Genomic DNA, 142,239 nt, shown 5'->3' with positions numbered 1-142,239 from the left:
TAGCCTACGGCTCACGCCCACTCTGGTCCGCTAATCAGCACATTGGGACGTTTGGTTCGACCGCTTTGTCTTGGCCTTGTCGTACTGGTTTCCTCCTCGGGCACGCCTGGTTCCCCATCGTTGCTAACACTCTCCCCCCGAAGAGATGATGCTTGTCCCCAAGCAGGAGCCCGTGGAAAGCGCTGCTTCAGTGCGTCCAAGTCTTCCCACAACGCCAGTGAACGTGGAAGATTTGACCACTGAATGAGGACTTGAGGTACAACGGTGTTGTCAGACGTGCGGATGCGACGTTGGAGTACCTTCTCTGGAATCTGAAGGCCTTCCAGATCCGGAGGAAGTGGCGACACCGTGTAATCAGCAGGGAGGGCCGTCTTGAGTTGAGATACATGGAAGACGGGATGAATGGAGGACGACGCTGGAAGCAACAGCTTGTATGCCACAGAACCCACCCGAGACACCACCTGAAATGGACCAAAGAATTTAAATGCTAGTTTCTGGTTAGCACGTGGGGCCAAGGAAGATTGCACATAAGGTTGTAACTTCAAGTAGACCCAGTCCCCAACTGCAAACTGTCTTTCGGAGCGGAACTTGTCAGCTTGTGATTTCATCCGTTTCTGGGCTCTAGTTAGATGCTGCTGCACAAGTGTATTCATCAAAGATTTCTCCTTGAGCCACTCATCAAGTGACAGAGAATGGACAGCTTCTTTTTCAGAAATGCCAAAGTGTCGTGGGTTGTGACCATATAACACGAAGAACGGAGAATAACCCAAAGAAGAATGCCAGGAGGTGTTGTACCAGTACTCTGCTAAGTATATCCAGTCAGTCCATTTGGTGGGGATAGAACTGACAAAGCATCGAAGGAAAGTTTCCAGACACTGATTTACTCGCTCCGTCTGACCATCTGTTTGTGGATGGTAGGCCGAGGACATCTTCAGGGAGACACCAGCTAGACGAAAGAGCTCTTGCCAAAACTGACTAGTGAATACCCGATCACGATCAGAGACGATGGAAGACGGCAGCCCATGCAGGCGGTACACATTGTTGATGAACAACTTGGCAACTTGAAACGTAGTAAATGGATGGGCTAAAGCAATGAAGTGACTATATTTGGAGAACCGGTCTACCACCACCAGAATGCAATTCTTACCGCCAGATGAGGGTAAGCCTTCCACAAAGTCCATGGATATGCTTTGCCAAGCCATGGATGGCACTGGTAAGGGCTGGAGCAGGCCTGGGTATTTTGCTCTGTCTGGCTTAGCCTGTTGGCAAGTGGGACAGGATTGAACAAAACGTTGCACAGCATGTTTGAGCCCGGGCCAGGCAAACAGTCCCTTGATGCGGTGGTAAGAAGCAGGAATGCCAGAATGCCCTCCAACAGGTGAATCATGCAAAGCCTCAATGATTTTGTGCTGCAGAACTGCATTGGGACCAACCCAAATTCGTCCTTTGTAACGTAACAGCCCCTGTTGCAACTTAAAATGTGGGTCAGCATCAGGAGAAACAGTCAACTTGGATAGTAAGGACTGACACTTGCTGTCCGTTGCATAGCTATCCTTGATCTCCTCGAGCCACAAGGGCACTGCTGCAGATATTGCATGCAGTTCAGACTCGTGACCCCGGCGCGAGAGAGCATCCGCCACCCGATTTTCATTTCCTGGCTTGTAGACTATTCGGTATTGAAGGCCCAATAACTTAGTGAAAACTTTCTGCTGCCAAGTCGTATGCAACCTCTGGTCAGATAAATGTACCAAGCTGCGTTGGTCAGTGAAAATAAGGAATTCACCCAACTGCAAGTAGGAACGCCACTGCTCTATGGCGATGAGAATGGCCATGTATTCCTTCTCGTAAGCGGAGAGACCTTGGTTTTTGGGACCGAGAGCACGACTGAGGAAGGCTAAGGGATGTCCATCTTGCAGGAGTACAGCACCGACCCCATTGTTAGAAGCATCGGTCTCAATGCAGAACTGACGAGTAAAATCTGGCAGTTTCAGGATAGGAGCCGCACATAAGGCATTCTTTAGAGTCATGAATGCAGTATCATGGATAGAAGTCCACTGAAACAGAGAGTGCTTCTTCAGAAGAGCAGTTAAGGGCTTTGCTATGATGGCAAAATGCTGTACGAAACGTCGGTAGAAACCAGCAAACCCAAGGAAACTTCTCAACTCTTTGATGTTAGAGGGAGTTGGCCAAGAAACGACTGCAGCAATTTTTGCTGGATCTGTGGCAACCCCATTTTCACTGATGACGTGCCCCAGATATGCTATGCTGGTTTGTCCAAACTTGCATTTGGAAAGCTTGATGTGCCACTGATCCCGAGCCAAGAGTTGGAACACCTGCCGAAGATGCTGGAGGTGCTCTTCCCATGTCTTGCTGTAAACGAGTATGTCATCAAAAAAGACAATGACACACCGTCTTAGGAGGGGGTGGAGTGTCATATTCATGGCGCCCTGAAAGGTGCCTGGTGCGCCTGTGAGTCCAAAAGCAACCACACGGAACTCATAGTGACCCACATGTGTTGAGAAAGCTGTTTTATACTCTTCACCTTCTCGGAGCCTGATCTGGTGGTAACCTGACAGAAGGTCCAATGTAGAGAAATAACGGGCACCTGCCAACTCATCCATCAACTGTTCGAACACTGGAATTGGGAAGGCAGTCTTGACAGTGAGATTATTCAGGTATCTATAGTCCACACAAAAACGCCAAGTGCCATCTTTCTTACTGAAAGGATCAAGATGCCCAAGAGGGGGGGTGAATTGGGCTTCTCTAAAAATTTAAGCAACCTATAAGCTCCAATTCAACCCCTTGTGCCTAGTGAGACTTAGAGAGCTACCGAATAAAAGTTTTGCAACCTAGTTCCAATCCTATTCTAGCATGGCAGTTCTAAGAATGTAACAACACAAAGTAAATGCTAGAAAGTAAAGGAGTAGTGGAAGAAAATGCTCGGCGATGTTTTGCCGAGGTATCGGAGAGTCGCCACTCTCCACTAGTCCTCGTTGGAGCACCCGCGCAAGGGTCTTGCTCCCCCTTGATCCGCGCAAGGACCAAGTGCTCTCTACGGGCTGATTCTTCGACACTCCGTCGCGGTGAATCGCCCAAAACCGCTCACAAGCTTGACACGAGCCACCCACACGAACTTCGGGTGATCTTCGTGTCTCCAATCACCACCGAACCGTCTAGGTGATGGCGATCACCAAGAGTAACAAGCAAAGAACTCTCACTTGACCCAAACAAGGCACTAGAGAGTGGTGGATGCACACTTGACTCTTGGAACTCACTAGAGAAGGATTCTCACAAGAAATCACTCCAATCTCAATCCTCTCTAGGCTCTTGCAACTCTCTTGCTCCACAACAAGTTTCTCTGATTGTTCAAATGGGCAAGAGAGCTCTCATGGACGAGGTGGAGAAGTATAAATACTATCCACGAAGTCCAAAGGTCGGCCAACCGTTTTCCACTGAAAACGGGGTCACCGGACGCACATTATGTTGCACCGGACGCACTGCACCGAGCGTCCGGTGCTGCATAACGGCTAACTGTACTACGCTCTGACAGGTCACCGGACGCTAACTCTCAGCGTCCGGTGCAGCGTCCGGTGCAGCGTCCGGTGCAAAGGGAAAACTTACATGCTCCCTGCGCATGGGACCGGACGCTACCCTGTGCGTCCGGTGCTAGCGTCCGGTGCTCTGGGGAACTTTGCAAGCTCCCTGGGTAAGGGACCGGACGCTGCCCGGTGCGTCCGGTGCCAGCGTCCGGTGCCTAACCCTAAGCACCAACCTGTTCCAACTACTAAGGACCTCACCGGACGCACTCACAGAGCGTCCGGTGCAGCGTCCGGTGCCCCTTTGGGCACCCAAACTTCGTCGAAACGTGAACGCTCCAACACGAAGTTTGTTCCTCTCGATCTAAGGACTATCTCTGAGCTGCCTAGTGCTAGGTTTACCAAGTGTGCACCACACCTAAACCTAAAGCCTTGCCTAAGTCAAGCTACTAGATCAAAGCCCCTCTTAATAGTACGGTCAAAAGAGAACAAAGTCCTAAACTACTCTAAGTGCCCTTCTTCACCATATGGCACTTAGACCTAGTCTAGTCTCGACGATGTCCATCCATCCTTTGAAAACCGAAACGATTTCCACTATTAAGTTGGCATGTACGTCCCTGTCCATCGAGTACTTATTTACCATGACCTTACCTATGACTTTGCCTCTGCAAAACACACGTTAGTCATAGTAACCAACAATGTCATTAATCACCGAAATCTCTTAAGGGCCTAGATGCTCTTTCAATCTCCCTCTTTTTGGTGATTGATGACAACCTCGAGTATGAAAAGAGTTGAGGTTTTCAAAGTGACTTGGTTTTAATAAGCATGATACAATAAGAACAAAGAAATAAGTCATGCTTATATCAACCAAATCAAATACCCTGCATCCAAATATGTGAGTGATATACAACAGGATAAAAACATAAGGCTCATAGATACATCGGAGTAGAAACGCGGAAGCAAAGATAATATGAGCCAAAACACATGACAATAGAATATCACATTAAGCGCAAATCATGTCGCATAAGCCATAGTATCTCACACAAGTGCAATGCATAAAGGTAAACATGATGCATGATGAAGTAGCACACATAGAAAGTATCTCAAAATAATAAACTCCTCCCTCTCTAGCTAGCTCCCCCTAACTCCCTAACTCTCTCATACACGCACTCTCTCCCCCTTTGGCATCAAGCGCCAAAAGCCTAAGAAGACGGTGGAGGAGGCGGAGCTGTAGAGTCCCTCGGCGCGGCCACGAAACGAGCTGCATCATCTGAACTGTCGGCCGTCGAGGCGGAAGAGGTGGAGTGACCCTCTGAAACTGCAGGTGCTGGAGAAGCGGTCCGGGTCTGCTCTGGCGCTGTCACAGGCTGTGCTGGCTGCTCGAGTCCGGCTGACGAAGCTGGCACGGACTCGGTCGCTGTAGCTGTCATAGCTGGTACGGTAGAAGATGGTGCAAGCTGCTCGGACGACGCTACGGACGACGACAGAAGCTCTGTAGTGGTGACTGGCGCCGTAAAGACTGCAGGGGCCTGCAGAGGAGGAGGCGTAGGGTCACCAGTCAGAGCACTGTAGGTGAAGCTGAGGTGCGGATCTGTCTGTGAGTCCCACACAAGCTGTGACGCTGAAGCTGACTGAGGGGTGAAGCCTGAGCGGAGAGGGGTAAACTGCGGTACCTGCTCAAAGCCTGAAGAGATAGCACCCTGAGAGACCTGGTGCTGTGGCGTCGTGAACGGCTGACTCTGAGCGGGTAGCTGGAGCGGCTGCTGAGACGGGCTCTGAGTCTGAGGCACAGGAGTAGGGGGTCTGACTGACGACGTGCCGGGAAGCTGTATCTGCGGTAGCTGAATCCCGGAGGCGGCCATGAGAGCGGCCATCATCGCTGTCTGCTGGGCCTGGAAAGCAAGCTGCTGCTCCTGAAAGGTGAGAAGCTGACGCTGGAGCTCATCCTGTCTGGCCTGCATGGCTGCATTAATGGCAGCCTGATCCCTGTCGTGCCTCGCCTGCTCCTCAGCTGCACGGCGCTGATCTGCCCTCATACCCTCCAAGATAGCAAGCAGGGCAGGGTCTGAAGCACTCGAAGAACCACCTGCCTCGTGATCATGAGCTCTGGGAGGAAGGTCAGGTACTGGCGTCTGATAGTCATCATCGGAACTGTCTGAGGCGAAGTCAAACTCGCCCTCTGCCTCTGCATCTGCAAACGCGCCAATAGCTGTATCCTGCTGCTCCTCTGTCTCCGCAACTGTCGCTGTACTGCGGGTGCCCCTAGGAGAAGGTGGGGGCACCGGTCTACGTGGAGCACGAGGAGGAGGAGCACCTCTGAGGTCGTGGTGCGCTCTCAGCATCTGTCGGGGGTCGTAGTGGGGGAAGACGGTGTCGGACTCTGTCAACTCCCTCTGCAAGTGAGCTGGCAGGGGCAGTGGCCTACCACGGAGTATAAGTAGGGTGATCCAATGTGCGTAGGGCAACTGACGCCGGCCCCTGAAGCTCTCTGAAATGGTGTCCTCTATCTCTGAGACAATGAGATCCCACAAGTCAAACTCTGTCTGCGAGATCAGATGAGCGACAAGCCACTGCTGCATACGAGTGAAACCGTCTCTGTAGCCTGTCCTGGGAAGAAGAGTCTTCCTCAACACAAAGTCGAGGATCCTGGCTGGGCGTGTCAAATCTGCCACTGTCCTGCTGGAGCCCTCCCCAAAGGGTGCACGGAAGCATGGAGCCACGAAGTCAACTGGTGGTATCTCACCACCGTGAGGACGACGAGGAGGATCCACGTTCCCGTAGCACAGCTGGTGAATCCTGGTGGGAGAGGCTTGCAGTCCAAGCACCTCTCTAGCCCTCTGAGCTGTCACTCTGTAGTCTGTCCCGGCCAGTGCGTAGTGGATATAGGTGTGATCTGGAGAAATCCACACTGACGCATAGAACTCTCTGACCCACTGCTCGCAATAAGTACCTGGAAGCGCTAGCAGCTCTGGGAGGCCATGGAGGTAAGTAAAATACTGACGGATATCTGCCCCGACCACGTTCCCGAGAATCTCCAGGTCAATCACCCTGTGCTCTCTAAACTGTGACTGAGAGCGAACCAATGCCTCGTGAATGTCCTCCTGGACTATGGTGTAGAAGCGGGCACCGGCTCTGGGATCCCTGGCAGCTGGAAACCAAGTCGGAAAGGGAACGAACCGCAGCTGCTGGATCTCTCTGGCTGACACAAGGGTGAGATCCCTGTGAACCCTGACTGGCCTCTGGCGGGAAGCTGGAGTGCCTCTAGCCGGAGTGGCTCGAGCTGTGGGGGCGGACTGTCCCTGCGTACCAGTCCGGGAAGTGGCCTGAGTACGAGCACGCGTCGACCTCCTCAGTGGCAGCTCCTGCTCCTGTCCCTCTGCTGGACCCTCTGCCTGGGTCTCCGTCTCTGTGTCCGTACCCTCCTGAGCCGGATCCCTAACCACAAGTCTAACCCTCTGTCCTCCAATCGTCACGGTCCCTGGAGGGGATCCATGGAAAGCCTCTGCCTCAAGCACTGCACGCCTCTGACGTGGCGTGAGATCATCCCCGATTCTCAGAGAACCAGAACGACCACCCCTCTCGGCTGCCTCGGCTGCTGCTGCAACTGCCTCTGCGACCTCTGCATCTCTATCACTGGCCTTCCGCTTCTTGGTGGCTAGCTTCTTTCCTTTGCCTTTCTCTGCCGCTGAGAAGCGACGGGGAGGATCACCTCCACCATCACCTCCTGGGGAACCTCCTGAGCTAGCTGTCGGTCCACTGACGTTCTTGGTGCGAGCCATAGCAACTCAAGTGTCCGACAAGCAACTGACCGGCAATGGAGAACAATGTACTGCAGAGAATTGACAAGAAAAGGTCTATATAAGTAAATATACCGACTAGAGATGAGATAAACCTATGGATCCCAAGAAAAAATAAGATTAGGGCTCGAAGGCTTACGATCCGAAGACTGGACGCGTTCCGAAGGAGATGACACGATCGGAAACTTCCGGAGACCTCCAAGCCACTCCTCAAGGTGCTATAGAGATAGAACAAATCAAATCGCTGTTGAAAACAACAATCTAATCTATTCATACGATAAAACAAACACTTTGAGGGCGAGGTCCAAGAATCTTACCCCAAACCCTAACTCTTCGAGGAGAGAAGAGCACTGGCGAGGAGAGGGAAAGGGGGGATTCCCTTAGCGGATCTGGCGCGAGGGAAGATTCCAAGGGCGCCGCGGAGGGCCGGGAATCGACGGCAGCGGCGGCGCTAGGGCAGGGCGAGGACGCGGGCGCGGCCAGAGAACGGAGAGGAAAAGAACCGGCCGCGAGAAACCCCTGGGCGCGGGTTATATCCGCCCGCCGCGGGGTCACCGGACGCTCTTTATGTTGCACCGGACGCGTCCGGTGACCACCGGACACATGCGCAGAGAGGTTTGCATTTTGGCATCGCACCGGACGATGGGCACCGGACGCTGGCTTTAGCGTCCGGTGCTTCAGGTGACGCCTGGTGAGCACCGGACGCACTTCACCGGACGCAACAGGGATATTGTTCCTGCGTCCGGTGAGTGCAGTCTGGCGCACTGCACCGCACCGGACGCTCAGAGGCAGCGTCCGGTGCATCGTCCGGTGCTCCTCTGAGCACTTTTTCAACTAAGCTCCACGCCCGACTTTGACCCAACCAAGTTCCATCTTCAAAAGCACACAACTAAACACCAAATGGAACTGGTATGAGTGACATCTCTCAAACCCTCAAGTTTTCACAAATAATTAGCCATAGGCTTAGTAGATTTTTTTTAAGAAAATAGTTCGAGAAAATCACCAAGGAGCATCGTATGGACATAAAGCTAGGGGCTTAAATCATAATGAGCTTGGAATGCTCCCCCTATCTATGGACGAAACACAGCGGATGCTCAATAAATAACCGAAAAGAAAAGATCAACTAACAAGAATGCATATGAAATGAGTTGTAGTGCAATTCTTGAAAATAAACTAATGCTTGTCAAGTTTGATCCAAGGTTAAGCTTTTTCACACACTCAAGGGGGTTATCTTAACCATGTTAGACAAGCCCTACATGCAAGTTGAATTTTTAGTTTTAGCATGCATGATATGCAAAGCAAAAATTATTTACAAGATTCAACACACAACTTTTTATCTTTTAGTGAAGTTAGACATGTCAAGCACATTAAGTTCATTTCTCAACATACAAAACCTAGCTTCATCTAGGGGTTTTGTGAAGATATCCGCTAATTGATTTTCCGTTCCCACATTCTCTAGGGTTATGTCACCTTTAGCAACGTGATCCCTAAGAAAGTGGTGGCGGATGTCAATATGTTTTGTGCGGGTGTGTTGAACCGGGTTGTTTGCAAGTTTTACGGCACTTTCGTTGTCACACAACAAGGGTACTTTGTCTAGCACTACTCCATAGTCTAGCAAAGTTTGTTTCATATAGAGTATTTGTGCACAACAAGCACCGGCGGCTATGTATTCCGCCTCGGCCGTTGACAAGGCAACACTATTTTGTTTCTTTGACATCCAAGAGACAAGTGATCTACCTAGGAAATGGCACCCTCCGGATGTGCTTTTTCTATCAATCCGGCACCCGGCATAATCCGAATCGGAATAGCCTACAAGTTGGAATCTTGCACCTTTGGGATACCACAAGCCTAGGCAAGGTGTGTATTTTAGATACCTAAGAATTCTCTTGACCGCAATCAAGTGAGATTCCATAGGCATTGCTTGATACCTAGCACACATACACACACTAAACATTATATCGGGCCTAGATGCGGTGAGGTAGAGTAGACTTCCTATCATGGAACGATAGAGAGTCTTGTCAATAGGGTTACCTCCCTCATCCAAGTCGAGATGCCCATTTGATGCCATGGGAGTCTTGATTGGCTTGCAATCCATCATCTTGAATCTCTTGAGAAGATCTTGAGTATACTTCTCTTGAGAGATAAAGACCCCTTCCTTCATTTGCTTAACTTGAAATCCTAGGAAGAAGGATAGCTCGCCAATCATGGACATCTCAAACTCCTTGGACATCAAATCACCAAATTCCTTGCAAAAATCTTCATTAGTAGATCCAAAAATAATATCATCAACATAAACTTGGCAAATGAAGATTTCCCCATTCATTTTCTTGGTGAAGAGTGTTGTGTCAACTTTCCCAATCTTGAAGCCCTTCTCAATGAGGAAGTCCCTAAGTCTCTCATACCACGCTCTAGGAGCTTGCTTGAGACCATAGAGAGCCTTGGACAACCGGTAGACATGCTTGGGATACCTAGGGTCTTCAAAACCGGGGGGTTGCTCAACATAGACAAGCTCATTAATATAACCATTTAAAAAAGCACTTTTCACATCCATTTGAAATAACTTGATATCATGACTAGATGCATATGCAAGTAGGATACGGATTGCTTCAAGTCTTGCCACCGGTGCAAAGGTTTCACCGAAGTCAAGACCTTCCACTTGTGAAAAGCCTTTTGCTACAAGTCTTGCCTTGTTGCGCACCACTTTGCCTTGATCATCCTTCTTGTTGCGGAAGACCCACTTTGTTCCAATCACTCTTGCATCTTTGGGTCGCTCTTCAAGTGTCCATACTTGGTTGCGAGTGAAGTTATTCAACTCCTCTTGCATGGCCATGATCCAATCCGCATCACGAAGAGCTTCCTCTATAGTCTTTGGTTCATCTTCAAGAGACACAAAGGCGTGATGTTCAATAAATAAAGCATGTCTAGAACGAGTAGTTACACCACGTGATGGACTCCCGATGATGAGATCTTGAGAGTGATCTTGGAGGAGATGTGATGTTCTTCTTGGTGCCACTTGAGGAGTTGGTTGGGGAGCATCAACATCTTGTGCTTGTGCCACCGATTGCTCATGAGTGACTTGGGTGTCTTCATGAGCATCTCTCACATCCTTGTCTTCATCTTGTGGACCTTGTGAGGTGGATGGTCGCTCAATGATTTGTACATCATCATCATCTTCTTTTGGCTTGATGTCTCCCACCGGCATGTTCTTCATGGCATCCCTCAATGGTTCACCACCTACATCATCAAGATTATCACTTGCTCCTTGGGAGCCATTAGTTTCATCAAATTCAACATCAAATGTTTCTTCAACCATCTTTGTGGCATGGTTGAAAACTCTATATGCTTTGGACTTAGATGAATAGCCAACCAAGTAGCCAATGTCACATCTTCTTTGGAATTTTCCCAAGTGTTGGCGCTTCTTGTATATGTAGCACTTGCACCCAAACACTCTAAAGAATGAGACATCGGGCTTCTTCCCATTGAGCAACTCATATGGTGTCTTCTCTAGGAACTTGTGAGGAAAGAGCCGGTTTGATGCATAGCATGCGGTGTTGATTGCCTCGGCCCACATCTTCTCCGAAGTGTTGTACTCATCTAACATTGTTCTTGCCAAGGTGATCAATGTCCGGTTCTTTCTTTCTACAACCCCATTTTGTTGTGGTGTGTAAGTTGAGGAGAACTCATGCTTGATTCCCACTTCATCACAATACTCTTCAATGTTGGTGTTGTCAAACTCTTTGCCATTGTCACTTCTAATTTTCTTGATCTTCACATCAAATTGATTTTGGGCATTCTTTGCAAATTTCTTGAATATTGATGCAACTTCGGCCTTGTCTTGCAAGAAGAATGTCCAAGTGTACCGTGAGTAATCATCAACTATGACCAAACAATATTTGTTGCCTCCAAGACTAGCATATGTGGTTGGTCCGAACAAATCCATGTGAAGTAGCTCAAGCACTCTTGAAGTAGAGAGATAGGCTTTGGTTGGATGAGTATTTGCAACTTGTTTGCCCGCTTGACATGCACTACAAAGCTTGTCCTTTTCAAATGTCACATCCTTCAAGCCTCTAATCAATTCTTTCTTCATCAACTTCTTGAGTGTGCCCATTCCAACATGTGCTAACCTTCTATGCCACAACCACCCAAGCGAAGTTTTGGTGAACAAGCAAGTTTTGACATCAACTTCATTTGATGAGAAATCAACTACATATAAGTTGTTGTGTCGGAAGCCTTTGAATATCACTTCATTGTCATCTTCCTTGGTCACAATTACTTCCTTCTTCTTGAATAGGCATTCAAATCCAAGATCACAAAGTTGTCCAACCGAGAGCAAGTTGAAACTCAAAGATTGCACATAGAGCACATTGGTGATGGAGTTGTCATTTGATATAGCAACTTTTCCTAGACCCTTGACTTTCCCTTTTGAATTGTCACCAAATGTGATCTTCTCTTGGTTGTCAACATCTTCATCAAGAGAGGTGAACATCCGGGGATCTCCGGTCATATGTTGAGTGCAACCACTATCAATTACCCAATGTGATCCACCGGTCTTGTAGTTCACCTACACACAAGAGATCAAGCTTGAGATTTAGGGACCCACATTTGCTTAGGGCCCTTGACCTTCTCAACTAGTTGCTTTGGCACCCAAATCTTCTTTGGCCTTTGCTTGTTTGGTGGCCCCATGAAGCTAACCTTGACCTTGCCACTCTTGTCTTTCCTTACAATGTAGTGAGCATTGAAGGCAAATGGTCTTGCATGCTTGGGCAAGGGTGGTGGTAGTGGTGCCTTGCACACATGAGCAAAATGTCCTTCTTGACCACACTCAAAACATCTCTTTGGCTTTGGCTTGCTTGCTTGATCATGAGTGGCTAGAGATTTGATAAGCTTTGTTTGATGAGCCTTATATCCAATCCCACTTTTGTCCATCTTCATGACGGTGTTCATGAAAAGCTCACTTTGAAGATCCTTCCCTTTAGTGAACTTTGCTAACCCCATGGTTAGGTGTTCCTTCTCTTTCTTGAGCTTGTTGTTCTCTTGAGTTAGCTTCTTGATGATTGGGTCATTGTTGCTAGCTAACTCATCCAAGATGAATGTCTCATCTTCTTCTTGCTTGTCATACATCAAACCAAGCTTAAGATATTGATTTTCTTCCTTAAGCAACTTGTTCTCATATGCAAGCTTCTTGTCTTGATCAAGTGACTCAATCACAAATGTCTTATGCTTGGCTTGATCTTGCAACTCTTTCTTGAGCATGACAATTTCATCCTTGAGCTTGATAGTGTCCTCAGAGTTCTCGGCCACTACCACTTTCTTGCCCTTGCAATCAACACATTTGCTTGTGCTCTCCACAAGTAAGTCATCACAAGATGTGGCTACATCAAGCTTAGCAACATTGTTAGTAGCAACATGTGTTTCATCAATTGCAAGTTCATAGGCAATCTCTAGGTTGTCATAGTTTGCTTTTAGAGTTGTTAGTTCTTCTTTCATTGCTCTATATCTAGTGATAAGCTCATCATGAACACTTTCAAGTTTATCATGTTTTTCTTTGAGCTCTTTTAGAGAGAGTTTGAGCTCCTTGAGCTTAGTGGTCATGATCTCATTTTGTTCTCTAAGCTCATCACTAGGGTTAAGCTTTGCTAGAAGTGTCTCATTTTCAAGTTCAAGCTTTTCATTTTCACATCTAGTCTTTCTTATGACTTTTGTGTATTTGTTAAGCAATTTTACAAGTTCATCATAAGAAGGTGATTCATATTCACTATCACTCTCACTACTCTCATCCTCACTTTGTACCTTCCGGTCACCCTTAGCCATAAGGCATAGATGTGTAGAGGATGTAGATGGTGGTGAAGATGATGGTGATGGAGCATCAATGGCAATGGCGGCAACCTTCTCATCATCACTTTCATTGCCGGATGAATCACCACTTGAGCTTTCAATGTCGGTGAGCCAATCACCAACAATATAAGCCTTGCCATTCTTTTTCTTGTAGTGCTCCTTCTTCTTGCCACCTTTCTTCTTGTATTGCTTCTTGTCATTTTTCTCGTCATCACTTGAGTCATCTTGCTCTTTGTTCTTCTTCTTGTACTTGTCCTTCTTGGGCTTTGGACATTGATGAGCAAGATGACCAAGCTCACCACAGTTGTAGCAATCCATCTCGGAGATGGGCTTCCTCTTGCTACTTGTGAAGAACTTCTTCTTCTTGGAGTCAAAGTTGACTCCATTCTTGTTGAGCTTCTTCAACATTTTTGTGGTCCTTCTCACCATGAGGGCAATAGATGCATCATCATCACTTGAAGTTGATGACTCAACTTCAATCTTCTTGGCTTTGCTCTTGTGAGAAGCTTTGAGAGCCAAGTCCTTCTTTTCTTTCTTGGCCGATGAGGAGCCATCTTGAGGATTCATGTGCATGTACATCTCATGAGCATTGATCTTTCCCAATATGGTGGTTGGTGTAGCGGTGGAAAGATCGCCTTGATGAAGCACGGTTACTATGTGCCCATATTTCTCAATGGGAAGCACACATAGTATCTTCCTTGCTACATCCGCCGTACTCATTTGTGTAAGCCCGAGTCCATTTAGCTCCTCTACAATGACATTCAAGCGAGAATACATTTCATTAGCATTTTCTTTAGGAAACATTTCAAAAGTATTAAGCTTGTTCATCACTAGGTGATACCGTTCCTCGCGTTCACTCTTAGTTCCCTCATGGAGCGCACAAAGTTCCTTCCAAAGTTCATTGGCGGTTTTGTGACTCCGAACACGGTTGAACACCTCTTTGCAAAGACCTCTAAAGATGTGGTTTTTGGCCTTTGCATTCCACTTCTCGTTTTCTTGCTCTTGTGGAGTAAGAGCGGTGCCTCTTTCCGGAGGGGCAAACCCTTCGGTCACGGCTTTTAGGCACTTTGTATCGCATGCCTCTAGGTATGACTCCATCCGTATTTTCCAATACGGGAAGTCATCCCCATCGAACATGGGTGGCGGTCCATCCCCGTTAGACATCTTTCTCTAGGCGGTGAAGCCTAAATAATGAGCACTAGGCTCTGATACCAATTGAAAGGATCAAGATGCCCAAGAGGGGGGGTGAATTGGGCTTCTCTAAAAATTTAAGCAACCTATAAGCTCCAATTCAACCCCTTGTGCCTAGTGAGACTTAGAGAGCTACCGAATAAAAGTTTTGCAACCTAGTTCCAATCCTATTCTAGCATGGCAGTTCTAAGAATGTAACAACACAAAGTAAATGCTAGAAAGTAAAGGAGTAGTGGAAGAAAATGCTCGGCGATGTTTTGCCGAGGTATCGGAGAGTCGCCACTCTCCACTAGTCCTCGTTGGAGCACCCGCGCAAGGGTCTTGCTCCCCCTTGATCCGCGCAAGGACCAAGTGCTCTCTACGGGCTGATTCTTCGACACTCCGTCACGGTGAATCGCCCAAAACCGCTCACAAGCTTGACACGAGCCACCCACACGAACTTCGGGTGATCTTCATGTCTCCAATCACCACCGAACCGTCTAGGTGATGGCGATCACCAAGAGTAACAAGCAAAGAACTCTCACTTGACCCAAACAAGGCACTAGAGAGTGGTGGATGCACACTTGACTCTTGGAACTCACTAGAGAAGGATTCTCACAAGAAATCACTCCAATCTCAATCCTCTCTAGGCTCTTGCAACTCTCTTGCTCCACAACAAGTTTCTCTGATTGTTCAAATGGGCAAGAGAGCTCTCATGGACGAGGTGGAGAAGTATAAATACTATCCACGAAGTCCAAAGGTCGGCCAACCGTTTTCCACTGAAAACGGGGTCACCGGACGCACATTATGTTGCACCGGACGCACTGCACCGAGCGTCCGGTGCTGCATAACGGCTAACTGTACTACGCTCTGACAGGTCACCGGACGCTAACTCTCAGCGTCCGGTGCAGCGTCCGGTGCAGCGTCCGGTGCAAAGGGAAAACTTACATGCTCCCTGCGCATGGGACCGGACGCTACCCTGTGCGTCCGGTGCTAGCGTCCGGTGCTCTGGGGAACTTTGCAAGCTCCCTGGGTAAGGGACCGGACGCTGCCCGGTGCGTCCGGTGCCAGCGTCCGGTGCCTAACCCTAAGCACCAACCTGTTCCAACTACTAAGGACCTCACCGGACGCACTCACAGAGCGTCCGGTGCAGCGTCCGGTGCCCCTTTGGGCACCCAAACTTCGTCGAAACGTGAACGCTCCAACACGAAGTTTGTTCCTCTTGATCTAAGGACTATCTCTGAGCTGCCTAGTGCTAGGTTTACCAAGTGTGCACCACACCTAAACCTAAAGCCTTGCCTAAGTCAAGCTACTAGATCAAAGCCCCTCTTAATAGTACGGTCAAAAGAGAACAAAGTCCTAAACTACTCTAAGTGCCCTTCTTCACCATATGGCACTTAGACCTAGTCTAGTCTCGACGATGTCCATCCATCCTTTGAAAACCGAAACGATTTCCACTATTAAGTTGGCATGTACGTCCCTGTCCATCGAGTACTTATTTACCATGACCTTACCTATGACTTTGCCTCTGCAAAACACACGTTAGTCATAGTAACCAACAATGTCATTAATCACCGAAATCTCTTAAGGGCCTAGATGCTCTTTCACTTACGAACAAGGAGGACTGGCGAGTTAAAAGGCAAAGTACTGTGCTGAATAATGCCCTGCTGTAACATAGCGCCAACCTGAGCCTCAATCTCATCCTTAAGTGCAGGGGGGTAGCGATAGGGCCGCACACTCACCGGCCGGGCACCTTCCACCAGAGGAATCTCATGATCACAGTAGCGCTTGGGGGGCAACGACACAGGTGGTTTGGTAATATCAGGAAATTCCTCCAGAAGTTGACTGATTTGCGGAGAGATATCAGCAAAATGCTCAGTGTCCGAGGAAGTCATACTAAAGACTTGGAGCACATATTGGGAAGGACCTTCTTCAGATGAAGCAGACACTCCATGGAGCCGAACATTCTTGCCTCTATATGGAATTGAGAGCCACTGATTCTTCCAGTCAACCTTCATAGGACTGAATAACTGCAGCCAATCCATGCCCAGAATGATGTCATACTGAGGAAGTGGAAGGACCTTGAGATCATGTACAAACTGATACTGATGGATGCTCCAGACTGCACCAGACACCACTGTAGAGCATTGCATGACTGCTCCATTGGCTACTCTGACCGAAAAGGGGGCACACTGAGAAGGGGCAATAGACAACTGTGAGACCAACTGTGAACTAATAAAGGAGGATGAACTGCCTGAATCCAACATAATCAACACCGGGCGTTGCTGCAGAATGCCCCGGAATTGCAGAGTTTGGCCAGGCGAGCCAGCTGAAGATAGCCCGGCCAAACAGCAGCACTGTGCGTCAGTCCCAGCCTCTTCGTCCTCCGGTGTGGATCGCTCTTCAGTAGCGTCATCAGAAAACAAAGCATACAATTCATCGAGAACATTGAGACCAACCTTGGCTGCACATTTGTGATCACGGCTCCACTTTTCTCCACAATGATCACAGAGTCCTCGAGCACGATGGTAAGCCTTGAGATCAGCCAACTTCTTGTCTAGGGGCTTCATGGCAGAAGCATGCTTGTCAGGTTCCACCACGCCTGAACGATCCCCACGCGAATAGCCTCCCTTTGGATTCCAAGGCCTGGAATCGCGACGTCTTGAAGACTCCATTGCCTCTTCCTGCAACAAAGCCAACGTATACGCAGTATCCAGCGAAGAAGGACGTTGAACAAGAAGTACAACACGAATTTCAGAATGCAAGCCATCAATGAAGCGAGTGATGTGGGGTAAGGATTTGGCTGTGGAGTCATAGGCTTTAAGCTGATCTACAAGCTCAGCGAAACGATCTACATAGTCTTGAACTGAGGATATTTGGTGGATGCGGTTCATTTTGCGAAGAAGAATTTCATGCTGATCTCGATCAAAACGAACGTGCAAAGCCTGGCAAAACTCGGACCACTGCATGTTCTTAAGCTCATCAGTCACAGACTGGATCCACCGTTTGGCCGGGCCAACGAATTGCATGCGAGAGCATTGGATCCACACAGAGGGGTGAACAGAGTACATAGTGAAATAATCCTCAGCACAAGTAATCCAGAGTTTGAGATCAGTGCCATCAAAAGTGGAGAAGGACAATTTAGGGAGTTTGCCAGTGGCATGGTATTGGTGTTCAGGAGGGCGATTGCGAGAATGGACCAAATCTCGTGCTGTACCATGAAATTTAGAGGAATTATCAGGGGGATCATCCATACCCGTGACCGGGGAATGAGCATAGGTGGAAACCCCCCCAAACTCATTCTCCCGGTAGTGTGTTTCGTCGCCGTGCCCGATTGGCCGAGCAGCCGTATAGCCAGCAGAGCTTGGTGCGGCGTACTGCTCCATCTTGAGGGTTGGGTCGGGGAAGGGGATCGGCCTGAACGTTGGATCGGGGAAGACGGCCGGCTCGAACTGGGTCGTTGCAGCCTCCTTCATCGACCGATCCCAATACTTGTCGAGCTTGCCCACCCGAAGGCGGAGGTCGTCGACGACGCCTTCGTGCTCCCGGCGCCAAGTTTGAAGGTCCTCCGCGGTCTTCTCGATGGCGACGAGGCGGACATCCTGGCGGAGCTCGGAATCGATAATCCGCTGCTCCACCGAGGATTCGGCTTCCTGAAAGCGCTTGTCCAGCGCTTCCTCGGCGACGGTGAGGCGGCGCTCCAGAAGGGCAGTCTGCTCGTCGAGTTTCTCTTGGGTGGCCGTTTGGGCGGCGGCGAGTTTGCGGAACTCGGAGAGCAGCAGTTGCGTATCTGGACTCATTGGGGTGGAAGATCTAGCGCGGCGAGTGTAGGTAAGATGAACAGGTGGCTTGGGCGGAAGGGGAGGCGGCGGCGGCGGTGTGGAATCCAGATCGGCGAACGCGTGAACGCTCACGGCACCAGGGAATTACGGGATCGCAACAACGCTCAGCAGGGCTGTTCGTCGATGAAATCAAACCGACCGAGGCAGTTTGTGAATCGCTCAGCAAAAAAATTTTGCACCGATCTGGGGAAATTGGCTCTGAGTACCAATTGTTAGCATCAGAGTTGCAGCATAGAATCGAGTAGGGATAATTGGGAAGAAAGGGAGTTTAGGAAGAACAGCAGTAGAGGGAAAACCAGATACGCAAGTAGCAATAGGGATATTACAAGTATTCGGTTCTGTGTTTGATTGATCTCCCTCCCTCGAGAGAGTCTCAGGTCTTATACAGGCGTTGCGCCTGGCGTGAGCCCGCAGACGCAGCTGCGCTAGCCTACGGCTCACGCCCACTCTGGTCCGCTAATCAGCACATTGGGACGTTTGGTTCGACCGCTTTGTCTTGGCCTTGTCGTACTGGTTTCCTCCTCGGGCACGCCTGGTTCCCCATCGTTGCTAACACTCCGTGTGCGTGCAGTAGGAAGATGATTTTCCGATGGGGCAGGGCAGGTGTTGAATCGATTGAGTGCATGGCAACGTGAAGGCTAAATCTGAGTGGGGCTGATATCGATTTGGAGTTGAATCTTGCGGAAGGTTCATGGATGATTGGTGGATTGCTGAAGGATTTACGAAAGGGGAAAGGAAGAGAGAGAAACCAGCATTCCGTCTACTCCTCATCGTGAGTCTTCTCCATAGCTGCCTAGATTTTTGTTTTGAGACAACTGCCTATACGGATATTACATTTGATTTATGAGATACTTGTATTGTATTATATATATAATATATGATGTGTTTTGGAGGATTTGTTTTGCATCAATTAGCAACACAACAGTATATAGAAATGATATTCACAGTTAATCATAGTTACATGTAAGCATTAAACGATTTGTAGACAGCCAAATAGACAGCAACTATATGTGGGTCGTATGAACTGTCTATTTAGCCGTCTATGTTGTGAATTCCAAGAATTTTACAGACAGCAGCTGTCTCTCCGTTGTACATGCCCTTATCCACCAACAAAATCATAACTTTAGCATTCCAGGCTTTCGGTTTATATAATCTTATGCACAAAATCAGTACATCTAGAAAATTATATATGCTATATAGGTAAAACTGACAGAAACCTGAAACAATTTTGATATGCGGTATAGCCGAACACACCAAAATAGGAAACATTCTTATTTCTTTCCCTGTTGATACAGTATCAGCATATATACTGAAGTAGTACTGGTGACCGACTGCCACAAATCATAGAGGCAAACTGGACTTGGACCATAAAGGTCAACATGGAAAATTTAGATTGAAAGACTTGGCGTGATTGAGATTAAGCAATGGCACATAGTACATCCAGCAGGAAACTGCACTGGCCCGGCACTTTCTGGCAGCTGTCCCTTATAACCTGTGGACATGACCAAACATCCAGGTACTCAAGAGTCTTGAAGGATTCAATCACTCTGCTCAGCTCTGCAACTATGAAAATACATCTGACTCAATGGAAAGAAAATTCATTAGTATGCTTGGGGTATAAAAAAATGGTTACCTTTGCACTTCCCAGCAATCTAATGATTTATAGTGGCTTTATATAACTTGAAAATATTTTTTAATGATGTATATTCCTTAATTTTCTCATTATACTATTTTAGTATGATAGCTACTACATGTGGAATCCGACAGAAGTGAAGTGAAAATACATTTGACTGAATCGAAAGAAAATTCATTAGTAAAAAGGCATCGCAAATACACAAGAACTAATGGCATGTATACCTTGTCAGCAAGCTCAAGTTGTTAGAACTGTAGGATCGTTCTAGGAGTAAACCAGTGGGGTAACCATTCTCTATTCGGTATAAAAGAGTGCACTTATAAGAGATCTAAGGGAAAAAGGGGAAGTAGTGGGCTTCATACCATCGGAGGAAGTAGGAGCAGGCGCGGTGGAAGATCCGGATCCGGAGGCTGCCATTTCTGGTTCGCGATGCAGATCTGCGCACGGGCAGCGACGGGTGGGGAAGACTCGGCGGTGCAGTGCAGTGGCGGCACGGAGGGCTTCCCGTCACTGGCTGCGCCCTTCTCTAGATCGGGTTAGGGTTTCGGTGGGGAGTGCGGCTCACAGTGAACCTCGTACTGAGAGCCGGCGGCCCCCACCTGTATTTATAGCGCAGTGTGACAGGGGCCCTCCAGCCATAGATGGGCTGGGCGCCCCCGATCAGGGCGCAGGTCAAGGCTGGGAGATCATTCTAAAATTCTCCCCCTTGATCTCAACTTTTCTTTAACCTTTAAACTTTGACTTTAAACACTTTACTTTTTACTCATTCCATCACAGATGAGTGCATAGAGCATGCTTCATCGTCACGGTCTATCGCCGATAGATTTGGCAACTACAATGCAGGTCTCTGATCTGAAACAGTAACTTTAACTTTGGGCCATTTATAGTTCAGGAATCATAGGCTTTCCCTTAAACCCATGCCGGCTACGTGTTCTCTAAACATATTGGGTGGTAAGCCTTTTGTAAGCGGATCCGCGAGCATCTTTTCAGTCCTTATGTGCTCAAGACTTATGATTTGATCCCGAACTTTATCCTTCACAACATAATACTTTATGTCAATATGTTTGGCAGCACCACTTTAGTGGTTTATCTATGCTGTCGACCACCTTTAAACCGGGTAGGAACTTCTTTAACCAGTTCACCTGCCCCGTTGCCTCATAACATGCTACAAACTCGGCATACATTGTGGACGATGTAGTGACGGTTTGTTTTGAGCTTTTCCATGAAATAGCTCCCCCTGCGAGAGTGAAGACATATCCAGACGTGGATTTTCTATCATCTCCCGCATAATCAGAATCCGAGTACCCTTCTATGTGCAAGGATTCTGATCTTCTATACGTCAGCATGAGGCCTTTTGTCCCTTGCAAATAACGCAAGACTTTCTTTACCAATTTCCAGTGTTCCTGTCCTGGATTGCTTTGAAATCTGCCAAGTAACCCGGTAACGAATGCTAAGTCAGGGCGCGTACAGACTTGAGCATACTGTAAGCTTCCGACAGCAGAAGCATATGGAACCACTTTCATTTGATCGAGCTCGTATTGGTTCCTCGGGCACTGAAAATCCCCATATCTGTCGCCCTTGACAATGGGTGCAGGTGATGCACTACATTTGTGCATATTATACTTCTTTAGAATCTTTTCTATATATGTCTTTCGGGACAGTCCTAATACCCCCTTTTCTCTATCTCGGTGAATTTCTATGCCCAGAACAAAAGAAGCTTCACCAAGATCTTTCATGTCAAACTTTGAGGACAAAAACTTCTTTGTCTCGAGTAGTATACTGATATCACTACTAGCAAGTAAGATATCATCCACATACAAGATTAGGAAGATAAACTTTCCATTCTTAAACTTTGAATATACACAATTGTCCTCAATGTTTTCTTTAAACCCAAAATACTTTATGGTTTTGTCAAACTTCAAGTACCACTGTCTTGAAGCTTGCTTCAACCCATAGATCGATTTCTTTAAGCGGCATCCCATCTGTTCTTTGCCTTCCATGACAAAATCTTTCGGTTGTGCCATGTAAACATTTTCCTCCAAATCCCCATTTAGGAACGCCGTCTTTACATCCATCTGATGCAACTCTAAATCATAATGTGCTACTAAAGCCATTATGATTCTGAAGGAATCTTTACATGAGACTGGAGAAAATGTCTCATTGTAATCAATTCCCTCCCTTTGTGTGAAACCTTTTGCCACAAGTCGCGCTTTATACCTTTCAATATTCTCTTGGGAGTCACATTTAGTCTTGTAGACCCATTTACAGCCTACTGTTTTGGCTCCTTTAGGAATAGGTTCTAAGTCTCAAACTTCGTTGGTCCTCATTGATACCATTTCATCTTCCATGGCTTTAAGCCACTTCGATGAATGATCGCTTCTCATGGCTTCTTCAAATGAGGTGGGATCACCCTCCATTTGAGCTTCTTCTATGTCATACACCTCATAATCATCCGAATGGCTGATCTTCTAACTCTTTGAGATCTCCTAAGAGTCTCATTTGTGGGTGCCTGTTGGGGCTGTTGTTCTTCCTCCTGGGCAACAGGTGGTGGTTGCACGGGATCCTGAAGGACAGGTTCCACATGTTCATCCATTGTTGCCACAGGGGAACTAACAACAGGTGTTGGCACTACAGTGGCAGGCACTGTTGGTGCAACAAGAACAGGTAGCTCAAAAAATGGATCCTGAATCATCGGAGTGGGTACACATACCCGCTTCTCTTCAAGATCAATTTGTCGAGCTACCATGCTCCCCCTGATCATTTCATTCTCTAAGAAAATTGCATGCCTCATTTCTACAAACTTTGTGTATCTATCTAGGCAGTAGAAACGATAGCCTTTTGACCTTTCAATATAGCCAATAAAATGGCAACTCACTGTTTTGGGATCTAGTTTCCCAATATTTGGGTTAAATACTTTAGCCTCAGCAGGACTCCCCCAGACACGCAAGTGATTTAGTGAGGGCACTCTTCCTGTCCACATCTCATATGGTGTTTTAGGCACCGACTTACTTGGTACTCTATTGAGAATATAAATGGCGGTTTTTAAAGCCTCCATCCATAAACTCAATGGTAGTATGGAATAACTCATCATGCTACGCACCATATCCATTAGGGTACGGTTGCGTCTTTCAGCTACTCCATTCTGCTGAGGTTTGCCCGGTGTGGAGTACTGGGCTACTATACCATTTTCCTGTAAAAACCTTGCAAAAGGTCCAGGAATTTGGCCATATGGGGTGTGCCGACCGTAGTACTCCCCCCGCGGTCAGATCGGACTATCTTTATCTTTAAATTATGCTTATTTTCAACTTCAGCCTTAAATATTTTAAATTTATCCAATGCTTCTGTTCTTTCTTTAATTGGATAAATATAGCCATAACGGGAGTAATCATCTGTGAATGTTATAAATGAATCATAGCCATCCACGCTTTTCACAGGAAAGGGACCACAAATGTCTGTATGAATTATTTGTAGTATTCATGTGCTTCTTTTAGCATCCTTTTTAATTTTCTTTATATACTTTCCTTTAATGCATTCTCTACATTGGTCTAAATCTGAGAACTCTAATGGAGGAAGAATGTCATTCTTCACTAGTCTTTCTATTCTCCCCCTCGAAATATGGCCTAAACGACAGTGCCATAATTTCGATGAGGCATCTTGAGTTCTCTTCCTTTTTCTATTGGAAACCGCAGACGAGGATACGTTATCAATCACATCACATACGGAATTAACACATTCACGAAGTGATAACAAATAAAGATCTTGCTTTAAAAAAGCAATACCAACACTGTCATTATTACAGAAAATCTCACACTTGCCATTACCAAAATGGCAGCCATAACCATCATTGTCTAAACAAGACACACTTATTAAGTTTCTCTGTAAAGACGGAACATAAAGAACATCTCTAAGCAAAAGAATAAAACTATTAGCAAGTTCTAAAGAAACATCGCCAACAGCTTCCATGTCCACCTGGACTCCATTTGCCACTTTAATTTGTCTTTCTTTTCTTTGCGTAGTCCGCGTCGAACGGAATCCCTGTAAAGAATTTGCAACATGAACAGTTGCCCCTGAGTCAATCCACCAAGTAGATTTTGCATATTGTACATAAAGAGATTCATTTACAAAAGTAATAATGTTCTCACCATTCTTTTCCATTATCATCTTTAAAAATTTAGGGCAATCTTGCTTGAAATGCCCCTCTTTGTGGCAGTAGTGACACACATCTTTGTTCCCTGGAGGAGGTTGGGCCTTTTTCTGCTGGGGCTACTGATGCATGGGTGCTTTGCCCTTTGCCTTTGAAGGAGATCTGGCATTGGCATTGACATTCTTTCTTTTGTTATCTCTAACAAAGTTGAGGGTGCCACCATTGGCGGCCTTGATCCTCTCTTCCTCTTGAACACACATCGCTATACAACGCTCCAGGTTCCATTTCTCGGGCTGGATGTTGTAGTTGACAACAAAGGTGTCAAACTCCTTTGGCAACGAAGCAAAAATCACATGAACAAGGAACTCTTCCTTGAGCTCTAAGTCCATTGGTTTAAGCTTGTTGTTTAGATGGTTCATCTTTGATATGTGTTCTCTAATGCCATTGCCATTGCCAGGCCCAAAGTACCTTTCTATCATCAGCTGCTTAATCAGCTGAGTAGCATATGTCTTTGAAGAGCCATGGAACTGACTCTTTACTTTCTCAAGGTACTCTGCAATAGTGTCACACTCTCCAATTGACCCCACTATAGTAGGGTCAATTGTGTTCTTTACAACTACCAGACATTTCTTGTTGGCAGTGGCCCACTGTCTCTTTTGAAGATCAAAAATCATTCCTTCACTTGCATACTTTCCTTCTCTTGTTGCCCATGCAGCATCAGTCTCTTCAGCTCCCCTCACGGCTCCACTGGCTCAGTGGGAAACGGTGTGGAGATGACCCAGTCGACCTCAGCCAAGATGAAGGCTAGGTCAATCTTTTTCTTCCATTCAGTGTAGTTGTCTCCTTTGAGGGCTGGAATATCTTTGATATATGCCATCAAGGAGACACCTGAAACACATTCAAATTAAGTGAGAACATATTACAATAATTGCATGATTTAATTCCAACTATGGTCAAAAGTAAAACATACAATTAGTCCTTTTACATTAATTCTACAACACCTTTGGGCAGAAATAGAATTAATATATATCAAAAAACCATAATAACATTATAATATTGCTATTAATCAACTTTGGTCAGAATAATAACAATATTATAATAATCTATAAAATTATCCAATTTTAACCTTTGTACACTAATTCTACATCACCTTTGGGCAGAAATAGAATTAATGCATGACAACAAACCATAATAATAATATCATAATATTGTTATAAATCAACTTTGGTCAGAATGAAAACAATATTATAATAATTTGTAATTTTATCCATTTTTCAAAATTAAAATCGCCCATCGGTTTGAATTTAATAATGACAAATGAATAAATAACTTTAAGTACGCAGCGGAAACTTTAATAAACTTTTAATTCTATTTTCCAGAAACTATACAAAAACTTTACTGTTCTCTGAATATAATTATCTTTGGACAAAAAATATACAGAGAAAAGTATTAAAAACTTTGTAAAATCATTCAAAATGCATCAATAATAGCTTCTGGAAAAAAGAAAAACGAAAAACTGTGCAGTCGGCCAATTCGGCCCATGCCCACGCGCGGCCTGCGCGGCCAGCTCGCGCGCAGCGGCCTAGAAGTGTGGCCCAACAGCGTGCGCGCGGTGGCCTTTTTTTCAGCTTTCGCTTTCGGCCCAGAGTAAAGAAAACGCGGCCCAAAAACCGCGCGCACGCGCACCCCCGCGTCCCAGGCCGCAACCTGGGCCTGGGCCGGGATTTGGCCATCCCGCCTAGGCCGAAAGAAGCCCGATGCGGTGGTGGCCGATCTGAGCCGTCCATTCAGATCCGACAGTCGAGAGTGATTTTTGCTGGAATAAAACCCTAACTTCATTCTCTTCTAACCCTTCTCTGTGCACGGCGCCGCCCAGGAGCAGCAGCCGGCGCGGCGGCGGCTATGGAGGCCACCGGTGAGAGGGCCGCCGCCGGACGGACCCGGCCACTCCCCTGCCTTCCTTTCTATTTCTTTCTCTCTTTTCCAATCTACTGGCCGCACCCAGCAACCAGAGAGCAAGGTGATGGCGCTGCCTCGGCTCCCCTCGCCGGCGCACGCGTGCGGTTTCAGTCGCACGCGGCACCATCGAGGAGCGCCGCGGTGGTGCCCTGTCCGCGCGCCGCAGCAGAGAAAGAAAAAAAACGGTAGGTTCTACCATGCCTACCTTCTGTTAGGGTTAGGGTTTCGGAATGTAAAACTTTTTTCGGTTTGGAATGTTCTTTCTTTTCCCTATTGGGTTTGATAGATCCGCACCGGATCGATCCTTTTCTTTTCCCCAAACTCTAGATCTACTCGCTAGAGTAGGCGTCTGATACCATTGTTAGAACTGTAGGATCGTTCTAGGAGTAAACCAGTGGGGTAACCATTCTCTATTCGGTATAAAAGAGTGCACTTATAAGAGATCTAAGGGAAAAAGGGGAAGTAGTGGGGTTCATACCATCGGTGGAAGTAGGAGCAGGCGTGGTGGAAGATCCGGATCCGGAGGCCGCCATTTCTGGTTCGCTGATGCAGATCTGCACACGGGCAGCGACGGGTGGGGAAGACTCGGCGGTGCAGTGCAGTGGCGGCGCGGAGGGCTTCCCGTCACTGGCTGCGCCCTTCTCTAGATCGGGTTAGGGTTTCGGCGGGGAGTGCGGCTCACGGTGAACCTCGTACTGAGAGCCGGCGGCCCGCACCTGTATTTATAGCGCAGTGTGACAGGGGCCCTCCAGCCATAGATGGGCTGGGCGCCCCCGATCAGGGCACAGGTCAAGGCCCGATTAGGCCTTTGGGCCTAATCGGTGGGAGATCATTCTAACGCAAGTAGCTCCTTGGCTGCCCCAACACCCGCTGCAACACACAAGTTACTCTGATTCATCTCCCTCACCTCGAACAGCTTCCTCCCCATGAGGTTCATGGACAACCTCACCCTCTCCGCAAAGGACTCCCTTTGATGGCTTGGGTGGTCCAGCAGTCGCGCCGGGCACCGTATCGGTGTCGAGGAACCACTTGACCTCAGCGACCTTCTCATCACCCACCTTCCTGTTGCCTCACCAACACAACAAAATGTAGCCAGTGCATCCTCATGTTGAAGGACTCCATTAGCAACCTGGTAGAGACGATAAACTTCCCCACCCGACCACCCTGATCACACGCCTTGGAGATATAGTAGCCCACGATCTTGAAGTGGTGGGAGCCGTTCACCGTCTTGGTGATTGACCTAGATGTTGTCTTGGAGGGGGTGAGGAAGAGGAGGCAGAGGAGGACATGGCAAGCCTTGGGAATGGCTGCCCCGCGGCGCCGCCGATAGCGGGGGGTGAAGGAGGGGCTGTCGTGGCAGACATGGCTGAAAGCCTCAGTTTAGTTTTGGATATATAATTGATGAAATCCAAAGTACTAACCTCTATACTAAGTGTGTGTAGATTAGATGAGGTGGGTACATGCCAAGTGATGGAGTAAGAGATGATTATGGTGATAATGGTGATGACCATAAGATGATAAAAGTGCTTAACTTGAAAAGAAGAAAGAGAAAAACAAAAATCCTATGGAGATCAAGGCAAAGGTATAAATAGGACTTTGGTTTTGGTGATCAAGACACTATAGAGAGTGTAATCACGTTTAGGATAGTATAAAGAGGAGAATTCTTTGGCTAAGCGGTATATCGAGTGGCACTACGTGTCATTAATCATGTGCATGCATAAAACCTAGTGTATTAACTTAATCCTTGAAAGTATTTATGAAAATATGCTAACGCACGTGCACGAGGTGATACACTTGGTGGTTAACACTTTTGAGCAAGGGTTGAAGAGGTGGAGAGGGGTTTGGGTTCCTCTCTCCCTCCCGTTGAGCTTGCGAGGTGGGATTTTGGCGCTTTTGAGAAAGTTTCGAAGAAGTTTCTATTGCACTGGAGGAAAGTTTCAAAGAAGTCACGGGAGTGAACGCTAGTCGAAGAGGCGTTGGACGTTGGCCCAGCGTTCGGTGCGTTGTGGCCGTGTGTTGTGCTTTTGAACAAAGCATCGGCACGTCCGACGCTCAGTCACCAGACGTGGCCAGGACACTGTTCTAGCGTCCGGTGTAGCATGACGTCAACTTCAGTCACGAGCAAGGTTTCGGTAGTGCGCGTAGGACGCTGAGAAGCGTCTGATGGGGTACCATCGATCACGCTCGATGCACCCCCGAGTGTTTTTAGACCTCTCTGAGTAGCGTCCAGTGTTTGGGTGTTGCGTCTGGTGTATAGCACCTGATGTGTTCGACACTTGTTAAGTCAGCGCTTCAACATTTTACTGACCATTGTGAATCAACGGGTCACATCTAACCGAGGACACACCAGCAGTAATCCAGCAGGCTTGTCAAGGGACCATTGAATGTTGAGGCCATGTCGGACGCTCTGCGTTGGAGCGTCTGATGCCCCCGACAGAGGCAGCCTCCAGAGCCTAATGGCTCTATTTGTTGAGGGGGCTTATAAATAGTTGTTGGCCAGCTCTTGGGTGTCTCTCTTGGCACTTTGACATACTTGACATCCTTGTAAGACTAAGCAAACACCTCCCATTCACCTCCTTCATAGATTCTTCGTTATAGTAAGATTAGGAGTAATTACAAATGCATTTGCATGAGTGATGCATCTAGTGGCACTTGGGGATTATTTGAGATGCGGTTTTCTTGTTACTCTTGGTGGTTGCTGCCACCTAGATTGCTTGGAGCAGCGGAGGAGTATTGACACGAGTTGGTGATTGTTCGTGGCCATCTCCTAGTGATTGTGAGGGGTCTTGTACCTTCCTCAGTGGAGAGTCGAAAGGTAACTCTAGTGGATTGCGTGTGTCATTGAGCTATCTTATTTATGGGTAGGTTCTTGTGGTATCCTAGTAAGGACGAGGTTCGTGCTACACATCTTATCCGCCGACCCACCAAGTGTCGGTCGACACAACAGGGACTAGCATGCCGGCAAGCACGTAAACCTCAGGAGAAAAATTGGTGTCTTAATTGTGATTGATTGGTATTTTCCCGGTGATTTTTTGTTCATATATCAGTGATTGGTTCATCTCCTACACGACGGTATAAAGGTCACATCCTCTGCTCTTACATTTTCGCAAAGTAGTGTAATTAGTTTAGTTGCTTACTTTGCCTTGTGTAGCTTAGTTCACTAGTTTAGCTTGTAGTGACCTAGCTCTTGTATGCTTAGTGATCTTAGAAACTAGAATTATTGGATAGGTGGCTTGCAACCTGTCATACCCTGGTTTTCAAAAGAAAACCAGAGTCATCATATGTGTGCTCAGGAAGTCCACACATATAACAAAAGAATAGAAATATTAGAAACAATGTTATATATAGTGGAAAATATATTTATAATAACACTTACAACTATCAGAGTACGCGGAAACAATAGCTAAACTTCTTAGGCTCCATTCTTCTCAGGGACGGTTGACTGGGGGCTCCGTACGCCAAGCACTTCTGATATACTTCTAGAAAACTTCATGACATCTTTATCCTTCTTCTGAGCAGCACTTTACTACACACTGGGGGTGTGGAGAAAATAGCAAGGGTGAGTTCATGTCGAACTCAGCAAGTACAGGCGGAAAATATATGACATGCAAGGCTTAATCAAAGGATAAGCTGACACTGTTTAACTGCAGGTGAGCTTTTTAAGTTGATAAACTTTTATTATAACTCTTTTATTTAAACAACCTATTACTAAATATGAGTAAAGCATCCCAACCCTTAATTAGATGAAAGTAGATTACAATATTATTAATCATCATTATTATAAGAATTATTATTAAGATTACCGAGGTACCTCAGATAGTAACTCGGGCTAGCAACCCCGTCTTCGGTGTTTATAACCTCAGTGGGGACGGAGCCGGTGCTTGAGTTGGTGCTGGAAGCCTGGCCGTCCCGTAGTTCTCGGATTGTCACCATGTTGACGTGGTGACGATTGTTCGTTGTCGGCGACCAACCCGCCTTGCTGAAAACGGATTGGGTGTGCCGTGAGTAAACAGAGGTCGAGTTGTTCCGGCCGCAAGGATAGTCTTCCTTCTTGAGCTGGACGGATCGTCCTGAGGGGGTTGAGGTTATCGTCAGAGACGTTCCCAGTCGTTCGTGTGTGGCGACACGAGTTGGCCGGCGGGATTTGAAAAAATCCGCTGGAGCAGCTTGGTCGGGCCGACGCAGAACTCCATCTATTAGTTGGGAAACTTCGAGTAGCTTGGAGTCAGCGCGATCAAGCGCTTGGAGAAGGTCCGAGCAGTCGATCTCCTTTCCCTTGTAGAGTGGGAACGGTGGTCGGGCGCTTGGTGCCGTCATGCGTGTGGTCGGAGACGGCGTGAACTCAGATTGGATCTGGATCTCTTCCGAAACCGTGGTCGTGAAGCCGCCGTTGCACGCCGTCCACGTGATCTGGCCGACGGTGAACGTGAGGCCTTCGGGCACGGTCGCGGAAGCTGGGATCGTGACCATCTTGTTCGCCGGAAAAGTTGCACGCACACCCCCTACCTGGCGCGCCACTGTCGACGAAAGCTAGTCGGCAGTCTACCTTGGGGTATACCCACGGTAGTAGTTTATCGGTAGACGGTGCGCAAACTATGAACTCGATGGTGACGCAAGACACGTACAAGCTTTTTATCCAGGTTCGGCCGCCGAGTTGGCGTAATACCTACGTCCTGCGTCTGGTTGTATTGATTTGTGTTGAGAGAATATGATATCCTAGGGGGGTCCCTTGCCTCTCCTTATATAGTCTGGAGGGCAGGGTTACAGATCCGGAAACTAATCCTAGTCGGTTACAATTGTCATGGATAATTCGATATCAATTTCTATTCTAACCGACTAGAATCCTGCTTGATCTCCACATCTTGTTTCCTTGCGCGAAACTCCAGGTTGTCGGATCAAGCCTTGGACTCGTCTCGTAATGGGCCAAGCCTCCTGGCCGAAGTCTAGCCGTAAGGGTATAGGGGTTTATACCCCCACAAGGTACCTCAGATAGTAACTCGGGCTAGCAACCCCATTAAGGTTAATCCCAATTAAGAACACAGGATAGCAATTCTGCCAACATGGAATAGCCATTCCGCCAAAGCACGAGGTATCAACCACAACCAAGTTCCGCCTCCAAGTTCCATGTGATTCCAATTTGCTCATCATGTGAGAGTCTGGGCCGCTCGTGACCGTGAGCACGGCTGATATATCAGTTTTACACTCTGCAAAGGTGTGCACGTTCACTCCAAGTCGTGATTCCCATTCGCCCGGGGTCGCGACTCCCCAAAACACTACCAAGGTGAGCAGGCAGGGTTTCACTGCGAGACCTTTCACAGGGTCCAACTAATAGGATGCCACTCATAAGTTTTTGTCAGGACGCACGGCAGCCGTGCTCATAGCAATGGGACCCCGAACTGACCGACCTCTTAATATAAATACCCAAGCTACTTCCTTACGCCTACCCGGAAAGTAACATCCTACCAGTGGAGGTCCTAATAATTAGTCAAGCCAAAGCCATATGGCTTGGAGCTGCACTGTATGTCCTAGGGGCCGCTCCATGACTAAGTCTTTACGGAGAGCAGAGACGGGTACGCCCGGCAACCAAGCCAACCAACAGTACCCGCTCCCCCTTTCCTCAATATACCACGATGCTCACAAGCACCGCAACATCTCCGTCAACCGAAGTGACCATTGTTCATCATTTAAACGTTAATCATCATTGAAGAATTTATTAAAGAATATTATTTACTTTCATTTATTATATGGAATAGATGAGCAAAGCAGCTAAGCATATCTACTGTTCACTATACTACCCATGTATAAACCTAGGAGTACAAGGAATATAGTAGAGGGCTAGTCATGTCCTTAGGGTTTGTAGTATTAAAACACATGCAATGGAAAGTAAATGCATTTAAAGTTCATAGGTACAATATGATCAAATGGTGCCTGCACTTGCCTTTATTCCTAGTGTATAACTGCTCAGAAATCTTTGGCTTCTTTCTCCTGATCTCCAACTTCTGCTTCGACTGTCAGTCCTTAGCTCCTGATCTTCACTTTGACGAATCACGCTTCTTCTACTCATAGCAACCAAGCAACACAAACAGACAAACAAACAATCACGACTAAGAACAAGCATCAAACAAAAGAAAAGCTTTGAAAGAGACGTACTAAACGACACGGCTTGTTGCTACGATCGAGACAACGCAAGAATGATTGAGAACAGAGCTATAGATAATCGGACACGACTTTTGAGGTTTGCATCATAACGGAGAACACAGACTATATGCTTGGATTATTTTAGTAGATGAATTATGGTGACAGATACTCAAGAGAAATGTCATAAAATGGAGTTAAACAAATTATATTAATCAAAGACCAAGTATAGTTATAGTCATATTCTATTTATGAATATTAATAAATTATTTGAGACACTTTATTATTTATAGATTAGAAAAGCGTAGAATTCGTGACATAAGTTAAACAAGGCATTTATGAACTGAGATTGGATTAAGTAGATCACAATTAAAAAGGTATTTATGTTGGTATTAATAACATTACTATTTGTTTATGAAAAACCAAACTTATAAGCATAAATTGTTTTTATAGATTAAAAGAGCATTTCGTTAGATATTAATCATTTTATATTTATGGTGAAAACATAAAGTGTCAAACACCGCAGATGTCCTGACTAACGCGTAGTTTACATTGATACGAACCTAACGCGACAAGAACGGGCTCAAACAGAGTTAAAACGCGGATTCTATAGCCAAACTATGTGAGTGGCAAAACTGTGAATAAATAGAACTACTTTTTGTATTTTAAATAATCAAAACTGAATTTTAAATGCATTTTAGACTGCGGGCACCATTTCCCTAAAGCGAGGGGTTAAAACAGAAAAGGCAAGGACATAAATCTAATTACTTTTGAACTGGCCGGAGTGCGGTTTGATTTCTAAAAAACGCCAAGGCGACGCGGGTGTGGCCGATCTGGCCGGCCACGTGGCGCGCTGGGGCTGGCCGGTTCACGGCCCGCGCCCGTGGACCGGGGCGGTGGCGGTTGGTCCACCGGTCCACCGTGGACCGGGGAGCCGGGCGGGGCTTGCGCGCGGCGGCGGCATGGTCCGCGGCGGCGGCGCCATGGCCGCGGCGCTGCAGCTCGCCGTGGGGGCGCTGCGGTGCAAGGGAGGCCATGGCAAGGGCACCTTCGTGCTCGTTTCGGCAAGGCGAGCGCGATGCGCGCGTCTACGAGGACAGGAAGGAGCCGGGAAGGCGGGTGCGCGTGGCGGGGCGGCTCGACGGCAGCAACGCAACTTCGGCGAGGTCGTTTGCGCGAAAGAAAGGGAGAGAGAGGGCGGGAGAAGGTTCGGTGGGTTTCTCACCTCGACGCGAAGGCCGTGGAGGGGTCCTTGTCGCCGCGGACTCTCCGACACGGGAGATTGATGGCGGCGGCTTGGAGCTCGAGTCAGCGGTGGCCACGGTGGCGGTGCAGCTAGGGCAGGGGCACCGCTAGGGTTAGGGTTCCAGGAAGGGGCGTGCGGACGGCGGCGGCGGCACTTGTTTTATAGGCTAGGGCGGTCCGGGGATCTTCGATCCACGCGCGGCGTGGACGTCGAGGCTGGTGGTTGCGTCCGGCTCCGATCCGGCTGGAGGTAGGGGATGACCGGTGGGTCCCACTTGCGGGGCCCACCCGTCAGCGGCAGCAGGTGGGAGAGGGCAGCGCGCGGGGAAGAAGGCCGCTGCGGCTGACACGCGGGCCCGGTCGGCTCAGGCGGCAGGGGTCCGGGCCGCGCTGCTAGGCCAAGGCCCAAGAGCGGTCACAGGCAGGGCGGGGTGGTGGCGGCCCACGCGGGCAATGCAGAGGGGGAGAAAGGGTTGGCTGGGCTGGGTTGCGAGCAGGAGTGGGCTGAAAGCGAGAAAGGGGAAAAGAAAAAAAAGACTTTTCTTTTTATTTAAAAGGGTTTGAAACCATTCTATTTAGCACAAGCATAAACCAAAACTTGATTTAGTAATTTGAGATTATTTTAGAATTGTTTTCTTTTAACTCAGATATAAATTAGTTTTTTTTTAAAAAAATGACTTGGAGTTTTATTTTTTCAAAAACCGAAAAGGACCTAAATGTGGCTCGCTAGAAATTTCCAAAATTCATCTTTCTCACACAAGCCAAACAAAGCTAGGGCACAAAGCACACAACAAATAAAACACTCATCACTTATCTTTATAAAAGTTTTAAAATTCTATATTTTTCTCATTTCATAATAACAATAATTAATAAAAATCTCGTAATATTTTAGAAAAATTTTAAATCCTTCATTTAATTTAGTATTTTCTAATAACAATCCAAAATTAAAAATTTTGGAGTGTTATACAACCCTTGTAGAGCTAGAGCAAAATTGCTTACGCTATTTGTTATACTAATCTTTGCTTTAGTGCTTTGTAGATTTTTAGATAAACTATTCACCTTCTTCTAGCCATATGCCCATATTAGGACCTTTCAATGGCCTGCACTAATCATGGGAATCGAGTCAAGATCGGATTAGGGTTCTGCCCCGAGCGGCGACGATTCAGCGTGGATCAAGCGGATTCAGGCGCAGGGGCACGGGGATTTGGGTGAATGGAGGGAGGAGGAGCACGCGCGAGCGAGCAGCTCGGTCAGAGGGAGGAGCTTGACCTCCGCTCGGTGCCTTGTAGACAGTGCCCTGCGCGGTTGCACCCTTGCCCATCTGTCGCCCGGAGCGGGCACGCGCCTGCGGAGCAGTGGAGCCACAGAGACCTCAAGCGCCGACACTTCCTACTCTTGCGCCCCTTCGCCCACCTCATCGCTCGGTTTTTCTTTTTCATTTTTGATTTTTTCCGTTGCTAGCAGGGTTTGAACCTAGACTGTCGAGGGTAGACGAAGCCGAGTGTTGAAGCCTCAAAGCGATCCTAGATGCATGATTGTGTTTGAAGCCTGTGAGGGTATTTTTCAGGCTTTGATTTTAATAAATAAAGATGATTTGCTAGGTGCATTTTTCTGGATGCATTATGATTAGAAGAATCTCTCAGCGGGTGACGCAATTTTAGTTGGACCTAGTATAGTTTTAATTAATCCACTGTAGTAGAGACTTTCAAGCTGTTGTCTCATTGTCTGACTTGTCCACGGCATATGTGGAACTAGGCCCAGCAAGCGAAATATTTAGAGGGCCAGGAACCCAACAAATGAAATGACTTGGTCCGGCCCATCCAGTACAAGAGGACGTTTCCTTGTCAAAAGAGGAGCCGGTCCAAGAAGCCGGGCACGCCACCAGACGCGGAGCCCATGGACCCCACCGGCGGCGACGTCGTCGTCGACTCCGCGGCGGCGAGAGGGAGCGGAGGCGGAGGGGGAACGGGGGCCGGCCGGTGGGCGGTTGGCGCGGTGTGCGGGGGGCTGGTCTACTACCACTGCGCGGTGCGGCGAGCCAGCGCGGTGTCGCTGGCCGCCGACGTGCTCCTCGTCCTCCTCTGCTCGCTCTCCATCCTCGGCCTCCTCTTCCGCCACCTCCACATCTCGTGAGCCCCCCCTTTCTTTATCCTCCGCTTCCGTCTGCTAGTTCCGCGCTCCAATCGAAGCAATTATGTATTTCTTGAGCTGTTGGTTCAGCTTGCTGGTTGTTTATGAACTTGTGACGATTGTTTGGTGTGATGGCTTGTCCGGCAGGAATCTTTGATTTCTCGGCTCACAGTAGCAGGCTAGTAGTAGATGATGCTGGTAGCTGTAGGGAATGGCTTGTAGATGGCACTACGAAAGGGGAAAGGAGGTATGCAAATAAAGAGGGGCTATTCAACTATGTTTCCTCAATTTCAGGGATCATTTGGGAAACGCTTTTCCCAAAAATTTTTGCAAAATTTTCATATTCTCCGGCACATCGAATCTTGCGGTAGATAAAGGAAATAACTAATTACACAGTTTACATATAATTTGAGAGACGAATATTTTGAGCCTAGTTAGTCTATGATTGGACAATATTTATCAAATTTAAACGAAAATGCTACTGTTCATATTTTGCAAAAATTATTGGTATGAAGTAGGATGTAGATGTGTATAATACCGGTAACCGATTTTCATGGTGGTGGGACTGGAATAAAATTGTACCGAGTTTCTATTTTGTTGGTAAGTTTAACAGTAACAACTGATTTTGTTATGTGTAGAAACCTTTGGTTCCCACCTCCTAAAATTTAGTCCCCCTGTCACGTCGACTACAGTAAACATGTTTGGACGCTATTTGGAGTATTAAACATAGACTAATTATAAAACTAATTGCACAGATTAAGACTAATTTGCGAGACGAATCTATTAATCCTAATTGGTCCATAATTTGGCAATGTGGTGCTACAGTAAACATGTGCTAATGATGGATTAATTAGGCTTCAAAGATTCGTCTCGCAAATTAGTCATGACTTCTACAATTAGTTTTATTATTGGTATCCAAACACCCAATGTAACAATAGGTGTGATACCCGATGTGACACCTCCTAAACTTTAGTCCATGCATCCAAACACCCCTGGCTAGAGTTAGGTTGCTTGTTTCATAACAATCCAAGAGAATAACCCATTTGGCCATTGCTTGGTGTGGCTGCACCACTTCTGAAGGATACTACTATTGCTTCCGGAGTTCCGGTTGCTTTGGGATTGCAAACTGATTTGAATGGAATTCATCAGCTATCAATCACATTCATCAGCACTCATCTGATTCACTTTCTCTTTTTTTTTTACCAACTGAACAGTTCAAATTGATATCTATTTATTCCTGTTACTAATGTAGCATTACTGGCTGTTGGTTGTCTCTTTCCCTGCCAACATTTTTCTCTACTGCTGCTACTACTAGTGCTTTTACTGTATTCCCTGTGGGTGGGGTGGGGTGGGGGGGGGGGGGGGGCAATGATGTCACTAATCAGTAAGCTCCTGATAATCTTCCAAGGCAGCTTATAAGCTACTGTGGAATAAACGAACTCATAATTTTAGAGCTGCTCCCTCTGGCCTCTAGGAATTTATATCTGCTAGATGGCATGTAGCTTGGCTACGATTTTTGATTTCTTCGTCCACGTAGGAGTACGTAGGCTAGTGGGAGTATAAGGTGCTGGTGGCTAGTAGGCTGTTCAAAACTGGGGAAAGGCTGAAAAGGGATAGGTAAGTTAGAACAAATGAACTATGGATCCCCAATTATAATATTCTGGGAAAAAGTCCATAGCTATGAATATGAAAAGTCCTATACAAGTGTAAGATACTTGCAACCGGTTTGCTTGTTGTATAAATTTGATCAAATATACCACTTTGCTTGTTGTTTGGTAAACTTGGTGCAGCAACCGACTTTGCTGTGTAGAAACCAACATCATGATACTTGTAATACAGAATGAACATGCTAGAGCACATTAAAAGTACTAAAAAGGTTGAAGTGAACCACACAAATTTGCAAAATAGAGTAACTTAATCAGCCGCCGGATTTGATTGATTTGCCTTGAGATTTGAAACAAGAAAATTCCATAATCTATTAATTGTGGTGATAATGCCAAAAATATCAGTGTGTAAGGCAGCATTAGCTTGCTTACATTTTCATACCCTGGCAAGAATTTTACCAAATTCTGAGTATTGGAATACTTCTGCACCAGTTCTTAACTATTGTAAATAAATCACTTCCAATATATTTGATTTTTCATACCAGATTGATTAGAAAAATTGAATATGGCAACTACCCACCACTACCTGATCTGATTCACTTTCTTGGGGTGCTTCTACCAACAAAAAGTTGTGCTGAATACTAAGTTTAACTTGGTTGTATTCCCTTTAAATTTAACACTGTATTACTGACTTTTGAAGTGTTGGTGCTTTCTTCCTGCTGGTACTAATTTCCTGCTTCTTAAGATTGATCCTCAAGTATTACTGGTGAATTAAACAGTAGGCTTGTTTTCAAAAATAGGGCTTTGCTGTACAATATTATATTGGATGGTATGTTATTGTTGTTCTGAATAAAGTAGTTCTGATGTTTGCAACAATTGGCAACTGGTAAAGTCATTGGTCAATTAAGCAATGACAGCCGCCATCATTCAGTTAGTCCTTTCTTACAAAATACCTGTGGTTTATGATTTGTACAAATGGAAGTTGGTATTGCAGTGCCTTATTTTGTCTTTAATTTAATGAATTTGCATGCAGGGTGCCTGTGGATCCTCTTGAATGGCAGATCTCTCAGGAGATGGCAAATAGCATAGTTGCATCCTTGGCCAACACAATAGGAGCTGCTGAATCTGTATTAAGAGTGGCTGCAACTGGACATGACAAGAAGCTGTTTTTCAAGGTAGGCTCTCAAAACTGACTTTATATGTTGTGCCTGAGGATTGAGACACAAAAAATGTTGAGGTTCTATTATATTTATGTGTTACTAGCTCATGCTTGTTAAACCTACAACTTGTTGGCATTTGAAGGATGTTAGCTAGTAAGTTCGCATTTTTCCTGAGCTGTTGTGTGGCATGCAAATGAAGTAGAGAAAAGAAAGAAAGCTCTTTATGTCGTTTTTAGTGCGGTTTTGATTGATCTGCTAATTATCAACTTCATGTTCTCTGGCTTGCACTGATCCACAACCATTTTGTTCTAAGAAAATAAGTTTGGTCCTCTTTCATGTCGTGCTTACTTATTTTGCTTTACTGATCTACAACCTTGCAGGTGGTTTTTACATTGTATTTTCTAGCAGCTTTGGGAAGGGTGGTGTCAGGCGCTGCGGTTGCTTATGCTGGTAATAACACAGCAAACTAACCCTTCCCCTGCTGTCCTGTTCTCTGTTTGTTGTGTATATGTTTTGTTAAAAACTTCTTTCTGTATGAGAAATTAAGCTCTAATTAAGACTGATGGCTAATGACTCTGTTTTGTTGCTGTTCCCAGCCCTATGCATCTTCTGCCTCTACATGTTTGCACAAAGCACCGATCTGTTTGATCAGCTCCCTTCTTGGGTCCCTGTGGGAAGGGATTCTTTGGGGGGTACTCAGGATACCGCGTGATTTTCCACATGTAAATGGAATGCAGAGTTTTCCTTTTCTTCCACTTTCTGTATATGGTCCTGCAGGCTAAATAGCTTGAGCTATAGCTTCTATGGCAGCCCTACGGTATCACAACTGTACTAGGTAGCTATGATGAAGTAATGATCTTTGTATATATGACACGCTTGCAACTTGCCAGATGCCAGCACCTTGTATGTTTTTGGAGCTCTTTGCATCTCTCTGGCTTGACATGGTTGGTCGTGAGATGGTGTTGCCTGATGGTGTGTTTTGCCTGTAACAGTTACTACCTGTAACGGTTACTGCCTGTAACTGAACCTGCAGTTGCAGGATGGGCTATGACATTGCGTTGTTCGTGTAGTCTGAGGCTAGTCTTAATGGATAGTTTCATGGTGTTGTTTGTGAGATTATTATGTCATATAGAATAAAATGAAACGTAGATGAAACACTCACTTTCAATGCAAAGTTTCATTATATAGTTTCATAGACATTTAATTTCATGACTCATGAAGAGTAAGAGAGTTTCATGAATTTCTCTTCTCTTAAATACACTGTCATATTATAAAAAAAATGTTTATCTGACAACTCATTTTAATGTAAATAAAACTCATGAAATTTTCACTGCGACTGGTCTAATAAAGATCCATCTTTCATCACGTAATAATACCTGCTCATGCATTTTGAGGCATTGTTATCCTATTTGCTTGACAGATTTAAAACCAGCTATGTAGGGCTCCAGCTCCTTCTAAAATAAATTTAGCTCTGGTTCCTGCATCTGGAGCCAGTAGAATGCTTTTTCTTTTTTCCAGGCTCCTAGTTTAAAAAGGGTTAGAGCAACTCCAACAGTTTTGCAAATAGGTTGGGTATTCTTGTTTTTTGCCAAAACTCTCAAAATCTCCTATCCAACAGTTTGGCAATTGGGTTTGGCATTTATAGCAAGTTGACAAATTCTCCTCCTTTCTTGGCATTTATGCACACCTAGAATAGGTTTGGCATTATGCATGCGCGTGCTTTTATAGCAAGCTGACAACTGATGTTTCTTTGTTGATCTTCATAACCAGTAGAATTTTGTTTTTGCCAAGTCAAAACTGCCAAACACTTGGAGATGTCTTTTTTGTTCCCTCCCCATATCGTTTTGGGAGTTGGCAAATAACAACATTTGCCAAACAAAATTTGCAAAACTGTTGGAGTTGCTCTAACTCGTTGGTGGCTCCAGGAAAAGCTGTTTTTGGTATCCGTTTGTTAGGGAGTCAAAGCCTTTTTGGCCTTCCTAGGTCCATGTTGGCACGAAAGCTCCATGTCACAGGCAGCGAACTGTAACTTCACAGAGTGTGAGAAGCTCTTGTAGCCATCTGACACAAACGCAAAGTAGCAACGGAGGAGATGGCAGTGTACCTCTGTTAGAGAAATATTAGCTTCGGTAGTAGCTCTCATAAATGGATATAAACTTTTTTTCTAAGGCTGCTAGTGTTGTAGAAGCCTTACCAAAGGGGTCTAAGTTATGCTCCGTATTAGGCATTACCAAAGAGGTTTTTATTGGAGTCATGCTTTCTTATGGCTTACCAAAGTGGTCCTATGTGTGGTGTTAGTGGAATGATATAGTGGGCTGTAAAAGTAGAAAAAAGATCTATCTGCGAGTGGGTTGGCTTTTTCCTGAGCAAGAACAGGGCCGTCGAGTGAGGATTGGTTGAGCATGTTTTTTGTTGCTATGGTGGTGGACTCTTTTAACTATTTGCTCTATTATTGCCTCACAATGTGATTGGTATTAAATCGCGTGTCAATACCTAAAGGTGAACTCAAGGGATTTATTTTTTCCCATTTAATGTAAATAACTATCACTTTGAAAGAGGGAAGTTAGAAAGAGAAGAAGGATTTAGATATTGTATTTGATAATGGTTTTATCTATAAAAAATTATGATGCGTCTTGAAGGCTCATTTGTTAAAAACTATCTATGGAAAAACTGACTAAGTTGAAAACAATTGCTCTAACATATCTTTACTTTTGTTTGGTGCTTTTTGAAGGCAAGGATTAAGAGACCTAATTCTGTTGTGTTGATGGGTAAATTACTTATTTCCACTCATAATTCAAAGGGATTTATTGGTCAATCCGTACCTTGTACCACGAGTGTGTTATTATTGACTAGCATATGATTGAGGTTCTTTCTTTGTATTTAACTAGTGGTATGTCTCTAAGAAATTATTGAGTGTTCTCTAATAAAATTCAAAAGAATACAAATAACCAGTTAAAAAGGTCTTTGTTCAAACTATGTACAATATGGGTATCTTATTATTTGACTAGCCATTTCTATTCAGGTTTCATTATAAGGGCCTTTCTGGATGAGTTAGAACCACTTATTAGTTGAGCTAAAAATTAGATTAAATAAAAGAACACTCCGCGTGTTGCTGTGGAAACTACTGATTTAGAATGAAATTTAATTATTCATACAATTCTTAGGAAAAGATGAACTATTATAAATTAATATTAGTGGGATAGCGTGGCACACTGATGTGGACAACTAAGTGTATGTTAGTGGATCTCGCTGACGTGGATATCATGATTACTTGTGTTAGCGAACTTTAATTGCAAGTGATAGTGGATTGCTGAGGTGGATATCTTGCATGTTAAGAAAATTTGCTAGTAGAATTTTGCTTTATAAAAGTATATATAGTATATATAGGATTATCTATGGTTGGCTACCTAATTGGCTAATAACTAATAACTATAGTTAAAGACCTAAAAAAATTAGCTCCTGTTTGGATGCACCGAGACTAATTTTAGCTAACTAGCAATTAATGCTGGTATCTAAACATGCTCTAATTTATAGAGCATATCACTGACTTATACCAAAGAAATGAGCCTGAAATCTCTAGGAAAATTTGTTGAGAAAATATGGTAGCTAGTGACAAAATGAAATGGCAAAAGCCAGTGGAGTCCAAAGCGGGCCTTGTTTAGTTCCAAAAAATTTTGCAAAATTTTTCAGATTCCCCGTCACATCAAATCTTTAGACGTATGCATGGAGTATTAAATATAGATGAAAATAAAAACTAATTGCACAGTTTGGTCGAAATTGACGAGACAAATCTTTTGAGTCTAGTTAGTCTATGATTGGATAATTTTTATCAAAATACAAACGAAAGTGCTACGGTGTCGATTTTGTAAAAAATTTTGGAAAACAAGGCCCAAAACCAACAACCTGAAACGGAGTTCCCAAAGCAAAGCCCCCACAAAACCTCGGTCGCTCCCCTCGGCCCTTGCCATCCTCGTTTCTATCGCCATCTGCTCTGCTCGCCTCGCGCTCGCTCCTCCCCGCGCATCGTGCCGTCCGCCACCGCGCCGCGCCACGCCAATGGAGGCCGCCACCGTGCCCAGATCCGCCGCGGGCTGCCGCGCGGCGCCCCTGCTCCCGGCCGCCCGGGCCGCCGCGCGCCACCTGGCCCTGCCCCGGCGCGCGTTCTGCGCGTCCGTCGCGGCGGCACCGGCGCCGCGCAGCCTCCTCGCCGCTCGCCGCGCTGCGGATGGCGACAGTGTGGAGACGGCGCCGGAGGCGGTCCCCATCGAGAAAAGTCGGCCCCTTTACTCTCCTCATGCCTCCACCCGTCTCGTCTCGTCTGTGCATTCCTGCTGATTGGGGTTCTCTAAGCTTTCGCGCTGCTTCTTGTTTGTGTGCTGTGCAGGGTTCCCTCCCTTCCCGAGCGTCATGGACATCAACCAGATCCGCGAGATCCTCCCCCACAGGTGAGTGCCGGTCGCTTGCTTCCTTGCTCTTGGGGTTGCTCAAACATGTTTGGCATTGCCATCGCACGACACAACTCTTAGGCTGATGCAACACCTTGAAATAATTGAAATATGGACCATGCGTTGACTTACCAGAAGAGGTGGTCCATTCCTTTGCAAATATGAGCATACAGTGCTTTAACTCTGCTGCTTCACACCTCTACATCTCTGCAGTTGTAGTCTTGTAGAGGACTAGAGGCCCATGTGCATAGAGCATAGTTGTACACATTGTTAAGAGGCTATCCAAGGTTTGGAGTTGAAGCATTGAGATAATGAGGATAGCTTAACAGTTTGGTCTCCTTGTGAACTGACGTAAAGTCAGTTTGTTTCTAAACAATTGAAAGAAACAATCTGAAAATGTGATGATAGGCAAGGTGGATAGTTGATGTAAACCTGTAACATAGTGCAATTTCAGCCGAGTGCTTACTGAAAAGTCCAAAGATTTTGGCACAAAACACCAAGGGCTGCTGCAACTTCACTACTGTCTTAGCTGTAGAGGGTGCTGTAGTCACCACAATTCCATCTCCATATCGACCCCTGATACATAGTACTTTAGCTGCATTTCTTTATGGATTCCAGATATTTGATCTGTGTTGTCATACTATATGCAAATGTATCCTTGATCTCATGTATATCTGTAATAAATTTTACTTGCTACTGAAGAGGATGTTGAAATATTTGAATATCCAAAATGGAAATCGAGTACCATGGCTCTAGTGATCAATAAGCATTGTCATTGAAATAATGTTTGTTGTGTATTGTTTTTATAAACTATCTAATACCTATGCATGTGGGTATGCATGTTAGGTTCCCATTCCTTTTGGTTGATAGAGTAATTGAATACAAGGCTGGATGAAATAATGTTTGTTGTGTATTGTTTTTATAAACTATCTAATACCTATGCATGTGGATATGCATGTTAGGTTCCCATTCCTTTTGGTTGATAGAGTAATTGAATACAAGGCTGGAGAATATGCGGTGGGGATCAAGAATGTTACCATAAATGATAACTTCTTCCCAGGACATTTTCCTGAACGCCCCATAATGCCTGGTGTCCTCATGGTCGAGGTATGCACCAATTCTCTGTGTTGCTCATCATGTTTAGGGTCTGGATCTTACTGATAATTTTGATATAATAATTCTCCTTACAACATCACCAGAGGGGGTGATCAATTTTGGGTACACTTATGGATGGTTGTAATATTTCATCCTGAGATTACGTTCACCATGACTTCATATGATGTTGGGATGGCCATGATCATAATTTGCCCATTTTCTTTTTTCCAGTCTTTTAGAAGTTGCATAAATAAACAATAATTTGAAGTTATGCAATTTTTTCATATGAGTATGTTTTGCGAGTCCAATGGAAGTTTTTCTTTGTCTTCAGTTATTATATGCACATAATACGCTGCCATATGGCACACATCTCCATTAACAGTATGTCTCTTTTTTATTTTAGCCTTTTCTTATTTGCCATTCTGCTGATAGTAATTGATTGCCTCACAAGTTTTCTGGTATAAACTGACTATTGTGAAATGTGAACCATAGCTACCTATATGGACATGTAGCAATTGCTAGGTTCAGCAGTGTAAACTTTCATAAAGGCTACGCCATTAGATTTATGATCGTTGTCCACTGTGTAATTTAGTCTGAATCAGAATATTCTATTAGATTACTCAAACCAGCAGATATACTTATAGTTGCCTGCATTGTATTTGTACCTTTATCCACAGGCTATGGCCCAGGTTGGGGGTCTGGTGATGCTGCAACCTGAAGTTGGTGGATCTCGAGACAACTTCTTTTTTGCCGGGATTGACAAAGTTAGGTTCAGGAAGCCAGTGATTGCTGGGGATACATTGATCATGAGGATGACACTGACAAAGTATCAGAAGAGGTTTGGACTCGCAAAGATGGAAGGAAAAGCTTATGTTGGTGGTGACCTAGTTTGTGAAGGGGAGTTCCTGCTGGTCAGCGCAACTGAGTAGTGCAAAGATACTTCATGGTTCTCTGGGAAGAATCATTGGTTAGAGTCAGATCTGGTTGGCTCTTTGAAAGAATCGAGTTTTGAGCTAATTATACAACCGGCAGTTGAGGCAATCCTTTACCTGTTGTTAAGCATGTCGTTGAGTCCATGTGGTGACTTTCATCGCCTGCCAGGGCTGTGAATCCAGCCCTGTTACTGTTGTAATAGAGAATTACATTACAATATCTTCGGGGTAGTTGTTTGATGGAATAAATGATATTGACTTTGTAGTTGCATTTTCTTCCCAGAACCTTATGATATACCAGTTGATTGAAATTGTTTTCGTGGTTCCTTGCATTTTCTTTGTTCGTTCATAGTACATCATTACTACTGAAGACATGACGAGTTTGTATGACTTGGTACAGCCGTGTAAAAAGATATGACTGCATCTGCATGAAATAATCATGGTTTTAGCCATCCTTTGTGCTGCTTTGAGAAATAATCACCGGTGAAGACTGACAAATGAAGTATCACAGGTTCACAACAGGCAAAAAAAAAAAGTCAACTACAAACTGGTCAACATCACGAAATCGTTAATTAAATTACCTCCGAGGTTGCAATGCACCAACAATAATCCAGATCCAAGTCGTCTGGGTTTGCTGGTCAACTCTTGCCCGGTCACTATTAAGACGTCGTTTAAACGCCTCATTATGTACCCAAATCAAGGTTACGAGAATGGCAGCTTGAACTTGTCCTAAAAAGTTGAAACCAAGGGGAATTGGATAGTGGCGTTTTGAGTTGTTAGTGTTTGGACTTCTTGGTGAGATATGGCTAATCTTGTGGCTGTGAACATAAAGAGGAAGGATGCTGATGTGGCCAGCCATGGATTCTCCATGTTCCTTGATCCTAAGAGGATCAAACTCCAGGTATGACATATGGAACAGTTTGGGGATGTGATTTTCTTTTCATTGGTGAATTGAACTGTTTCTTGCGATTTTTTTCGAAAAATTCATATGAAACGGATCTGCATAGAATGACGTTGATATTCTTCTGCACTATATATATATGCAAGACGTTCACAGTCTGACTACAGAGACACGCTTTTATATATATAAGTAGGGTATATAAGAGGCATAATAATCTAAACAAACTCATTAGCTTCTTTTTTGGATTCCAAGTTCCTGCTCCTATGTACAAGCACAACGCTTTAGCACGTTCGCATGTGGTTTCAGGATCCTTACGGAATGTCATCCACATGGCAAGATACCGAAATTCAGTTAAGAATCCTCATTGTTCTGCTGTCAAACGGAGGATCATGATGCCATCAACATTGTGCACCTTAAACACTCAGATCACTTGCTTACACTTTCATGTTTGTTCATCAGGATGAGGCAGAGATCCCGGAGGTGATGGAAGAAGAGGAACCACATGCAGATCCAGACGCCGGCGCAGCACCAGTTGTTGTGCAGGTTCAGACAACCATGTTGATGCTGCCCTCACCGTCACCACTGCAGCCAACTCAGGGCCAAGAAGAGGCTTCTGTCCTCCATGACAGCACCGTGAGCACTGAACCAGGGAGCAGATCTTCAGAACCAGCATTGGCCGCCGAACAGGCGGCGCCCATGGCCATGGACATCGAGGAGGATAGCTGGCAATCCCAGCCACAGCGGCAGCCGCAGCCAGGCCAGCATCCTCACTTTTGGTCAGGTTAGTAAAGCCATTTTTGACATCCAAGTAGTTGACTGTATAGATATGATATGAGCTCTGCTCTGCCCTTTCAGTGTGAAAAATTGGAAACGGTTTGTCAGGTGAAAGATTATGGAAACTGATGTTATGCTATCTCAAATTGCAGGTTTCTTCTGATGGCTAGAGCTCCTGAAGTGTCATGCCACTGTTTCCATTCACCCTTTGTTTGTCACCTGCTAGTGTGTACATGTTGGAATGAATGTGCCGTTGCTATAATGTGTAGCTTCCTGCAATTGGTGCTGTTGCTTTCTTCAGACATGTAGCTTCTCTGTCGAGGTATACTGATGTAGTAAGCATATGATGGTTTGAATAGTTTTAGCTGAATCAGGACCTTCTAAAGTTATTGTGTAGATTGTAGTACATGATTTTGCATGGAAACATCAGAGCAGAATTTTGTTCAGCAAACGTTGTTTTGTTTCTGCGTGCACTTCCGGTTTCGTTTGGCGACCTCAGGATCCTAGAGATCGTTGATTGCAAACGTACATATCGACAGTGGATGGCCCCAAAGACGTAAGTGCACTGCAACAACTGCAGCAGATCCGCGATTGTTCTGCCTGCCATCAGGTCGCTGCCCAAGGATCTGGATGGTTCTTTCTGTGTTGCCAAGCATCTGCATGTACCTTCCACTTCCATTCCAGACCACGTATGCAAAACAGGTTCTTATTACAGTAGACATATCAATAGAGATCTGATATGTTTCTTCAAAAAAAAGAGAGATATGATATCAGTACTGCAGTGTTGAACTTACCACCTTCTGCTTATTATTGGTGACAAGACAATTGTTTACTTTCCAATGTGTCACAACTCTATTATCAGTCATAAAACACTGTTTTTCTCTCACAGCAAATCAGCATCAACATCAGCCAGCCGAACAGTGGCTGAAAAGTAGTACTGATAAGTTCAAGTAAACAGTATACTTGTGCTTTTCATGGGTGCAGCATCCATGATTCATCAATGTGCATGGTCGTTCATCCCGGGAGGATCAAACTACAGGTAATGCATGCCCTCCTAATTATAAAATTAGGGTTACTACAAGAGCAACATGTGGAACAGGTAAGAGTCATAGCAAATCAGGGGCGGATATTAGTTATAGAATTGTACAGTTAGTTATTTTTTATCTAAATTTAATGCTTCATGCATGCGTTTAAAACTTTGATGTGATAGGAAATCTTGAAATTTTTTGAAACTAAGCAAGGCCTAAATGACTTTTTTCGAATAAGGCCTATGTTGCCCCTACAAACTGCAGGTACCTTCTTGTTCGCTGGTCTGAAAAGTCATGGACAAAATAAAGAAACGGAAATGACCTGCACTGATACTATGTGTACTCATATGTAACTCTCTCATTGAGGGACTCAGTCATGACAACTCATAATATATACAGTACATTCACAAGGGCGACCCCTAGGAAGGTTCTCTTGCCTAGGGGCTCGTCGACTGGACGTATTGGATTCATTTGCATGGCTTCATGACACCCCCTCAATGTTTTTATCATGCATACAAATGTTTGCCTACAACGACCGTACATGTTTGTCTGAAACTGCTGGTGCACGTGCACGTGCACTATGCAACCTTTCTAGCACCTACCCGGCAGCAAGCATTGGCAACCAAACAGAAAGAAAACGATGGTGTCATGGCCTTGCTCTTGCAATATACCCTAATCGTCAGTTCTGTTAGTACTATGATGATTGCAAAAGATCCAGTATACATGATTTTGCATGATTACCTTAGCTACAGAATTCGATCATTGTTGTATTTTACCTTCCTCCACTGTGGAGTTAGCTAGTCTGTATAACTAGGGCCTAAAACACAGGGCACGTCAGGCGCATATTCAGCTCACAAAAAGACTGGAGGTTGTCTGATTAGCCCTGAGCAAACAAACTATACATTCAATTATAGCTTTGCAGTACAAAGGAACAAATTTCATCTGCAGTACCATGACAAACACTGACGAACATTAGGGATTAACACAAAACAAGACTGTCAAAAAATAAATTAAACATCTGACCATCACAAGGTCCTTTTTTTTTCAGCAGTATAAACATTCAATATACCATGGTACAATCAGGGAGTATGCAATGCTAATCACTAACACACAAGTATACAACAATGATTTGCTGAAGGCCTTCAGCTACATATATATATATATATCCCCTCCAGGCTCCAGGGATAACAAAGTCAAAAAAAGAATCATTTATGTGAACTCTTCATGTCATGTGAGCGTTCCTAAAAGGGCGACAGCAGAAGAATGTGACAGTTTTTTTTCTCTCCTAGCTTGGTCCATCCAGACAATCCCCACCATTGCTTGGCTGTCAATCTATCGTTGTGACCTTTCTATTGCTGATTATCTGTTCCAGTCTCTGCTGTAGAATAACATCAACACTGGGTGGCGCATGCATTTCCTAAGACTACTGGCAGAAATATGTGCAGCACTAGTCTCCAGAAACAAATTTCTTTTGTGTGTAGTACCGGTCTTCACTAGCCTTCTTTTTCAAGTTCCTCTTCTGTTTATATAAGCCCCAGAAAATTATGTTTAGCGCCAATTAAAAGGAACCAAACAAACCTACCAGCTATGACAATGCATACCTTGTAAGCTTCATGATTGTCAACTATTCTTGTCGCCACTGACAATGTTGTTATAGATTTTGGGCTCCTGATTGTCTGAAAAATGCCCATGCTCTTTGGAACAGCATAAGGATCAATTTCACCCTGCAGCACACACTCATTGAGTTTCAACATGAATTTCAGCAATTACAATAAGTTTTATCTTCGATACTAAGCACTTACAGCTGAATTGCCCTCAGCTACAGTCCCATGGACAACCAATGAAATGTTAAACGTAGTGATCTGTAACAGGGTATAAAAACAACCATGAGGCATTCCTAAATTGTCAAAACAATCACAGCATGCTCACAACATTAATAATTCAAGCATGACAAAATATATATACTAATGAACTCATGAAGACAAATATACCATGTCCTTAGAAACTTCCCATGGCGCACCAATAATGACTTCATCAACATAGCGGCAGGAAAGAACACTAAGAGTACGCTCATGGAGATGCATTATAGGACGACAGCCTCTTCTATCCCTGGACAAATTATAATTATAAGATTGGTATTTCAATTTGTAATAGGATACTCTTTTGATATATACTTGATATATGCTATTTTGTAGTTGCTTGTTAAATCTAAGTGAAGGACAGGAGTAAGACCTGATAGACTGGTCGTCATAGACACCCACAAGTAGGAAGTCACCAAGTTGTCTAGCGCTCCTGAGGAACTGCATTAAGTAAATGGCATACTATTAATTTTAGTTGCATATATGGACCAAATAAGTGTTGAAAAAAGGTGAGTTACAGTATGCTGATTTGCAGAGAATAAGAAAATGGCACCTCGACATGGCCAGCGTGGAAAAGATCAAATGCACCATCTACATAGACAACACGAGCACCTGGCGAGGGAGCCTGAGTGCATATGAGCATATTGTTCAATAAAAGCAACATAAGGGCATTATGAAGATTTAAAGCAGAGGATTATATATGAAAACCTATTAACTACTCTAGATGTCAGGGAATCAGTATTGAACAACTTTGAAATGGCAGAAATACCACACTAAAGATCAAGACTAAGGGATCACATGTGTGGTACTTATTTAGGCCTATTTGTTTGAGCTAGAGGTTGTAGCATTAGTTTCTATATTCCCTAGCTAAAACAAACAACCAGCTTGTGGCCCCAAACCCCACAATCTAGTTTGCCCAGATTTCACAATCCAACAATCCACCCTCCACCAGCTTTTTCCAGATTGTAGCACACATATTTATCCACCATGTCATTACAAACATAGGAGGTGGGAGGAAGATAAAGATAGCCATAAGCTAGAATTCATACAGCTTCAGATTTCGGACACTAGCATTTCCACAACCCAGGTTCTACAAGCTGATTCTGGAATACCTAACTAAATCAAACAGGGCCTAGTTAATTAGCTAAGAATACTATACCATGCCACTTTCTGTAAATGCCCTAAAAGGTTCATCGAGTTAAGGTCACTAAATGTTATTCGCATTTCCTTTATGGAAATCTGGGGGCACATATGGCCTCCATTCTCTTTGTAAAAGGCCACAAATATGTAAAGGTGATAATGCCAAGCAATCTTGAACATCAGAGCTCATACCTGCCCATTTGAAAACTGCATGATCCGGCGAGAAGTTGGAAGAAAATGAGATAGCTGACTTTTCACTTCATCGTTTGATTTCTCTCCAGCCTTTTCAGCAATGGCAACATTTAAATCAGTGCCAGCATCTTTCTGCTTGAATGTTAGCAGTATCCTCCCTATCCACAAATGGGTATCATTCGCGTGTAAGATTGCAAAAGAAAATATTTTGAATAAATTTGAAAGGCCTTTTCAAGCTACGCATTTTATGCTTAATAGTGAACAACATATTCAGGAGAAACTATCATCCAAACAACACTGAGGCTACTGAGCCTTACCAACTATATCAGTGCTAGAGACACCTTCTGTTCGCTTGATTTGCTTGTAGCGCCCGACCTTTTTCGCTAACGCATATGCATCAGTGCCATCAGGTAGAAGACAAGGATCATCTCCATGAATAATGTAATCAATGTTGTACTTGTTGAAGAGAGTATTCATGAATTCTTCTGTTATCTCATACGGTGCATTGGGAATGACCTCATCAACCCACTTCAGGCCACTAACAAGAGTCAACCTAGAAATAGGAAAAATATAAACACAGTCAATATGGTTCATTTTTCAGCTAATGAATCCTGAAAAGTTGAGATCATTATGAAAATATACTTAAATGCATACGAGACCATATCAATTCAATCAGTTGCTACAGTACTTCTAATATGGACAGGATTTTTGGGACAAAGATAGTGTGTTTCACAGAATAAAATAATCAAATTCTTCCATACCTCTCTTCCATGGAAAGGACAGGTGGACCTTTATTTGCCACAATCTCCTCATCACTGACAACTCCAACTACAAGCTGATCTCCCAGCAACTTAGCCTGCCGCAATGCATTTGCATGGCCGTAGTGCATGAGATCAAAGCATCCATCCATGTACACTCTGACAGGCCTTTTGCGTTCCCTCTTCTTTGGCACTTGTCCTAGATATGGCCAGAAAAATGGAGAAAATGGAGCACCGATTCCCCCAAAGTAGCCCGTGGATAACATAAGAATGGTAAGAGTGATCAGAACTCCTCCAATTCCAAACAACTGTGAATAGTATCCGCTGTTCCAGAGCCCCTGGTGGCTCTCAAACGCTAGTAATCCCATCATCATCTTCAAGGTGGAAGTGTAATCCTGGTAATGCTTCTGTCGAAAAGTAGAATATCAAAATGAGACTCCAACTTAGTTGACATATTCTGTGGCACATGAAAACCATTATATATGCAGTAAGGCAGTACACAACATGTCGTTTTCCATCATTTGGAGGAACCAATAGCATTTGCAGCTTGATTACTAACATTTTTTAAAAACCTAGAAAGTGACTCGAAAAAGAAAAAAGAAAAGCGTGCCTTTCTGACTACTTACTCATATTAACTACAGATGGTTGGAAGGATGGCAGACATATAACCAGAAGAATTAGATGTATATGCTAGAACGTGCTTAACGATCACATCACGTTGACCAAATCCTAACAACCAGATTTTTTGTGCAAAGGGGCGATCGTGGAGAATTTTGAAAAGACACGAATTGCTTCTAGAAGAAGCCACGTAACGACTGATGGTGCTCTAGAAACATGCTGTTAGCATGAGATACTATTCCCCCTTCTTTCTCATCAAGAAAGACAGCTCATTTATTCATTCCAAGGGTTAAAAAAAAAGAGAACAGCTCTGAGTACGGTTGAGCAAGCTCCTCTAATTCGCAAACAGTGATAATTAAAAAAGAATACGGCGAGCAAGGGAATTCCACAAACGAATCCGTCTCTAGCACCCTGTCCTGTCTGTCAGCAACCAGAGAATCAAACATGCCCGGGAGAGAATCTGATTCCCAACCACCACGTCTCAAGTTGGAGCACTGCAGCCAGCTAAGCTAAGCAGACAGGTAGATTTTATAGAGATTCGACGTTTCAGTAGGCTCCGGAGGCGGAGGATGGGAGGAAGGTTGGAGATAGCCAAAAAAAAAGCATCAGCTCGAATTCACACTCCGACCATCCGGAATCCCCGTTAACAGAGCCGCGAAGAGCAAATGCAATCTCCAGGCCAGGCGGCCGGCCGTGATCCGAATTCCATCGTCACTCACGTGAATCGCCACACAAATGACATCGCGGGAAACAAGGGGGGCAAAAAAAAAAAGAAAAGGAATTTTCTTTTCATGAACGCCAAGCTGGCCGTGGCATGGCATAGATCAAAGGGGGATCGCAACAAGAACCAAAAGAAGAGAAAGGAAGAAAGAGAAGAAAAAAAAAACAGAGATCTTTCCACGCCGCATTTGACGAGCGCGCAACCTTGACCTGGAGGAAGAGGGGTGCGGGGATCAGGGAGACACACCGTGATGGAGACGGCGAGCGGCGGCGCTGCCTACCCACCCGGGGGGGCGGCGGAACGCGGGCGCGGATCTCGCGTCGAAACCAGGGCTCGGCGCGAGATCTGCCGCGGGAGGCGGCGAGGTTCCACCCGCTTTCGTGGCGCGCGCGCACGCTGTCACTGCTCCTTGTTTTGGGAGGAGAGGGAAGCCGAGGTGGAGGGGAAGGCCGGAGGGGAGGGAGAGGACAGGGGAGAGGGGTGTCGCCTCGCCTCGCCGTCTGGTTCTGGTGGCCGCGTGGGCGTGGTGGTGTGGCCTCGCCAATTGGGGGCTGGTTGGAGCGTGGGTGGGTTCACGTCCACCAAACTGCCCCGGGCCCACACGGCTGGAAGTACTAGCAATATAATTTATTTGCATTGGAGTACCTGACGGAAAGTAAAATACTGCATCGACGCCACCCCGTGATGTTGCCCGGCGACGAGAGAAAGCGCTTGTTTGATCCTCTTTAGTAAACTTTAAAAACTTTAGAGCTCATTTTCAATTATTAAGATATAAGGCCCTGTTTGGTTCGTGATGATAAATTTTAACTCCTGTCATATCGAATATTTAGATACAGGCATGAAGTATTAACTATAGAATATTTATAAAACTAAAAATATAGCTATAAAATAATTTGCGAGACAAATTTTTTAAACTTAGTAAGTCTATAATTAGACACTAATTGCTAAACAAAATAAAATTCTACGCCCTAAAGCTCAGTGGGCATCTTTTTAAAGATTTTAGATCTAAAGTTTAGAGGTCTATATTTTAGAGTGGATCCCTAATCCCTATTCTCTTTTTTCTGTTTTCATTTCGGGCAATGATGCAAAAGTCATCCATGGCTCTAATGGCCGAGCTCAGTTCCAATTTTAATTCTACCCTATGCTAGTTTCTAACAAGACATGTATATCTTTCTTTCTCTTTCGCGAACGAGCCTCATTAGTTTGTGTTTTTAGAGAAAAATAGAGTTTATTATACAACACATATAATTTGGTCTTCCCTGAGAACAAGATTGTTGCATTGCAAAGTTGATCGTATGCATACAACATGTTTTACTTATACAATTATGCGCACAAAGCTTTTGCAACCAAATTATAAAGAAAATGAATTTATCCTATTTTCTCTAAAAACACAGTTTTGTAAAGTTGATCGTATGCACCCTCGATGACGCCTAGGGAACAACTCTTGCAATGCCTCCCGCATAGCTGGGAAAAATGGCAGATGCGAAGTCTTACACATAATCACCGAATGTCGAGGTGTCAAGTTCACAACTTTCAGCTAGCATGCCCTTCTGCATGACATTGCGAGCTTGGATTTCCGACTTTGCGACTCTAGTTCTATCTTTTCTGCTGGAGAAATAGAATAAATATGCATTATTCCCACCATCTTGGGACTGTGATGCTTTTAAACTTTTACGATGTGAGCACAAATTTATAAAAAACTATTGAAGGTACCACTTCCAAAATATAATTGTTTTTAGGATTCTTACCAGTCCAACTCAAGCTTTACAGCATCTTTAACACTTGGTTATCCGTCTTTCTCATCCTTAATTTTTTTTGGCAAAATAAGAAAAAAAATCCTCTTTAATAGTTTAGCGTCTTCCTTCACTATCTTTTCCAACCTCACAAAATTTTATCCTAGAGTTTCCCGACCATCTAATAAGCATGAAGAAAGATAGGGCCCCGGATGAGAAAAAACGCAAGAGAGAAAGATAAGGTGGAAGAGCTCAAACACGTACAGAAACAAATTTAGGGTTTTTGATACAAAACATAAGACCGAGTCGTAGGAAAAAGTGCCGAGAAAGAAACTTTTAGCATAAAAATATAGGAAACTATTGGAGATAACTTTTTTTCCTCCTCATATTAATTTAGGAGTTAGCAAATAGCATATTTTTGGAATAAAATAGGAAGATCTATTGTAGATGCTCTTAGTGTATGTTTGGATCACCTGGAGTAGTTGTTAGCCAAATTAAAATAAGGTGAAAGTTTAGACAACTTAGTTTAGTATTGCCTTCTTTCTAAATCATAAGATATTTTAGTCTTTTTAAGTACGTACCTTTTATTATGTATCTACGTACTTTTTTTTTGTCTAAACTAGAGGTATAGTAAAAAAATGTAGATAGAAAGCCAAAGCACCTTGAACTGTAGTGAAGAACTAGTAACCGTTTAGGCTAAACTAATAAGTTTAGTCCACCCGTTCGAATGACTTACGACTAAACTTTAAAGTTCAGTCTAGCGACGATTCAAATAGGCCTTTAACCTTTGACCATCGAAATGATGAAAAGGTCCAGCTCATTGATTGAAAAGCTAAGGCTGATGATGTTATTAGACTAGACTTGCGGTGGAAAATACTTTCACAACAACAGATTGTGTTTTATTATTTAGAAAATGCTAGCCAAATCGTCACCTTGCGGACTAGTTTTAAATAAATAATTTGTGTTTTGCATTAGTTGGGGTATTTTTCATGACAAATATATTTTGTGCTTTATTAAAAATATAAATACTTCAAAAAAAAATATAAAAATGCAATCAGAGCTTGAAAATCTGAACATTATTGTCCGATACCCTATAAATAAGGCCCTGTTTAGTTCGTGAATTTTTTGAATTTAGCTACTGTAATATTTTCGTTTTATTTGACAATTAGTATCCAATTATGGACTAATTATTAATTAGGCTCAAAAAATTCATCTTGCAAATTACATACAAATTGTGTGATTAGTTATTTTTTATCTATATTTAAAGATTTATGCATACGTCCAAAGGTTTAATATGATGGGACAAAAAGAAAATTTTTCGGAACTAAACAGGGCTTAAATAAACTAATAAATTTGGGAAACCCATAATTCCATGGAGAAGACGAAAGAACAAAGAAGTAGCCACGCAAAGTTTTCCATGGTAATGTTTGGACTTTAGAGGGGTGAATGTGCGAAAGCGGCACGACAGAAGGAGAGAGCACGCGATTTTTGCGAGGCGCCGGCGGGGGGAGGGTCCCACGCCCAGACTTGCCGGTCGCGTACGTGCGCCGCTGGCGGGCCCCGTCGGGCATCGGACGCAGGGCACTGTCGCGTGGGCCCGATGGCACGCGCCCCGCGGGACGCTGTCGTGGTTGGCTCCTCCAGCCGCGGCGCGGTGGTGGGCCCCCCATGCTCATGCGGGTGTTCTCGCGGCCATTTGCCTTTGACCTCCCGTTGCCCAGCACTGGCAGATAACTTCGCGTTTAAGGTCTTGTTTAGTTCCACCTAAAATTAAAAATGTTTCAATATTTATTATCATATTCCATCTTACAGTATGTATATTAAGTATTAAATATAAGTATAAAATAATAACTAATTATACAGTTTATATATACTTTATGATACAAATATTTTGAATCTAATTAGTTTATAATTAGACAATAATTGTTAAATACAAACAAAAATACTATAATATTAAAAAAATCACCTCAACAACTAAACAAGGCCTAAGCTGTACTCCAGGTTTATATCAGCAGTCTATCAGCACGTAATCATAATAAATATTTTTTTTTAATATATAAATTGTCTTATTTTTATCGTCACGAGCTACAGTATTTATAATAATATAATCTCTTGTATAGATGTTGAATGTTACATGTTATCTTAGGCCTTAGATCTATTTTTTAATTTATGTACTATAACACTTTCGTTTGTATTTGGTAATTATTGTCCAATCATAAACTAACTAGGTTTAAAAGATTCGTCTCGTAAATTACAGATAAATTACGTAGTTAGATATTTTTTTATCTATTTAATGTATATGTTGCAAAATTTGATGTGACGAAAAATTTTGAAAAGATTTTAGATTTTAGATATAACTGAACAAGACCTCATTTTGATTTTAAACTAGCTTTGTGGTTTTTCATGGCAATACGTGGAACATCCTTCTAGACTTGTATAGTACAGACGAATGGAACACCACCCAGCTGTTTGCAGCGAAATGACGAGGACTCGCGGAACCGGACACGATCGTCCAGATGCATGGTCATGGCGTGACGAAACGCGCCGGACGGCGACGCAACAAGTCGACGAGGATTATTCGCTGATCGAGACTTTTTTTTTTTTTGCCGCCACCGGCACCGGGTGATACTAGTGAGTGTAATAAAGATTATCTGAATCGGCCATTGCTGAAGCTGAACAGTAATCTCAAGAGTCAAGACCATGTGCCGATATCCAATTAGCCGTGGTGGAAAAAGTAATCTCAAGCTATGTGTGCACTGGATGCGGCTTAGTAGGGATGAAAACGGTATGGCCTTATTTAGTTCTCAAAAAATTTTGCAAAATTTTTTAGATTCTCCGTCACATCGAATCTTTAGACACATGCATGAAGTATTAAATATAGACAAAAATAAAAACTAATTGCACAGTTTGATCGAAAATTGACGAGACGAATCTTTTGAGCCTAGTTAATCTATGATTGAATAATATTTGTCAAATACAAACGAAAGAGCTACAGTGTCAATTTTGCAAAATATTTTGGAACTAAACAAGGCCATAGATATTTTCCAACGGCATTTGAGACCAAATCCATTTAGTGTGGTTCAAATTTGTCTGTATCCGAGTCCAAATAATTAACATCGTTTAATATTGTATCCGTATCTAAATACTCAAATCGTATATTTATGATATCGATATCCAATCATATCTTATCTGGTATAGTTGACAATAGACGTATTTGAATCTAAATCCGGACAATAAAAACAAATGTAACATCACGATTCGTTTTCATCCCTACTTAAAGACTTATAGAGTAAGTCATGATATTCATATTATATTAGTATATATGAATAAAAGAGAATTCACCAAAAAATGAAGAAAATAAATAAATAAAGTAACCAAAGATAATGTTTTCGAAAAAGAAAGAGTACGAGAGAATCAAAAACGCCATGCGTTTGCAAAGAAAAAGATGGCACGGACAGTGGAACCAAATCAAGCTCCGCAAGACTTGAGGTAGAGTAGTTGAACACTTGAACTTGAGTCAGTAGTAGAGTTAACAAAGGTATCGAATTGAATTGGAGATATATATAATATAAACTTTATAAGATTTATTTAAAGGCTTGGTGAATTGAGTGTAGCTCAGCTCGTTGCATTGTGTATCTATTTGGATTTAGAGTATCTCAAGAGTCTTTGTAAAATTTACTCTTTAAATCATTATTTGGAGATTTATTTGAGTTTATTTTTCTATATATTTATCTTATGTGCACTCTATGGAGCTATCATCGTCCTTTATCTTTGGCTTGCGAAAATTCTATAATATTATATATCCATTTAAATAGACTGTTGGAGTTTTTTTTTCATTAAAATCCTTATTTCTATAAATTAGAAAGAATATATAAAATTCTCTTAGAGTTGTTCTCAAGTCCTTAACTTGATGCAGATACTCACATTTGTTTTTCACTTGTATTTATTTTTTAGATATGGAACGTGCTAAATCTTTTAGAAGTGCCCTTAGAATTAGGTGTATGTGTGTGTTCATATCTTTCAAAAGTGGCTATAGAAATAAGTTATTCTATATTATGGGATGTGTCTCGTCTCAGTCTTAATCTTTTGGAAGTTCGCTTAGAAGTAAAGGTAACATGTGTTTGTATTTTTCGTAAGTACCTTTAGGCCTTGTTTAGTTCCCAAAATTGGTCAAGATTTTTCGTCACATCGAATTTTGCAGCACATGCATGAAGCATTAAATATAAACGAAAACAAAAATTAATTACACAGTTTGTCTGTAAATCGTGAGACGAATCGCATATATGTATACGGACCACACGCCACACGCCCGTCAAGAGACAAATGGTTCTCGTAAATTTCACGCTTTCTGACGCCGATGGAAAGGTTTGACCATTTTTTGTTTCGCCAACTCTGTGCACGTCCGTCGGGTTCGAATTTCTTTTCTTTTTTTTTCATAAAATAATATATGGGAACAGAAGGTTCCAATTTATTCTTGACAAGTGGTTGCATCGCATTCCAAACAGGCTGTTAACGTGGGCCACGCATCTCTGCCCTCTCAATTCACAGCAGGGATCATATTCGAGAGCGACATGAATGAAACATTACAGCAAAACCGCACGCGCCGCACATGGCAACCACACCAATGCAGCACAGCTCAAAAATACCAACCCCCAACAACATGGTAGTGACTTCCTGATTTCCTTCAGCAGCGCAAAAATCCATCAGAAAACTCAGACAGCAATATATTTCTTCATCACACACGATAAATGCTTGAGCAAAAGTATATGCAAGTTAAATAAATGATGAATTAGTGATACGCCCGAGTTCAGTCATCCGACAATACGAAGTTACTACAGACAAGCCAACCCAACCCATACATCCTGATCCGAGGATCATCATCACCTCTATTCGGTGTACTCGAAAGCCGGGGGCGGCTGGGGCTCATCGTCGACAGCCATGGCGGCTGGCTCGCTGGCACTGGATGCCGGGGCATTGGTCGTGGCAGCGGTTGACGGCGCGTCAGTTAGGGCGAGCTCCTCAGCCTCCGTGGGCTTGAGGTCCTGGAGGAGGACGAATCCTGAGGGGGCAGCCTTCACCGGCTTGTACCTGCTGTCTTCCAGGAATTTTATGAACTTCTCCTGGGCTGGAACGACCCGGGCTGGGTTCGTCAGAATCTGGAACGTAGGCTCCGGTTCAGGGGCCTTCTTCTCTGCAGCAGCAGCGCCGTCCACCTGAGGTCACAGAAAAAAACAGTTGCCAGTGTATCGATCAGTTTGATGCAAATCAGAGCAAGCAGTTTATTCAAATTGGGACGCAAATCAAAGCAACCAGTTAACACAACTTTGTCAAATAATGAACGCTTACCTGCATTGAAGTAGAAGCATTGGAAGAGTCCTCTGCTTTCTCCTTGGCCTTGCTCTCTGCTTCCTTCTTTGCCCTAGACTTAGACTTGGCATACGTCGACAAGATGGCTGCCGGTACCTTGACTGAGGCGGTCGCAGTCTGCTGAGTCACTGGCTTGGGGTAATCAAACAGTGATGGCTTGGCGTTCGACAAGAACTCAAACTTTGGCACTTTCAGGTCAGAGTTGAGGCCAATGAGGGCCGTTGGAGAGAAGGCAAGGCTTATGAAGTAGGTGAGCGGGTACCAGTACCAGAACTGGGTGAAAACAGCTAGTCCGACAACAGCAGTGAGCCTGTCATGCTTTGACCTCGACTTGAGCTTGATGGTGACATTCCTGCCACCGGCATCGAGAATGCCAGAAGCCAGAATGGCACCCATTTTGCTCATGGTATCCTCATGCTTGTCAAGGATTATCTTTTCCAACTGGCGCCTGAATGCTCCGACACGTGAATCGTAAGATTCATTGGTCTGGATCATCACCATTGCCATCGCAATGAGAGCACCCTGGCGTACAAAGTCGACGACGTCTGATGTCAGAGGCTCCAGTAAGGAGATGGCTTCACTTAATCCTGTTCCGGCACAGGAGATTCCAACAGCTAGTGCTGCACCATAACGGACATGTGGATTGTATGATTCTGATAGTAGGGACACAATTCTGGGTGTCTGTTCAGGCTCGTTGTACAGGACAAAGCCAAGAGCCAACACTGCAGTCCTCCGCACATCGTCACTCACGTCCGACACAGCAAAATGCAGAAGCTGGTGGATAGCTTTGTTATTTGCAGTCCCTCTGTATGCTAGAGCCAATGCATACATACCACCATAACGAAGTATGGGATCTTGATCTCTAGTCATTTGTTCAATCAAGGTGTCAGCTTCTTCTTCCCTGCCATACACTGTCAATGCAATTCCAAGTGACAAGCCCCTGGAGATAGGAAAGGAATCAGAACAGGAACATCTTTACCGTCTTTACCAAGAAAAAACCATGTAAGTAGTAGTGGATTATGTTAAGAACTTGTTTGTCAAAAGGCATCCTATTGCGTACCTGATAATTTTCTCGTGTTGTGTATCATGAGCATAGGCAAGCATCTCTGTGGCCTTCTCACTGGCCGTGCCAACCATGAGCAAACCCATGCCAATACCAGCTGCTTCACCAGCCACAGCACTATCCGTGTACAAAATATTCTTGATGTCCTCGCATATTTCCTCATCTGATGTACCTAATGCTGCAAGCCCGAGTCCCAGACAAGCACCATGCTGGACCACCTGTATTGTTCAAAGTTAGCATGCAATTGTGTGAAAGAATGGAAACATGTGTATGGTTGCTACGGTACATATATATAAGAAACAAAACAATTCAAACTTTCCCACTGCCAACATTTGCCTCATTCCAACATTTCCCCCATCTGCAGGCTAAGATTGCAGTAATATTGTAGTCAAGAACATAAACTACATCGAGATGTATACTGTAGACACTCTCATGAAAGGATTGTTACAAACCAAAGATTTGGCAATGTGGCCCTGGAATAATACCTCAGAAGTGGCGTTGCGGAGACTCTCACGAAGAAAATCTTTGATTCCTTCACCATGGTTGGCATGAATCAAACCAAGAGCATAGAGGGCACCTCCTTCCGAGTATGGGCTACCACTGCCACCAGCACCATTCTGAGGCAGGTAGGGGGCCATCAATGCGCGGCCTTGTTGAAGATGGCCTCTATGAATGACACCTAGTCCAGCAGTTGCACTGAACTTGGCCCAGTTGGTTGCCCTACCTAGCCATTCCTGTAATACAGACCAATGTATGAGATAAATATAAGGATATAAAAATTGAAGATACTATGCATTTGATAACATCAAGCACACTGTGAAACCAATCGTACCAAGTTTTCTCTGAGGAAGGTATCAACTGTTGTCCCTGCATGCATGATTGCATTGGAGCATATTGTTGCGCTGTGACAGACACTGTTCCTCATTTCCACAGCTTGCTTTATAGTCTTCAAAATTTGAAGATCAGACCTGTTAAATGAACAAAAATTAAATTTTAAGACACAAAAGTAAAAGAACAGCTAGCTGTTACAATTTATCAGTCAGATAATGTCACATTACCTATTATGGCTGTATAGGAACTGCAATGTCAACTGAATAGATGTCTCTCCTGACAGTATGCCCTTAATTTTTGTCAGCCTATCAGCACGTGTTGCTGCATTTGGATCCACAGTGGTAGCACTGCCATTTGGCATGTTTATGTCATCTCTCATCTGGCCATCCCCAGATGGTTCTGTAGCAGCATTAGTTTGATTACTTGGTACAGCTGATCCACTGTCAGTGTCCACATGGGCAGAAGTATGTGAACTCAATGCATCAAGGTGATTCCGCACATTCAGGAGGAAAGCCTGATTTTCATTTTCAGCAAGATCGAAAGCAGTTTGGTATGCAAGCAGAGCATCATCCTGGCAAATGAGAATAAGGTTAAGTTTCAAAAACAAAGGAAATCAGCAAACTGAGAAACTGTCTTGTTTGGCAAAGGGAAAAAAGAGGCATACCTTGCTTCCAGAAATCAGCTTGTCCAAGATGCTTGCAACACTTTCAGGCTCACCCAAGAACATAAGACATTGGCAAATGCTTAAATAATCTGGATTTGGCAATGTCTGATATATTTTGACAAGACATTGTAGAATCTGGAAATACAGAAACAAAATGTTAGATCACAGATGTTTTTCTAATATTTTGTGCACAGTAGTTGTGTGCCAATCACAAGAGGTTGAATCAATTGGCATGATTTATAATATCAATCATCCATAGCATGCCTACCTCCAATCGATATTCGCGGTGACTAACATATTGGTGAGACAGATTGATGCAATATGAAAGAGCTCCATGAAGGTTATCACATCGAGAAATTGCTCCCTCCAGTTTATCCAGTCTCCGGCACTCAACAGACATACCCATGGCCTGTTGATATTTTCCATCAAGAATGCACCTGAAAGGCAACCATGTATATGTGAGCTCAGAGCTGCATTTTTAACAAACCAAGAAACAATGGACCATGAGGAAACTATCATACTTGTCCAGCATCTTTTCCACAATGGCCTCCAGCCTAGGGTCCATAGTTTTTTCTTCCCCAGTGGGCCTAGATTGGATGGCAGCATATTCATCCAAAGCTTTTGCTGAAAAAAGAAACAGGGCAAAGGAGGTAATGTCAACACAGTACTTTTAGCGCTGGTTAATTAACTGGTCATAATGCAGGCGCCAGGCAGTTCCTCACCTAACAGTGTTTGAGCGTAATCAGAGTCATCTGATACATCAAACAAGGGTCCAGCGCCAAGTGCATACGAGAGAGCATCATTTAGCTCGCCCAAGTAGAAAAACACCTTAGAGGCAACTAGTGCTGCAAGTTGCCTCTGGACAAACTCCTCGTCTTCATACAAACTCTCACTGCAAGCGGCAGGGAACAAATTGTGAGAAATACAAGCACAAAGCAAAGCACCCAAGCTTATACCTATACTAATTGTCAAAACTTTATACAACCAATGACCATGATAATAAAGAGAGAAAACGTTTTGGCCCATGTACATCAATTGCAGCAGTCATGAATCATCTTGGTGTCTGTATGGATCCTTCTAAAATGAATGTAACTCCCAGGAAATAAACACCAATTCTCATAAAGCATTTACTCGTTTCTCCACTAGCTTCTATTGAACTGAGGGAGCAACCAATAAGCTAAGGGCAGCTCCCAATTAAACAGTATATAAACACATAGATTGGTGTTACTTTGTGACAGGTTACAGCATTTTATTTTATAAAGAACAAAGTTACCACATTTGATTCATATCCTATCATGACATCTGCAATCTAAAAAGTTCGGGATTTGCTGCCTTAAACAATCTAGAAACCTAGTAAGAAAGTTCTGTTTTTTCAGCAAACAGTGTCCATGAATTGGAGGGCATGAATCATATAACGAGCTCTAATTTCTAAAAATTCTAGGTTTCCAGATACCAACGGCAGCACATTAACCCTCCCAAAACCTCGATCCGAACAGATCGAACCCAGGGTTCCCTATGAAGTCTGAATCGAACTCGACGCGGCGTCGCCGACGCCATCTAGCCGGACCTATCCAGGCGAGCCCGAATCGAACCTAGCCTAACCGAAACTAAACGAAACGCGAGGCGACGGGGCGCCGCAGCACCCGCCGCCGGCCGTGGCGGCGGCAGAACGGGCAAACTGAGGGGGGCGGGAGTGGAGCGCCCGGCTGGGAGACTGGGGAAGGGCGCGAGGAGGAGGAGGAGGGGACTTACATGGAGGAGACGCTGGTGGAGATCTCGTGCCAGAAGGCGTGGACGAGGGAGTTGAGGCTGGAGAGCGCGTGCAGCTTGAGCTCCGGCGCCGGCTCTTGCAGCATCGCCAGCAGGGAGCCCGCCGAGCTCACCATCACCGCCGCCGCAGCCATGTCCTTCTCCGCCGCCTACGGGTACCGATCCGCCGCCCAAGGGTTCGCGACGCCCTCCTGCTGCTCGCCGTTCGTCGAGGTCTGGGTGCGGGGTGCGGCCTTGCTACCTTGCTTGGAGCAGAAGAAGATCGCGGATTCGCCGATTCGATTCTAGGTGAAGGCGGCTCGGGGACCCGGACGTAAATATAAGGGTTTGAGGAGGGCAATTTGGATATGTGTTTTTGTTTTTGCTTCGGAGACGTATTTCTCCTGTATTCCCAGGAAAAAAGGAGACGTATTTCTACTGTAGCTGTAGTGTTGTTGTTTTTTTTAATTTAATATATAAATTATAAAATTGAAATGAATCGACATAGGATACGTATTCTGTACGTCGCCGATTGTGGCAAGCCCGGGTGCGACGCATATATATCTCGTGGAAATTAAAGTGATTTATAATTTTGACCGGAGGGAGTATAATGCATGGTGCTTGTATTTTCACAAGTTGAATCAAGTACTTGCCAACAATTTTTGTAACATGTGTTTACTTCTCAACAGATTGAGGCTTTGAGCCTTTGTCCATATCAGCAATGTGGGAGATAGCTAGGAAACAATTGCAGAGATTTGGGGTCCACAAAATCATTTTACACGCTGTTGTTAGTGCTACACTTTTATTGCACAACAATAAGCATATACTTCCTCCATCCCAAAATAATTATCGTTTTAGACCCTGTTTAGATTTGAAATTTTTTAGCCAAAGTGATAAAAAATTTTGTGGTCAGAATACGCGAAAAATTTTAGGTGTTTAGTTTGGCAAATTTTTTTCTGACACAACTTGGACTGCATGCATTTGCAGTTGTCATTGGTGGGCTTCCATAGAAGTACGTGCACAGTTGCAGCCCCAAAAATTTTTGGTGTGTTTAGTTCCCAAGCCCCAATTTCACAAAATTTTTTCTCTTTGGGCCAAAAAATTTCAAATAAACAGGCCCTTAGGTTTCCATGTCACAAATTCGACTAGATTTACAGAAAATGCGTGCTACATTTACATCTCTAAATAAATTTGTTAAAAAAATATATTGAAAGATCTTTCCAATAATACTAATTACATACTATAAGTATTAATATTTATTTATATATATTTTGTCAAAATTGTTCCTAGAACGACAGTTATTTTGAGACCGAGAGAGTATAGGATTAGTGTTTCAAAATTAAGTACTTCGAATAATTTTACAGAATAACTTTATGGGCTTATGAAATTACACCAAACATCATTGCAGTATGAACAGAGTCATCATCTTTGTAGCAACAATTCAGTCATCAACGGCCCTAGACATCATGCAGCAGTTCAGCTAGCTCAGCCACCAATTGCACCAGCATCTTGAGGCTCCCACTTGCAAGAATTCATTGGTGGCAGTGCCTTGGAACTTTACTACTCACATGCTTCTTCAGAAACGAACATCATATTTCCCTCAAGAAACTAGCATTTGAACCTGGCTCAAATTTCTAAATACAGGAATCATCTCTATTGAAAAAAAAAGATAAATATGATGCAACCTCTCTGAACATTGTACTCACTGTACAGTCTTCATGCAAGTGTTTTTCCTTCCATGGACAGATGGTTATATCATGTCCCTTGTGTTCAGGTCTAGTTTCTGATGAGAATTCCATTCCCTTCCCTCTGCATAATTGTTTGGTGTGCAACCTAATCATTTATAGTTGCCCTGGAAGTACACCATTTTGTCAAATCCCTTGACACCATAAATAGGAAACAACAAACCAAAAAACAAAAAAAATGCTATACCAACATGATGAACTGTTCCAAGAACTGAATAGGATAGATTGTCAAATATATACAACCATCTGTCCATGAAAATCAATCCCCCTCATTGTTTGGAAACAATTTCCTGTTTACATTTCCTTTGTGGACATTAGCCCAAACTTTCTATGAATAAAGGTTTTATAGTACTCCATGAGTTAACCTTCAGAATCAAATGTTAGGGCAAGAAATGGGTCAAATATGTCTCTCTTTTTAATCACACAATCACAGTATTTAGTCATCGCCCTTTCAATTGCACCCATCCCATTCAGTTCCCTACAAACTGAACACAGAGCTCCATCTATCACCCTTTTTCTTCTAGTAGAAGACCAAATAAAAACGGCAGGACTTTTCTATACTATTTGGGTATTTGCAGTAAATAGGTACTCCCTCCATATCAGTTTTAGAGTTCGTTTTTGAGGTGGGCACGTCCATCAAGGAGTCCTTAATTAGGGGTTAAATAGCTCCGCAGGTGCAATTGTACAAACATCCTTCCTAGCCCGATAGGTGAAGCCACCACACTGCGAGGCTTCAGGTCTGGGGATCCAGCCCTGGATGCTCTGTTGGTTTTTGCGCAAATATTTTTGCATGGGCTTGCATGACGCTCACGAGGAAGCCGAACCGACGGCCACGTCGCTTTGATGAGGGGCAGTCACGTCCAACGGGAGCCTCGAGCGCCGAAACGAATTCTATTCACACAACTCGCCGTCGCTTCAAAACGAACGGTATTGACGATACGGAGGGAGTACTAAATTAAAGAATGTTTTGTTAAAGAACTAAAGAATGTCCAGGGGTGACATATTTTAAATTTGTCTAGTACCATTAACATATAATCAGTATTTCAAATGTAATTCAAGAATTTAATATCAACACAAGAGGTTAAAATACTAACCTTTTCTTCCACCTTGCATAACTTCAATGCACTCCTTGTGGTCACAATAGTGTGCAAGAAATTGAAAATACAGTAAATTGATCAATAGCAAGTTCAGCAAATTGTGTTTGTATCCTTATCATGGTTCAAGAAATGGTTTTTATGTAGGATCACAGCATCTGAAAAGGTGAAAACTGCAAGCAAATCAGGCTAGAGCAATCCAGATAAAATGAAAAGTATACTCCTTTTAGCATGGCGCCAAGTTGCATATAGCCTAAACATGAATCCTTACAAGTGGGCAAGAAGTCTCTCTTAGTCTCTTAGACAGTGCTCAACTCACATGGATAGCAGTTAGGACTTCCTTGTATCTAACAAAAGCCTAGACCTGAAGAGATCCTCATGGGTGCGGAGATAAGGCCCAAGTGGAACCTAAAAGCCCAAGTGGAACCTAAAAGCCCAAGTGGCACCTAAAACTCTCTCTGCACTGAGGTTATTGCTTCCTACCCACCAATCTGGACTTGAACAATCAGGCATCAACGCAAAAGATGTTTGAAAACAAAATACCCATTTATATATCAAACAACCAGAAATCATTGACAGGATATCAAAGAATGAATAGCAACAAAATAAACTGACGAGATTATGGCTACTTCATTTCTTTATGAAATAGTCATAAGATAGTAGCTGGCTAGCAGCTCAAAACAAAACAAATAGCTGGCTAGCAGCCCAAAACAAAACAATCACGGCTCCACAGATAGAGCAGATAGATGCAAGCACATTAGCACTGTAACTGATTGGAATAGTTGATCAAAAGAGTGCACAACAGCATTTTGTGTTTTTAGTTGGCCGCACTGAATGCATACAGATTGGAACTTGCCATCAGCTAAATCTTCACAAACATACAGAAATCACTAACAGAATATTAAAGAATGATCTAGCTATAAAACAAACCGACAAGATTATGACTACTTCATCTCATTTTGAAAGTCATGAGACAGTAGGAGCTCAAAGCAAAACAATCGCGGGTGCATAGGTCAAGCACAAGATACTCTGAAAAAAAAAACATACATATGCAAACACATTAGCACTGGAGCTGACAGAATACTAGAACAAAAGACTTCAGAACAGCGTTGACCTTTTAGTTTGCCGCACTAAATTTCAGAAGCAAGTCAATCAACTCATAATCAAGCATTACAGATATTCTATTAATAAACAATTCCCAAAAACCAAGTGATACAGCCTACAAAGAAAAAAAGGACAATACAGACCATACATAGAAGATAATGTTCCACTCCATCGACATATGAAAGAAAGAGGCATACATAAATTTACCGTCAATGTGAATGACCCCTTCCCTAACAGACTCACAGACAAACCAGAGAGTGAATTTCTACCAGATATATTTTTACCATATTCTTTTGGCTAGCATCAACAGCACATAACATAAATCCATTCTGAATTCTGGCCAAATATATTTCATTCATCTGCAACTAAAGATTATATTACCCACAAGGAACCAATAATCTTTACGACCAGATTATCACAGCAAGAACACAGGACACTTCAACAAGTTTTTTTAGGAACGATGGCAGGTACTCTGCCTTTTCATTGTAGTACAGGAAACAAAACATAAGTACAGGAGTTTCCTACAAAAGACAAGTAGAGAAAGGAAAAAAAAAAGAAGTTTCCCTAGCATCCTAATCTAAGTGCAAACTGCTGCTTCATCCCGGCTCCTCCACGGTTCAAAATGTACTGCTCCAATGAAGGTCTCATAAGCTGATTTCGACAAATACTGTCCATTAGCTGAGAACCTCCATCGATGCTTGTCCAGGATGCCCAACATTAGCTCACTTCCTCTTGTAGGTCCACGATTCCTATGAACTCAGCAAGACCAGCAACACTGAGAGCACCTCAGATGTCGTGAGTCCATTGATGCTCATGCAACCTTAGAGTTTGACTTGTGAGATTTTGGTCTTTCAGGTTCATAAAAAACAGGAGCTGTGTTACGTTGCAGGGTCAACTGAGCCACCACACAACCAGTTTCTGCAATCTGCTTGGTCAATAGCACTTGATCTTTCACTGTTTTTTCAACAACGTGAGAGTTTAACTGCATTTGAACCTGCATCTGTTGCTGAATACCCATACTGGTGACCATGGTGAAGAGGTTTCGAGACGATCATACCGATCCTGTGTCTTGCTGTTTTCTGCCTCCATGGCGGTCAACTGGAATTGAGTCTGTGTGAAGGCTTAGTTGGCGCTGTCATGAAGTGTATCTCAAAGAATCACAATCACAATTGAGTAGTTGGTTCAGCAACCTCCCCACAAGCTACTCGCGATCCAGTCTACCACCGCTTGAAGATGCAGAACGAGCAAGGGATTTTACGTGCAGACAATGCCACACAACCCGACTCGAGTGGCACCTTCCCACCAACACCACTGTGACCCGATCTTTGTTCTAAGTTCGATGAATTTTACGCGTGAAAAAAAACTAGTATCCTTTATGAGACTAAGACAAACTCACAAACATAAATAATGCATGCATATATACTTAAATAATAGATAATCATGAACCTTTGCACCTGAAATTGATACGATGTATGTAAAGGGAAAAGGCAAATACTTACCTACTACTACTTACCTGTGCAGACTGCAGGCAGTTATGTTGCCCACATGAAGAAAGAGCATATCGGAGTCCACCAGCCGCATCCGTAGAAGTAATGCCCCTGCATCTGGCCCGGCGTGGCCACCACGCCTAGCTTGCTGGCCACACCACAGAAGCAGCACGGCACTGTGTCCATCCCAGTGGCTGCGGCACATGGCAGCGGCAGCTGAGGCTGAGGCTGAGGCTGAGTAGGTAGCGTCGACACCACCGAGCGCGGGCCAACACATGGCAACGCCGCCTTAGGTTGAGGGCGAGGAGGTGACTGCGTTGGTGCCAAAGAGGCTGTGATCTTGAGAAGGGTTCCCCGCCGCATGAGCTCGACGAGGAGGTGAGCAGTGTTTAGAGCATCATCCAGACCACAGTGGAGGCGGCCCTCCCACTGCAGCCCCGCCTTCCTAATCGCATCCTGTAGAGTGAAACGAACATTGCCGACACCAAACGCTGCCGAGAAGGGCAGCCTTAGATTAATCCAGTGATCGAAATAGTGAGGCTTTTCTATACCTTTGAAGCGGCATTCCCCCTCCAGCATTGTGCGGCAGTCCCAATCTCCCCAGGTTACAACGGCGAGCTTGCCCAGCTTAGCACCATGTGCTTCGAGCCAGTGGTCGTGCATCTCTAGTGCCTCAGCGAGGCTGACTCCAGCGTCAACGTCTCCCTGGGTGATTCCGGTGAGATCGCGGCAGAAATCGGTGAGACGGGGATGGTGCCGAGGGCGGACATAGGTGCGGAAGGTGGACAGCGTCCGGCCGGTGGCGCCGTCGACGAGGACGGACGGGAACTCGATGATCTCCTGTGGGTAGATCACCGAGCCTTCCTGGCAGGTCGCCTCAAAATCGATCACCACAAAGAAATCAAACATCTTGGCGTCTGCGGCGGCGGCGGCGGCGGCGGCGGCGGAGGGTGGGCGTACCAGGAGCAGCGAGGTCGAGGTGGCAGCGGCCGTCAAGATGGGGATGTCGAGAGCTCGGCGAATCGGCGATGATGCAGAGGAGATGAGCGGCCGGCGAATCGGCGAATCGGCGAGTTCGCGTTGAGCTCGGTGACGCGAATCGGCGAGAGAGCAGATTAGATCGATTGCGGAGTACAGGCGTTCAGCGCAGGCGGGGCTTCTCTTGTTTTTATTTTCCTTTTTTTTTTAATGACAGAAGAGGCGGTGGGGCCCATCAACCGTTCGGGCTCGAGAGGAACCTGCTGTAGCCGAGGACTCGTCGCTAGATTAGTGACAAATTTCAATATTTACGACTCAACTAGCAAAATATGTCCGTACGTTGCTACAGGAGTAAATAGACGTTTGCAGAAAATAAGCACTTTGTTATATTTATTTATGTTTTATCCTTTGTATTAAATTTGATAATTTTTAAGCTTTTAAAACTAACTTTGAAGCAGTCTATCCATATATAATTTATATACATGCTCTTAGACTTTTTAGGATTTTTATTTCACGCGCAATGACACCTTATACTCTCTGGTTGAAAGGATTCAAATAAACTTTTGAATTATAATTTTTAGATTTGATTTTGATTTTATATAAATTATATAAGTTTCTGTCAATTTGTGCATTGTTCGTGAAAAGACAAGAAGCTAACAATACATTTTTTTATTGGTAAGCCGAAGTCTATGTAAATCTTGAGATTGTTTTTTACTGTGCGTTGCAATGAGAGAAAAAACATCAAATAGCCATAGAAAGTTATGATATAATATTACATATTTATTTATATTTATTTTTTTATAAAATTTAAAGTCCATAAGTTATTTCATTGATAACCATGACATCTATGGTATTAGATAGTTAATATTTAAAATAATATGTAGCATAGAAACATATTTATTTAATAATAAAATAGAAGTTAGTCAAACCTTATCTTACTTTAATATTACCTCTTAATATACCTTAGTATTATATTAAAACATGAGAAGTTTGTTGCTAGTTTTATTTTTTATCTAGATTAGGATTCCTATGAAATATGATATATCAGTTAAATGTACGTAGATTATGAACACATGGACTTATAAAGTGTTCATATGAAATAACAACACATCATGCAATAGTGGAAACATCATCAAGCATAAATTTAGGTAAATTAGTAAATCAGTGAGATATGTAGCAACATGACATCTATGGTATTAGATAGTTAATATTTAAAATAATATGTAGCTTAGAGACATATTTATTTAATAATAAAATAGAAGTTAGTCAAACCTTATCTTACTTTAATATTACCTCTTAATATACCTTAGTATTATATTAAAACATGAGAAGTTTTTGTTGATTCCTATGAAATATGATATATCAGTTAAATGTACGTAGATTATGAACACATGGACTTATAAAGTGTTCATATGAAATAACAACACATCATGCAAAGGTAGTGGAAGCATCATCAAGCATAAATTTAGGTAAATTAGTAAATCGGTGAGATATATAGGAATTGTGCTAAAACTTTTACCACAAATCAAGCATCACATCAAATAGGCTATCATAAAATTTTCATAATAATTAGAGCAAGATAACTACAATTTCAATTTTATACTAAAAATCATAGACAAGCATCTCCAACAAAAAAAATATACTAAAATTTGTGATATTTTTTGTTTACTGCATTGATCTAAACATATGGAGCTGAATTTTTTTTTTGTAATTTTTAGATTTTTTCTATGAATTACTACACATTTTTTAATTTTTATATGAGATTTTGCATTGAGAACCCTAGAAAAACTTCTATTCTTTTTTTCCTCTTCCAAAAAGTCTACCTTCGGGCCCAATTTGTGGATGAAGCCGGATAGGCTGCGCACAGATTTGTACTTAAACCCCTGTACTTTTTTTATTTTTAACATGCTCTAATATATATAGGAGATTTTGCATTGAGAACCCTAGAAAAGGTTTTATTCATTTTTTCCTCCTCCACAACGTACCACGCGCTGTTCTAGACGGAACCGGATATAGGACATGACGGAAGAAAACTTTTGGGCAGACTGAAATTTTCCCTCTTTATAGATAGGTATAGATTCGTCTGCCTCACAAGATTTAGGATCCAATTCGTGTGCCTTTCAATATTTAGGACTGAGTATGCGAATTGCTTCAAGATTTAGGATTTAAGTCATTTTATCTTATTTCCCTTTTCTGAAATATTCTCTTCTCTCCTAGCCATCTGAAAGGACCAAACTACCCCTGACTCATTATAGAATAGAAAGATTGGCTTCATTACGCCCCCGACACGGTGCCTCTCAGCCGCCCATCGCGTCCATCTACTGCAGCAGGGTTGTAATCACCACCATGCCGCCTCCGCGGCTCGTTTGTCTCCTCATCTTGCTCGTCGCCGTGCCGCGGCCATGGTCCATCGCCGGCGAGCTGCCGAGGCCGCCGGGCTCGAAGCCTCGAGCGTTCTTGCTGCGGGCGCGGCAGGCACCGGCGGGGCGCCCCGGCTGCACGAGCAAGCTACAGTGCCACCACAACGTCAGCCTCACCGTCTTGATCATCGTCGGCCTGCTGCCGCAGAACTTCGCCATGGCGCTTGACACCGGCAACGAGCTTTGGAATCAAATGAGATGGATATGTTCTAGGACGCTAGGGGTAGTTGGTCTTTTTAGGTGACCACGAGAGGTGAAAAGATCAAAGAAAAAGAGAAAATGAGATAAAATTGCTGAAATCTCAAATTTTGAAGTAATTCGCATGTCGAGTCCTAAATAGCAAACGAATTGGATCCTAAATCTTGCGAGGCAGACGAATTGAGTCCTAAATATTGAAATTTCTCTAGATTAGTAGATCCAGCTGCAGCCCCAAATGGCGTGATTTTTTTTTTTTGCCTGAATCGTTCTTATATATTTTGCTTTACTAGTAGATATATACACACGGAAATTAAACGTGAATTTTTGCCAGTCAGGCTTTCCCTATTTGTATGTCTTTATTTAGGCCTTGTTTAGATCCGAAAATTTTTTGGATTTCGACATGGTAGCACTTTTGTTTTTATTTGACAAACATTGTTCAATCATAGAGTAATTAGGGTTAAAAGATTCATCTCGCGATTTACAGCTGTACAAATTAGTTTTTGTTTTCATCTATGTTTAATGCTACATGTATATGCCGCAAGATTCGATGTGACGGGAAATCTTGAAAAGTTTTTGATCTTTAGGGTGAACTAAACAACTTGAACTATACTATGTTTATATTTACTACCTACATCCTTTTTGTATTAAAAAAGTCAAAATATATCTTATAATTTTGAACATAAGAAGTAGAATGTATGCCCAAGCGTTGTAATAGAACCATGCACACATCTCTTTTAAAAAATACTCTCTCTGTCCTCTTTTAATTGTCGCCGTTGGTATGCGTGTCACAAGTTTGACTCGATTTGTAGAAAATACGTGTAACATTTGTACCTCCAAATAAATTTGTTAAAAAACTAGATTCAAAGATCTTTCTAATGATACTAATTATGTATTATAAATATTAATATTTTTTAATATATAATTGTCGGCAGTTGTTTTTCGGGAAGCGCAAGCGACAATTAAAAAGAGATGGAGGGAGTACATCCTAAAATATTTAGATTTTGAGATGTGTTTGAGAAACACAAATAATACAATGGTTTTCACAACTTTTAAACTTTTTCTAACACCTAGTTAATAGATTGAATTTTTTTAATTATTAGAATTCTCCTCATGTTTTTTATTTAAATATTAATTTGGTTTGTTTGCATTTTTTAAATTTTATACTTTACTTTAATGAAATTACGTGATCCAACGATAAGTAAATAATAATTTTTAATTTATCTGTGAGGATTGGTGTCCAAATAGTAGGTTAGTAAAGTGGAGCCCAATGCATAGAGCATTAGAGCGGAAGGTAGAAATCATCTCTAGAAAAACAGGTTTCAAATGAATTCAAACCGGTTGAGTAGTTGGGTGTAGTCTGGTTTGGTTTAATGTCAGGTGGTTTGGTTGGGTTTGATCATGGAGCAGAAACCGTGGGGTGGGGTGGGGTGGGGTGGGGTGGACTGGATGCGTGTTACACCATGGAATTGGTCGTTTTGGGCAGGTTTACTTGCACCATGTCGGCAGAGAAAATAAGCCATTGGCCCAATAATAAATTCCGCTATGAAAAAAGTAAGAAAAAACTGTAAAAATCTATGAAGAGAGGAGAAGCTATCACCTTTTGTTTTTTAGTCTTTTTCGAAAGGTGTTCACAATAACACCCTAAGTGACTATTTTTGAATCTAAACTACAGGCGAGGTTGCACGTCTTGCCGTCACAGGATTTAGTGCCAACCCTCAAGTCAAGACGACAACGGGGACCCAATCCCCGTGTCCCCACGGAGAATTCCCCTATTAAAGGATGAAAATAGGGACAAATTACTCCCCACGGGGATGGATTTGGGAGAGAATTAATCCCCATCGGGGATAACGGGGGCGGAGATGGTTTGCTGACCCCGTCCCCGATCCCCGCCAACCCTCCCCGTCGAGCATACGTGAGACGTCAGGACTGAAGCCCCATCTAAAAGCCCAAGTCACATGGAGTATATATACGCACAAGCACAAGTAAACAGCTAAACCTAAGTCCCCACTCCTCAACCTCTTCGTTCCAGACTCCAGCCGCCGCTCGTCCAGACCATAGTGCACACCGCACGGCAGACCAGCCAGGCTGCCACCGAACAGCGTGCTAGCACCTCGCATCAACGCCGGAGTCCAGCGCCACCACCAGTCCTCGGATCCATCCTAGTCCTAGATCGATAGCTCCTTGCAGCCTGGGATGAAGACCGGCAGCCACGCATGACGGCTCGGGAGCCTGCGACAGCACGTGCGTGAGGCAAGATCCACTTCCTCCCCAGCTCTTCAAGCTAGCAGGCAGTTGCTAACACTATCGGATACCTGTGCAAGATTTGGCCTTCCCGTGTCTCCGTAACAAATCTATTTTGGACTCTTATTTTGTCCTTGTGTGGGGATAAGTCCAAAAGCTGGGTACTTCAGTTTGATGAGATGCGTGAAGCAATTTAGGATGCATTTTTATTGATCTGAGTCTTTATTTGTGGATTGTAATCACTATGAATGTATGTATATTATTGCTTGTGGACTGTTATTTGGGATGGGTGACCATGATGAATTTATTCGGGGATGGGGATCTCCGCGGGGATTGATTCCCCGAGCGAGGACGGGGATGGGAAAGAAATTATCCCCGTAACCTTTCGCGGGGACGGGGACGGGGATTTTTTACCTCCATGGGGACGGGGATGGGGGGTCGTTCCCGGACGGGGAATTCCCCGTTGCCATCCTTGCCCTCAAGCATCCAAGTGGTGGGCGCGCCAAGGTGATGTTGACGTGGCGGCACCTCGGCGGCACATGCTATGACACCAAGGCCTTGTTTAGTTCACCCCAAAACCAAAAATTTTTCAAGATTCCCCGTCATATTGAATCTTGCGGCATATGCATAGAGTATTGAATATAGTTAAAAACAAAAACTAATTGCACAGTTTACCTGTAAATAGCGAGACAAATCTTTTAAGCCAAGTTACTTCATGATTGGACAATGTTTGTCAAATAAAAACGAAAGTGTTACAGTGTCAAAATCCAAAAAAAAGATCTAAACAAGGTCCAAGCATTGAACTTAAGGGCACATGGGCCAAAGTGCCCTCCTTTCTTCCCTCACTTGTCACTCTCCCACTTCATTCGTCCTACCCTCTCCAATATCTTATTGGATCTTTAAAGCTAGGATTTGATATGTGGATTTTAAACAACAAGGTATCCTCCATCCCCTCCTCAATTTTAACACATTGGTTTGGTGTATTTAATGAGTATTTTTGGAACCCTAGTTTGGTGAATGTTCTTGATTTCGAATGAAATCATGGAGTGCAAATTATTGGATGTAAGTTATGAGGAATTAGTTGTATGGCTTAGCTATGAGTGCTTAATTGTGCGCTACACATGTATGGCACTCTTCAGTTTTAATTTTGAGGAATCTATGATGCAATGTGATTGTGCAAGAGTATAATTTTTCCCTTAGTTGCAATGAAGTGTTGGTAGTCAACAATAATGGATTTGATTTGTTTGTACCCTCTAATGTTGAAGATGGAGGACATGTGGCATAGGGAGAAGTGACGAAAGAAGGGTCATCCCAAAGGTTTATACTCGGATGTGTCATATAAAGATACACATGTTCATCCTAAGTGTGATTGCAATAAGCTAGCCCATGGGTTTTAATTGAAGCATCCGGATACTACAACATATAGACCTACTACACGTATCACGCTTATCGTGTAAGTAACCTTTGTAAATAGTTAATGTTGTTTCTTTGATATGATGGTGTTATTAACTTTTATCAAACGATGAGATGTGTTATTTTTTTAGTGGATCGATGGTTCTAAGAAGTTTGACCCTAGGTTGGTTCTTTTCAAACACTAGGTAGCATGTCCGTGCATTGCTACGGGATATCTATCTTTTATATTTAAAATATACGGAGCACATAATAAAATAATAATATTGTAAAACTAAAATACAAACTTTAAAGTGACATTATCTTAAAAAAAGAAAAGTTTGTGAAATCAAACAAGTCACGAAGAGTACGACGTCTCAAAATGACAACGGGTACCCGTAACCCGAGTACCCGACGTGTTTTACCCGATAAGAACGCGGGTATGGAATGGATTCTGTACCCGCGGGTATGTTATTGGGCAAAATCCTTTACCCATCGGGTATGGCGGGTACGGGTGTGGAATAGTAGTACTGAAAGGTCCAAATGGCTAGAGGGTGGGTGAATAGCCTATTAAAATTTCTACAAACTTCACTAAGCAAGTGAGTTAGTAAAACAAATGGCGAAGCAATTCTAGCACTAGCTTAACTAAGCTAAGCAAGCCACCTATACAAAACTAGTACAAGGCTAAACACTAAAGCACAACAACCAAAGAACTAAGCTAAACAAGCTACACAACTAGCAAGGTATGCACAAAAGTAAAGGAGAGGTGAGTGATTGTTATACCGACATTGTAGAGTAGAAATATAGCCAATCAATCAATCACAATTATAAGAGAATTCTCGGCAAGATATGACACAAGATTTTTTACCGAGGTTCACTTGCTTCCCGGCAAGCTAGTCCTCGTTGTGGCGATACACCCACTTGATGGATCACGAGCTAATTGGCAATCCAAAGCCAAACCCTCAGCGGGTGCCGCACATCCACTCACAAGAAGAGGATCCTCCAAGCCACGAGCAATCCACTAGAGTAGCCAATTGCGATCTCCCGTGGGGAAGGCTCAAGAACCCCTCACAAATCACTTGGTGAGGCTCGAAACAATCTCCAAGCACGAGCACAACACCACCGCTGCTCCAAGCCGTCTAGGGCGTCGGGAAACACCCAAGAGTAACAAGAAATCCGCAGCAAACTCAAGAATCAAGTGCCACTAAATGCAACTCTCAAAGCAATGCACTTGAATCTCACTCAATCTCACTAGGATTAGCAATCAAGCAAGGAGATGAGTGGAGGGAGTGTTCTCTAGCTCAAAGTATGCCTCAAGTAATCAAATGTGCAAGAGAGAACCTCCCAAAGCCGGCCACCTTCTATTTATAAGCACACACAAAAAAACTAGCCGTTAGCTGTTTTTAGTGTGCTGCAGTCGACCACACCGGACGCTACTAAGTGAGCACCGGACGCTCGACCCCCTGCGTCCGGTGCCCTGAGGTTGGCCACGTGACCGTACTGAGTCTCGCGTGTCAGATCCTAACGGTCACCTGCGGATCACCGGACGCTCTGTAGGTCCACACCGGACGCGTCCGGTGCACACCGGACTCATGCGCAGAGAGTTTGTCAAACTCGCGACCTCACCGGACGCTGGGCACCGGACGGTCCGGTGCTCACCGGACTCGTGCGCAGAGAGGGTTGCAAAAACCCCTCGCACCGGACGCTAACCACCAGACGCTCTCAGAGTGCGTCCGGTGCTCAACCCTAGCAGAGTCAAGCTCTGACTGCACACCGGACGCTCGGGCCAGCGTTCGGTGCCTCAACACTGAGCGTCCGGTGAGTGTTTTCAACTGAGAAACACTTCCGCGACTTCTCCAAATTTCCCACCGGCGCAATAGAAAATATACACTTAATTTTCTCAAAAGCGCCGAATCCCGCCTCGCAACCACACCCCTCTCAACCCTAGGAACTCCACCTCCTTTGTAAATGTGCTAACACCGACAAGTGTCCACCACCAAAGTGCACGTGTGTTAGCTTTTCACAAACATTTTCACCAAAGGAGTTAAGTTAGCACTTTACTAGATCCTAATGCATATGCTCAAGATATGGACCTAGTAGCACTTGATTCGAGAGATGACCGTGATTTCCCCTCTTGATAGTCAGCTATCTATCCTAAATCCAGTCAATCACTTCTCTACTCATCTTAGACCGGCAAAAGTAAAACCCTATGTTTATACCTTTGCCTTGATAACTTTGCTCCTCGTTTATCACCATGATCTTCACTTTATGCTTCATCCCTTTGTGATCATGTGGCCACCTTTCCATGCCACCATGCACCTTCATCACATGTGTTGGTATGCCTAACTCAAATCACTTAAACACAAGGCATTAGCAACTTGGTGTCATTAATTACCAAAACCAAACTTGGGCTTTCAAGTACCCATACCCGCGTACCCGTGGGTAAGAAATACCCGCAAAATGAGTAAGCAACCTAAGCAATTTAGCCCATATAGCCCATGAACTGATTGGCTGAACGTGGGAAGTGTTGAGCGGCTGGTGTGCTACTAGTGCCGTTATTAATTTGCTGGAAGTTATTATGTTTAATTTCCTAGAAGTTGTGATATTTAACTTGCTAAAAGTTGTTATATTTCTGTTGAACTCGGGTATATTTTCGGGTATGGAATACCCGTCGGGTAAGAATTACCCGTCGGGTGCGGGTACGGAATGAATTTCTTACCCGTCTGCTTTCGCGGGTAACCCGATGGAATAGGTTTTGACTTGGTGGGTGCGGGTACGGGTGGCCAGTACCCATCGGGTACGGATCCGTTGCCATTCCTAACGGCGTCGCAGGCTTACAAACTCTACTTTATAGACATTTTCGTGATGCGAGATAATATTTAATATTAGCAGGAAGAAATCTCCGATATCAATTTCTTTCGTGTGTCAGTAAATTCACAAATAAGTTCCACCACATCTTTGTACCATCCTGTCAGACATTTGAGTATTATATGTAAATATTAGTGCGTGTCTCATGGGTAATACTACGTCTCGTGAAAAAAATTCACAAAAACTTAAAAAAAGTGATATACTGACTATATAAATAATATGTGTGGCTTTTGGTCTATTCCATATAGACATAAACCATTTAAGTGTCTGTAGCAAAATTCACGATCAACAATATATAGAAATAGTTAAATCATATGTATCAGCTATAGTTTTTGTAACTTAATTCATCAAAGAGAAAATATTTTCGGAAGACGAAAATATTCGGGTAACAACCGCGGCACGTACCCACCCTCACGCATGCCGTTCAATTCTATTCAGAGATTCGTGCTCCGCCCGCTTACGTGTATAGGCTGGCTCACGATTAAGCTTAATCTGCTCACATGGAAATACACGTGGATTTGCACTGTGCATCAAATTTATTGCGGGTAGGATTCATTTATTGCTCTCTGTCTGCTTCACTCTCCTAGCTCTCCTTGTTCAACGATCAACGGCGCCGGCGCCCACGTGACAGTGCAGGGCATGAGGTTGCGGCGGGTGAACACGGCCGCCTTGCTGCATCCGGACACCCGGTGGTGCCCGACGAGTACAGCACCGCCCCGGGTCCAGCGCGAGTAGGTGGGAGACCTCGGCGGCGGTGAGCGCCGGGTTGGCCGGGGCGAGGTGGACCGTGGACGTGGGCGCGGAGCGCGCGGGTCCTGGACAGGAAGGCCAGGAATGGGACGGCGGCGCCAGTGCTAGCGTCGACGAGCGCCGGGTGGGATAGGGACGAGCACTGGGAAGGACAAGGCGAAGGACGGGAAGGAGAGCGGGGGTTCCGGCGGAGGTAGCGGCGCCGGAGAACGCAGGTTGCAGAACATCCTCATGGCCGCGCTGTAGCCGTTGCGCGGGTCGATGTCGGGGTCGGACGGAGACGGCGGCATGGGTGCTTCGTTGGTGCACGCGAGTACGACGGCAAGGTTGCCGGGTGGCGTCTACACGTTGAGGCTGCTGCTGCTCCGCTACTGAATCCAAAGCCAAGAGACCCGCAGGCTCGGAGGGCACTTCCAGCTTTTGGGTTCACTGGATTGAAAAGCTTAGGATGGATATCTATTCTGCAGAGAATACTGATTGCTTCTATTTTCTTTTCTTGGTGTTCTTGATTTACTGCTGCAGAGAATGCCGCTTGCTTCTATTTTGTTGAAGTTCTTGATTTACCGGTACATTTTCTCTCATCGAGAGATCTGTCAAATTTGGTTCCAGACCGATCAATCGACTATTATGGAAGATGGTTAATTTTTGTTGTTTTAAAGTTCCACTTAGTTGCCTTTGCGCTTGATAATTAAATCATCTTTTAGCATTTCTGAGGGGTTGAAAACGCTGGTGGTAAAGAAGAGTACCAATCCTGAATTGAATGAATAACTTAACTCTGCAGTTCCTATTAGAGACTGTTATGCGTTCTTTTTTTTTTCGAGTAAAGAGAGGGTTTTATTAATTAGGTAACACAATGTTACAATCAGCCATAAGCAGATCCTTGGCGCTCGCATGCGCTGATCCCCATCTAGCTTCTGAAAATTTACATCGCTTAGCTAAACTAGCTAAAGAATTTGCTACTTTGTTTTCATCTCTCTTTAGGCCTTGTTTGGAATGTAGTCGGATTCACATCAATCCACATGTGTTAAGGTGGATTGGAGTAGAACTTGAACTAAAATTCCACCGTAATCCACACCAACACACACCGATAACATCAAGCACTTACTTGGAATATTCTCCAATCCCGCAGCAGGCGCATGAGGCTTTTCGATTCAACAAGAGTGACACCAATCTCCGATCTATCCATCTCTGTATTCTCCAGCACCATCTTAATTCTTGTGCAGTCTTTCTTGATGATCACAGACTGTTATGCATTCATCATATCATCTCTGTCTTTCTCACCTAAATTTGTTATCAGTGTTGTTTTGCCTCTTTCTTTTCCAAACCGAACGAATATCGATACATGTGGCAAATATTTGAATTTAATTTTTGATGCTCGGAGTTCCACTATTAAAACAAAATTACGATAAGATTGGAGATACGTTTGCACTTTGCAGAGGCTAAGAAAAAAATATTCCAGGGTACAACTACAAATTCATCACAATCTCAATCTACAGGTATTTACACACTGCATATAATTTAAAATTCACATTTACTAAATTACTCTCAATGTCTTAAACTGATTACAAATGTGATATCTGCTAGTACTTTTATACAGTCATGGTGAGGGCGTGACACACTGACATGACATTGCAACTGATCTACCTACTTATTATCCAACAAAAAATTACACCACATACACATGCTACAGCTTGGAGCTAATATGTTGCCGCAATGCTAGCTTGGCCGGACAATCTTAACCCGCCGCATTTTCTTTATTGACGAATCCACAAGGACCTGCATGACAAATGATAAGGGTTATTAGGCCAGCAACTCAACAGAGCTCCATCTTCTCTTACAAAAAAAAACATCAGTGGTTACTATTCTTGCAAAATTGTTTGTGTTGAGCCAGCGGCAAACCTGTTTGGCGACAAATTCTTTGATGTGTGATTTGTGCAAGTGACTTCCTGGGCGTCTGACGATGAACACTGTCGGCAGTCTCCAGCCTTATCATCAGAGTATCTGTATAATGAAGAATAGTTAGCATGAATTATTCCATTAGCTAGTGTCTTTCTCTTTTGAAGGAAACTTTCTATTAGTGTACTGCAGAGTTGATTTCGCAAGTTTTCTGGGTGTATGTATGTATACACCTACGGGACAACTGCGATTTCATCAATATCTGTGTGTATCTGAAGTAGGCTTTCAAGTTCTACAGGAGGCACCTGAATGTAGGCTTTCAAGTTCTACAGGAGGCACCTGAATGAAACAGATTCCATCAGAATTCAGGAGAGAAGGCAAACTGACACTGTAAGTCCGTAACAGATCAGATGCTCTGATGGAGTGATGTGTCATGCAAATGCTGATTAGAAAAAAATCTAACACTAGATCTCCTGGTGGATACCAACTGGTAGCCTTTGTACTTAATTAACTCTTTCGGCCGGTCCACAATGTAAACGAATCTGTCTTGGTCAATGTAACAAAGATCTCCTGTCCTCAACCATTCTTCACTATCCAAAATCTCAGATGTATACTCCTCGCCTAGGTAACCTATGCTAGCGCCCATAAGGGACAAAGTGTCACTGAAGCTCGAGTAAAAACAGCCATCAGGAATGCACTAACAAATTCAAATTAGACCACTGATATTGAATCATATGTATATAGCTCAAAGTGACATACAACATCCACATGAAGGGACCACACAAGAATGCCAACAAAATTCTCTCTCCTTTTTTTTTCCTTTTTGTTAAGTTTATTTACATTTTCTGTAAACAAGTGCAAGGTTGGTGGCATCTTTTATCTGGTGGCCGAAGAAACAAATATAGACACTGTAAATGCTGAAACTCTTGTAACTTATAAAACTCTCTTAGCACATTACTAGGGTGGCCATACCCAAGTTATCTGAATCTGAATATACAATACCCCGTGAATGTGAATTCGTTGAAACTATAGCTATCAGGACAAGGTCTTCTTAAAAGCAATGTTATGAGCAAAGTGGATTATAGCATATTGTTTTACTACTAAACTAAATTGCATGGTGGTACGGACCTACCTTCATTACAAAAGGGCCTCAGACCCAGAGCTCCCCTGGCAGCCTCTGTTTCTGGATGAACAATCGTCACTTCAACGCCCCATGAAAGACGGCCCACGGATTCAAGTCACGCGCATTCTTCGTCTCCAACAGCGGGGCAGAAACCGGCTGTACTCCATAAGACCATACCCGTTTTGCCAATTGGAAATATGTATAATAATAAGTACAGCACCGCCGCCGAGTCTGACACTCCGACTGCCGGACCAGGACCATCGCCACTGCGTCCTTGTCGAGTCATCGCCACCGCGTCCTTGTCGAGTCATCGCCACCGCGTCTTTGTCGAGTCATCGCCACCGCGTCCTTGTCGAGCTCCTGCAGGAACTAGATGAACATCGGGGAGTCGAGCAGCACGGTGCGGAGCCCGGCAGGGAGCTTGCCTCTGGTGCCCGCGACGGCAGATGTGACTCAGGGGTTGGAGAGCGCGAGCAGGCAGGAGACCTCGGCGGCGGTGAGGGACGGGTTGGTGGGTGCCACGACGGCGCCGACGGACATGGGCGTGGAGTAGAGCACGGACGCCCGTGGGCGCGAGCACGAACACGACGTCACGCCGAGACCGACGCGGGAGCATAGCGCGGCAGCGAGCGCGTGGAGCTTGGACAGGAAGGCCGCGCTCGTCGATGCATGAGCGCCGGGCAGGATGGGGGCGCGGGCAGCGGGCAGGGGAGGAAGGATAGGGCGAAGGCCAGAAAGGAGAGAGGGAAGTCCGGCCTACTGTACGCCGGAAGGAGCTCTTGCCCCGCATTTACTTCCATACCTAACTCCCGGCCGGCCAACCATACTCCACAGTCCACACAAGCAATCTCCTCTCTCTTTCATCCATGTCACTATGTCAGATCCATGCTGTACTATTAATCTACAATCATTGGCCGCGGCTGCCATGTCACCAGATGTCCACTACCCAATCTCCACGCCCGCACTTCCTCCTGTCCGTCCGATCAAGGTGGGTACCTGCCGCCGGTTGTAACAAATCCACGTTGCTTCTTCTTCCCTGACCGCTGCTCCATGCCACAGGGCCCGGCGGAGCTGCCTCCCCGGAGCTTTCCAACGTGGATCTCCCGACCCGGCGTCCCTCCGCTCCTCCTTGTGCAGCAACACGACGACTCCCTGCCGCCGCTCATCTCTGCACGGGCGTGGCGACCTGGTGTCCCTCTGCTACTCCTCGCGCGTCCGCGCCACCGTCCCTCTCCGCCGGCCGTGTCTGCCTCGGCTACTCTCCGCCCTAGTGCCCGCGTGAAGGAGCCATGCACCGCACACTCCAGTGGGTCGGGCGTGTGCGTCTGTGCGAGCCTCGGCTGGTCCGTGCTCAAGAACTCCGGCGCCGCGACGCGACGCGGCTCCAGCAAGCTTTGCTTCTCACGAGCAGGAGCTCTACCCCGACGTGACCAGGGACCGAGGTGTCCATGTGCAACAACAAGGTCAGATGCGGCTTCAACAGTTGTTGGTTCTTTGCTGTCTCCTGGTGAGATAAAGACTGTGGCTTCAACTTTTTCTATATTAGCAAAATTGCTGGGCATTGTGGACATGCATTTACTTCCTGAATAAAAGAAACTTGTGTTTGTTCTTTCTGTTATCTGTTCATTGTAGTTTAAGTTTCTGGCTTTTATAGCATAGTACATATAAGTACATTTTCTTCTCAAGCAATACCTTATACCTTAAAGGTTAATGTATCTTAAAGAGAACCTTTCCTAAAGGATGATGTAATTATCCATCTATTTTTTCTTCTTTGAATTTATTTGTTATAAAATAGACTTTTACATCTCTACTAATATGTCTGTAAACTTTTAGAATTGGAGCAGGCAGAGCAAGACCTAGATCTTATCGCTCTTTCTAGTTCTAGGCAGTTTAAAGCTACTGCCATGGAACTAATTTCTGTTATAGAACAGGTAAATATTTCATGCAGAACTTTATCTCTTTTGTTTACTCACTGGGCGGCGCAGGCTATGTGACAATCTTTGTTTTTTTTTGATAGACAGAGGCATGTATTCTGTCTGATAGAAAAGCAACATATTTCTCATGTAGATGTGTCTTTGACGAGAAAGGTGACACAAAGGTGCAAAGCTTCCCATAAATTCAGAATTGTCTTCATTGCAAGGTAATTTGTTGTTGTGTGTGAGAGATTTTTCATTCACTTAAATATGTGCACAAAATTTGATATCCTTACTTTTTGTGTATTAAGCGTTTTGATTGAAGGTTTGCAATGGCTGGAAAGAATATTCGTCTCCATTGACTTTACTATGGACCGAATAGATCTTTTCATATCCATAATTACCCTATGCACGAATGGACACATCCGCTGCTAAGATATCTCACGAATCAAGGATGTTTTGATGCCGCTTATTGATTGGATAATCACAACTATTTACTATGATCTTGATGGGAATGAGTTTTAGCTTATTACCCTTTCCTTTTCTTTCCTATGAGAAAAAGATGGTAATCAAGAGATCACAGAGAACATTTATTCTTGGCATTTTACTTAGACATCCAGACTGAGAGTATCAAAGACCTGATCATCAATTAGTTTATGCTAACAATGTCAAATGCAAACTGTGATATTACATTTTTTGTCTCAGGAGATTACCATAGGTGAGGGCTGATATATCAAGACTCCTTTTTTTGGTGCATGCAGGTGCTGCAATTCATTGTTTCAGGAGATACACATGAATTATATTGCTTTTTGTCTCAAGGAGATTAGCATAAGTGAGGTCTGACATATCTAGACTACATTTTGTGTATTCTTCAGTTGGTAATGCGCATGCAGATCGCTATCTCACAAGTCTTTTGTTTTGTTTTCTTTTATTTATATGTACAGGATTAGAGTTTATGCAACTAATTCCAATAGGACCCATATGTAGAAAGATTTAAAATGAGTGTTTGAGTGTCATCAATATAGATCTTAGTGGAAGTGTGACCATTAAAATGGTTAAACTAACAATTTTCATCCTCTCTTTGGAGCATGTTCATCTAAGGGTAAGCTTCCATTTTCATGCATCCATTTGATACTGTATCCTATAAGAGGCCTTTTTTCATTCAAAGATTTCTTCCTAGAGATTGGTAATTATTATCTTCGAATACATGGTGAGCTTGGTATTTATACTCGATGGAAATCTTTGGATGATCTATACAAGGTAAATTTAGTTGTATTTCATTATTCCATACCTTACTTTATTGGTGAAGCTGTGTTCTCAAAAATAGCTAGCACAATCTCAGTATCAATCCTTACACTCAAGTGACCAAGATATTATGGGCAATGTCATATTTAAAAAATAAAATTATTTCAATTGTTTTATGTACATATTTATTTTTCACTATACATGTATTATTAATCTCAGTATAAATCCTTACACTCACACATACTTAGAACAAACCATTGTACGATCCATGTAATCTTTTTTCTCCACTTACAGATAACCATATGCTTGTTATGAACATATGCACCAAGATTTGAAAGTATATGTAACTCCAATCAACATGATTTTAGTCGTCTAACTCACCTCGTTTTAGGGTTGTGCCCAGGCATGGATGGCTGCTAGGTGAACGGGACTGGCTGCTGCTGGCCGAGGACTGGCCAGGGCTGCTGCCCGCTCCCAGGAAATGAAGGAAGGAAACGCAGTTACGCACGCGCTGCCAACAAATTTAACCGGTGCTGGATTGCAGATGAGATGCGGTGATCAACGACGGCTTCAAGGACGGGCAATTAGCGAGGGCGAGGTGCGACGTCCTAGCTTCAAGGGCGAGGGCAAGGTGCAACGTCGGGTGAGGGCGACATCCCAGGACGGTCGAGGGCGAGGACGACGTCCCAGGACGAGGACGGGCGAGGGCGAGAGCGACGTCCCAGGATTCGGGGGTGCGATTATTTTCTTTTCTTTAGATGAGGGACCGAGATTTTGTGTCATAAATGAAATTTTATATCAGGAATTCTTTCTTTCTCTTTATTTCATTTTGCACCCTTCTACCTCCTTGATTATATATTATTCTCTATTGTAAATTTACATCAGGAATCTTTTCTTATTTTTTTATTTCATTTCATACCCTTCCACCTCCTGCATAGGTGAGTTCACATGGAGGGGAGGTGGAAGCGACCCAAAAAATGTCGCACCATTTGGTGGTATTTTTTTGTTCTTTTTAGTTGTATAGGAGATTAGGGGTAACTGACTCCATACGAGAGGTTCAAGCGATTCGGTTCCATCTCCCTTGAATCCTCCACCAATAGCAGAGAAGAAGAGCAAAGCCCAATTCCATTCCATGGTCGATCATCTGTTTGGAAAGGAGCGAACGGCGAAGGACATATCTATATTATTTGCAGTAAATAGCTACTAGATTAAAGAATTATTTTTTTAAAAAATAAAGAATGTCAAGGAGTGACATATTTTAAATTTGTCCAGTATCATTAACATATAATTGGTATTTCAAATGTAATTTGAGAATTTACTGTCAACACAAGATGTTTATAATTTCTTAAAATACTAACCTTTTCTTCTACCTTGTATGACTTCAATGCACTCCTTATGGTCACAATGGCGTGCGAGAAATTGAAAATAACAGTAAAATGATCAATGAACAAGTTCAACAAATTGTGTATGTATCCTTGTCATGGTTAAAGAAATGTTTTTTTTTAGGATCACTGCATCTGAAAAGGTGAAACTGCAAACAAATCAAGCTAGAGCAATTCAGAGAAAATGAAAAGTGTACTCCTTTAGCATGGCGCCAAGTTGCAGAGGCCCTAACCAATCACGGCTGCACAGATCAAGCGCAAGATACTCTGAAACAAAAGAAGCAGAAAAATACCACACAGACATATGCAAACACATTAGCACTGGAACTGATTGAATACTAGAACAAAATATTTCAGAACAGCTTCAGCTTTTAGTTTGCCGCTCAAAATGCATGGAAATTGAAACTTGCCATCAGCTAAGTTTCAGAAGCAAGTCAACTGAAAACGCATAATCAAGCATCTCATCTATCTATAAATAAACAATTCCAAAAAACAAGTGAAACGGCCTGTACCAAGGAAAAAGGGCAATACAGGACATACATATAGAAGATAATGTTCCACTCCATTGACATACAAAAGAAGGAGGCATAAACAAATTTACCGTCAATATGAATGACCCCTCCCCTCCCTCTGTGTCCTTTCTACACTGATGATATGAGAAATCAGTGTTCTTATTAGAAAACACAACACTCATGGTCAAACCAGAGAGTGAACTTCTACCAGATATATTTTTATCACACTCTTTTGGCTAGCATCAGCAGAACATAATATAAATTCCAGACTGAATTCTGGCAAAATATATCCCATTCATTCACACTTCAAGATTATATTACCCAGAAGGAACAAAAAATCTTTACAACCAGATTATCACAAGCAAGAACACAGGCACTTAACAAGTGTCAAGGGCAGTGTGATCTAGGGTAGCTGGCCCTCGACTACGAAGCTCGTAGTCTCCGGCAGAGTCTTCCAGGGCGGAGGTTATACCCCTCTCAGCCGGCTGGGCTTAGGAGACGTGGGGAAGAAGGAGATAGGAGATCAATTCTTGCTTGATTGATTCTTCCCTGGTTACAGGAATATATAGCCAATGGCCCAACAAACTATGGAAGGGAAATCCCCTAATTATAGACTAACCAAAACAACCTCCAATCTAATCCCTGATTTCTAGCCACTGGAAGTTGCCCCATCGGGCTGCTGGGTCGCGCGCCCTGCGCGCTCAGCCGCGCGGCGTACGTCGCGGGCGCGCCTGCACCTTGCGTACGTCTTTCCGCACATGACATCTCTCCCCGCCTCGAAGTCCAGCTCGTCCTCGAGCTGAAAGGTCGGAAACCGAGAGCGGAAATCCTCCAGATCCTCCCAAGTAGCAGCAGACACTGGCTCGCCCTGCCACTCGACGAGCAGCTGACGCACACCCCGAGCGATCCGTGCCTTGATGACCTTGGCGGGAGCAGGAACAGCAGCCCCGTTCAGGAGGGGAGGCAGTGGAGGCGGTGCTGCAGGTGGGGCGCCGACGAACTTCCGGAGGACACCGATGTGGAGGCGGACAGCCACGTCATTGATCAACTCCAGGACCTGATACGGCCCGACATAGCGAGGCTTGAGCTTCCCCTTGGGCGCGTTGGGGAGGGACGCCGCAGCACGCTGCTGTAGACGCAGCCAGGCCCAGTCGCCGACCTGGAAGGACACCGGGCGATGGTGTCGGTCGTAGATACGCTTCTGCGCCGCCTGAGCCTGCTCTAGGCGATAGCGGACGTCGTCAAGGAAGGCGGCGCGGTCCTCCATCTCCTGAGCCACCGCGGCCACTCGGGTCTCGCCAGGCTCGTACGAGCGAATGGTCGGGGGATCCCGGCCGTAGACCACCTGGAACGGCGTGTCGCGGAGAGAGGACTGGTAGGCGGTGTTGTATATGTACTCCGCCCAGGGCAGCCATCGGAGCCACTGGCGAGGACGGTCCCCGGAGAAACAGCGCAGGTACATGACGATGACGCGGTTGGCGGCCTCGGTCTGGCCGTCCGTCTGCGGGTGGAAGGCTGACGACATGAAGAGCTTTGTCCCCGTGAGCCGCATAAGCTCCTGCCAGAATGCGGACGTGAACACCGGGTCGCGGTCCGAGACGATAGACTGCGGAACGCCATGTAGACGGACGACGTCGGCGAAGAACGCCTGGGCGACAGATTCCGCTGTGTAGGGGTGCGCCAGCGGTATGAAGTGGCAGTACTTGCTGAAGCGGTCGACCACGGAGAGGATGACCGTCTTGCCCTGCACCTTGGGCAGCACCTCGATGAAGTCGATGCCGATGTCAGCCCAGACGGCGGACGACACCGGTAGCGGCTGCAGCAGTCCCGCTGGCCTGAGGTGGTCGGACTTGTACTGCTGGCAGGTACTGCAGGCCTGCACGAACGCCTGCACGATGCGGCACATGCTGGGGAAGTGGAAATCGCGCCGGAGGCGATGGAGGGTGCGGTGGATGCCCTCGTGACCATCGTTGTGGACGGCGGCCACGACCTCCTGGAGAAGCGGCGACGTGGGCGGGATGTACAGGCGGCCGTCGTAGGTAATCATGCCGTCCACCAGCGCCCATGGTGCAGCGCGGGCGCCCGAACGGACCTCGGCGTAGAGGGCGACCAGGGCTGGGTCGGTGGCCTGGGCATGGCGCAGGCGGTCGACGAGGTCAAAGCGGGGCGCCGAGATCGCCATGGCCTCCCCCTCTTCGGTGTCGCGGCGAGAGAGGGCGTCGGCGACGACGTTAGTGGCGCCGGAGCGGTACTCCACCGAGAAGTCGAAGCCCAAGAGCTTGCCGACCCAATGGTGCTGGGGAATCGTGGCGAGGCGCTGGTCGAGGAGATATTTCAGACTGTAGTGGTCTGTCTTGACGGTGAAGCTCCGCCCCCAGAGGTACGGCCGCCAGTGCCGCACGGCCTGGATGGTGGCCCTCCTGAGTTAGGACCGCCCCAAACCCGACGGTCGACGCGTCACATTCAACGGTGAACAGCTTGGTGAAGTCCGGCATGGCGAGGACGGGGGCCGACGTGATAGCGTCTTTGAGGGCCGCGAACGCCGACGCGGCTGCGTCGTCCCAGGAGAAGCCCTCCTTCTTGAGGAGCGCCGATAGTGGCGCGGCAAGGGCCCCGTAGCCGTGGACGAACTTGCGGTAGTATCCCGCAAGGCTGAGAAAGCCGCGGACTGCCGGCACCGATCGCGGAGCCGGCCAGTCGTGGATCGCCTGCACCTTGGCCGGATCCATGGCCACGCCCGCCGCGGAGATGACATGGCCGAGGTAGGCGACAGAGGGCGCGCCAAAAGAACATTTGGAGCGCTTGACGAAGAGCTGGTGGCGTTGCAGTTCGTCGAGGACGGCCCGAAGGTGGCGGAGGTGATTGGCCCATGTCCTGCTGTAAATGAGAATATCATCAAAAAATACCACGACGAAGCGGCGGAGGAACGGCCGGAGCACGTCATTCATCAAGGCCTGGAACGTCGCCGGGGCATTGCACAGCCCGAACACCATCTCCAGGAACTCGTAGAGGCCGTCGTGGGTGCGGAACGCCGTCTTGTGCACATCCTCCGGCCTCATCCGCACCTGGTGATACCCGGACCGGAGGTCGAGCTTGGTGAAGAACTTGGCGCCGTGGAGCTCGTCGAGGAGCTCGTCAACCACCAGGATCGGGAAGGCGTCTTTGACGGTGAGCGCATTGAACGCCCTGTAGTCGACGCAGAAATGCCACGACCCATCCGGCTTCTTGACGAGGAGAACCGGCGATGAGAAGGGCGAGTCGCTGCGTCGGACGATACCCTGCTCGATCATAGCGGCGCACTGCCGCTCCAACTCGTCCTTGTGCGCTGCTGGGTACCGATATGGCCGGACAGCGACGGGCTGGGCGTCGGGCTTCAGGGTGAAGCGGTGGTCGTGCGCGCGTTTGGGGGGCAGACCTGTCGGGTCTGCGAAGAGCCCCCCGTACGCGTGCAGCAGGGCGTCGAGGAGCGGCCCGACCTCTGATGTGACACCCAGTGTCGGCACCGCAGGGCAGGCGATGCCTGTCCAGGAGACAGGGCGCCCCAGGTGCTGGAACGTCACGCGCCGGCTGCCGAGGTCCCAGACGATGGGCCCCAGCACGCCCAGCCACCGCGTCCCCAGGACGACGTCGTACCCGGCCAGCGGCATGACGAAGAGGTCGGTCGGAAACGTGACGCCGTCGATGAGCAGAGGAGCGTCGCGGATGACACCGTCGCAGGTGACGCGCTCGCCGTTCGCGACCAAGGCAGTGAGGCGAGGCCGCTGACGCAGGGGAAGGCCGGAACGCCGGGCTGCTGCCGCCGAGATGAAGTTGTGCGTGCTGCCAGAGTCGAGGAGAGCGACGAGGGTCGCGGCGCCGAGGGACACGCGGAGCTGCATGGTACTCGCCACAGGGACCCCAGCCACAGCCTGGAGAGAGAAACAGGGAGCCTCGGCGTCGGGCTCGGCAGCTGCCACGTCGTCCGGGGCGTCGTCAATCTCGACGCCTTCCAGGAAGAAAATGCGCCTGCAAAAACGGTTATAGCCGCGAGTATATTTCTCATTGCAGTTGAAACAGAAACCGAGACGGCGACGCTCAGCCATCTCCTCGGGCGAGAGACGCCGGCCGTCCCCGCGGCCCGGCTGCGCGGCTGCTAGCGGAGCCGGCAAGGCCAGTGGTGGCGGTGGGGGCGGCAGGGCAGCGCGGGGCGCGGGCGCCGGCAGAATGCCCCGCGCAGGAGCACGTGGCGCGGGTGGCGGCGGCCGCTCGACCTCCATCAGCTCGACCTGGCACGCGAGACTCATCGCCACGGCGAGCCAGTCGGGGTTGTGGAGGCGAACGACATGACTGAGCGGCGGAAGGAGGCCGCCGGTGTAGAGCTGGACACGCTGCTCCTCGTCCAGGCGACCTGCGCGAGGTAGAAGCGCCTTAAAACGGTTGGAGTACTCTTCGACGGTGCCCGTGCGCCGGCACTCGGCGAGTTCGAACAGCGGCGCCGACCTGAGCGGTGGCCCGAACCGCAGGTGCAGGTACTCTTTGAAGCGCGCCCAGGTGGGCGTGCTAGAGTCTTCCTCGAGCTGGTTATACCACAGCTGTGCGACGCCCTCGAGGTTGTACGAAGCGTGCCACACGCGTTCCTCCGCCATGGTGCGGTGTTGGCGGAAATATGCCTCGCATTTGTTGAGGAAGAGCATGGGGTCGGTGGTGCCGTCGAAGCGTGGGAAGTCCCACTTCTTGTGCTTGGGCGGGTAGTCAGTGTGCTGACCTTCCGCGTGCCGGTTGCCGCCGCCGCCGCCGCCGGCGGACGACTCCGACTTCTCCTTCTTCAGCGAGGCCATATCGGCCTTCATGGTCGCCATGTCCTCGGTGAGGGCCTTGATGGCCGCCAGGAGGTCGGCTGCGGAGGGCTCCGTCATGCTGGGCGCTAGGGCGATGGACGCGGACGAGGTGGGTGACGGTGGCGCGGCGGCTAACTGGTGGTGGGCGGCAGTGGAAGAGGAACTGGAGGAGCGGGTGGGAGAGGATCGACGAGACCGTGATACCAGGTTGTCAAGGGCAGTGTGATCTAGGGTAGCTGGCCCTCGACTACGAAGCTCGTAGTCTCCGGCAGAGTCTTCCAGTGCGGAGGTTATACCCCTCTCAGCCGGCTGGGCTTAGGAGACGCGGGGAAGAAGGAGATAGGAGATTAATTCTTGCTTGATTGATTCTTCCCTGGTTACAGGAATATATAGCCAATGGCCCAACAAACTATGGAAGGGAAATCCCCTAATTATAGACTAACCAAAACAACCTCCAATCTAATCCCTGATTTCTAGCCACTGGAAGTTGCCCCATCGAGCTGCTGGGTCGCGCGCCCTGCGCGCTCAGCCGCGCGGCGTACGTCGCGGGCGCGCCTGCGCCTTGTGTACGTCTTTCCGCACATGACAACAAGTTCTTTAAGGAACAACGGCAGGTGCTCCGCCTTTTCATTATAGTATATAGGAAACAAAACAGTAAGTGCAGGTACAGGAGTTTCCTAAAAAAGAAGAGCAGACAGAAAAATAACGAAGTTTCTCTTCCAGCATCCTAATCTAAGTGCGGACTGGTGCTTCATCCTGGCTCCTCCTGGTTGATGGAAATCTGTAGCTGTCAAGGGCCTGGTGATCTAGGGTAGGTGGCCCTCGACTACGGAGTTCGTAGTCTCTGGCCGTTGTCTTCCGATCGCGGAGGTTATACCCCTCACGGCGGCTCGGGCTTGAGAGCGTTGGGGAAGAGAGAGATTAGGGTAACAATTCTTTCTTGATATCTCAAAGTCCTGATTACAGATATATATAGCCAGAGGCTGAATACTAGTTGGAGTAAAACTCTCCTAAATATAAGGCTAATTATAATTCTATTTCCTAATCTAGTCCCTAATCTGTTGGGCGTCCTCCCCCTGCGACGCGCGGGGCCTGGCCCCCGCGCGCTCGGTCGCCCTGCATATGTCGCGGGCGCGACTTCTCCTGGAGTACAGGATACCTCGGTAATCTTAATAATAATTATTATTATAATGACGAGTAATAATATTGCTTTCATCTAATTAAGGGTTGTGATGCTTCACTCATATTTAGTAATAGGTTGTTTTAATAAAAGAATTGTAATAAAAGTTTACCAACTTAAAAGCTCAACTGCAGTTAAACAGTGTTTTCTCTTTGATTAAGCCTTGCATGTCATTATACTTTCTGTCTGTACTTGTTGAGTTCGACATGAACCCACCCTTGCTATTTCCCCCCCACCCCCAGTGTGTAGTAAAGTGCTGCTCAGAAGAAGGACAAAGATGTCATAGAGTTTTCTAGAAGCTTATGAGGAGTGCTTGGCGTACAGAGCCCCCAGTCAGCCGTCCCAGAGAAGAATGGAGCCTAAGAAGTTTTAGCTACTGTTTCCGTGTACTCTGGTGTTTGTAAGTGTTATTATAAATATGTTTTCCGCTATATATAACATTGTTTCTAATATTTCTATCCTTTTGTTGTATGTGTGGACTTCCTGAGCACACATACGATGACTCTGGTTTTCTTTTAAAAACCAGGGTGTGACAGCGGTGGGTAGACGAGCTCCCATGTACTGTTCGCCTCAATCGTCGTCATATCGTCGAGCATGGCATGGCGCTAATACTCGTGCTTCAGTGCCTCGTCGAGACTCGTTGGCTCGGCGACGCAGGCGAGTAGCAGATGCTCCTCCAGGTCCCGTACGTGCAGCGAGGCTGGGCGTCGGTGCCGGTCCGATTACGTTACGTTGTCGATGCGGCAAAACCGGAGGGGGACGTCGCCGTCGTGGTCGTTGTCAAGCTGCTCACTGAGGGAGGAGCTTTGTGGAGAGGCGAAGTCGAGCCCGTGCGACGAGGTCAGGCTCGATGTCGCGGGTGCTGAGCCCTGTGCTGGGGTTCCCGCCATGTACTGGTTCGGCAACGGAGTTGTGAGCGATGTTGGTGAGGCAGAGCGTGTCGCTGTCGAATAAGTGGTGCGCGGCACGGTGCTTATGGTGGTGGTGACTGTGTCCGCCTCCACTGGTGTCAGTTCCTCCATGGTGAAGTCCCTCGGCTCGCCGCCGTGCTCAGCGGACCATGTCCACTGTGTTGATTCGTTGAACACCACGTCCTGGCTTATGTGCACACGCCGGGTCGTCGGATCGTAGACTTTGTAAGCCTTTGATCCAAGCTCGTAGCCCACGAACACCATCTTGCGACTGCGATCATCAAGCTTGCGAAGATGCGGTGTGTTTACCTTAACATGGGCGATGCATCCGAAGGTGCGGAGGTGCGACACGTTGGGGGCGCTGCCAGTCCAGAGCTGGTCTGGTGTCTTCCCTTGGATGCTCTTGGAGAAGGAACGGTTGAGCAGGTACACAGCGGTGGTGACCGCCTCTCCCCAGAACACCCAGGTAGACCCATCGCCTTCAGCATGCTCCGGGCAGTGCCGACGACAGACTGGTTATGGCGCTCAATGACACCGTTCTGTTGAAGGGTGAACGACGCCGTGAGCTCGCACCGGACGCTGAGGTGAGCGCAGTACTCGATGAAGTCAGTGGCGGCGAACTCACCACCACGATCTGTCCGAAGCACCAAGAGCTTCTTGCCGGTCTTCCTCTCCGCCACCGCCTGGACACGCTTGATGGCATCTGCAGCGGCGTCCTTTGTGGGAAGGAGACACACCCACATGTAGCGGGAGTAGTCCTCCACGAGAAGTAGCGGTTTCCGCTTGGTGTGGCCGGCTTGATTGGCCCGCAGATGTCGCTGTGCAGCAGCTGGAGCGCTTCGGTGGAACGTCGCTGGGCCTGCTGAGGGAACGGTGTGCACAGGTGCTTGCCGGCGAGGCAGGCCTCGCACACCTGGTCCACCTGTGTGAGCGGAGGCAGGCCACGGACAAGCTCCTCCCTTGCCATCTTGCGGAGGGCGGCAAAGTGGAGATGCCCAAAACGCAAGTGCCACCGCCATGCTTCGTCGTCGGTGCGCACCGCGAGGCAGACAGGGCGTGCCAGCTTGACGTCGAGCGCGTACAGTCTCCCAGCCCTGCGGGGAACCTTGGCCAGTAGGCGCTGCTCCTCGTCGCGGATACGCATGACGCCGTGCTCCACGAGCACCTAGAATCCGCCTTCATCTAGCTGCCCGAAGGAGATGATGTTGGCGGTGAGCTGTGGCAGGTAGTAGACGCCGGTGAAGGAGCGATGTTCCCCGTTCTTGAGGGAGAAAAGGACGGTCTCACTCCCTTCGATCTGCGCCACGGAACCCTCCCCGAAGCGCACCAAGCCGGTGACGGTGGTGTTGAGGTCGGAGAAGGCGCCACGCGATCCCGTCATGTGATTTGACGCTCCAATGTCCAGGATCCATCGATTTGGATCCCGGTCCACCTCTTTGTCAAGGTTAGGGACAACCTTCCGCTCGATGAGGTGGAGCTCAGCCGAAGGCGGCGGTGGGGAAGAATCTGTCGGCGTGAACTCGACTAGTGGATGCACCGGTGGTGAGGGGAGTAGTCCCCTCCTAGGCCGTGTTGAAAGCGAGCAATAGGGTATGCTCCTCCTCCTTCTGGGCCACATGGGCCTGATGGGCCGGATCGTCCTTCTTCTTGCGGCAGTAACTGGCCCAGTGGCCTTTCTTCTCGCAGCGCGGACAGGGAGAGTCCGGTGGCGGACGAGACTCGCCAGAGCCGCGCCCCTGTCCTCGGCCCCACCCTTTGCCACGACCACCGAAGCCGGAGCCGCCGCGAGAGGAGTCTGGCCCCTTCTTCTTGTACTTCTCGATCCACTGCTCCTCTGTGAGAAGTAATTTCCCACTCACGGTGTGCGCCGGAGCGGGCTCGACGTTGTCAGCGACATTGAGGCGGCCGGTGACCTCCTCAATGGAGAGCTGAGAGATATCAAGGATTGATTCGATGGAGATGACGAGTTGTTTGTACCGTGGGCAGACGACGCGTAGGTACTTGGCCACCACGCGAGGTTCTGGCTCTGGGTCACCGAGGGCTGCCATCCTTTGCGTGATGTTGGTGAGGCGCAGGGCGAACTCCTCGACGGACTCGTCGGCGTCGAGCGTGATGTTCTCGTACTCCATTCGGAGAGTTTGGGCAGTTGATCTCCGCACACGATCGTCACAGATGCGGAGAGTGCGGATGGCCTCCCAGGCCAACTTGGCTGTCGACTTGGCCACCAGTATGGGGACATACTCCGCCGGTACGCCACTACAGATGGCGTCCATCGCAGCATGATCGTCGTCGTAGTCCACGTCGTCGTACTCAACGGCATCCCACAAGTGGCGCGCTTGCATCTTCAGCTACATCCTCAACGACCACTCGTGGTAGTTGTTCTTCCCAGTTGCGGCCAGTTGCCGCCGTCACCGCTGCCTTCCCGGACGATGCGCTCGACGACGACTTCACGTGGACGTCGGGTGTGCAAGCGGCGTGGAGCCCGGGAGCAACACGGTGAGCGACGCCGTGGAGACCGGGAGCAACACGGTGAGCGACACGGTGAACTCATCATCGACGGCTCCGGCTCTGGTGGACATGGCAAAGGGCGGGGCCGAGGACGGGGGCGCGGCTCTGGCGAGTCTCGTCCGCCACTAGACTCTCCCTGTCCGCGCTACAGGAAGAAAGGCCACTGGGCCAGTGACTGACGCAAGGAGGAGCTGGCCCATCAGGCTCACGTCGCCCAGAAGGACAAGGAGCATACCCTAATGCTCGCTTTCGACACGGCCTAGGAGGGGACTACTCCCCTCACACCACCAGCGCATCCACCAATCGAGTTCACGCCGGCGGACTCTTCCCCACCGCCGCCGCATGTGCTCCACCTCATCGAGTGGAAGGTCGTCACTAACCTTGACAAAGAGGTGGACCGAGATCCGAACCGATGGATCCTGGACACCGGACCGTCAAATCACATGACAGGATCGCGCGCCGCCTTCTCCAACCTCGACACCGCCGTCACGGGCTTGGTGCACTTCGGAGATGGTTCAGTGGCGCGGATCAAAGGGAGCGGGACCGTCCTGTTCTCCCTCAAGAACAGGGAACATCGTTCCTTCACCGGCGTCTACTACCTACCACAGCTCACCGCCAACATCATCTCCGTTGAGCAGCTGGATGAAGGCGGATTCCAGGTGCTCGTGGAGCACAGTGTCATGCGTATCCGCGATGAGGAGCAGCGCCTGCTGGCCAAGGTTCCCCGCTGGGCTGGGAGACTGTACGTGCTCGACGTCAAGCTGGCATGCCCGGTCTACCTCGTGGCGCGCACCGATGACGAAGCATGGCGGTGGCACTCGCATTTTGGGCATCTCCACTTTGCCGCCCTCCGCAAGATGGCAAGGGAGGAGCTTGTCTGTGGCCTGCCTCTGCTAACATAGGTGGACCAGGTGTGTGAGGCCTGCCTGACGGCAAGCACCGGCGCGCACCGTTCCCTCAGCAGGCCTAGTGACGTTCCACCGAAGCGCTCCAGCTGCTGCACGGCGACATCTGCGGGCCAATCAAGCCAGCCACACCAAGAGAAAACTGCTACTTCTCCTCATCGACGACTACTCCCGCTACATGTGGGTGTGTCTCCACCAATGATGCCGCTGTAGAAGCCATCAAGCGTGTCCAGGCGGCGGCGGAGAGGAAGACCGGCAAGAAGCTCCTGGCGCTTCGGACAGATCATGGTGGCGAGTTCGCCGCCACTGACTTCATCGAGTACTGCGCTCACCTCGGCGTCCGGCGCGAGCTCACGGTATCGTTCACCCCTCAACAGAATGGTGTCATCGAGCGCCGTAACCAGTCGGTCGTCGGCATCGCCCGGAGCATGCTGAAGCCGAAGGGGCTACCTGGGGTGTTCTGGGGAGAGGCGGTCACCACCGCCGTGTGCCTGCTCAACCGTTCCTCCTCCAAGAGCATCCAAGGGAAGACACCGTACCAGCCCCCAACGTGGCACACCTCCGCACCTTCGGGTGCATCGCTCATGTCAAGGTAAACACACTGCATCTTCGCAAGCTTGATGATTGCAGTCGCAAGATGGTGTTCATGGGCTACGAGCCTGGATCAAAGGCTTACAGAGTCTACGATCCGACGACCCGGCGTGTGTACATAAGCCGGGACGTGGTGTTCGACGAATCGACACAGTGGGCATGGTTCGCTGAGCACGGCGGTGAGCTAAGGGACTTCACCATGGAGGAACCGTCACCAGTGGAGGCGGACACGGTCACCACCACCACAAGCATCGTGCCACGCACCACTTCTTCGACAGCGACATGCTCTGCCTCAACATCGCCCACAACTCCGCCGCCGAACCAGTACACGGCGGGAACACCAGCACAGGGCTCAGCACCCGCGACGTCGAGCCCGACCTCGTCGCACGGGGTCGAATTCGCCTCTCCACCAAGCTCCTCCCTCAGCGAGCAGCTCGACAACGACCACGACCACGACGTCCCCCTCCGGTTTCACCGCATCGACAACGTAATCGGACCGGCACCGATGCCCGGCATCGCTGCACGGGACCTAGAGGAGCATCTGCTACTCGCCCGCGACACCGAGCCAACCAGTCTCGATGAGGCACTGAAACACGATTGTTGGCACCATGCCATGCTCGACGAGATGACGGCGATTGAGGCAAACAGTACATGGGAGCTCGTTGACCCACCGCCTAGAGTTCGACCCATCGGGCTAAAATGGGTATACAAGACGAAGAAGGACGCAGCCGGGATCATCTCCAAGTACAAAGCCTAGCTGGTCGCAAAGGGTTATGTGCAGCGTCAAGGCATTGACTTTGACGAGGTCTTCATCTGCTTGGTCAATAGCACTTGATCTTTCACTGTTTTTTCAACCACGTGAGAGTTAAACGACATTTGTTGCTGGAAAGTATCCATACTGGACACCATGGTGAAGAAAAGATCAATACTTTCATCGAGACGATCATACCGATCTTGTGTCTTCAAGGCCATGGTGGACAACCAGGATTGAGTCTGTGCAAAGGCTTACTTGGCTTTGGCTCCATGATGTAGTGTATCTCTGAAGAATCGCAATCACTATCGGAGAAGTCGGTTCAGCAACGACCTCCCCACAAGCTACTCACGGTTCAGTCAACCGCCGCATGAAGATGCGGAACAAGCAAGGGATTTTACGTGCAGACTATGCCACACAACCCCGACTCGAGTGGCACCTTCCCACCAACACCATTGTGACCCTATCTGAGTTTTACGTTCCAGGAAATTTACGCGTGAAAAAAACCTAGTATCCTTTATGAGACTAAGACAAACTGAAATAATGTGTACATATATGCTTAAATAATAGATAATCGTGAACCTTTGCACTAGAAATTGATATGATATATGAAAAGGGGAAAGGTGAATACTTACCTAATATCTCTCCGTTCCAAATTATAAGTCATTCCAAGAATATTGGAGAGTCAAAATATTTTTAAGTTTGACCAAAAATATAGAGAGAAATATAAAGATTTATGTCATAAAATAGGTACACTATGAAAATATAACTAACAAAGAATCTAATGATACTTGGTTGGTACCAAAAATGTTATTATTTTGCTATATGAATTTGGTCAAACTTAAAAAACTTTGACTCACCAAGGTTCTTGGAATGACTTATAATTTGGGATGGAGGAAGTACTTACCTGTGCAGACCGTAGGCAATTATATTGCCCACATGAAGAAAGAACATGTCGGAGTCCACCAGCCGCATCCGTAGAAGTAATGCCCCTGCATCTGGCCCGGCGTGGCCACCACGCCTAGCTTGCTGGCCACACCACAAAAGCAGCACGACACTGCGTCCATCCCGGTGGCCGCGGCACATGGCAGCAGCACCTGAGGCTGAGGCTGCGGAGGTAGCGTCGAACGCGAGCCAACACATGGCAGCACCGCCTTATGCTGAGGCTGAGGAGGTGACTGCGTTGGCGCCAAAGAGCCTATGATCTTGAGAAGGGTTCCCCGCCGCATGAGCTCGACGAGGAGGTGAGCGGTGTTTAGAGCATCATCCAAACCACAATGGAGGCGGCCCTCCCACTGCAGCCCCGCCTTCCGAATAGCATCCTGTAGAGTGAAACGGACGTTGCCAAGACCAAATGCTGCAGAGAAGGGCAGCCTTAGATTAATCCAGTGATCGAAATAGTGAGGCTTTTCTATACCTTTGATTTGAAGCGGCATTCCCCCTCAGGCATAGTGCGGCAGTCCCAATCTCCCCAGGTTACAACGGCGAGCTTGCCCAGCTTAGCACCATGTTCTTCGAGCCAACGATCATGCATCTCTAGTGCCTCGGCGAGGCTGACTCCAGCGTCGACATCATCCTGGGTGATTCCGGTGAGATCGCGGTAGAAATCGGTGAGGCAGGGATGGTGCCGGGGGCGGACATAGGTGCGGAAGGTGGACAGCGTCCGGCCGGTGGCGCCATCGACGAGGACGGACGTGAACTCGATGATCTCTTGTGGGTAGATCACCGAGCCTTCCTGGCAGGTCGCCTCAAAATCGATCACCACAACGAATGGACAGAACCGCAACGGCATGCGCGCGCATGCGTTATCTGCTCCGTCGGCCGTGCTTTTAGATTTGCGACAGTCAACACTCCTTCCTTTACCGTTCCCCTTTCCCACTCCATTACTATCCGTGTTTGATTCCTGGCCCAGCACCCGAGAGACACAGTTCGCCTGCTGCTCACTCCACCTGTTTATGCTTTTTTTATCATTTTATTTGCTTCGTTCCCTTCCTCACTCCTCCCATAAAATTGTGAAATCCACTATATCATCATGTACTGAATCTTCAGCCTTACAAAAATGATATGATTATTGATTGCATATAAACCAATACTATGATTAAAAAATAGGTTTATATTATTATATTATCATTTAAAAATAGTAAATAAATATATTAAAGACATGCCTTAGATATCACTGTAATTGTTATATTGTTTTATCAATTTAATAAAATCACATGATAAGTATTATAGGAAATATGTTGAACTATAGTATAAAAAAAGAGTTGGAAATAACCTGGATGATAGTAGAGAACTGAAATTGTTGAAAAGCACCAGCCCTAATATCTATAGAAAAAAAAGAGGGAGGAAGAAAGATATATTGTCAACAGAAAGACGATAGATTTCTGTATCAACCTTATTGTACAACTAAATATGTTCACAACCAAAGTTTAATTAAATTATGAGCTGTCATTGGAAAAGAATTGCATCTACAACTACACCTATGAGCGATTCGAAGAACAAAAAAAAGCAGACACAAATGCATATAGAACTGCAGCTTTGAGCAACTCAATGAAATAAAAGAGCATAGGACAATCAAATGTACTTGTAGCAGGTGGTGGGGTAAAGTTTAGATCATAAGTGTACCAAGTAGATTATGAGAGTCTCTGGTCAAGACAAATCGAGGGAGCATGGGACGGAATCAGATGTACTTGCATAAAGGGAGTGGGGTAAAGATTAAATCATAAAGAAAAAAGATAGAAAGATAGGTAGATCAAGACACCTGATTAAGACGACCGAGGTGGATGGGGCAACACTTAATCTTATCCAGACCTGCAAAAAAGATGATTTTGCTCTAAATATTATATCCTCAACTGAACGTCTAGAATTAAAAAAGAGTGGAGACCATAGTATATATCATGACCTGCAAAAAAAATGCTTGCAAAGAAGCAGTACATATATAACAACAAAAATGCTTAAAAAATCGGTGTGTATAGTTCAAAAGTAGTCATTCTCTACCCCTAAAAAGCCAAACCAGGAGACGTCAACACCACTCCAAAGTCTCTCTTCAACGTGTCCGCACTTACTCCCGAGGCCACCTCCTGCTCTCCCACACTCCTGACCCTCGACTTCCCCTCGTCTTTCCTTCGCGACCATCGACTTCCGCATCACGCCGGCGCCAGCCACCGCCCGCGGCCTAGCACCATCCTCACGAGACCTCCTCACTCCTGTTCATCGCCAGCACCGTCGCCTTCTGCTTGCGCTTCCATCGCCAGATCCCGGAACTGCTCAGCGCGCCGCAGCCCCGGTAAGCGGTGGACGGCGAGGAGCGGCCACATCCCGGTCTGCCAAGCTGCTGCGGCGTCTCAGGCTACAAGGAGGCTGGCTGCCGGTGTGGCAGGCTGCGTGCGTCGTCAGATCCCGGAACTGCTCGGTGCGCCGCAGCCCCGGTGCGCGGTGGACGGCGAGGAGCGGACGCATCCCGGTCTGCCAACCTGCTGCGGCGTCTCAAGCTACGAGGATGTCGGCTTCCGCTGTGGCAGTCTGCGTGCGTCGCCAGATCCCGGAACTGTTGGGCGCGCCGCAGCCCCGGTGCGAGGTGGACGGCGAGGAGCAACTGCAGCCCAGTCTGCCAAGCCGCTGCGGCGGGCTGCGAAGACGCCGGCTGCTGCTGTGGCACACTGCGTCCGGGTTAAGCACAGATACACAAGCTGGGCTGTTGTAAGCCACACTCTATCTGCTACGTGCTTTTTAAAATGTCTGAATAAATTTGCTATTGTGAGAAGGTTGACAACTTTAGTGCATTTAATTTTCTTGCAAATCTATCTTTTCTATCACCAGCTGGATACAATGGATCTATGTTTTTTTCCTTAAGCACTCTAGATCAGTGTTATTCTTTTGGGACTGAATATAGTTGCCATAGAATCCCTATTGCACAAAAAACAGAATTTCTTTTGGGACTGAGTATAGTTGCCACACTTTACGGTGGATCTTTTCTACCACTAGCTAACACAGAATTCTTATTGTGAATGGATCTTTTCTATCACTAGCTGACACAAAATTCCTATTGTGATTAAATTTATCAGTGTTATTCTTTTGGGACTGAATATTATGAGTGTTTGGAAACAATGAAACTTCAAATATGGTTTCACTCCTAACGCTTGCTATCATTTCATTTCCATTTGTGGTTTAACTGCAGATTTGTATATATATATAGCAATAGTAGCACCAATGCCCACACACTAGCTCTTGTTCCATGTGCAGTGCAAAACAATTATTTTAAAACTTCTGACCATGAGCTATACTCATATCTACTAGCGTTTCACAAGTGTGCAGCAGTGTGTTGTAAACACTAAAATAGTAGTTGCACTCTAACAACTGACACTATTTCTGTCTCTCTTTTTGTTGGTCATTTCTGTGAAACATGTGCTCTAAACTGAAACCAGGTCATCCACTCAAGACTCACTTGATTATTAGTACCAATAAAGTGATTAAGATGCCAATAAATAATCAAATATTTTCAAAATAAGTTACCAATAAAGTGAATAAGTTGTACTGAGATTACAAGGAGTATACTGCTATTACAAGTACTGCCCTGAATGTTTCAAAAATAACTTTGATAGTCAAAAAACATCAATATTTTTTAATATTCTGATGATGACACTAGCCTGCCCTGTTTTGCTGGGAGCTGAATTATATTAAACTAATTTTCCATCTCAGAATCATGCTTCTTTTGGTTCAGTCATGTTTTCCATTAATAAGTTGGCTTATTTTGCCCTTTCCAATTAAAAAAATACAGTAGATTTTACTAATGCTAAAGTAAATTGGACTGTGTCTTGTGCTAAAGTAACCATTTTTACTAGAATTTTTCCTGGATTCTGAAGTGTCTTTTGGAGTTAGACACTGCTTCTCAATAGCTAATAAGTATTAATGTCTCACAGTGATGCAACTTAAAATCCATGGACTACTGTTGGTTGCTTCTTATTGCCAGCAAGCTTAAGCAGTTAGGTTAGGTTCTGAACAGTGTTGTTTGCAGCAGCAAACTCTACAGGAGAGATCCTTGAGTGTATATTAATCTTTTCACTTGTCAATCAACATCATAATTTCTGAGGCTAACCGAGAATACACAAGGGGCAAGTTTCTTTCAATGGATGCCCATTTGCTTGTTTAGCATTATATATAGCCAAAGGGCAGTCCTGATAACTTTTTGCATGCCCGAGAGGAGGCAATATCAGAATATATAGGCACTATAATAACAGTTTCTCATGACTGGTACATACTTTATAAAACAAATTATTAACTGAGTCATTGAAGTGAAAGATCAGATTATCTTCCAATTCGTGCTCTGGATTCTGCAGTGATTTTAGTTATTTTCATCAACTACAGATGTTTGTGCTTACTATATTTGTTCTTTATGTTTACTCAGGCAAGATGTAGTGGCCAAGTGTCATCTGGCAGATACAATATTAAGCTAATACAATATGCTGATATCTAGAGTAGTTCCAAATGTTTGATTTGTTGATTAGTTTGGTATGGACAAAAATGGCTGAATTTAGACGCTCTGGCTACCTTTGGAGTTGATGATTAGTATTTGAATAATATCACAAATATCTACATGTTTATTATTCTGTGGTACCAGACATGCCGTGGAGCCTAGCAATGGAACCTTTCAATGATATCTATTTTCACTGGGTGAATTGATTAGAAAAGTTTCATCTCACATTTATTTTTGTATATCTGACACGCCCTGAAGCCTAACAGAGGTTGTGCACACCTAAGAGGGAGATATAAACATTCTAGAGTTGTGAACAAGGACATATTGTTAGTTAGTTATTTTCATCTCACATTTATTCTGTACATATTTAGTTAGTTATTAATTGAAAGTTTAAAATTACCTTTGTATGAGACTGAACTTTAGATGCTTCACAACACTTTGTATCAGATAACTCAACATTAAGATGTTTCATTACAGTCTTAGTTCGGAGAATTGCACTGCCATTTCTTCTCGTTGTTATGAGCAAATTGTTTTTTTCCTTGTCATATGAGAAAAAGCTGTGAACATGTGTCACATATAGTTAGCTACTTAAATGGATACACACATTAACTTTGCATGATGCTTTAGCAAGGTTCACTGTATTTTTTGTGGTGCCAATGGAATATCACCCATACATACACAAGTGTTTGATTTTTATTGCGCTCTATGGTTATTTAGTTCTTTTGTTTGATTTTCAAGGAAACGTGGGATTACATTTGACAAGTTACTAACTGTTCCTGAGAATGATAGTTCGGTCGATGAAGATGCATGGCCAGTCAGCATCCTGTATAGCTCTTTGACCATATTACCAGCTCCGTTGAAGTTACTGAATTCACAGTAAGTACTCCAGAATCCTTGTGTTCAAGTCTATGCCCTTGTATAGGTACATTTGTCGGAGCAAAAGGATTCTCTAATCACAGTTAGTGGAAATCTGTATTAACATTGATTAATATTTCAGATTATGGTATTATTTGCTGCTTGGTGCTTAACTCTGATCTTTTTTATATTTTTGTAGATTGTTGAGAATTCCCGTGTAAGTAAAGGAATGGACTACTTTACTGCTTTGCTTATATCTATGTGATGAAAAGTTTTGAAAAATAATGTCAGTACACCCTGCCTATGAGCATGTCTCACTTTCATGAACATATTTAATATTTGACCGTTTGAAATCTCTAATCATTCTGAGGAGCTCAGGCGTCCCGGCGGTCGCTAGCGGGCAGCCACATGGCCTGCATCCATGTTGGCCACACGCGCGGCTCCGTCGAGCCATCCTATAGTGGCGCTCAGGCGTCTCAGGTTGCAAGCGGCGAGCCTATGCAGCCGAGCGGCCATGTGGTCATGTCCTTGGTGGCCGAACGCGCCACACTGTGGTGTATCGCCACCGTCAGGTTGCTAGCTTGGGAATGCGCGCGAGGCCTATTGTGCGCGCGTGCTCACCTTCGATGTGACCCTGTTGCGTGCTCTCATGAACAACTACATCGTCGAGGTTGTCAATGTCTATTGTTTTGATTTTATAACTTGTTTTGAGTTTGGATTTGGATTGTTGTGCTGTGTGGATTTTGATTCAGACTTGATTTGGTCCTGGGCACCTTGTAGATTTGGGCTTGCCGATTTTGGAAAATCCTTGTATAAATTTAGTAGATTTGAGAAAACCTATTTAATTTTAGATTGGGACAGTCCACACGAAATTTGAGTCTAAATTTTTGTCACTTTAGTATTAAATAGAAATATTTATTTATTTATTATTAGGACCCTTTTATGCTATCCACTTTTTATTATGTTTCGACTATTCTAATCTCTCAATTATACATGGTTGTTTGGGAATTAGTAGAGCCACGTTTAAATAAGTGTCGCGGCCTATTTGTGTAGTAAGTTTCACATACATTAATCTCCACTTTATTGATCGGCAACACCATCCGTTAAGTTGATCATTTATTATGCTAGAGTGATTTAAATGCCTTCATCCTTCTGTAATTCATATCTGCACGGAACAACGGAAAACTCATGCCAATCATATATACACACACACGTACACACACAACTTATTATTTATGTTTGTCTTGTGCACACGATGGCTAAAGACAACAGAAGAAATTTGTGATTGACCTATTGACGTATGATAGGAATTCACGGTGATGAATGATTCCTCTATCCGTACAAAAATATCTTAGCCGCATTATGGGCATAAGACAATAAAAGAGATAGTTATGGATGACTTATCTATCATGCACTTATTTTGACATTGTTACTAAATTTGACGCTTATTTGAATGTGGCTCGAAACATATGTTGCTAAGCCAAGTTAAAATATATTTGTCTTCATTTTGATCCACAACTTTTTGATACTCTTACTGCATTGAAAATTCGAGCTCCTAACCTACTATTTTTTCTTATTTTTATTGATGTTAAATTTTATTGAAAATTTTAAAATTCCCGTAGCAACGCACGGGCATTTATCTAGTATACTTTAAAAATAGAAGACAAACTGACAGAGAAAAAAGATATCACGCAGGTGTTGTCTTCATTTTATTGTGGTGCATCCTCAACTGAATACCATACTATAGGTAATATTTTTAGACAACTGCACAAATCACTCAACAGATAATAGAAAACAGATAGTATTGAATAGAACAACAAAAAAAATCTACCAAAGCTGATAGTGTGGCCGTACTCAAAAATAAGAAAAAAACTAATCATCTAGTGAATGAAGTAGTTCAAAAATTTCGACCGGATGATCGATAAAAATATCGAATAATCTAAAACTAGATCTATAGGAGGAAAACAAATCACAGAGCAATAAACAAATCACGGGGTACTAATAGATCAGTAACTGTAAATATGAGTGAAATTAATCAAGAAGAGTTCAAATTGATTGTCTACCAGTACATTAATCTGAAAAAATTATGCGGATGAATGAGCTATAGAGAATCCCAAAAGGTCAATAATCAAACCTTCAAACAAGCGGATCTGAGAGATGTGATCTAGGTACAGAGAGAAGAGAGAGGATAGGGAGGGAGAGAGGGCAGGATGAGAGGGAGAGATGAAAGTTGCGAGAGAGAGAGAGAGGGACGAGAGAGAAGGGGCGTCGGAGAGTAGCTCAGGCAGGAGCGCTGAGGAGAGAGGAGGATCAGCGGCGGTGGGAGAGAGAGAGCAGCTGCGAGCGCTGGGAAAGAGGAGAGGCGTCGGTGGATGGAATACAAGATAGTTAGGCCAACATCCAAAAACTTTTTAGATTTTGAAATTTTTGTTTTTATTTGATAAATATTATTCAATTATAGAGCAACTAGCCTTAAAAGATTCGTCGTGATTTACAGGTAAACTGTGTAATTAGTTATATTTTTTATCTATATTTAATGTTCTATACATAGTGCCGCAAGATTAAATGTGATGAGAAATCTTGTAAAGTTTTGGGTTTTTTAAGTGCATGTAACAAAACCTTAGGAATGGATGAGTCAGATGTGAATAGAAAGGGAAGCCAGGAATGTTGGTTGGGAAAGAGATAGGGAAAGACAGATGTTGACCAGCGCGAATCTCAAATAATCCTAGAATAAAGAATGCGCACGCATGTGGTTGTGGAAATACCGGTTTGATCACCACAAAGAAATCAAACATCCTGCCGTCTGCGGCGGCGGCGGCGGAGGGTGGGCGTACCAGAAGCAGCGAGGTCGAGGTGGCAGTGGCCGTCGAGATGGGGGACGTCGAGAGCTCGGCGAATCGGCGATGAAGCAGAGGAGATCAGATTAGACGAGGTGGCGGCGGCCGGAGAGTCGGCGAGTTCGCGTTTTGCTCGGTGAGGGCTTAGCGGTTGGGGACTGGGCGTACCAGGAGTGGAGAGGGTCGCTGGCGAGATCGAGGTGGCGGCAGACGGCGAAATCGTCGATGTCGAAGTCGGCGAGTCGCTTGTGGGCAGATGTCGAGGGCGGCGGGAAATCCAAGTCGGCGAGATGCAGAGGAAGGCGAGAGCTAGAGCAGATCGATTGCGAAGTTCAGCGGTAGGGTTTCTTCTTTCTTGTTATTATTTTATTTTATTACAGAGGCGGTGGGGCCCAGCAGCCCATCCATCGTTAGGTGGGCCCAGCAGCCAATCAATCTTTAGGCTCGACAATAGAACTTTGCACTACGGAAGCTGCTGCAGCTAAAATTAACGCCCTTCCTTGTCAAAAAAAAAAACGCCCTTAATTTGGCTGGAGTATTTGCTTATGCTTAATTTGGTTTGTTTGCATTTTAAAATTAAAATTTAATACTTATACTTTGGTGAAATTACGTGATCCAGTTATAAGTAAATGTTTTTTCAATTTATCTGTGAGCATTGGTGTCCAAACAGCATCTTATTAAAGTGGAGCCCAGTGCCATAATGCATTAGAGCGAAAGGTACAAACTATCTCAAATGGTTCACATTAAGCCAAATCTGTAAAAATCTACTAATAGAGGAGAAGGTCCGACCTTTTGTTTTTTTAGGCCTTGTTTAGTTCACCCCAAAAACTAAAAAGTTTTTAAGATTCTCCGTCACATCGAATTTTGCGGCATATATATGCATTAAGCATTAAATATAGACGAAAACAAAAACTAATTACACAGTTTGCCGGTAAATCGCAAGACGAATCTTTTAATCTTAGTTAGTCCAAAATTAGACAATATTTACCACAAATAAATGAAAGTGCTACAGCAGCGAAATCCAAAAAGTTTTCGCATCTAAACAAGGCCTTAGTCTTTTTTCCAAAAAGTATATTTACACTCTAAACGATCATTTTTTTAATCTAGACACACGGATTGGTGTCATGACCTTTGGCGCCAAGGTTGCACGTCTTGGCGTTGTAGGATTAGGATTTAGCGTCGACCCTTGAGCTCCCAAGTGATGTGCGCGTGCTAAGGTGGTGCTGATGTGGTGGCACCTCGGCGTCACATGCTACGATAGCTTTGAACATAAGGGCACGCGGCCTGAAGAGGCCCTCCTTTCTTCCCTCACTTGTCGTTCTCTTTTACTCTAATCCATTCTACCCTCTCCAATTTCTCTATTGGATCTTTAAAAGTTGGATTTCATATGTGGATTTAAAGAGCAAGATATCCTCCCTCTCCACCTCAATTTGAACACATTGGATTGGTATGTTTTAATGAGTATTTTGAGTGTTCTTGATTTTTAAATGACTCTATGGAGCGCAAATTCTTGGATGAGAGTCCTTTATGAGAAATTAGTTGTATGGCTTAGCTATGATTGCTTACTTGTGTGTTGCACATGTATGACACTCTTTAGTTTTAATTTTTAGGAATCTACGATGCAATTTGATTGTGCAAGAGTATAATTTTTCGCTTAGTTGCAATGTTTATAAGTGTTGGCAGTCAACTATAATGGATTTGATATGTTTGTACTATCTAATGTTGTAGATGGAGGACATGCGGCATTGGGAAAAGTGGTGAAAGAAGGATAGTCCCAAAGTTTATACTCAGATGTGCCTTATAAAGATACACATGTCCATTCTAAGTGTGACTGCGATAAGCTAGTCTATGTGTTTAAATAGAGGCATACGGATACTACTACACGGGCCTACTATACATGGGCAATTCTCATGTAAGTAATTTTTTGTAAATAGTTAATGTTGTTTCGTTGATATGATGGTGTTATTAATTTTTCTTAGACGGAGAGATGTGCTATTTCTTTTAGTGGATTGATGGACCTAAGAAGTTTGACTCTAGGTTCCTCCTTTTCAAATACTAGGGGTCACCGACTCCATACGAGGGATTCAAGCGGTGGGTTCCACCTCCTGCGAACCCTCCACCAATGACGGAGGAGAACAAAGTCATCTTAAAGTGACTTGGCAACCCACCCTTGTATGAATGCAAAGATCCAACTATGGTTTCATCTTCCTTTATTGACATCAAGTACCCCCCCCCCCCCCCACACACACACACACCCACACACACACCACCACCAGCAGCACCCTATTACTATGTTATCCTCATTCAAAACTAAAATGAAAATGATTCCAAATATAATATACCCAAATAAAATATATTACTATGTTACATTTCGTAATGACATAGTGGATATTTTAGGTGTCATTATAGGTTAGTTTATTTATGTACATTTTTTTGGAATTCCATATATGGTTGTTATTTGTAAAATAAAAGTACATGTAATTACTATTTTTTTGAAAGGAACATGTAATTACTATTATTGGTGATGATTATTAAAGTCTACCAATATATTGTTAGGTGTTTCTGATTACTATACGAATCTCTACTTATCTTTTTTCTACTAGTGTGTCGTCTGTTGAGAATTAACAGAGGTACATTTAGAGCTTTTAATTGGTAGATTTTGTTTATATTATTCTTCGGTGTGCCATAATAAAAAAAATTCTAGCATCCATGTATGTCATCATCATATCACACCCAGCGATGTCACCAGCCCCCGACCGATCTGGAAATACAAGTCTAAATACGTTTTTGGCTAGTTTAGTTTCAACACGTTCATGGGACACTTTTCCAGTTAAGACATGTAACTATACACACACACTGGCCACTCTCGATCCATTTGCTCGCTCGGCCCCGCCGCCATGATCCTTGCATTGATACTCCTCTCTTCTCTGTACGGCAAGAATTCGATAGGATAATATAAGGCCCTGTTTAGTTCCCCATTCAAAAATTTTTCATCCATCCCATCGAATCTTTGGACACATGCATGGAACATTAAATGTAGATAAAAAAATAAACTAATTACACAGTTTAGTTGAGAATCGCGAGACGAATCTTTTAAGCCTAGTTACTCCATGATTAGCCTTAAGTGCTACAGTAACACACATATGCTAATGCCAGATTAATTATGCTTAATGAATTTGTCTTGCAGTTTCCTGACGAGCTATGTAATTTGTTTTTTTATTAGTTTTTAAAAACCACTCCCGATATCCTTCCGACACATCCGATGTGACACCCAAAAAAAATTTTCGTTTCCAATCTAAATAGGCCCAGTATGGTTTTTGTAACAAAAAGCCAGACGGCCGGGCAGGGCAGATACTTGAGCCCCACTGCCACTCCAGAATCTGATCTCTTTCCCCTCCCTATGTTCCTCCTGCCAGTCGTGGTGGCTGTTTGATCCTCTTTTTTTTTTTGCTATAAATATATATATGCTGTTTGTTTTTGTAGCTTTGCAATAGGTTATCTATATAATTCCTTTGCTTGTTATCTTCTCTTAACATGTTGGTAGTACGTGTTGCTTGCCTGTATGTATATATATCCTTGAAAAAAGAATGTGCCTCTGCATCTCCAAGAATAATGTACGTGCATATGTTTAGGAACAAAGGAACTTTACAAGAATTACAGGGAGAAATGTTTCATTCCTTCTTCTTGTTTTGAGGGGAAGAAATGGTTCATTTCAACTCTGATGGTACTTCCCACGCATATTCACCGCCTGCATTTAGATTCTTTTAGTTTCTTCAGATTTCACCTAATTTCCTGCTTGTGTTGATTGGATCCCAGGTTTCCAATTTACAGAAGCAGGAGAAAAGTAGCCCCGAATGGTGCGCAAAACCTTTGAAAACAAAAGAGATGACAGTACTAGCTGGAAAAAAAAGCAAAAGCGGTTGATCATCTATTAGCTCCGCTCCCCTTCACAACTTTTTCCCTATCTTGTTAATTATAGTCGCATTATTAGTTCGAATGAACTTTAGATAATCCGAGAAAAAAAAAGGTAAGCAAGAAGAAGATCCATGGAAACATATCCAGCCAATCCTCTATTCTCGCCGTCCTTTTTTTTTGGCGAATTATTAAGAAAAATATAGTACCTTCCAAAAATATCCATACACACACCAACAAGGTTTAGGAACATGATAAAGAAAGAATTAAAGATGAATGACGCGATAAGTCTGCTCCTGCCTTCCACAATGCCTTGTCACTCGTCTTTCCGGTCCCAGGATCAGATCTCTGTTGTCGTCGATACACCTTTGATTTGGTTCTGGTCATGGTGATTTTTTTTGGGTCTACGTGTTGGGTATTGCTTATCTACATTGTTGAATATGCATCGAGATGTGTGAAACAGTGGAGAGAAGTGTGAACACAGTTGAGAGAAATACAGCAGCACGAATCTCAGAGCACATTTACATGGTCCAGATAAACAATGCTCAGCATGTACATGCTGCATTGTATTACTGCCTTTTCCGGGTTTTTTTGCTGCACCGCCAGCGTGATTCCCCTCTTCTCCTCCCGGTTTCGCTCGCCCCCATCTTCCTCCTCCGTCGGCCGTTGCTGTTGCTTGCTCCAGCGATCTTCCTCCCTCTACCATACTGTCCACACATACACAAACCCTACACCCTAGTAGCCCTAGCGAGAGCATCAAAACACCATGTTCGATCGCGCTGTTCTTGCCAGATTTGTTTAGTCCCCCTCTGATTATTCCTCTTTTCTGAATCTGAAGGGTTCTTTGCTTGAAACGCAGACCTACCCGGGGACCTATTAATCCCTCCCCTGTCTCTTTCATGCTCCCTGCTCCGTTGTATGTAAAAGCAGTTTCTTTTTCGTGGTCCGGCTATACTTCCACGAGTTCTTCTTCTTCTTCTTGCCTGCGAGAGCCTTGCTCTGTTTAATTTCTTCGCCTGCCTGCTTGCCCCTTGCTCCTCGATCTCCTCGGCTTGAGCAGTTACATACACCGGCTTCTTGATCGATACATCCTTCACCCAGACAACAACATCGTCTAGTTCAATCTTCCACATAGTTTCTACGGACAATTCACCGAAAACCTTGGCCATCACGCACTTTCCTGCCGATCGGCCGGGCCAGTTCACGGTCACCACGAACACAGACCGTACAAGTCCACAAGAAATTCCCCTTCCGCCTTGATTCACTGAGCAGTGAGCACAACCCCGCCACCGTCGTCCATGGCGCGCGGCGGGCGGTCCGTGTCCCAGCCCGTGGCGGCGGAGCTGCTGCTGGTGCTCGCGGTGGCGCTGTGCGCGGCGGCGAGGCGCACGAGCGCGATCGGCGTGAACTGGGGCACGCAGCTGAGCCACCAGCTTCCGGCGAGCACGGTGGTGCGGCTGCTGCAGGACAACGGCTTCGACAAGGTCAAGCTGTTCGACGCCGAGGACACCATCCTCGGCGCGCTCAAGGGATCCGGCATCCAGGTCATGGTCGGCATCCCCAACGACCTGCTCGCCGACCTCGCCGCCGGCGGCAAGGCCGCCGACAACTGGGTCGCCAAGAACGTCTCTGGTCACGTCCGCGACGGCGTCGATATCAGGTCTGTCACCCTGATTTCGTTACTCGTTGCATTACATTACATTACATACTCCTCGTTATTTTTAATTATTGTTAATATTAATAATTACCTCTGCTTCAGAAACGCATCCTACTCGTATACTGTGAAAAACTTGAATGGACATTTAGCCTTGTCGTCAGTTGTCACTATCACTACTGAAACCACCACACTTTTTTCTTTAACCTCCGTTACAAAATTGTTTTTTTTTCTTCATACTTCATTTAAATAATACAAAGAGCTAGACAAAATAATGGTCAGATAGATATACTGTTTTGCACATCATGATTATTATGTCAAGGAAAAAAAAGAATGAAAATACTAGATTGCTTAGATTGTTTTTTTTTTCCTTTTTTTGAGTTGTTTTTAGTAGGTAGCAAAGCAAAGCGAGGCTAGCTAGGTTCCCTTCTCTTTAGGGGAAGCCCACAGGTGTAAGCAATCTGAAATTCTGTCTCAACCATTTCCCAATCAAAGGCGGTTATGGATGGACGGCTTTTTCAGCCTTTTTGGCCAGTGCTCCTTCACACCCAGCATAGCTTTGAGAGTGTACCAGAAAATCTATGGGTGTTGGCGCTGCCACTTTGCTGTGTGTGTGTGTGTGTGTGGCTTCCTACTGGTGGTGACATCTTGATTGGGACATGTATGGCATTGCCACTGATTTTAGTACTAGTAGTAGAAAGGGGCAAAAAGCCCAATCACTCACTCTTGAGAGCTTGAGAGATGGCCTGACACGTTTAGCATCAGGCTCTCGGTCTTTTCTAGACCATGCTTTCTGATCATATCACCTTGCCCGTCCATCTAGAAAGATCATGTACCTGTCACGTCTCCATAGATCATGCGTTGTGGGATGGATGAATATATCTCCAACCTTCTTCCGTTATCCATCGGGTTCTTGCTCTGGAATCTGTTTTGAATGTACTAGTAGTTTTTTTGTTTGTTCTTGATTCATTTAGAATAAATTTAACTGTTTTGTTAAAGTGGGCACTGGATTCTTGACGTGTAACAAGAAACTGAGAATTCTAGGGTGATTGTCTGATGATTGAGTGGCTTCACCCAACGAAAATGTGGTGCTAGTCAAGGTTACAATCACACTTGTTTCAGGATTTCCCATGTTGTAGCCCCTGGATTACGGGAACCTGTTGGGGACCATGCTTAAATGCGAAGAAGATCGCCTAAAACACAGGACGATCCCCACAAATAATCATCATCATCTCGAGTTCAACATCATGATTTGGTGAAGCAGATTCCTGCCTTCGCCAAGATTTCCAGTGTATCATCTTCAATCATGCTTCTCTGTATGATGCGTATATCTAACCGTATTGCAGTGGTCCTCTACTCCTCTCACATCATCCATCTGCCTCTATGACCTGACAGTGTTTTTACCCATCTTAGCACCAATTCTTTTTCTTCTGATGAGGAAAATTAGCATCGCAAATAAGAGAAATTTACTCCTTTTCATTCAAACTTATAATTACCTGACTTTGTTTTTAATTTACCTCTGTCTGTTCCCCTGACTGACGGACATGGACATGGACATTGGACAGGTACGTGGCGGTGGGCAACGAGCCGTTCCTGGAGACGTTCAACGGGACGTACCTGAAGACGACGTTCCCGGCGATGCAGAACGTCCAGGCGGCGCTGGTGAAGGCCGGGCTGGCGGACAAGGTGAAGGTGACGGTGCCGTTGAACGCCGACGTGTACCAGTCGCCGACGGGGAAGCCGTCGGACGGCGACTTCCGCGCCGACATCCACGGCCTCATGCTCACCATCGTGCAGTTCCTGGCGTCCACGGGGTCCCCCTTCGTCGCCAACGTCTACCCTTTCATCAGCCTCTACGCCGACCCAAACTTCCCGCTCGACTACGCCTTCTTCCAGGGCTCCTCGTCCCCCGTCGTCGACGGCGGCGGCGTCACGTACCAGAACACCTTCGACGCCAACCACGACACGCTCGTGGCCGCGCTGCGCCGGAACGGCTTCGGCAACGTCTCCGTCGTCGTCGGCGAGGTGGGGTGGCCGACCGACGGCGACGCCAACGCTAACCTCGACTACGCCCGCCGCTTCAACCAGGGCTTCCTCACCCACATCGCCTCCGGCCAGGGCACGCCGCTGCGGCCGGGGCCGGTAGATGCCTACCTCTTCAGCCTCATCGACGAGGACCGCAAGAGCATCCAGCCGGGCAACTTCGAGCGACACTGGGGCATCTTCTACTACGACGGCACGCCCAAGTACCCGCTCAGCCTCGCCGGCGGCAATGGCTCGACGCTGAAGCCGGCGAGGGGAGTCAAGTACCTGGAGAAGAAGTGGTGCGTGCTGAAGCCGGCGGCGGACCTCGCCGACCAGAAGGTGGGCGACAGCGTCAGCTACGCGTGCGGGCTCGCCGACTGCACCAGCCTCGGCTACAAGACCTCCTGCGCTGGCCTCGACGCCAAGGGCAACGTCTCCTACGCCTACAACATCTACTACCAGACCATGGACCAGGACGACCGCGCCTGCGGCTTCAACGGGCTCGCCACCACCACCTCCGTCGACCCGTCCGCCGGGACATGCCGCTTCATCGTCGAGATCGACGTCGGCGCCGCCGCCGCGCCCAGCTCTGCCATGGCCGGCGTCGCCGTCGGGTGGGCCGCTGCCGTGCTCGCGGCCTTCGTGCTGTCCGTGGTGTTGTGAAACTGAATCAAGCTTTGGTTTCCCTCGATCGTCGTCACATAGATAAGACCGATCGTGGTCTTCGCGTGCCCTTTTGTCTTGAGCTCGCTTCTGGTGATGCCAGGAGAATTATTGACTAGTATCTAGTATTAATTTGTTTATCTTAATCGCTACTGTTTTCTCTTGGTTTTGGATAGCTCTTTCTTTGATTTCAATTTCGAAATGTATGTGTTAGTTATATATTGTTAGCTGTTTTTTAATGTTTTTTTAATATAAGACGCATTACAGTGACACAACAACCTTGTCAATTAATATTGTGCCCACCCGGATTGAGTCTTGGACAAGAGTACTCGTATCTGTATGGTAGCGTGAGCACTAGGTCGCTGGCGATAGCGGGCCTCACCTATCATATCTTATATCTTATATTCTTATAAAGCTAAATTTCACTAGAATTCTCAACATGCAAACTATCCACATCAACAATCCACTAGAACTTACAATTATAGCCAACTAACACATATAATTATGATAGTTATCTCTTCATCCACTAACATACATTTAGTCACTGCTGGACGATCGGGCATTAGCACCGGTCGGGAACGGCCTGTTGCCCCGGTTCTCGAGCCGGTGCTGCCCTTCCGGGACTAAAGGCCCACCCTTTAGTCTCGGTTCGGGGAACCGGGGCTAAAGCCCCCCCTTTAACACCGGTTGGTAATACCAACCGATGTTAAAGGGTCCTGCCAGGGCTGCCACGTTGCAGGACCCTTTAACACCGTACCAACCGGTGTTACAGGGTTTCTTTTTTTGGTTCACTTCTTCGGTTCTGTTTATTGTTTTTATATAATAATAATAATAGGTTTTTCAATACATGTTTTTGCTGATACAAAAATATATTTATATTACACGCATATTAAGCATATATAAATGAAAATTATAGGCTTAGCTTAATAATTAAGCTTTGCCTATAATAAAATGAATAGGTCACATCAAAAATTAAATAGATATGTAAAAAGCTTTATATATACATAGTTTTATATATACAAAATTCGTAACACATATATACATAGAGTTTTTTCTCCCAATGTCTACAAACGATACAAATGATCATTATTGTTTGGAATAAGAGTTTCGTTGCCGTTGAAGTGAAACTCGCCGTTTGGATTGATCACTTGCTCGCGGAAAAATCCTGCTATCGTCTCTTGGATAGCTTTGATTCGGTCTTTTTTATGACCTTTTCTCTCAACCATTCCGTTTTTAATTTGAAATAAATAAAAAAGGTATTAGTTATCTAAGTTATTCAATATAATTCAGGAGATAATGAAAAGAGACATGTAACGTACTCTGAGCGTCTCTATTGGTGTTTGATTGACTCGTGCCATCATGAATTTGCACACGTAATATGCACATAGATTGTTTCCCCTTCTTGTCTTAAACACCACTGTACGATATATATATAAAAAATATTCACGACCACGACAATAAAAAGGCTAAAAGTTAGCGAAAGTTTGCTAGCTAGTAGAACTTACTTGTGGATGTATTATGTTAAGCAGCGCTTTACATCCACTGAGATGTTCACGTTCAATGAATCTTTCCCAAACCCTACACACAGCCACTGTGGATCGTGAACTAATAATTACAGAGTCATATTATGATATTCTTCTAGCTGAGATCGACATTACGTACCTTTGAATAATGTTTATCATTTGTTGATAATTTTCTTGTGGTTTTCTCATTGAGTCAAAGATTATCAACCGGTTCTTGGGAATTTCAATGACCATGAGTATCCAATAAAAGCTATTTACACACACATATATATAGTCAGACCTATATATAACTATATAAAACTTATCTCTAGTAATAATTATTAAAATAAAATATGCATGCACTTAAAAACTATATAACTCACTCGAAGTTGTAGGGGAAGAGTATTTTTTGTTTTTCTTTTTGGTTCACAAAGAACCTCATAAGATTGGTGCAGACTTCTATCTCATGAGCTGCTGTCCAAACTGCCTGCGGAGCTTTGAAAACAATATAAGGGTCAACGAACCCAATATTATTGTCATTTCTGATTCTGAGCTCTCTCATTTGGTGCCTGCATATATACATACAAATCTTAAGTGTGTAAGGATTATATACATGTAATTAAAGAAGTTAGAAGTATAATAAAAAGAAAAATACTTACAGACAAAAGCAGCTGACAAGAGATTTTTCGAGAGCGTCGAGGTGACATAATTGGTGCAATTCATCGAACTGCACGTATATGAGGTCATCTCCCCGGAAGTAGTGATGTTGTCTAATACGAACAGAAATCCAATTCTCTCCCCTTTTAGACGCCTCAATGCACCATTTGTTTATTGCAAATATTTGTGTGCCGAGCTCGTGTAAACGCTGAGGGTCGAATAGACTCCTGCCCGGTTCATATCTTACCCTCCATTGCTCAACTACGTCAGCTTTTTCAAATGTTTGGCATCCAAGAATGGCGGCAATTTCTTCCATATTTAAACCGTTCTGTCCAAAGTAACGCTCAAGCGAGTCTAGCTCAGACAACGCTAAGGATTTCTTTGGCATCAAGTCTTGATTTGAACCGTATTGATTTGGCACAATCAAAGGGGGCACCGGTTTTGATACTTCTCCGAGCTGTGGGACCCCCTTTCCTACTCTCTTCTTAGGCTGTGAAGACTTGACCAGAGACCGCTCATAGTCTGAAAGTGCTGGCTTTTTCTGAGCTTCGCGTTGCTTCTTTTGCTGGTCCGCCACCTTCTGCCTCAGTTCCGATGGCTTTACATAAAAGTACGATTTTTCTGGGTTTAGCTGTTTTTTTTCTATCCTCCTTCAAATTATCAAAAAATTGTTTCACCTCAGCTTTGGATGTAGCAATTACCTCCTCTTCACTCTTTTTGTAAGGTAATTTTTCTGGCGTCTTAGCTCTCTTTATTGAGGCAGCCTTCTTTGGAGGTGGGACCGATGACTTCGATCGTTCTTGGGCGGACCGCTTCTGACTACCTCGCTTTGGAGGCGAGGGGACCGACCGTGCACTCTTTGGAGAGGGCGGTGCAGGGGTGGAGGTGGTGGGGCCGATCTTTTCGACGTTGGAGAACGCGGTGGAGGAGATGGAGACCTCGGTGGAGGAGGTGGAGACCGTGGTGGAGGTGGTGGCGGGGTCGGTGTGGCCGCCGCAGGTGTTGGAGGAGATCCAGTATTGTCACCGCCCGTAGCACTATAATGCGCTGGGGAGAGAACTGGACTTATGTTGGAGGAGTCCCTGCAAAGAAAACAATTACAAGTTTTGTGAGCAAACTTTTTTTTAATTTCAATACATAATAAATAATATAAGAAGTAAAATCACACACAAACCTATGTTGAGAAATAATTATGAAGCGCTTGCGCCAACAAATGAATGTCTTCTCAGCTTCACCTAAGGTCTTCTCTCCGTCTCCCCTTCTACTTCTAGAGGCACATTGCCACAACCTTTCTCAACCCTATCAACCGAGACGCTAGCATATCCACCAGGTACTGGTTGATTATGGATTCTTGGAGTTCTCGTTCGGTCGATAGGGTTGACAACAGCGATAGCCACCTTTTCTGTTGCATTCTCATCTGGTACATGCAGCTCACACGTAGTAAAAGCCTCTATGACATCATCCACGGGGAAGTGTAGCTTCGTGTCATCCTGAATGGTTGGTACTTCCGTGGATGCGCAACTGCTTTTCAACTGGCCTGGGGAGGCTAAAGTTGACCTCAAGTTGTGATGTACCTTGCCCTTTCGTCATTTGACTAAGTGCTGCTTGCACTTGCCTTTGAATCTCCGCCTGCATCCATTCTTCACGAGCTTTCTCGCGCTCTTCTGACTGCAGAACAAAAGCTTCCAAGCGGCGGATCCGCTCTGCCTCCTCATCCTTCTTTCTCTAGCGGCTTCTGTAGGTATCTTGATCGGCTTGGAATGATTGCAGCCACGGAACTGCCCCATAGCCTCTCGTACGCCCACCGTGCTCAGGATTTTCAAGCGCATAGGTGAGTTCATCCTTCTCCCTATTAGGCCTGAACTCACCAGACTGAACCGCCTCTCGTGCACGGACTAGTCTCTCTGCTGCTCTAGAGATTTCTTGGCCCCAAACTAGTGGCCCGGTGTCTGGGTCCACGCTTCCCCCATGACCGTAGAACCAATGCTTGGAGCGCTCGCTCCAATTCTTTGCTATTGTCTCGGGTGTGACCCCCCTAGCAAGCATCTCCTGTTCCATTCGGTCCCACTTGGAAATAGCACTCTTATAACCACCTGATCGCATATAATGGTGGTATGTCTTTTTTACTTGCATTCTCTTTGTTTCTAATGGCTCGTTCCTCGCCCTCTTCTGATGTTTTGTACTGCACAAAGTCATCCCAGAAGGCCCTCAACTTTACATATATGGGGGAGTCATCCCAGAAGGCCCTCAGCTTTACAAAGTCATCCCAGAAGTACTCCATCACAATCTTCTACCCACACTTGCCACAAGTAATGAGAGGGAGTTCCGGCCGGTATCGCTTTCGAACCCGTTGAGAGACCGAAGACCCGGTCACGGTTGCCATCTACTATCCATACTCAATTTTTAAACAATTATAAATTCCACATTTACTAGTAAACATGTATGATTAAAGAAGAACCTAATAATATCATTTATTTGTCTAGTTACTTCAACAAATCTTCTAAATTATACAATGGACATTATGTAGTAATAAAAATAAATCAAGTGATATTAACAAACCAATTAATTTGAACTATCCTACTTTCTAGGATCATACAAAGATACTATAATTCATTCTTGCAAACTACATTACTACTAGGTCAACCATGAAATATGATATATATATATATATATATATATATATATATATATATATATATATATATGGATACGAATTCATGTGAATGATTCAAAATAACAAAGTGGATTTGAGCTAAAAATGATGAGAACATCACAAGACAAAAACAACATGAAAAAGACAAGAAATGCTGAAGTTAGTCACCTCCAAGCACGAAGAGACGATGACGGAATCGAAGAAGATCAACGATGGGCGTCGGAAATGAAGACCAAGCAAGAAGAAGCTCCAAGAACAACAATGGTGCTCTCGGTTTCAAATGGGCAGAGGGGAGGAGGGGGCGGGCCTATAAACCGGAGCTTTAGCACCGGTTCAGGGCAAAAACCGGTGCTAAAGGGTCACCCTTTAGCACCGGTTGGTGTGCCAAACCGGTGCTAAACGGTTTGCCTCGGCCCGTGGCACTGACCGGTGCCAAAGGGGACCCTTTAGCACCGGTTGGTAACACGAACCGGTGCTAAAGGGTCCCTGCCCCGACAACACCTGTCAGTAGCCGTTGGGCAGGATACTTTAGCACTGGTTCGTGTTACGAACCGGTGTTAAAGAGGCCTTTAACCCCAGACCGCAAAAAGGTCGAGGTTTTTGGCGATTTTGGGCATCGACCAGTGCCTCATTCTGTAGTCGTGAGTTGGCCGGCCAAACCATTCACCAAAATTAATTTAAGATAATTTCATTCATATAACTATAAATATAAATAATCTAATTTCTTGTTAAATTATTTAAAATCCCGCAGCAACGCGCATCGAAGAAGCACACACAAGACGGAGAGGCGCTAGTCGATGTCACTCGATAGTATCCAATTATCCATGACGGGGCACTTTTCACTGTTGATTCTATTATACGAACCAATGGAGAAATTAATGATGAAAACTAAGGCCTGTTGGCGCTAGTAAAGTTTAACTCTCGTTATATCGAATGTTTAGACATATACATGGAATACTGGATATAGGCTATTTATAAAACTAAAAATACAGTTAGAGAGAGTAATTTGTGAGACGAATCTTTTAAGCATAATTAAATACTAATTGTTAAATAAGATAAAAAAAATATTACACTACCTATTAAACTTTAACACCCCAACCAAACACTCTCTAATTCTATTGTAGTGGTGGGTGCATTCAATGTGATGAGTATACGTGAATAGATAAATCTAAGCATTATTTGTACTGATTAAAAAAAAAGCAATGTGATTTAGGTAAAGAAAAACTACCGTGAGAAAGACGAGTGATCCATCAACAAAATTTAGGACTAGCACGGTTCCTGTAGCTTAGCCATTGTTTGCGCTATCTACCTACATATAAGGGAAATTTCTAAAAAAAAATGCATAAGGGCATGCACGACGCGAGATTAGAGCTGTGTTCGTGACATTAGTTTTTGCCAAAAAAAAGTGAACAGTAATCAATGAGTTCAAAGGGCGACATCGGCATCTCGCAAGGCGATGGACCTAGTTGTACAGAGCCGCCTAGCATGCGGATCCATCTGTGGTGCGATCACAGAGACTTGGGTGCATTCTCTAGCACGAGAACCATGTATTCAAGTGTGCACCAGATCGAGTGCATGCGCCGTGATATCTGGTGCTAGCTCAATTTAGATGCGGGGCCTTGCGGGGTTTTCAAAACCGTTCATCGGAGATATTCAGTGTCGTGCCGGAGTGTGCACTAGTATACTCTTCTCGTCAATAAATAAGTGCACATCTCGTTTTCCGAGAAGTCAAATATTTTTAAATTTAACTAAATATATATAAAAATATACTAATATTTATTATATATAATATATATCATTAGATTTCGCATTAATTATACTTTCATAATATAATTATTTGTAGATATAAATATTGATATTATTTGATATATTTCTAGTCAAACTTAAAAAGTTTGACTTCTCGAAAAGCGAGATGTGCATTTATTTGTGGACGGAGGGAGTACATTCTACAAAAGAGGTTGCTTTTGTGCAGCTCAGGGCATTATGTTCACGTAATGGAGTCATATGAGGGCAGTCCCAATGGAGTAATAATGATAGTTTCTATGTCTATTAATTACCTTAACAGCTAAGCATTTTGCTGATATGGCAAAAGAATTAATGGAGAGAGAGAGTGCAAAACAAAGAAACGATTTCTTCCTCACGAAACCGAGTCGACTCTCGCAACGAGGCACGAAGAAACCACCAAATCGCCGTTGGGGAGACTCCACTGGTTTCGAACGAAGCCTTTCCGGATCGAGTGCGCCGCCGCCGACTCGCAGATATTTCCCGCAAGCGTGCGCTCGGCATGCTCTCTCCCGCGTCCTTGCTCCCGCCTCCGCTTCCCTCGCGCGTGCTACTCTGTTCGCTCGCTGCTCCTGCACTCGCTGCTCCGGCACTCGGCCGTTGGTCGCTCCCTTGAGCACTCGCTGCTCCGGCGCTCTCTGCGCTCGGCCGCTTGCTGTTGCTGCGTGTGCTCGCTGCTCCGGCACTCGGCCGCTGGTCGCTCCCCTGAGCACTCGCTGCTACGGCGCTCTCTACGCTCGGCCGCTTGCTGCTGCTGCGTGCGCTCGCTGCTCCTGTGTGCGCTGCTGCTGCTCACGCTCTACTATACCAACCGCTGTCTCAGCCGTTTGTTGGTGTGCGTAAAAATCCCCAAGCAAGGAATCTTAGCCCTTGTCCAATCATCCACTTGCATGTTGCTTTTTCCTTTCTCTGGATTTCTATTTTAAAATTGGAAAGAGGCATTCCTGTTCAGCGAATTTGATATCAGGTATTGCTAGTGTGAATATTGTTTGTTTACTCAGATAACTGTTATATATTACCGAGTGTGCATAGCATGTTATATAGTTGCTTGCCACAATTAATCTATTCCTCTTTTGTGCTGCATTTAAGTTATCCTTTATATAAACACTACTATAGAAACTATGGATTGGAAACAATAGTTTCTACTGAGCATTAATTACTCTCTTTCTCTCTTGGAAGCTACTCCAAGAAATCATCCATTGGGACTGCCCTTAATAGTGTGTATGGATTATTTAGTAGGTGCACTCCGGTATTCACGAGAGCTATTTGGTGTAAGTGCCCTCATCAAGGCTGAGTGGAGAGGGCAATGGGGTAGTTGGTTGGTTGGCTCTATCTATAGATGGCCATCGGGTCGGCTCGGCTCGGCACGGCACGTACACGGGCCAGGCATGGCCTACAGGGCGTCGAGCCGGCACGGCAAGCCGTGCCTCTCGGGCTGTGCCTCCGCATGCCTCGTGCCTGGCATTCGGCCCAAGCACAGCACTACGGGCCAAAATTCGTGTCGTGCTAGCCCAGCTCGAAAAGCACGCCATGGCCAACAGGCCGAGCCAACACAAGGCCCACGACAGAGAGTGGAGGAATCCGAGAAGGGAGTTGCTGTCGCTGGAGGTGTGGAGGAGCGCCTGTCGAAGATGGTTGCCGCCCGCCGCGCGAGCTTGCCCTCGGTGTCGGTCACTAGATCCGGCGTCGGGGCGGAGCTCGAGGCCGGCACGCTCGCTCCCGCAGTGGCCTCACTCGAGGAGAGGAAGGGGCAGGCGACGGCTGGCAACACTGCAACTTCAAGGAGTGGAGAGCTCGCGAGGGAAGGGGAGGGGCGTCCGTGTCCGCACTCTGCAACGTCGGCACAAAGGGTGGAGAGGAGGAGGACCGTGTGCAGGCGTGCGGCGCGGCGTGGGGTGCTGCATGGGAGAGCGACTCAGAGGAATTGGAAGGGAGTTAGGGTTGAGAGGTGAGTCAACAAGGGTCTTAATAAGCTGATGGGGAGCTGGGGTGGCCACTGGGGCTCTGAAAGAGCATCTAGGCCCCTAATAGATTTCAGTGATTAAAGACAATGTTGATTACTATGACTAACGTGTGTTTTGCAGAGGCAAAGTCATTAGTGTTAGGTCATAGTAATAGGTACTCGATGAACAGAGACGTACATGCCTACTTAATAGTGGAAATCGTTTCGGTTTTCAAAGGATGGTTAGACATCGTCAAGACTAGACTAGGTCTAAGTGCCATATGGTGAAGAAGGGCACTTAGAGTAGTTTAGGACTTTGTTTTTCTTTGACCATACTATTAAGAGGGGCTTTGATCTAGTAGCTTGACTTAGGCAAGGCTTTAGGTTTAGGTGTGGTGCACACTTGGTAAACCTAGCATTAGGCAGCTCAGAGATAGTCCTTAGATCGAGAGGAACAAACTTCGTTTTGGAACGGTCGCGTTTCGATGAAGTTTGGGTGCCTAAGTTGGCACTGAACGCTGCACCGGACGCTCTGTGGGTGCGTCCGGTGAGGTCGTTAGCAGTGAGAGTGCCTGAGTCCCTAGGGTTAGACACCGAACGCTAGCACCGGACGCACCAGGTAGCGTCCGGTCCTAAACCCAGGGAGGTCTAAAAGGTGACCGAGGTCACCGGATGCTAGCACCGGACTCACAGGGTAGCGTCCGGTCCTAAACTCAGGGAGGGTGAAAAGTTCACCCTCGCACCGGACGGTGCCACTGGACGCTGGGAAGTAGCGTCCGGTGACCTGTCAGAGGCCAGTACAGTTAGCCGTTGAGTGTCACCGGACGCTCGGTGCAACATCAACAGCATCCGATGACCCCATTTTCGGTGTAAAACGGTTGGCCTACCCTTGGACTTGATGGGGTGTATTTATAGTCCTCCACCTCGTCCATTGGAGGTCTCTTGCCCATTTGAACAAGTTGAGAAACACTTTGTGGAGCAAGAGAGAAGTAAGAGCCTAGAGAGGATTGAGATTTGAGAGATTTCTTGTGAGAATCCTTCTCTAGTTAAATTCCAAGAGTCAAGTGTGCATCCACCACTCTCTAGTGCCTTGTTTGGGTCAAGTGAGAGTTCATTGCTTGTTACTCTTGGTGATCGCCATCACCTAGACGGTTCGATGGTGATTGGAGGCACGAAGACCACCCGGAGTTCTTGTGGGTGGCTCGTGTCAAGGTTGTGAGCGGTTTTGGGTGATTCACCGTTACGGAGTGTCGAAGAATCAGCCCGTAGAGAGCACTTGGTCCTTGCACGGACCAAGGGGGAGCAAGACCCTTGTGCGGGTGCTCCAACGAGGACTAGTGGAGAGTGGCGACTTTCCGATACCTCGGCAAAACATCACCGATCACTTTCTTCCACTACTCCTTTACTTTCTAGCATTTACTTTACGCAATTACTTTGAGTTGTTTACATTCCTAGAATTGCCATGCTAGAATAGGATTGGAACTAGGTTACAAAACTTTTATCGGTAGCTCTTTAGTCACACTAGGCACAACGGATTGCTTATAGGTTGCTTAAATTTTTAGAGAAGCCCAATTCACCCCCCTCTTGGTCATCTTGATCCTTTCAATTGGTATCAGAGCCTAGTGCTCATTATTTAGGCTTCACTGCCTAGAGAAAGATGTCTAATGGGGATGGACCGCCACCCATGTTCGATGGGGATGACTTCCCATATTGGAAAATACGGATGGAGTCATACCTTGAGGCATGTGACACTAAGTGCCTAAAAGCCGCGACCGAAGGGTTTACCCCTCCGGCAAAAGACGCCGCTTTTACTCCACAAGAGCAAGAAAACGAGAAATGGAATGCAAAGGCCAAAAACCACATCTTTAGAGGTCTTTGCAAAGAGGTGTTCAACCGCGTTCGGAACCACAAAACCACCCATGCTCTATGGAAGGAACTTTGTGCGCTTAGGGATGAAAACGGTACGGATATTTTCCGACCGTTTTCGAGACCGAATTCGTTTAGAGGGGTTTAGATCTGTCCGTATCCGAGTCCGAATATTCAACATTCGATACCGTATCTGTATCCGAATACTTAAATCGTATATTTGTGGTGTCGACATCCAATCATATCTTATCCGACATGGTTGATATTATCCGTATTCGAATCCGAATTCGACCAAAAATATGAAAACAAATATGATATCAGTGATGTCCGTCCGTATCCGATCCGTTTTCATCCCTATGTGCGCTCCATGAGGGATCCAAGAGTGAGCGTGAGGAACGCTTTCATCTTGTGATGAACAAGCTTAATACATTTGAAATGCTTCCAAAAGAAAATGCTAATGAAATATATTCTCGCTTGAATGTCATTGTAGAGGAGCTAAATGGACTTGGGCTCAACCAAATGAGTGTGGCGGATGTGGCTTAACCAAATGTGTTCTCCCCATTGAGAAATATGGGCACATAGTAACCATGCTTCATCAAGGCGATCTCTCCACCGCCACACCAACGTCCATATTGGGGAAGATCAACGCTCATGAGATGTACATGCACATGAACCCCCAAGATGGCTCCTCATCGGCCAAGAAGGAGAATAAGGACTTGGCCCTCAAAGCTTCTCACAAGGGCAAAGCCAAGAAGATTGAAGTTGAGTCATCAACTTCAAGTGATGATGATGCATCCATTGCCCTCTTGGTGAGAAGAACCACCAAGATGTTGAAGAAGCTCAACAAGAATGGAGTCAACTTTGACTCCAAGAAGAAGAAGTTCTTCACAAGTAGCAAGAGGAAACCCATCTCTGAGATGGATTGCTACAATTGTGGTGAACTTAGTCATCTTGCTCATCAATGTCCAAAGCCCAAGAAGGACAAGTACAAGAAGAAAGCAAGATGATTCAAGTGATGATGAGAAGAACGACAAGAAGCCATACAAGAAGAAAGGTGGCAAGAAGGAGTACCACAAGAAGAAGAATGGCAAGGCTTACATTGTTGGTGATTGGCTCACCGACATTAAAAGCTCAAGTTGTGACTCCTCCGGCAATGAAAGTGATGATGAGAAGGTTGCCGCCATTGCCATTGATGCTTCATCACCATCATCTTCACCACCATCTACATCCTCTACACACCTATTCCTCATGGCCAAAGGTGACCGGAAGGTACAAAGTGAGGATGAGAGTAGTGAGAGTGATATTGAATATGAATCACCATCTTATGACGAACTTGTAAAATTGCTAAACAAATACACCAAGGTCATAAGAAAAACTAGAAGTGAAAATTAAAAACTTGAACTTGAAAATGAGTCACTTCTAGCAAAGCTTGAATCTAGTGATGAGCTTAGAGTTCAAAATGATATCATGACCACTAAGCTCAAGGAGCTCAAACTCTCTTTAAAAGAGCTCAAAGAAAAACATGATAAACTTGAGTGTTCATGATGAGCTTATCACTAGACATAGAGCTTTGAAGGAAGAACTTGTAACTCTAAAAGCCAACTATGACAACCTTGAGATAGCTTATGATCTTGCAATCAATGAAACACATGTTGCTACTAACTATGTTGCTAAGCTTGATGTAGCCACATCTTGTAATGACTTACTTGTGGAGAGCACAAGCAAATGTGTTGGTTGCAAGGGCAAGAAAGTGGTAGTGGCCGAGAGCTATGAGGACACTATCAAGATCAAGGAAGAAAATGCTAAGCTCAAGAAAGAGTTGCAAGGACAAGCCAAGCAAAACACAATAGTAATTGAGTCACTTGATCAAGACAAAAAGCTTGGCTATGAGAACAAGTTGCTCAAGGAAGAGAACCAATATCTCAAGCTTGGTTTGATTTATGACAAGCAAGAAGAAGATGAATCCTTCATCTTAGAGGAGTTAGCAAGCAACAATGACCCAATCATCAAGAAGCTAACTCAAGAGAACAACAAGCTCAAGAAAGAGAAGGAACACTTAACCAAGGGGTTAGCAAAGTTCACAAAAGGAAAGGACCTTCAAAATGAGCTATTCATGAACACCATCATGAAGATGGACAAGAGTGGGATTGGCTACAAGGCTCATCAAAGCAAGCTCATCAAGTCGCTAGCCACTCATGATCAACCAAGCAAGCCAAAGCCAAAGAGGTGCTTTGAGTGTGGTCAATAAGGACACTTTGCTCATGAGTGTGAAGCACCACTACCACCACCCTTGCCCAAGCATGCTAGACCATTTGCCTTCAATGCTCACTAAATTGTAAGGAAAGACAAGAGTGACAAGGTCAAGGTTAGCTTCATGGGGCCACCCAACAAGCAAAGGCCAAAGAAGATTTGGGTGCCAAAGCAACTAGTAGAGAAGGTCAAGGGCCCTAAGCAAATGTGGGTCCCTAAATCTCAAGCTTGATCTCTTGTGTGTAGGTGAACTACAAGACTGTTAGATCACATTGGGTAATTGATAGTGGTTGCACTCAACATATGACCGGAGATCCCCGGATGTTCATCTCACTTGATGAAGATGTTGACAACCAAGAGAAGATCACATTTGGTGACAATTCAAAAGGCAAGGTCAAGAGTCTTGGAAAGGTTGCTATATCAAATGACAACTCCATCACCAATGTGCTCTATGTGCAATCATTAAGTTTCAACTTGCTCTCGGTTGGACAACTTTGTGATCTTGGATTTGAATGTCTATTTAAGAAGAAGGAAGTAATAGTGACCAAGGAGGATGACAATGAAATGGTATTCAAAGGCTTCCGACACAACAACTTATATGTAGTTGATTTCTCATCCGATGAAGTTGATGTCAAGACTTGCTTATTCACTAAGACCTCACTTGGGTGGTTGTGGCATAGAAGGTTAGCACATGTTGGAATGGGCACACTCAAGAAGTTGATGAAGAAAGAATTGATTAGAGGCTTGAAGGATGTGACCTTTGAAAAAGACAAGCTTTGTAGTGCATGTCAAGCCGGCAAGCAAGTTGCAAATACCCATCCAACCAAGGCCTATCTCTCTACTTCAAGAGTGCTTGAACTACTCCACATGGATTTATTTGGACCAACCACATATGCTAGTCTTGGAGGCAACAAATATTGCTTGGTCATAGTTGATGATTACTCCCGGTACACTTGGACATTCTTCTTGCAAGACAAGGCCAAAGTTGCATCAATATTCAAGAAGTTTGCAAAGAATGCCCAAAATCAATTTGATGTCAAGATCAAGAAGATAAGAAGTGATAATGGCAAAGAGTTTGACAACACCAACATTGAAGAGTATTGTGATGAAGTTGGGATCAAACATGAGTTCTTCTCAACATACACACCACAACAAAATGGGGTTGTAGAAAGAAAGAACCGGACATTGATCACCTTGGCAAGAACAATGCTAGATGAGTACGACACTTCGGAGAAGATGTGGGCCGAGGCAATCAACACCGTATGCTATGCATCAAACCGGCTCTTTCCTCACAAGTTCCTAGAGAAGACACCATATGAGTTTCTCAATGGGAAGAAGCCTGATGTCTCATTCTTTAGAGTGTTTGGGTGCAAATGCTACATCTTTAAGAAGCGCCAACACTTGGGCAAGTTCCAAAGGAGATGTGACATTGGCTACTTGGTTGCCTATTCATCAAAGTCCAAGGCATATAGGGTCTTTAACCATGCCACAAACATGGTTGAAGAAACATTTGATGTTGAATTTGATGAAACTAATGGCTCCCAAAGAGCAAGTGATAATCTTGATAATGTAGGTGGTGAACCATTGAGGGATGCCATGAAGAACATGCCGGTGTGGGACATCAAGCCAAAAGAAGATGATGATGTGCAAATCATTGAGCCACCACCCACCTCACATGTGCCACAAGATGAAGACAAGGATCAGAGATGCTCATGAAGACACTCAAGTCACTCATAAGCAAGCGGTGGCACAAGCACAAGATGTTGATGCTCCCCAAGCAACCCCTCAAGTGGCGCCAAGAAGATGATCACACCTCCTACAAGATCACTCTCAAGATCTCATCATCGAGAGTCCATCACGTGGTGTAACAACACGCTCTAGACATGCTCTATTTATTGAACATCACGCTTTTATGTCTCTTGAAGATGAACCAAAGACTATAGAGGAAGCTCTTCGTGATGCGGATTGGATCATTGCCATGCAAGAGGAGTTGAACAACTTCTCTCGCAACCAAGTGTGGACACTTGAAGAGCGACCCAAAGATGCAAGAGTGATTGAAACAAAGTGGGTCTTCTAGAATAAGAAAGATGATCAAGGCAAAGTGGTGCGCAACAAGGCAAGGCTCGTGGCAAAAGGCTTTTCACAAGTGGAAGGTCTTGACTTCGATGAAACCTTTGCACCGGTGGCAAGACTTGAAGCAATCCGTATCCTACTTGCATATGCATCTAGTCATGATATCAAGTTGTTTCAAATGGATGTGAAAAGTGCCTTTTAAATGGTTATATTAATGAGCTTGTCTATGTTGAGCAACCCCCCGATTTTGAAGACCCTAGGTACCCCAAGCATATCTACCGGTTGTCCAAGGCTCTCTATGGTCTCAAGCAAGCTCCTAGAGCTTGGTATGAGAGGCTTAGGGACTTTCTCATTGAGAAGGGTTTCAAGATTGGGAAAGTTGACACAACACTCTTTACCAAGAAAATGAATGGGAAATCTTCATTTGCCAAGTTTATGTTGATGATATTATTTTTGGCTCAACTAATGAAGATTTTTGCAAGGAATTTGGTGATTTGATGTCCAAAGAGTTTGTGATGTCCATGATTGGCGAGCTATCCTTCTTCCTAGGATTTCAAGTCAAGCAAATGAAGGAAGGGGTCTTCATCTCTCAAGAGAAGTACACACAAGATCTTCTCAAGAGGGTCAAGATGAAGGATTGCAAGCCAATCAAGACTCCCATGGCATCAAATGGACATCTCGACTTGGATGAGGGTGGTAACCCAATTGACAAAACTCTCTATCGCTCCATGATAGGAAGTTTACTCTACCTCACCGCATCTAGGCCCGATATCATGTTTAGTGTTTGTATGTGTGCTAGATATCAAGCAATGCCTATGGAATCTCACTTGATTGCCGTCAAGAGAATTCTTAGGTATCTAAAATACACACCTTGCCTAGGTTTGTGGTATCCTAAAGGTGCAAGATTCCAACTTGTAGGCTATTCCGATTCGGATTATGCCGGGTGCCGCATTGATAGAAAAAGCACATCCGGAGGGTGCCACTTCCTAGGTAGATCTCTTGTCTCTTAGATGTCAAAGAAACAAAATAGTGTTGGTTTGTCAACGGCCGAGGTGGAATACATTGCCGTCGGTGCTTGTTGTGCACAAATATTTTACATGAAACAAACTTTGCTAGACTATGAAGTAGTACTAGACAAAGTACCTTTGTTGTGTGACAATGAAAGTGCCGTAAAACTTACAAACAACCCAGTTCAACACACTCACACAAAACATATTGACATCCGTCATCACTTCCTTAGGGATCATGTTGCTAAAGGTGATATATCCCTAGAGAATGTGGGAACGGAAAATCAATTGGCGGATATCTTCACAAAACCTCTAGATGAAGCTAGGTTTTGTATGTTGAGAAATGAACTTAATGTGCTTGATCTCTCTAACTTTACTAAAAATTGAAGTTGTGTGTTGACCTTGTAAATAGCTTTTGTTTTGCATATCATGCATACCTAAAATAAAAATACAAAAATAATTGTGTGTAGGGCTTATCTAACATGGTTAAGATAACCCCCCATGTGTGTGTGAAAAAGCTTAACCTTGGATCAAACTTGACAAGCATTAGTTTACTTTCAAGTATTGCATTGCACCTCACATCATATGCATGCTTGTTGATTTATCATTTCTTTTTGGTTATGCTTTGAGCATCCGTTGTGTTCTTCCATAGATAGGGGGAGCATTCAAAGCTCATTATGATTTAAACCCCTAGCTTTATGGGCACACGATGCTTTTTGGTGCTTTCACTTGACTATTTTCATAAAAACTACTATGCCTAAGGCTAAATATTTGTGAAAATTTGAGGGTTTGAGAGAGGTCACTCATACCAGTTCCAATTTGTGTTTATTTGAGTCTTCTTGAGGTTGGAATTTGGTTGAGTAAAAGTTGGGCGAAGTTCCAAGGTGAAAAATAGGCTAGAGGAGCACCGGACGTGCACCGAACGCTCCTGCAGTGCGTCCGGTGCGGTGAGTCTGCTGGCCGGACAGCACTCACCGGACGCTGGAACAGTGTCCCGAGCGCGTCCAGTTGAAAGGTCCTTGTTTGGTTTTGGTAATTGAGTGACAACTTAGGTGGACTAATAGTGTTTATGTGAGATACACAAGAGATTAGTCCACAGGTGATGATGTGATGATGGAGGAGCACATTGCACATGAGACATGACATGGAGTCATGTGACCAAGGTGGAGAAGATCAAGATGAGGCTTGGCTTGATGGACCGGTTGCAAGAGTGAAGGGCAAGTCGGAGGCTTTGAAGCGAGGGACCGTGTGTGACGGTGAAGATTGAGCAAGACTTGGCGCCGATGGACCGAGGCAACGGTGAAGAGCAAGTGAGGTCAAGATCGATGAACCATTACAGTCACGTGATGATATGAAGTGGATCATATCATTTGGTGATTGGTTGGTGCATGTGTTGCATCAACATTGGAGGAGATGGAATGGAAAGCGCAAGGCAAAGGTATAACCTAGGGCATTTCCATTTCACCGGTCATAGGTGTGTAGAGAAGTTTATGACTGGATTTAGGATAGATGGCCGTACTATCAAGAGGGGCAAACTTGTTTGCATATCGGTCATCTAGTGCCACTTGAGCGATCTAACTTTGCATACGTGTTAGGATCGAGTAGCGTTGCAAGTTTGAGAGGCTAACTCCTTTGGGAAATTGTTTGTGAAAATGCTAACACACATGCACATGGTGGTGTACACTTGTTGGTGTTGGCACACTTTACAAAAGAGGTGGTGTTCCTAGGGTTGAGAGAGGTGTGGGTTTTCGGCGCTTTTGAGAAAAATAAGTGTATATTTTCTATTGCGCCGGTGGGAAATTTATAGAAGTCGCGGGAGTGTTTTCTCACTGAGAAACACTCACCGGACGCTGAGTGCGGAGGCACCGGACGCTGGCCTCAGCGTCCGGTGAGCTTGACCCTGCTAGGGTTAAGCACCGGACGCACTCTGAGAGCGTCCGGTGGTTAGCGTCCGGTGTGAGGGGTTTTTGCAACCCTCTCTGCGCACGAGTCCGGTGAGCACCGGACCGTCCGGTGAGCACCGGACCGTCCGGTGCCTAGCGTCCGGTGAGGTCGCGAGTTTGACAAACTCTCTGCTCACGAGTCTGGTGAGCACCGGACCGTCCGGTGCCCATCGTCCGGTGTGGACTAGTTGAGCGTCCGGTGGTGCTGTGTCTGGCGCGAGCGCGTGGTAGCCGTTGGCGGCAACGATCGTTTTCAAACGGCTAGTGACACGTGGCCGACGCCTGAGCACCGGACGCTGGGCGTTGAGCGTCCGGTGGCTCCCTGTGAGCGTCTGGTGCCCACGTGTTTTGCCCAGTGAAGGGGCAACGGCTAGTTTAGAACTTGGGGCTATAAATAGAAATTGTGGCCGGCCTTGGCCGGTGCTGAGCACCCTTGGGACTTAGTGTCCATGCTTGGGGAGTGCTAGGAAGGCCTCTAACTCACTTGTGCTTGCAAGAGTGTGAATCAATAGCGAGTGAGTGATTCTAGTGCGTTGCATTGAGAGATTGCATCGAGTGGCACTAGGTGTTCGTGTTGCAAGCCGGTGGTGCTTGTTACTCTTGGAGGTTGCCACCTCCTAGACGGCTTGGTGGTTTGTGACTCCGTCGAAGCACGCAAGGAGATTGTGCGGTGCTCCGGAGAAGAGATTGTGAGGGGTACGGTGCTCACCCTGCGGGGATCGCAAAGAGCAACTCTAGTTGAGCGAGACGTGAAGAGCAACAAGTGGTCCGGCCGGGTCAAGTGCTAGAGCTTGTGGTAAGCACTCCACGTGGGAGAGTGTGACTTGCGGGTCACCACTAGCAAGAGGACCGGCGGCAACCTTGGAGCTTGTCTCAACGGGGACGTAGCTTGGTGGCAACCAAGTGAACCTCGGGAGAAAATCATCGTGTCAACATTGTTCTTCCCGTTGGTTTGCAAGTCCCTAACACAAGCTTGTTCTTACGTTCATATACTTGTGCTTGTGTAGTTGCTCTTGTAATTAGTTACCTTGTGTAGCTTGCTAGTTACCTTCTTGCTTGTGTGGCTAGAAGTAGTTCCCTTGCGTGACTAATTTGGTTTGTGTAACCTTGTTAGTCACATTGCTTAGTTTGTGTAGCTAAGTAAGTTGCGCTCTCTAATTTGGCATTAGTTGCCTTATTATTGAGCTTGCTAGTGAGCTTAGGAGCTTTGTGCTTTTGCTTACTAGTTTGTGTAGGAGCTCCCCCGGTTTCCAAAGTACTAGTTGCATAAGTTTGTGTGACCTTGCTTCTAGAATTGTTTAGGTGAGCTCTTGCTAAGGTAGCACCTTGCTTGCTTGTTTAGAATCTTTTCAAGGTGCTAGAGAACTTAGATAGAGGGGTGTAGTCTTGGCTAGACCGATAGTTTTAATTCCGCATTTGTTTCGGTTACCCGGTGTAATAATTTTTAGAAAGGACTATTCACCCCCCCCTCTAGTCCGCCATCTCGACCCTTCACCAGTGAGGTGCGTCCGGTGGTTTCGCCTGGCGTGCCCTGAGGCACCGGACGCTAGGTCAGCGTCCGGAGGCCATCGTCCGATGGGTGCACGACTTGAAACACTCTCTGTGTTTTAGTCCGGTGGTCACCGGACGCATCCGGTGCCCCTTTAAGACCGTCCGGTGACCCCGCCAACATCGCATATAACCCCGAGTCTCGGGTCTGTTAGGCTAGTTTTTCTTTTCTTGCGAACTCGCCTAGAACCGCCGAGCCTGTAGCCTATCTCAGCGAAATCGCCGCCGCCGACGAATTTCTTGAGTTTTTCTCCGGTGGTTTTCTTCTCCCCGCATCAGATTTGCTCGAGGAACCTTTCTCCCTTCCTCTACACGCGTTGGGCTTCATCTCGCGCAGTGTTTAGGGTTTGGGGTGAGTTCCTTGTCTAGCGCCCTCAAGGTGTTTGGTTTTATGTGCCAATGGATTAGAACGTGGTTTTTGACCTCGATCTGCTCTGTTCCACCTCTGTAGCACCTTGAGGAGTTGACTTGCGTTCTCCGGTGGATTCCGATCGTGATCTTTATTCCGGAACGCGTCTCGACATCGGATTGTAAGCTGTTCGCGCCCGTTCCTCATCTAATCTTGTGATCTATAGGGTTTTCTCATCTCTAGCTATTATGTGTGCTTATGTATACCGTATCTATTCTATCTCTTGCAGCCTGTGGTCTCAGTTTGTCAGTTCTAGTTGAACTCGGGGCTAAGCCCGCGAGTACGAATTGAGGCCAAGCCTCACGAGTGTCAGATTATCAGTTGTCAGCAGTTTCTTAGGCTCAGTTTCTTGCAATGGCACATTGCAAGAACGTCAGTGGTCCGACAGCTAGCAGTGGTTACTCTCTAGGAGGTGACGATGGTGGTGATCCTCCCCGTCGCTTATCAGCTGCAGAGAAGGGCAAAGGCAAGAAGCTGGCTACCAAGAAGAGGAAGGCCAGTGACAGAGAGGCCAAGGTCGCCGAGGCAGTGGCAGCAGCAGCTGAGGCAGCAAAGAGGGGTGGTTGCTCAGGTGCGCTGAGGATTGGGGTAGATCTCACGTAAGCTTAGAGGCGTGCAGTCCTACAGGTTGAGGCATGACACGAGACCCCTCTTGGCACCATCATGCTAAGGGGTCAGCGTGTTCGGATTGACGTCACTGAGTCCGCACAGGAGGAGCCAGAGGCAGAGGGTCCGACACAGGTTCAACAAGAGGAGCAGCCCCTTCGGAGGTCGACTTGCACTCGTACCTAGGTCGCCTCTAGGACTGGTACACAGGGTCAGTCCACCTCGTCGGCTCGCTCCACCCCAGCACGTGTTACTCCAGCTCCACGTCCAGCTCCAGCCAGGGTACATAAGGATTATACCCAGGCTCCTACTCGTGAGATCTAAGAGCTGAGGTTTGCTCCTTTCCCCACCTGGTTTCCAGCAGCCCAGGATCAGAGGGCTCATGCCAGATTCTACACAGTGGTTCAGGAGGACATGTACCAGACTACCAGGCGTTTGTCCACTCTCAGACTCAGTTGAGGGAGCATAGGGTACTAGACCTTGAGGTGCTAGGGAACGTGGTAGGTGCATATATTAGATAGTACTTCACTTACCTACCAGGTCTCCCAGGTCTGCTTGCTTTGCCAGGCACCTACGTTGAGGAGTGAGTCAGGGAGTTCTTTGCTTCAGTTTGGATAGCTCCTGACCACAGCTACATTCACTATGCACTGGCAGGGACAGACTACAGGGTGACAGCTCAGAGGGCTAGAGAGGTTCTTGGTCTGACAGCTTATGCCACCAGGATTCATCAGTTGTGCTATGGGAACTTTGAGCCCCCTCTACAACCACACGGTGGTGCTCTACCACCACTTGACTTCGTGGCTCCTTGCTTCCGTCAGCCGTTTGGTGAGGGCTCCAGCAGGACTGTGAGCGATCTGACACGCCCAGCTCGGATCTTTGACTTCATCATGAGGAAGACATTTCTCCCCTGGCCAGGCTACACAGATGGGTTCACTAGGATTCAACAGTGGCTCATAGCTCACCTGATTGCTCAGAGGCCATTTGACTTATGGGATTTGATAGTGTCTGAGATAGAGGACACAGTTGGAGAGGGCTTCAGGGGTCGTCGTCAGCTGCCATATGCACATTGGATCACACTACTTATTCTTCATGCTAGGCTAGAGCCTCTTCCAGCTCACCTTCAGAGAGAGCTGACAGACGCTGACACGGTGTTTCCGCACTACGACCCCCGTCAGATGCTGAGAGCGCACCATGACCTCTGAGCTCCACCACCTCCCCCTACACCACGTGGCCAGGTGCCACCACCCTCACCGAGGGCTACCCGCAGTTCAGGGGCAGTCCCAGAGACAAAGAAGGAGAAGGACATAACTATTGGGGCAGTAGCAGATGCTGAGGCCGAGGAGGAGTTTGAGTTTGCTTCAGATAGCTCATACGATGATTATCGTCTACCTATACCAGATCTTCCTCCAAGGCCGCACGACCACGAGGCAAGAGGCTCTTCCAGTGCCATAGACCTAGCTCTGCTAGCTATTCTTGAGGGGATGAGGGTAGATCAGCGTAGAGCAGCTGAGGAGTAGGCTAGGAGGGACAGGGATCTGGCTGCCATCAATGCAGGCATGCAGGCCAGGCAGGATAAGCTCCAGAGACAGCTCCTGACCTTCCAGGAGCAGCAACTAGCTTTCCAGGCACAGCAGACTGCCATGATGGCCGCTCTTATGGCCGCATCGGGGATTCACCTACCGCAGATCCACCTTCTAGGCACCTCGTCAGTCAGGCCTCCGACTCCAATGTCTCAGCCGAGCTAGTTTCAGAGTCAGTCTCAGCCGCGGCTACAGCTACCTGCTCAGAGTCAGTCATTCTCGACTCCTCAGCACCAGGTCTCTCAGGGTGCTATTTCCTATGGCTTTGAGCAGGTGCCCCAGTTTACCCCTCTTCGCTCTGGTTTCACACCACAGTCAGCCTCAGCGTCACAGCTTGTGTTGGATTCGTCGGTAGGGCAGCATATCTCTTTTTCATATAGTGCTCTGACTGGTGACCCTACTCCTTCACCAATGCAGGCTCCTGCAGCTTTTACGCTCCCAGTCACCACTATCGAGTGTCTGTCGTCGTCTGTGGCCTCGTCCGAGCAGCTAGCACTGTCTTCTACAGTGCCAGAGATGTCAGCTACAGCTACAGAGTCTGTGCCAGCTTCTTCAGCAGGACTTGAGCCACCGGCACAGACAGTGACAACCATAGAGCCCACAGACTAGATCCGGACAGCTTCTCCAATTTGTGCAGCATCCGAGGGTCACTCTACTTCCTCTGAGTCGACGGCCGATGGATCAGATGATGCAGCTCAGTTTTAGGCCGTGCCGCGGGACTCCACTACTCCACCTCCACCTCCTTCGACTTAGGTTTTTGGCGTTGATGCCAAAGGGGGAGAGGGTTCTAGAGTATGATAAAGTTAGGGGGAGCTAGAGCTAGAGAGAGGGCTTTGATGATTTTGTGTGCTACTTCATGCATCATGTTTACCTTTATGCATTTGTGATACTTTGTGAGATACTTTTATGGTTGTGAGACATGACTTCTGCTTCATTGTGATATCTTTAAGTCATGTGGTTGGCTCATATTACTTTGCTTCCGCGTTTTTACTCTGATGTACTTTGAGCCATTTGTTATTATATCATGTTGTATATTTCTCACATATTTGAATGCAGGATGATAGACTTGGTTGATATAAGCATGACTAATCTCTTTGTGTTCTTATTGTCTCATGCTTATAGAAATCAAGTCATTTGAAAACCTCATTTCCTTCATACTCGAGGTTATTATCATCAATCACCAAAAAGGGGAGATTGAAGGAGCATCTAGGCCCCTAATGGATTTTGGTGATTAATGACAATGTTGATTACTATGACTAACGTATATTTTGCAGAGGCAAAGTCATTAGTGTTAGGTCATGGTAATAGGTACTCGATGAACAGGGACGTACATGCCTACTTAATAGTGCATCCGATGACCCCATTTTCGGTGTAAAACGGTTGGCCTACCCTTGGACTTGATGGGGTGTATTTATAGTCCTCCACCTCGTCCATTGGAGGTCTCTTGCCCATTTGAACAAGTTGAGAAACACTTTGTGGAGCAAGAGAGAAGCAAGAACCTAGAGAGGATTGAGATTTGAGAGATTTCTTGTGAGAATCCTTCTCTAGTTGAATTCCAAGAGTCAAGTGTGCATCCACCACTCTCTAGTGCCTTGTTTGGGTCAAGTGAGAGTTCATTGCTTGTTACTCTTGGTGATCGCCATCACCTAGATGGTTCGGTGGTGATTGGAGGCACGAAGACCGCCTGGAGTTCTTATGGGTGGCTCGTGTCAAGCTTGTGAGTGGTTTTGGGCGATTCACCGCGACGGAGTGTCGAAGAATCAGCCCGTAGAGAGCACTTGGTCCTTGCACGGACCAAGGGGGAGCAAGACCCTTGCGCGGGTGCTCCAACGAGGACTAGTGGAGAGTGGCGACTCTCCGGTACCTCGGCAAAACATCGCCGAGCACTTTTTTCCACTACTCCTTTACTTTCTAGCATTTAATTTGCGCAATTACTTTGAGTTGTTTACATTTCTAGAATTGCCATGCTAGAATAGGATTGGAACTAGGTTGTAAAACTTTTATCCGGTAGCTCTTTAGTCACACTAGGCACAAGGGTTGAATTGGAGCTTATAGATTGCTTAAATTTTTAGAGAAGCCCAATTCACCCCCCCTCTTCGGCATCTTGATCCTTTCAGGCTCTTAGCAGGCCGGCTGGTCGAGCTGCTACTGGGCCTCCCTCTATGCACCAGGTCATGTCGTGCTAGCCCGCAGGCTGGTGGATCGACCCAAGCATGGCCTGTAGAACTGGGCTGGGCTGGGTCGTGCTCGTGCCGGGCCAAAATATCGTGCCTCGTGTCGGGTCGTCGTGCCTCGACCTGCATGGACATTTATAGCTCTATCGACTATTTTACCTCTTTTGGCACCCTTGGTTGATACTTGAGCATATATAGAGCTTATGCAATACCTCCAACTCACTTGCAAACTTGTAGTGACAAGGAGGGATGCAATGGCGCGGGACGAGATGTCTCTATCTCTACGAGTGCTGGTGAAAATAAGGCTGAATCTAATTTTTCGCAAAATATGACAGCTTCAGGCCCCAAATAAAATTAAGATGTTTTTATGGCAGCTCGCCTATATAACAGCCTATCGGTAAGAAAGAAGCATGGCAAGGCCAGGTGTCGTGGTAGACACTAGATGTGCTGTATGCCTGAGATTTGTCGAGGACTATATATGGACATACTTTAGTTCAAATGCAAGAATGTTAAGAGGTGTTGGCGATTACTAATCATGAAAGATAAAAGATATGAAATGGCATCCTACCAATCGAGAAAGGAGGCAGTTGCTAAAATATGAAAGCTCGAAAAGACCAAACAAATGAAGGTTGTCATGCTCCTCTGCAGATGGTGGTCAGCAAGAATAAAGTAAAGAATGGGGAAGAATACAATGTAAAATCCAAACTTCAGTCTCCTATTTCCTAGTGGAGCTTGAGAAGCTACAAAATACGGAGTAGTA

The 142,239-nt window shown here is 45.5% G+C and overlaps 10 protein-coding genes, 1 long non-coding RNA gene and 1 pseudogene across 13 annotated transcripts in view; 6 read left to right on the top strand and 6 right to left on the bottom strand.

Annotated features, from left to right (window-relative positions):
• Nucleotides 1-17,625, bottom strand: part of LOC110436896 — a 17,784-nt gene extending 159 nt beyond the window's left edge. Inside the window, exons 1-2 of the mRNA XM_021464586.1 lie at nt 16,798-17,625; nt 1-461 (exon numbers count right to left, since the gene is read on the bottom strand). The exon at nt 1-461 is cut by the window's left edge and continues 159 nt beyond it. Coding sequence (XP_021320261.1) covers nt 12-461; nt 16,798-17,592 — 1,245 coding nt within the window. The 5' untranslated portion in view covers nt 17,593-17,625 and the 3' untranslated portion in view covers nt 1-11. The remainder of the gene's footprint in view (nt 462-16,797) is intronic.
• Nucleotides 35,137-39,304, top strand: LOC8086060 (reticulon-like protein B23). Its single transcript, XM_002445186.2, has 4 exons — nt 35,137-35,425; nt 38,064-38,205; nt 38,571-38,640; nt 38,787-39,304. The coding sequence occupies exons 1-4, from the start codon at nt 35,193-35,195 to the stop codon at nt 38,900-38,902; spliced, it is 561 nt and encodes a 186-aa protein (XP_002445231.1). The 5' UTR covers nt 35,137-35,192; the 3' UTR covers nt 38,903-39,304.
• LOC8072168 (3-hydroxyacyl-[acyl-carrier-protein] dehydratase FabZ) lies at nt 42,154-44,988 on the top strand. The gene is made up of 4 exons (XM_002445185.2): nt 42,154-42,463; nt 42,575-42,635; nt 43,598-43,742; nt 44,408-44,988. The coding sequence occupies exons 1-4, from the start codon at nt 42,247-42,249 to the stop codon at nt 44,657-44,659; spliced, it is 675 nt and encodes a 224-aa protein (XP_002445230.1). The 5' UTR covers nt 42,154-42,246; the 3' UTR covers nt 44,660-44,988.
• On the top strand, nt 45,753-46,880 carry LOC110436745. The gene is made up of 2 exons (XM_021464188.1): nt 45,753-46,344; nt 46,490-46,880. The coding sequence occupies exons 1-2, from the start codon at nt 46,008-46,010 to the stop codon at nt 46,498-46,500; spliced, it is 348 nt and encodes a 115-aa protein (XP_021319863.1). The 5' UTR covers nt 45,753-46,007; the 3' UTR covers nt 46,501-46,880.
• LOC110437030 (ethanolamine-phosphate cytidylyltransferase-like) lies at nt 48,347-53,190 on the bottom strand. 2 transcript variants are annotated; one of them, XM_021465064.1, is made up of 10 exons: nt 51,819-51,869; nt 51,318-51,721; nt 50,874-51,109; nt 50,557-50,714; nt 49,778-49,849; nt 49,598-49,665; nt 49,357-49,474; nt 49,168-49,227; nt 48,967-49,089; nt 48,347-48,884 (listed from the first exon to the last, which is right to left on the bottom strand). In XM_021465064.1, exons 1-10 carry the CDS (start codon nt 51,852-51,854, stop codon nt 48,813-48,815), a joined length of 1,347 nt encoding a protein of 448 aa, XP_021320739.1. In that variant the 5' UTR covers nt 51,855-51,869; the 3' UTR covers nt 48,347-48,812. The 2 variants fall into 2 exon arrangements, with proteins under 2 accessions (XP_021320739.1, XP_021320740.1); XM_021465065.1 differs by lacking the exon at nt 51,819-51,869 and adding an exon at nt 52,900-53,190 and having other exon boundaries at nt 48,358-48,884.
• On the bottom strand, nt 59,134-64,363 carry LOC8072167 (26S proteasome non-ATPase regulatory subunit 1 homolog A). Its single transcript, XM_002444003.2, has 11 exons — nt 64,064-64,363; nt 63,034-63,203; nt 62,833-62,935; nt 62,580-62,748; nt 62,312-62,446; nt 61,875-62,218; nt 61,649-61,784; nt 61,302-61,550; nt 60,814-61,034; nt 59,733-60,693; nt 59,134-59,599 (listed from the first exon to the last, which is right to left on the bottom strand). The coding sequence occupies exons 1-11, from the start codon at nt 64,213-64,215 to the stop codon at nt 59,273-59,275; spliced, it is 2,967 nt and encodes a 988-aa protein (XP_002444048.1). The 5' UTR covers nt 64,216-64,363; the 3' UTR covers nt 59,134-59,272.
• On the bottom strand, nt 68,441-73,047 carry LOC8086059 (ERI1 exoribonuclease 2). Its single transcript, XM_021465565.1, has 2 exons — nt 72,811-73,047; nt 68,441-70,666 (listed from the first exon to the last, which is right to left on the bottom strand). The coding sequence occupies exons 1-2, from the start codon at nt 73,045-73,047 to the stop codon at nt 69,536-69,538; spliced, it is 1,368 nt and encodes a 455-aa protein (XP_021321240.1). The 3' UTR covers nt 68,441-69,535.
• On the bottom strand, nt 81,849-93,300 carry LOC110437209. Its single transcript, XM_021465564.1, has 4 exons — nt 90,920-93,300; nt 87,870-90,825; nt 82,234-82,569; nt 81,849-82,110 (listed from the first exon to the last, which is right to left on the bottom strand). Exons 1-2 carry the CDS (start codon nt 93,298-93,300, stop codon nt 89,055-89,057), a joined length of 4,152 nt encoding a protein of 1,383 aa, XP_021321239.1. The 3' UTR covers nt 81,849-82,110; nt 82,234-82,569; nt 87,870-89,054.
• On the bottom strand, nt 100,864-109,367 carry LOC110437071 (annotated as a pseudogene).
• On the top strand, nt 103,067-107,289 carry LOC110437072. Of its 2 annotated transcripts, none has more exons than XM_021465222.1 (4): nt 103,067-103,767; nt 106,280-106,417; nt 106,596-106,613; nt 106,775-107,289. In XM_021465222.1, exons 1-4 carry the CDS (start codon nt 103,568-103,570, stop codon nt 106,791-106,793), a joined length of 375 nt encoding a protein of 124 aa, XP_021320897.1. In that variant the 5' UTR covers nt 103,067-103,567; the 3' UTR covers nt 106,794-107,289. The 2 variants fall into 2 exon arrangements, 1 of the variants encoding a protein (XP_021320897.1); XR_002455132.1 differs by having other exon boundaries at nt 103,070-103,767; nt 106,596-106,682.
• On the top strand, nt 109,434-111,464 carry LOC110437073. Its single transcript, XR_002455133.1, has 3 exons — nt 109,434-109,571; nt 110,962-111,145; nt 111,293-111,464. It is a non-coding gene; the product is annotated as an uncharacterized LOC110437073 (long non-coding RNA).
• On the top strand, nt 113,740-117,706 carry LOC8086057 (glucan endo-1,3-beta-glucosidase 6). The gene is made up of 2 exons (XM_002445183.2): nt 113,740-114,805; nt 116,365-117,706. The coding sequence occupies exons 1-2, from the start codon at nt 114,444-114,446 to the stop codon at nt 117,485-117,487; spliced, it is 1,485 nt and encodes a 494-aa protein (XP_002445228.1). The 5' UTR covers nt 113,740-114,443; the 3' UTR covers nt 117,488-117,706.

The sequence above is a fragment of the Sorghum bicolor genome, chromosome 7, assembly GCF_000003195.3.
Source record: "Sorghum bicolor cultivar BTx623 chromosome 7, Sorghum_bicolor_NCBIv3, whole genome shotgun sequence".
In the NCBI taxonomy this organism is placed as follows: Eukaryota; Viridiplantae; Streptophyta; class Magnoliopsida; order Poales; family Poaceae; genus Sorghum; species Sorghum bicolor.
This window is presented reverse-complemented; position numbering and strand designations above follow the sequence as displayed.

Bases quoted from the DNA above. Each gene is read 5' to 3' on its own strand.
- LOC8086059 (XM_021465565.1), bottom strand. From the start codon at position 73,047: ATGGCGAAGTTCTGCGGCAGCAGGCCGACGATGATCAAGACGGTGAGG. The intron at 70,667-72,810 runs GTGATTACAACC...TAAAAAAAAAAG, and splicing joins GCCGCGGAGGCGGCATGGTG to GAAAATAAAAACAAGAGAAG.
- LOC8072168 (XM_002445185.2), top strand. From the start codon at position 42,247: ATGGAGGCCGCCACCGTGCCCAGATCCGCCGCGGGCTGCCGCGCGGCG. The intron at 42,464-42,574 runs GTCGGCCCCTTT...TGTGCTGTGCAG, and splicing joins GGCGGTCCCCATCGAGAAAA to GGTTCCCTCCCTTCCCGAGC. The intron at 43,743-44,407 runs GTATGCACCAAT...CTTTATCCACAG, and splicing joins CTGGTGTCCTCATGGTCGAG to GCTATGGCCCAGGTTGGGGG.
- LOC110436745 (XM_021464188.1), top strand. From the start codon at position 46,008: ATGTTTGTTCATCAGGATGAGGCAGAGATCCCGGAGGTGATGGAAGAA.
- LOC110437072 (XM_021465222.1), top strand. From the start codon at position 103,568: ATGTCGGCTTCCGCTGTGGCAGTCTGCGTGCGTCGCCAGATCCCGGAA. The intron at 103,768-106,279 runs GTAAGCCACACT...TTGATTTTCAAG, and splicing joins GATACACAAGCTGGGCTGTT to GAAACGTGGGATTACATTTG.
- LOC8072167 (XM_002444003.2), bottom strand. From the start codon at position 64,215: ATGGCTGCGGCGGCGGTGATGGTGAGCTCGGCGGGCTCCCTGCTGGCG. The intron at 62,936-63,033 runs GTGAGGAACTGC...TTCTTTTTTCAG, and splicing joins TTACGCTCAAACACTGTTAG to CAAAAGCTTTGGATGAATAT. The intron at 61,035-61,301 runs GTATTATTCCAG...TGAACAATACAG, and splicing joins TCCGCAACGCCACTTCTGAG to GTGGTCCAGCATGGTGCTTG.
- LOC110437209 (XM_021465564.1), bottom strand. From the start codon at position 93,300: ATGACGGAGCCCTCCGCAGCCGACCTCCTGGCGGCCATCAAGGCCCTC. The intron at 90,826-90,919 runs GTCGGCCCCCGT...GTCCTAACTCAG, and splicing joins GCCCTCAAAGACGCTATCAC to GAGGGCCACCATCCAGGCCG.
- LOC8086057 (XM_002445183.2), top strand. From the start codon at position 114,444: ATGGCGCGCGGCGGGCGGTCCGTGTCCCAGCCCGTGGCGGCGGAGCTG. The intron at 114,806-116,364 runs GTCTGTCACCCT...GACATTGGACAG, and splicing joins CGCGACGGCGTCGATATCAG to GTACGTGGCGGTGGGCAACG.
- LOC110437030 (XM_021465064.1), bottom strand. From the start codon at position 51,854: ATGCTATTGGTTCCTCCAAATGATGGAAAACGACAT. The intron at 51,722-51,818 runs GTTGTGTACTGC...ACTTTTCGACAG, and splicing joins CAAATGATGGAAAACGACAT to AAGCATTACCAGGATTACAC. The intron at 51,110-51,317 runs GTATGGAAGAAT...TCCTATTTCTAG, and splicing joins GTCCTTTCCATGGAAGAGAG to GTTGACTCTTGTTAGTGGCC.
- LOC8086060 (XM_002445186.2), top strand. From the start codon at position 35,193: ATGGACCCCACCGGCGGCGACGTCGTCGTCGACTCCGCGGCGGCGAGA. The intron at 38,206-38,570 runs GTAGGCTCTCAA...ACAACCTTGCAG, and splicing joins ACAAGAAGCTGTTTTTCAAG to GTGGTTTTTACATTGTATTT. The intron at 38,641-38,786 runs GTAATAACACAG...TGCTGTTCCCAG, and splicing joins CGCTGCGGTTGCTTATGCTG to CCCTATGCATCTTCTGCCTC.